The sequence below is a fragment of the Diplotaxodon limnothrissa genome, linkage group LG18 (assembly GCF_057381915.1).
Source record: "Diplotaxodon limnothrissa isolate DT_005_m linkage group LG18, D_limnothrissa_male_GT1.1, whole genome shotgun sequence".
In the NCBI taxonomy this organism is placed as follows: domain Eukaryota; kingdom Metazoa; phylum Chordata; class Actinopteri; order Cichliformes; family Cichlidae; genus Diplotaxodon; species Diplotaxodon limnothrissa.
In genome coordinates this window covers 43,826,148-43,970,326 of record NC_140613.1, presented here as the reverse complement: position 1 = coordinate 43,970,326, position 144,179 = coordinate 43,826,148, and the positions used below count along the sequence as shown (strand labels likewise).

At 43.6% G+C, this 144,179-nt stretch overlaps 4 protein-coding genes across 5 annotated transcripts in view; 2 read left to right on the top strand and 2 right to left on the bottom strand.

Annotated features, from left to right (window-relative positions):
* The first annotated feature begins 32,714 nt into the window (after nt 1-32,714).
* Nucleotides 32,715-40,900, top strand: LOC146614358 (actin-related protein 2/3 complex subunit 5-A-like). The gene is made up of 4 exons (XM_085377828.1): nt 32,715-32,972; nt 34,836-34,908; nt 39,963-40,139; nt 40,329-40,900. The coding sequence occupies exons 1-4, from the start codon at nt 32,833-32,835 to the stop codon at nt 40,389-40,391; spliced, it is 453 nt and encodes a 150-aa protein (XP_085233954.1). The 5' UTR covers nt 32,715-32,832; the 3' UTR covers nt 40,392-40,900.
* Nucleotides 40,901-41,531: 631 nt separating this feature from the next.
* On the bottom strand, nt 41,532-54,303 carry rnf2 (ring finger protein 2). Its single transcript, XM_085378179.1, has 9 exons — nt 54,249-54,303; nt 51,440-51,536; nt 51,164-51,324; nt 48,373-48,455; nt 47,306-47,438; nt 47,126-47,225; nt 45,120-45,292; nt 44,818-45,007; nt 41,532-44,243 (listed from the first exon to the last, which is right to left on the bottom strand). The coding sequence occupies exons 2-9, from the start codon at nt 51,524-51,526 to the stop codon at nt 44,142-44,144; spliced, it is 1,029 nt and encodes a 342-aa protein (XP_085234305.1). The 5' UTR covers nt 51,527-51,536; nt 54,249-54,303; the 3' UTR covers nt 41,532-44,141.
* A 5,215-nt stretch (nt 54,304-59,518) lies between these two features.
* On the top strand, nt 59,519-103,312 carry LOC146614356 (ADAMTS-like protein 2). The gene is made up of 20 exons (XM_085378123.1): nt 59,519-59,611; nt 65,334-65,417; nt 70,900-71,003; nt 77,760-77,835; nt 77,943-78,045; nt 78,202-78,347; nt 79,138-79,261; nt 80,510-80,590; nt 90,565-90,740; nt 90,817-91,189; nt 91,351-91,419; nt 93,043-93,298; nt 93,523-93,617; nt 94,772-94,898; nt 101,075-101,288; nt 101,506-101,661; nt 102,404-102,574; nt 102,656-102,832; nt 102,942-103,095; nt 103,182-103,312. Exons 1-20 carry the CDS (start codon nt 59,519-59,521, stop codon nt 103,310-103,312), a joined length of 2,910 nt encoding a protein of 969 aa, XP_085234249.1.
* A 22,558-nt stretch (nt 103,313-125,870) lies between these two features.
* agla (amylo-alpha-1, 6-glucosidase, 4-alpha-glucanotransferase a) overlaps nt 125,871-144,179 on the bottom strand; it is a 44,443-nt gene continuing 26,134 nt past the window's right edge. The window contains exons 23-35 of one of the 2 annotated variants that reach the window (XM_085378485.1): nt 143,860-143,993; nt 143,548-143,723; nt 143,375-143,477; nt 143,150-143,273; nt 142,186-142,287; nt 141,183-141,294; nt 140,888-141,023; nt 133,795-133,907; nt 133,504-133,715; nt 133,253-133,350; nt 133,070-133,157; nt 132,689-132,822; nt 125,871-132,598 (exon numbers count right to left, since the gene is read on the bottom strand). In XM_085378485.1, the coding sequence (XP_085234611.1) occupies nt 132,481-132,598; nt 132,689-132,822; nt 133,070-133,157; nt 133,253-133,350; nt 133,504-133,715; nt 133,795-133,907; nt 140,888-141,023; nt 141,183-141,294; nt 142,186-142,287; nt 143,150-143,273; nt 143,375-143,477; nt 143,548-143,723; nt 143,860-143,993 (1,650 nt within the window). In that variant the 3' untranslated portion in view covers nt 125,871-132,480. The remainder of the gene's footprint in view (nt 132,599-132,688; nt 132,823-133,069; nt 133,158-133,252; nt 133,351-133,503; nt 133,716-133,794; nt 133,908-140,887; nt 141,024-141,182; nt 141,295-142,185; nt 142,288-143,149; nt 143,274-143,374; nt 143,478-143,547; nt 143,724-143,859; nt 143,994-144,179) is intronic. The other variant, XM_085378484.1, reaches the window with a different exon arrangement.

Below are 144,179 nucleotides of genomic sequence, written 5' to 3'. Positions count from 1 at the left end.
GTCCTTACTGGCGGTGGGATTTGTATTGAGCGTGCAGTGCAGAGTGATCAGACACATATGTGCTGTTCCACAAACGGGATGTTTTTATTGTAGTCACTGTAGCAAGTGAGATCATTGAGAAATAAACCAGGAGAGATCAAACCACAGATCTTAAGTCCATGATACAATCTGAATGAAGAGAAAAGGCTCACTGTGTGGAAGGCTGAGATACTCGTCACTTCTGCAGACGAGCAGCAGAGATAGTTCAACAGGCCACAGAGTATTTTCCCAAAAGTCTCGGGGATCATTGAGATGTTTTCTGGCAAAACTGAGAGCAGCCTTTGTTCATTTTGCTCAGCAGGGGTTTCATCTTAGAGTGGGGGAACCCTAAAATCAGCTGTAGTAGCTCTTTACACAACTGAAATCAACAAGATGCAAGCAGGTATTTCAGGAGCTGTCCTGGCTGATTTCCACCCTCTACACTGACAGGACACTGTTTACACCGTCTTTTTTCTACATTTAAGCATCACCAGCTGAAATTCATATTCATCTCTGTTACACTTGATGTAACAGACCACGAGCACCACAGCCATTGTGCATCAGTCACACGCAGTTCTTTACTGTAAACTAACCTGATTATCCTGCACTAACCTGCAGAGGATTTTCATGTGCTCTTTAAATAACACAGTTAGTTTGCTTTGCAGCGTGTTTCACAATATGAGAACATGAGGAAATCCATGCAAGCTTTAAATTTGCATCAAGTAGTCCTGAGCAGTCCTTACCTTTAAATATGAGCTCTCCTCTTCCTGTCCTGTATTCTTTCTCCATCTCTGAGTGAAGTTATCTCAAACTCGTTTCTGTCTCTGTGAAATACAGCAGCTTTTAGCTGCAACACCCTGTGAAACAAACTGCACAAAAACAGTTTGTGTGTTTGCTGATGTTTGTTGAGCTGAGTTAAGGGTTCAAGATGGCGCCGAGTATGGCAGCCTCGTCGCGAGCTCCCCCAAGCAACGGCTTTCTTCTGTGTTTAATTTTACTTTTCCTTTATTTTTTCACGAGCAGCACTTGTCTCCTTGTGTACGACCGACAAACCTTACTGGACATAAAAGACGGTCTTTCTTATAACTTTCCGGAGTTCAAGTTTTGCAACACGGACGCTCCGTTTGCAGACCCCCCATTCATCTCACCTGAGACGCCTTTGTTCTCTGGCCCTGGAGGCCGCAAACGCCGACGCAGAGGGAGAAGATCTGGCGTTCTGGTTCGACTGAGACGGCGCACTTACAGACCACCGTTACCCAGTTTATTACTGGCTAATGTGCAGTCTCTGGAGAACAAGCTGTGCGAGCTTCGGGCACGGATCTCATTCCAGCGAGAGATGCGGGACTGCTGCGTGATCTGCCTCACAGAAACCTGGCTATCGGACAAAGTACCGGACTCCGCAATACAACTGCCGGGGTTCTCTGTGCACCGCGCGGACAGGTCACAGGATCTTACTGGGAAAAGCAGAGGCGGTGGTGTGTGTTTCATGATCAACAACAGCTGGTGTGATTATGCGAACGTGCACCCGGTCAAATCCTTCTGCTCACCGGACCTGGAGTACCTGATGATTAAGTGCCGGCCATTCTGGCTACCGAGGGAATTTACAGCAGTGATTATTACGGCTGTTTACATACCCCCACAAGCCGACACTGACCGTGCACTCAGGGAACTGTACAGCGCGATCAGCAGTGAGGAAACCGCACACCCAGAGGCAGCGTTTATCACAGCTGGAGACTTTAATAAGGGAAACCTGAAGAAAGTCTCACCAAAACTCCATCAACACATCCATTTTAACACACGTGGAAACCGGCAACTCGACCACTGTTACACCTCTTTCCGGGATGCGTACAAAGCCCTCCCCCGCGCCCCATTCGGCCAATCAGATCACTGCTCCATCCTGCTCCTGCCCGCCTACAGGCAGAAGCTGAAACAGGAAGCTCCAACCCGGAGGGCGGTGCACTGTTGGACGGACCAATCGGAGTCTGCGCTGCGGGACTGTTTTGATCACGCGGACTGGGAAATGTTTCACGTGGCCGCCAGAGACATTGATGAATACACAGACTCAGTCTGTGGATTTATCAGGAAATGCGTGGAAGATGTCGTCCCATCCAGAACAGTTAAATCCTTCCCAAATCAAAAACCCTGGATTAACGGAGATGTTCGCGCGGCACTGGCGGCACGGAACACCGCCTTTGCCTCCGCGAACACATCGGACTACAAACACGCACATTACCAACTCCGGAAGACGATCAAAGCAGCCAAACGTGAGTACAGGGACAGGGTGGAGCAACAGCTAGCTGGGCCTCCACCTCAGCTAGCTGGGCCTCCACCTCAGCTGCCTGGGCCTACACTTCAGCTGCCTGGGCTTCCACCTCAGCTGCTCGGACCTCCACCTAGGCTGTCTGGGTCTCCACCTCGGCTGCCTGGGCCTCCACCTCGGCTGCCTGGGCCCCCATCTCAGCTGCCTGGGCCCCCACCTGCTGTACCCAAACTACAGTCTCCGGTAAAGGGTTTCTCATCATTAAATGCTCATAGTATTGTCAACAAAAGGACAAGAAATCCTGCTATTAAAATTTACAGAGGAACAAAGATCTGCAAGACATTTAAGCAGGCTAAAGTAATCTGGGACACTAAAAATAAACCAAAGGGGCTTCTATGTGGACACATTAACATTCGCAGTATGTTACCAAAGCATGAGCAGCTGGAGCATATTCTAAGCAATTCCAATATTTCTATTTTGGGTATCTCTGAATCTTGGCTCACAAGTTCTTCTCCTGAGTCTGCGGTTGTCTTTCCAGAGTACACAGTATTCAGAAGGGATAGAATTGGAACAAGAGGAGGAGGAATACTTGTGTATGTAAAAAAACACCTGGATTGCTCTTTACTTAGTTCACCAATAGATGTTGAAATAGAACATATTTCTGTTAAAATCACTCTTTCCCCAGAAATGTCATTTACGTTGATCTGTTTATATCGCCCTCCTTCAGCAAAGAATATTTTTTATGAACAACTACAGATATTACTTAAATATCATGCTATAAATAATAAGTCTAATGAAATAATTGTAATGGGAGATTTTAATGTCAACTGGGACTGTGAAAAGGACAGAAAAACACTCAAGGACATAATGGAGACTTTGAACTTTACTCAACACATTGAACAACCCACAAGAATAACAAGACACTCTAAAACTAAAATAGATCTGGTTTTCAGTAATAAGCCCGAGCGAATTATTAAATCGTATAATTTTATCACTGGTATTTCAGACCACAATTTTATATTATTTTCTAGAAAACTTATAAAATCACGGGTTAAGAATGACTTTCAAAGTTCATCTAATAGGAGATCCTTTTATGAATTCATACCAAGAAGTCAGCGACAAAATGTAGCAGAAGCATTAGCATCAGTTAACTGGGAGCCTTTATTGTGTAGTGATGATCCACAATTCTGCAGCAGTCACTTCACTGACATTGTCAAGGATGTTATATCAACATACTCCATTAGAGGTCGACAAAAAATAAAGACAACATCTAATTTGCCCTGGTTAAACAAAGAGTGCAAGAATTTAATGAAAACAAGAGATCAATTACTAAAGCAGTTTCTGAAAACAGGTCTAACTCTGGATAGACAGAGATTTACTTCAATGCGGAATAAAGTAACAAGAAGTTTGAGACAGGCCAAAGCAAAAATTTTTATAAATATAATTGAAAGAGCCAAAGGTAATGGTAAAATTATCTGGCAACACTTAAATAAATTACTTGGCCGTCATTCAAACAAAAGTAAAAACACAATTGAACTTTATGTAAATAACTCTATTGTTAGAGAGCCTCTATCTATTGCCAGTAACTTAAACACTTTCTTTATTTCATCTGTTAAGGAGATCAGTCAGAGCTTTGACTCAGTCATATGCTCTGATAATGTGAATGATGTTGGTCAAAATTTGTTCACCATCACTCATATTTCAGACACTGAAGTTGCTAAACTAATTACAGGTTTAAAACAATCAAAAGCACTTGATGTATATGGTATTAACACAAACTTCCTAAAGGAACATATGGATTTTCTTGTACGTCCAACAACTCGTGTTTTGAATATGTCTTTCAAACACTCCATTGTTCCAACAGATTGGAAAATTGCTGCAGTTACACCAATTTTCAAAGCAGGTGTGAAGACTGACATGGCTAATTATCGCCCCATAAGCATACTCCCGGTCGTATCTAAAATAGCTGAGAAGTGGGTGGTTAAACTCCTCACTGCTCACCTAGAAAACACCCAACCCTCATTACATCCATTGCAGTTTGGCTTTCGGGCACATCACTCCACAGATACTGCCCTGTGTATGTTAGTGGAGAACTTGAAGAGCTTGCTGGACAAGAGTCCCTGTGTTGGAGCTGTATTTTTAGATCTGAGGAAGGCTTTCGACTCTGTAAACCATCAGATATTGTTATCCAGATTGACTCGGTTTAATATCTCCAGTCAGGCTCTTCAGTGGTTTGCCTCATATCTCTCACACAGGAAACAGTGTGTGGTGTTGGATGGGGTTAAATCTCCATATTTAGACTGTGATACAGGGGTTCCTCAAGGATCTGTTCTTGGGCCCTTATTGTTCTCTCTTTTTATCAATAACTTACCTGAAGTCTGTCCAAATATATTTACTCAAATGTATGCAGATGATGCAGTTATATATACGCAAGCAAATAGTGTCTAGCAGGTGGCAAAAGATCTTACAGCTGCTTTAGCATTAATGCATAGCTGGCTGGAGGACTCATGCCTAATGTTGAACACCTCAAAAACTGTCGGTATGTATTTTTCAAAACGCCCCTTAAACTTGAAGCAGTCAAACATATTCCTAGATGGAGTAGAGCTTGAATTAGCTCCAGAATTTAAATATCTTGGGGTCATTCTAGACCCAACATTATCCTTCAAGAGTCACATAAATAAAGTGTCCCAGGTACTTAAATTTAATAATCGAAATTTTAATCATATACGTAATAATTTAAATATGAAATTTGCAAAAACTTATTTTTACTCAATGATCATCTCTCATATGGACTACTGTTTGACGTCCTGGTCACTTGCTTGTCCAACAACACTTAAAACTATTGAAAACATTTATAAAAGAAGTTTAAAACTACTTGACAAAAAACCGACTTCCCACCACCACTGTCATGTGTTAAAAAAACATAAATTACTGAACTTCAATAACTTAGTGAAACTTAAAAGAGTGAGTTTAATATATAAAGTCTTACACTCCCTTGCTCCACCACCACTAAAGCAGTTCATTAGGCATAAAGAAAGCTCAGACAGGACCACTCGAGCTTCAATCCGAGGAGACTTGTTTATACCCCACAGACGGACAGCATTTGGGCAGAACGTCCTTTCTGTCCAGGGTGGCCATCTGTGGAACAGTCTTCCTCAACCCATTAGAGAATGCTCGACATTCAATTTGTTTAAGGCAAAGGTTAAAAACTGGTTATGGACAAATCAAGTGTGTGATCATGTATAAGTTGTATAGTTTTAATGTTTTATTTGGGAACAGAATGGTGTGTATGTATAAGTTTGGTGATGGAGTTTTTATTATGAATGAATGATGAATTTTTATGAATTATTATGTCTATTTTTATGCTTAAGGACAACAGATGGAAATTAGCCCTTGGCTATAATCTGGTATGTTTACATTCATGTAATTTTTTTTTTACATTTATGTTCATTAACATGCACTGTCCTAAATAAATAAATAAATAAAAAAAATAAACAGTTTGACAACCCTCGGAGTATGTGGCAGGGACTAAACACGATCACAGACTTTAGAGGGAAAACCAGCACACCGCAGACCACGGCCTCTCTGTGTGAGGATCTAAACGTATTCTACGCTAGATTCGACACAGCGAACACCATGAGACCGGACAGTGTGCGCACCGCGGATGACGTCAGTGCGCACACTGTGTCTGAGGAGGATGTGCGGAAGTGCTTCAGGAAGGTGAACGCGCGCAAAGCTACTGGTCCGGACGGGATTCCCGGCCGCGTCCTCAAGTCATGCGCGGCTCAGCTGGCTGGAGTGTTCACGCACATCTTCAACCTTTCCCTCTCTCTGTCTGTAGTCCCAGCCTGCTTCAAAATGGCCACCATCGTCCCTGTACCCAAATCCTCCACCATCTCCTCATTGAACGACTGGCGACCTGTAGCCCTGACCCCCATCGTAAGCAAATGCTTCGAGAAGCTGGTCAGGGACTTCATCTGCTCTGCACTACCCGACTCACTGGACCCTCTACAGTTCGCATACCGCCACAACAGGTCCACTGATGATGCCATAGCCCTGACACTACACACTGCCCTGTCACACCTGGAGAAGAGAGACACGTATGTGAGAATGCTGTTTGTAGATTACAGCTCAGCATTCAATACCATCGTTCCCTCGAAGCTGGACAGGAAACTGCAGGATCTAGGACTGAGCAGCTCCCTCTGCAGCTGGATCCTTAGCTTCCTGTCTGACAGACGCCAGGTGGTCAGACTGGGCAGCATCACCTCATCCCCCGTCACACTGAACACTGGTGCTCCACAGGGGTGTGTACTGAGCCCTCTCCTGTACTCACTCTACACCTACGACTGCACAGCCACTAACAACTCCAACATCATTGTGAAGTTTGCGGACGACACTACAGTGGTGGGTCTTATCACCAACGGTGATGAGACGGCTTACAGGGAGGAGGTCAGCGCCCTGACCCACTGGTGTCAAGACAACCATCTCACCCTCAACGTCGCAAAGACAAAGGAGTTGATAGTGGACTTCCGGAGGTGCAGAGAAGTACACACCCCCATCACCATCAACGGCGCTGCTGTGGAGAGAGTGAGCAGCTTCCGGTTCCTTGGTGTACATCTGGCTGAGGATCTTACGTGGTCAGTACACACAAACAAAACAGTGAAGAAGGCGCAGCAGCGCCTCTTCTTTCTCAGGAGACTGAAAAGATTCGGCATGAGCCCCCGCATCCTCAGGACCTTCTATCACTGTGCCATTGAGAGCATCCTCACTGGATGCATCACCACCTGGTATGGCAACAGCACCGCCTACAACTGCAAAGCTCTCCAGCGAGTAGTGCGGTGCTCTGAACGGATAATTGGAGGTGAGCTTCCCTCCCTCCAAGACATCTACAGGAAGCGGTGCCTGAGGAAAGCGGGGAGGATCATCAAGGACTCCAGTCACCCCAGCCATAAACTGTTCAGACTGCTTCCATCAGGAAGGAGGTTCTGCAGCATCCGGTCCCGTACCAGCAGACTGAGAGACAGCTTTTTCCATCAGGCCATCAGACTGCTGAACACGTCATAGACACCTCAGCTTCACTACTGGAACTTCAACATTATGCACTCCACACTGTATATAAATGCCACTTGTTTTGCACATATTCAACTCTGTATATTTTATATATTTTATTATTATTATTATTATTATTTTTATTTTTATTTTTTTTACTATTTAATTTGTAAAAATGTGTATACACACACACACACACACACACACACACACACACACACACACACACACACGTAGGAAAATATTTAGTATACACATCCAGAAATGCATACACTATTATATATTGTAAGATAAGATAAGATAAGATAAGATAACCTTTATTAGTCCCACACGTGGGAAATTTGTTTTGTCACAGCAGGAAGTGGACAGTGCAAAAATTATGAGGCAAAAATTAGAATACAATAAGAATAAATACAGTACACAACTGTACAGAATAGAATAAAATAAAATACTATATACAGTAGAATAAAATAAAATAAATATACAATAAGATAAAAATAGAATACAAATACAAATACTATATACAACTGAGTAAAAATACAACAATAGATATATATAGTACATATATTTATTAGTTTCAGGTTGGCCATTCTTGTATTTTGCTCGTTTGTGTTGTTGTGTTTGCACATCTCTGTTGCTTGTGGGGCTCGCACACAAGAATTTCACTCGCATGTGCTGTGCCAGTGTGCCTGCACATGTGATGTGACAATAAAAGTGATTTGATTTGATTTGATTTGAATATTGAGGAGGAGAGTAAAAACAACCATGGTCCAGAAGAGCTTGGTCAAACAATTGATTTTAATGACCACACGCAGTGTGGTGAGATGTACACTGCAAAACATCAGCTGTAGATCTCCGCCCAAAAAGACACTTCAGATTGCTTTTGATTCATCAGGGTTAACGCCCCCTCATGCGTCATCAGATACAATACATGCATACGTCAAATCAAAACCACAATGACTTTTAACACAGTTTGAAAAGAACATCGCCTCGTCTCCATGCCAGGTCCATCTTCTGACTCTCGCTTCTCCAAAACCTCGGGCCATGCTCTGCAACAACCTAGCAATTCTGCACGCACAAAAATGCAGTTGCAAGAAAATATATCTGAACTCTCACCTAGAACATAAGCCTACCTACAGTGTGTGCAGGTGTATGTGTGTGTGTGTGTGTGTGTGTGTGTGTGTGTGTGTGTGTGTGTGTGTGTGGCTTGACCTCACACGAACTTTGTCTTATGAGAATTTTTTTTGCATATACTATCATATACTATTATATATTGTACATATATTTATTAGTTTCAGATTTAGCCATTCGTATATTTCGCCTGTTTATGTTATTGTATTTTGCACAACTCTGTTGCTTGTGAAGCTCGCACACAAGAATTTCACTCACATGTGCTGTACCAATGTACCTGCACATATGATGTGACAATAAAAGTGATTTGATTTGATCTGATTTGATTTGAGAAGAGAGGCCAATTCTCATGTGCATAATAACCTAACTGAAACTATATCTGTAATATGTTGAATAAATGTTTTAATCAAGAACCTCTACTAAAAGCTTAATCAAAAGATATAAATGAATAAAAGACAATAATGAATAACCTGGTTATTCAAATAGCATCCAGACAGCTCCTCAAAGTCACTTTCACTTTGACAAGCACGCTCTGCAAAAGCCTGCGCTTCCTGTCTACTTTAACACAGAGTGTACTCAGAGTTAGGCCTTTCTTTTATAATGCAACAGAATCAGCACATACACATTTAAGATTATAACAAGCATTCAAAAGCATTTAAGATTATAGATTTAACTCAACAGTTTAACGTGGTTATAACTGCACCTGTAATAAAGGCTAATTGGGTACCAATATGTTTAAACATCTGAATACAATATCAATGCTGTAGATTATGTTATTAATGTTATTACTGCAATGGTAATGATGATGACCATGAACCATAGCAGTGAAATAATTTCCCTGATCTCCACAGTAAGTAAGTAAGTAAGTAAAATGTATTTATATAGCACTTTTTAAGACAAAAACGCTGTTACAAAGTGCTTCACAAGAAGACATGTCAAACAAACAATATAGCAACATAAAGGAAGTATAAAAGCATATCAAACAAGCAATAGTACAATATAAATATAAAATAAAACAACATATTACGCATTAACATTACCCAAATGCCTGTCTAAACAGATGAGTTTTAAGCTGTTTTTTAAAAGAGGCCACCGTGTCGATGGTGCGTAGTGAGGAGGGTAAACCGTTCCACAGTATTGGAGCCAGGGTTTGAAAAGCGTGATCCCCCTTTGTTTTCAGACGAGTCCGTGGAATAGATAGACGACCGCTATCAGTGGATCTAAGAGTCCGCTTTGGAGAATAGGGCTGGAGAAGCTCCGAGATATAGATGGGGGCCTCACCTTGTAGAGACATAAACGTAAAGGTGAGGATTTTAAACTTATATCTATACTCAACCGGAAGCCAATGCAGGGATTTTAGTATGGGAGTGATATGGGAAAATTTATTGCTGTGGGTTAAAAGCCTTGCTGCAGCATTTTGAACCGCTTGGAGCCGATTTAGTGAGGCCTTAGATATGCAGGAGAAAAGTGCATTACAATAGTCCAGCCGGGAGGAAATAAAGGCGTGGACAAGCATCTCCAGTTCGGTTGTGGAGACAATAGTCCTGAGTTTGGCAATATTTCTTAAGTGAAAAAAGCAGGAGCGGGTCACGGATTTAATATGAACGTCAAAGGACAAAGATTGGTCGAAAATTATCCCAAGATTCCGAGCAGTGGCTTTTATCGACGATGAAAAAGCACCCAGATGTTGACTAATCTGGGGCTTGATATTCTCTGGGGCTAGGATTAAGCACTCGGTCTTGTCTGCGTTCAGCTGCAGGAAATTGTTTGTCATCCAAAGATGACAGCACATACACATTTAAGATTATAACAAGCATTCAAAAGCATTTAAGATTATAGATTTAACTCAACAGTTTAACGTGGTTATAACTGCACCTGTAATAAAGGCTAATTGGGTACCAATATGTTTAAACATCTGAATACAATATCAATGCTGTAGATTATGTTATTAATGTTATTACTGCAATGGTAATGATGATGACCATGAACCATAGCAGTGAAATAATTTCCCTGATCTCCACAGCTGATAGAAACGTTGCATTTGAAATTACCTGCCACGACATGTTACTCCCTTTATGCTTGATCGTCTTCTGTAGGGCTCATTAGATGCTGAAGTACCGCGGCCACAACTTATGGACACCTGCAGTCGTTCCAGAGCTGTGCTAAAAAATCAAAACCACACAGCGGCCCACTTGGACCCTTTACTATGGCACACGTCATCTCTTTTTATGTGACGTCCCCTGGTGATTATTTTAAATGAAGGCTCAGAGTGACAGAAACAATAACTCCCTGCAAATTTGTTGAACCAAAAGTAACGAGAAAATGTAAGAAGTTTCAAAATAGGGCGGCTGTGGCTCACTGTATGCTGGACCAGTGAAACTCTCCTTCCTGTCAGTGTAAAGATGACATATTTAACTGTTTTCCTACATGATAAAGAAAAAGCTGCTGTGACAAAGACAGAAATCTGTTGGCACGGCTCTTTGTACTTAAATCGTAAGAAATAAACGTGTAAGATTACAGAAAAAAGCCCTGACAGCTCATTGCCCAAACTGCACAGTTTTTCCTTTCGTTTTTTAAACTGTAGTTGTCAATAGAAAATTGATTAACCGCATAATCGTTTCGACTGTAGCTGCGTACATAGCCGTGACAAATGATGATGACCCCGACCTGTTGGAATGTGAAGACTTTGTGTGTGTGATTAATGATGATGTGACAGAAAATGTACAACAAGATGTTACATACTGATATCTCACTTAAAGGTTATACTGACAACAGGAATCAAATCACAAATCAAATCACTTTTTATTGTCACATCACATGTGCAGGCACACTGGCACAGCACATGCGAGTGAAATTCTTGTGTGCGAGCCCCACAAGCAACAGAGATGTGCAAACACAACAACACAAACGAGCAAAATACAAGAATGGCTAACCTGAAACTAATAAATATATGTACAATATATAATAGTGTATGCATTTCTGGATGTGTATACTAAATATTTTCCTACGTGTGTGTGTGTGTGTGTGTGTGTATGCACATTTTTACAAATTAAATAGTAAAAAAATAAAATAAAATAATAATAATAATAATAATAATAATAAAATATATAAAATATACAGAGTTGAATATGTGCAAAACAAGTGGCATTTATATACAGTGTGGAGTGCATAATGTTGAAGTTCCAGTAGTGAAGCTGAGGTGTCTATGACGTGTTCAGCAGTCTGATGGCCTGGTGGAAGAAGCTGTCTCTCAGTCTGCTGGTACGGGACCGGATGCTGCAGAACCTCCTTCCTGATGGAAGCAGTCTGAACAGTTTATGGCTGGGGTGACTGGAGTCCTTGATGATCCTCCCCGCTTTCCTCAGGCACCGCTTCCTGTAGATGTCTTGGAGGGAGGGAAGCTCACCTCCAATTATCCGTTCAGAGCACCGCACTACTCGGAGGGAATGTCAATAGAAAATTGTATTTGTTTAGTCAGTATAAGTGATATAAGTTTATTTGTGATAGAATGCTGCATGATGATCTTTTCATTGCTCAGAACTGATTGTTCTTTATGAAACGTGTTCTGATATTCGTATCTGAATCTTTCCACAGCGATAGTAAGAAGTTGAACAAGCAGTTCTGACCTCGCACACACACACACACACGCACATGCACATGTCACTGAACGAATGTATTAATTCCTGTTGTATAAATAAAGAAAGCAGACGGTGACAGAGCGCGAGTCCGTGAGTGTCTCCTGTGCGAGCGCTCTGTGACCGTCCTCGCGAATAAAGACAACTGCAGTGTTTGTTTTCTAACTCAGGTGTCTCAGCTGCAGAACTGTGGGGTGATTTTTAAAAAAACCCTGTCAGTAGTCATATAAAACAGAGATTTCTGTAGTAAAAAGTGAAAAACAAACTTTTCTGTCATTTAATTGTTATTTGCTTGATGTCTTTGTGTAGCATGAATGGCAATAAAGGAGGTTTTTATCACTAGGAAAAGCTGTAAAACTTATAAAAACACAGTTAAAAGTCCAAATTTCATGCTTGTGCTTCTTTGTGGTGAGCAGCAGATCCAACAAGTTAAGAATTATTAACGACTTCAAGCGAGCGTTCAGGCCGGTGAGACTCATTTAGACACTCAGACATTGAGCCATGGCTCTGTGGTACACGCATACATCTCTGGCATTCAAAGACACCTTGTATAACTTTATTTTATTCCATTTTCAAATGTACATGATCGTTTTCAAGAAAGCAACATTTTATTCAGTGTTTTCTTTATTATTTTTATGCATCAACTACTACCAGGGAGAACACACATGAGGTCTAAGGCCTGGACAAGTTTGAAACAAAGGAAAATGGCTGGAAATGAAAACAGGTAACACTTTATCCAGCTCCTTTGATCAATTCTGCACTCAGCTTTGCAGTCTATCATTGAAATGCAGTCAGATGCTGCTCATTTTACATCTTTGCTTGCTTCGTCACTTTTTCCCAACACATTAGCTTTTAAATCCAGCTCCCTCGTCTCTCTGCTTCCCTGGCCTGCATGATATTGTCCCTGTCTGTCTTTGCATGTGATTGACTGCACACCATGCAGCCAAAGTCAAAGCCAGAGTCAGAAAGCCAATCAGATAATAAAGTTGGTATAAACAGAGAGGAGCCATAAAGAGAGGAGCTGAAGCTGAGTACAGTACCGGCATCAAGACTCAGTATGAGACTAAAAAAGGTGCAGCTTGAACTGTCAGGCAAAATACTCTGTATGGAATGAGAAAGGATGTAGGAAGAATGTAGGAATGAGAGTGATTAATGGAATGATTAATGAAATTAATAGATTCACTTGAAAGGATAAGTCTATGTTTTCAGATCATTGCAATGTCACTTTCTTGCCATTAATAAGAAGCTGCACATAGTAATTCGCCCTATGCACTGACCCCTCTCTCTGTTTTTTAATTACGTGCTTGATTATTTGGATACCCAATCTTTAAAATTAGTCAAGAGAAAATTATATATGGTGGTTTTGCACGTGTATGTAACCCCCATCCCTGTCTCCCCTCTGTGTGTGTTTTAATCAGGTTTTAATGTTTTATCTGTTATATCAGGTGTGTCGTCTTCAGTGTGAATTTATACAAAGTGAAATTATTTCAAACAGCTGATCCAATATTTAATGTTGCTTTATCCTGACACTATGGAGTATTACTATTTTTAATTGTGGAGTGGAAGATCTGCTAGTTTTTTAGACTGTGACTGCTATTGATAGTATCAGCTTTGACTGAAGGCTTTAGCTGAACTACTGTGAAAGCTACTGTGACACTAGCTTTCACAGTAAGTTCGTAGTAAGTTCGTAGTACCTGCCTTGTTTAAACCATTGTGTTAGTAATTCCAGCTTTGTTTCTGAGTCCTGCACTTTTGGTCTTCACTCTGACTGCCACACACAGGTTATTATGACAATCACATTACTGTGGACCTTTGACCTCTTCCTTAAGGTCAAACTTTCATAAAATGCTTTTTCATATTTAAAACTATGCTTAAAGTTCTACTGCCTTTGTTTGCATTTTCATTAGGAAATAATAATACAGGTATCTGGGGATTGTAAATATGACATTGGCCACAAAATGTGTTATTTCTTTGAAGAAAGTATTGTTAAGCCAAAGAGACTGAAACAAAAGAATACATACAAAATATAACAGTATTCTCGTGAATGTAACCAATCCCCAGAGAATTAGCTGCCTCGGCAGAGAGTTGCTCTGAGTGCTTCTTGGTGAAATATTATGACATCTTGACAGACAGTTGGACAAAAAGCAGTGAACATCCAAAGAGTAGCTTCAGCATCTACTTCAAGAAGCCTGGAAAACTACTGCTGAAGACGCCACAAAGACATGACAAAAAGCTTCCCTGAGAGATTTCAGGCTGTGTTCCAGAATAACAGTGGCCAAGCTCACTAGAATTACACAACCCCTGTTTTTACCTTAGATATAATATTTCCATCTATGTCTGTGTGTTTGAGTTGGTTTATTGCATGGTAGTAATGACAGTGTTGCCAATATAACACTCTGACAGATGTTTCTATAGCATTTCTCTAGTTTTGCTTACCACTCAAAGTGCTTTGGACTACAGTTAATTACATTTAACCGTACATTCATACACTTCTTACTCAATACATTTTATCTCCAATTTAAAAGATAACACGAGATCACCTGTATTAGTCGCACACCTGGGAAATTTGTTGTGTCACAGCAGAAAAGTGGACAGTTCAAAGTTACAGCAGCAAAAATGAGGAAACACCCTGGACTAGACTCTGAATACTATGTTGTCAGAAAAAAATACACTTGGTGGTATTGCACATGTGACGATGTGTTAGTGTTTCTGCCTGCGTGTGTGTGGATGTGTGTGTGTGTCTGTCTGCGTGTGTGTGGATGTGTGTGTGTGTCTGTCTGCACGTGTGTGTGGATGTGTGTGTGTGTCTGTCTGCACGTGTGTGTGGATGTGTGTGTGTGTCTGTCTGCACGTGTGTGTGTGGATGTGTGTGTGTGTCTGTCTGCACGTGTGTGGATGTGTGTGTGTGTCTGTCTGCATGTGTGTGGATGTGTGTGTGTCTGTCTGCACGTGTGTGTGGATGTGTGTGTGTGTCTGTCTGCATGTGTGTGGATGTGTGTGTGTCTGTCTGCACGTGTGTGGATGTGTGTGTGTGTCTGTCTGCATGTGTGTGGATGTGTGTGTGTCTGTCTGCACGTGTGTGTGTGGATGTGTGTGTGTGTCTGTCTGCGTGTGTGTGGATGTGTGTGTGTGTCTGTCTGCATGTGTGTGGATGTGTGTGTGTGTCTGTCTGCGTGTGTGTGGATGTGTGTGTGTGTCTGTCTGCACGTGTGTGGATGTGTGTGTGTGTGTCTGTCTGCACGTGTGTGGATGTGTGTGTGTGTCTGTCTGCACGTGTGTGTGGATGTGTGTGTGTGTGTCTGTCTGCACGTGTGTGGATGTGTGTGTGTGTGTGTGTGTGTGTGTCTGTCTGCACGTGTGTGTGGATGTGTGTGTGTGTCTGTCTGCGTGTGTGTGGATGTGTGTGTGTGTCTGTCTGCGTGTGTGTGGATGTGTGTGTGTGTCTGTCTGTCTGACCATTACAGATTACATGCCCCAAAATGTAGATTGTAACGTATTCCGTTACGTTACTCAATGAAAGTAACGTATTCTGAATACTTTGGATTACTTAATATATTATCATGCTTTTTACAACTACATGACTGTACTATTGCTGTGTGATTTGTTACTATTACTGAAGGTTACTCTCCATACCAACACCAACTAGATGTTTAAATCTTAAAATGATTTAAAATTTAATAATAAATAATAATAAAATAAATCTAAAGGAAACTGACCAGAACGAGCATGAAATGGTAGTGCATGATAACAGGATCAAAATGCTACGACTCAAGTTAAAAGGTTACGAGAATCACAGGAGGAAATAAGAAAGAGCTGTCATAACAGGCTGCCACACATGGGTGGCGCCGGAAGTAAAATTAACACTATCACTCGGTACTAGATCAAAGGCCAGTGACGTAGAACAAATCCAATCTTTATTTAATGGTTCAGTTAAGTCCATCTCCAAGATGGCGCCGCGTATGGATGCCCTGGTGCTTCGGTGCGTTACTTCTGTTTTGTTTTTGTGCATAACTTCTCTGTCTGGGCACTCCTCTGGATATTCTTACACCAGAGAAGAGCTTCTTAACTACAGGACTACAACACCTGTCGATCTATTTCCAATATTTGTCGCATCTGCGGCAGATTTACTGCAGACTCTGATCAGGAAAGTGAGACGCCGAAAGAGAGGGAAGCGAGCCGGCGCACTCGTGCATCTGAGGAGACGCGGACTGCGAACTGCTCTTCCTGGGATCTTCCTTTCCAATGTACGCTCACTCGGGAATAAGATTGACGAACTGGCCCTGATGAGAAGCATGAACAGAGACTTTGCCTCCTCCTGTGTCTTATGTTTTACGGAGTCGTGGCTCAGTGAGGACATCCCGGACTGCGCGCTCAAGCTGGAGGGCTTTCATCTGCTGCGCGCGGACCGGCAGGCCTCTCTCTCTGGTAAGACCAAAGGTGGAGGTGTCTGCTTCTACATTAATAGTGGCTGGTGCACAGATGTAACAGTGATTGCTCAGCACTGCTCTTCCTCTCTGGAATACCTTTTTATTCACTGCAAACCGTTTTATTCTCCGCGGGAGTTTGCTTCATTCATCCTGGCCGCTGTTTACATCCCGCCAGACGCGGATGCGCAGGCAGCTCAGTGCGCACTCGCGGAGCAGATACTCCACACGGAGCGGACATTCCCGGACTCTCTCATCATTGCTCTTGGGGACTTTAACAAAGCCAATCTGAGCCATGAGCTTCCGAAATATAAGCAGTATATTAAATGCCCGACCAGAGAGGAGAGGACATTAGACCACTGCTACAGCACGATCAGCGGGGCCTATCGCGCGGGGCCTATCGCGCGGGGCCTATCGCGCGGTGCCCCGCGCTTCACTCGGACTTTCTGACCACGTCATGATCCACCTAATCCCCGCGTACAGACAGAGGCTGAAGCTCTCCAAACCTGTCGTGAGGACCAAAAAACTGTGGAGCAACGAGGCTGTGGAGGAGCTTCGCACGTGTTTGGAGTATACAGACTGGGACACAATGAAGGCTGCTTCTAACAGCTTGGACGAGTTTACGGACACTGTCATCTCCTATATCCACTTCTGTGAGGACAGCATTGTGCCATCACGCACCAGGGTGAGTTATAACAATGACAAACCCTGGTTTACTCCTAAACTCAAAAAGCTGTGGCTGGAAAAGAGAAAGGCGTTCAGAAGCGGAGACAGGGACTGCTACAGAGAGGCCAAGTACAGGTTCACTAAAGAAGTGGACATTGCTAAACATCAGCACTCTGAGAAGATGCAGCAGCAGATCTGAGTGAATGACTCGGCCTCTGTGTGGAAAGGTTTTAGGAATATCACAAACTACAAGCCTAAAACCCCCCACTCCACTGATGACTTGCTCTTGGCCAACACCCTCAACGACTTTTACTGCCGTTTTGACGAGCCATCAGGCAGCCTTCACACCTCCAACGGCCCCAACAATAGAGGCACTTTAGACACTAATTCCCCCACCTCTCCCCCCTCCATAGAGCCATCACCACCTTCAAACTGTTCACCTACAACACCCCCCTCCTCACCCCACACAAAAGAGGATTTCACACCACCTCCTCCCACCACAACTCTTCATATTCATGAAGCAGATGTGAGGAAGCAGTTTAAGAGTCTGAATGCTCGAAAAGCTCCCGGCCCAGACGGTGTGTCTCCTGCCACCCTCAGACACTGTGCAAACGAGCTGGCCCCAGTGTTTTCTGGCATTTTCAACTCCTCACTGCAGGCATGTCATGTGCCTGCCTGCTTCAAGTCCTCTACCATAATCCCTGTCCCCAAGAAACCTAGGATCACTGGACTAAATGACTACAGACCCGTGGCTCTGACATCTGTGGTCATGAAGTCATTTGAGCGCCTAGTTCTCTCCCATCTCAAGACCCTCACGGCCCCCCTCCTGGACCCCCTGCAGTTTGCATATAGAGCCAACAGGTCTGTAGACGACGCCATCAACATGGCCCTACACTTCATCCTGCAGCATCTGGACTCCCCAGGAACCTACGCCAGGATCCTGTTTGTGGACTTCAGCTCTGCCTTCAACAACATCCTTCCAGACCATCTCCGAGACAAGCTTTCCCAGATGAATGTGCCTGATCCCATCTGCCGGTGGATCACTGACTTCCTGACGGACAGGAAGCAGCATGTGAGGCTGGGAAAGAATGTCTCGGACTCTCGGACCATCAGCACCGGCTCCCCTCAGGGCTGTGTTCTTTCTCCTCTGCTCTTCTCCCTGTACACCAACTGCTGCACCTCCACCCACCAGTCTGTCAAGCTAATCAAGTTTGCAGATGACACCACCGTTATTGGGCTCATCTCGGACGGGGATGAGTCTGCCTACAGGAGGGAGGTTGAACGTCTGGTGTCTTGGTGCAGCCACAACAACCTGGTGCTGAATGCCCAGAAGACAGTGGAGATTATTGTGGACTTCAGGAAGCACACAGCCCCACTCCCCCCCATCATCCTGACTGACACCCCCATCACCTCTGTGGACTCATTCCGCTTCCTGGGTACCACCATCACTCAGGACCTGAAGTGGAAGCCCACCATCACCTCCGACATCAAGAAAGCCCAGCAGAGGATGTACTTCCTGATGCAGCTGAAGAAATTCAACCTGCCAACACGGACGATGATGCAATTCTACACTGCAATCATCGAGTCCATCCTCACCTCCTCCATCACCGTGTGGTACGCTGGAGCCACTATCAGGGACAAACAGAGACTGCAGCGTGTTGTGCGCTCTGCTGAGAAGGTGATTGGCTGCAGACTCCCATCTCTGCAGGACCTGTACACCTCCAGGACACTGCGGCGTGCAGCTCGGATCTCAGCTGACCCTTCTCACCCTGGACACAGTCTGTTTGACCTGCTCCCCTCAGGCAGGAGGCTCCGGTCCATTCGCACCAGAACCTCTCGCCATAAGAACAGTTTCTTCCCCTCTGCTGTTGAACACATGAACAATAACCATATGACTGTACCCGCCACTAACACATGACCCTACGCTGTGTTCACTGCATCATTGTTTTGGCACTGATCACCACCTGCACTCATGTATATATCTTTCTACATAGCACTTTTTAATTCTTATTCTCATGTATATATCTGATGTATATCTCATGCATATATCTTTCTACGTAGCACTTTTAATTCTTATTCTTACTTTTATTTTTTCATGTCTATTTAAACGCAATTTATGACAGTATGTTTGCACTGAAGCACCGCAGCAATTTCCTAATGTTGTAAACCTGCTCAACATTTGGCAATAAAACCCTTTCTGATTCTGATTCTGAAGTAGCTTTAAAAGAAAGGAAGTTAAACCTCTGTTCACAAAGATACCAAGTACTATGAGTTGCTTTTTCCTTTTTCCTTTTTTATAAATTTTTTTAGCCTAATTGAAGCATAATATATTCAATTCAGGTAAATTCAATTCAGTTTTATTTATACAGCACCAAATCACAAAAACAGTCAGCTCAAGGCGCTTTATAATTTAAGGTAGACCGTACAATAATACACACAGAGGAAAAAACACCATCTGCTGTGTCCGGTTGGGGTGAGAGAAGGAAGAAAGGATAAAGACATGCTGTGGAAGAGAGACAGAGATTAATAACAGATATGATTCAATGCAGAGAGGTCTGTTAACACATAGTGAGTGAAGAAGAAACACCCAGTGCATCATGGGAATCCCCGGCAGCCTATGTCTATTGCAGCATAACTAAGGGAGGATTCAGGGTCACCTGGTCCAGCCCTAACTATATGCTTTAGCAAAGAGGAAAGTTTGAAGCCTAATCTTAAAAGTAGAGATAGTGTCTGTCTCCTGAATCCAAACTGGAAGCTGGTTCCACAGAAGAGGGGCCTGAAAACTGAAGGCTCTGCCTCCCATTCTACTTTTAAATACTCTAGGAACAACAAGTAGGCCTGCAGAGCGAGAGCGAAGTGCTCTAATAGGGTGATATGGTACTACAAGGTCATTAAGATAAGATGGGGCCTGATTATTTAAGACCTTGTATGTGAGGAGCAGGATTTTGAATTCTGGATTTAACAGGAAGCCAAAACAGGAGAAATCTGCTCTCTCTTTCTAGTCCCTGTCAGGACTCTTGCTGCAGCATTTTGGATTAGCTGAAGGCTTTTCAGGGAGTTTTTAGGACTTCCTGATAATAATGAATTACAGTCGTCCAGCCTGGAAGTAATAAATGCATGAACTAGTTTTTCAGCGTCACTCTGAGACAGGATATTTCTAATTTTAGAGATGTTGCACAAATGGAAGAACGCAGTCTTACATATGTTGCACAAATGGAAGAAAGCAGTCTTACATATTTGTTTAATATGTGCGTTGAAGGACATGTCCTGGTCAAAAATGACTCCAAGGTTCCTCACAGTGTTACTGGAGGCCAAGGTAATGCCATCCAGAGTAAGAATCTGCTTAGATACCATATTTCTAAGATTTTCAGGGCCGAGTACAATAACCTCAGTTTGATCTGAATTAAGAAGCAGAAAGTTAGCGGCCATCCAGGTCTTTATGTCTTTAAGACATTCCTGCAGTTTAACTCATTGGTGTGTGTTATCTGGCTTCATGGACAGATAGAGCTGGGTGTCATCTGCATAGCAGTGTAAATGTATGCTACGCACAAGTCTACCGTTGTTTACAGGCTGTCGGCCGATGTTGTTTTTACTTACTTCTGAAAAGAAAACCTAATTTCTGCTGTTCAACAGGCTTCTGAACAAATGTAAACTTTTTAAAATTATACAAAATGCCTGTTAGCCGTGTCTCTAATAAAACCGCTGTAACTTCAGAGGTAACGTTCATATGCTGATTAATGGTTTTCTTTCATTTTTGATGTACTGCAGAATATTTTTATAAAATCCAGAACAGGAAAATCTCCTTCATGTTTTTCTGTGTTTTATCTTCAGCGACTTTGACACAAAGGCCTCTGCTGTGATGCTCACACCTTTGATAAAGTCTGGAAAGTGTCAGCTTCCTTTTTATAGATACAAAAATATGTAAATGTACTGATCTGAATTATATTATTTCTGACTGTCAAAATTTCCCAGATTCAAATCGAATCGAAGATCAAATCGATTCAGGACCTTGTGAATCGGAATCGAATCGATTCTAGAAATCAGTGACGATACCCAGCCCTACCAGAGATGAATAATATCTCATATGCAGAGTGATGTATAAACATATAGTCAGTGCACAGTCAACACTCAGTGCATCACGGGAAGCTGAAACCTACTGCAGGGTAACCAAGGGAGGATTTAGGTTCATTTGATCCAGCCCCAACTGCATGCTTTATCAAAGAGGAAACCTTTAATTTCAATGTGGAGGGGTAGCAGCTCTACTCTGAGCCTATCTCTAAGACAGAGACAAGAAGAGGACCCCAGGACTACAGGCCTGACATCCCACGTCATGAAGACCCTGGAAAGACTCATCCTGGACCAGCTCCGACCCATACTCAGACCACGTCAGGGATCCTCTTCAGTTTGCTTACCAGCCCCTTCTCGGAGCTGAGGATGTCATCATCTATCTGCTCAATCGCGTCTGCACCCATCTAGACACGTTGGCGAGCATTGTGAGGGTCATGTTTTTGACTTTTCCAGTGCTTTCAACACCATCAGGCCGACCCTCTTGGGTGATAAGCTTACAGCGATGCAGGTGGATGCTTCTCTGGTGTCCTGGATTGTTGATTACCTGACAGGAAGACCACAATATGTGTGTGTCTGACAAAGTGATCAGCAACACAGGAACACCACAGGGGACCGTCCTTCCCCCTTCCTCCTCACCCTGTACACCACACACTTCAGCCACTGCACAGAGACCTCCATCTTCAGAAGTTTCCTGATGACTCTGCGGTGGTTGGATGCATCAGCAGGGATGATGAGTCAGAGTAGCCAGAGGGCTGTGATGTGAGCAGAATCATCTGCAGCTTAGTGTGGCAAAGACCAAAGAACTGATTGTGGACTTTAGGAGGACCAGGAAACCTGTGACACCTGTTTCAATCCATGTGGACTATAAATACCTCGGAGTACACATAGATAATAAACTGGACTGGGTTAAAAACATCACTGTACTCTACAGGAAGGGCCAGAGTCGTCTCTAAGGTCCTTCAACATTGGTCAGACAATGCTCAGGATTTTCTATGAGTCTGTTGTGGCCAGTGCTATCCTCTATGGTGTTGCATGCTGGGGCAGCAGGTTTAGGGTTGACTCCCTTAAGGTGGTACCTGAGAGGCAGCTATCATCCAAGATGAAGACAATGCTGGATTATACCTCCCACTCACTCCATGATGTGCTGGCTAGTCACAGGAGCACGCTCAGTGAGAGACTAAGATTACCCACAATGCACCACTGAACAACACAGGAAATCATTTCTGCCTGTGGCCATCTCCCTGTACAACTCCTCCATCTAATGCACAGTACAGACTGCAATAGCTACACACTGTTGCACAAGTGACAAAGTTCACAGGTTAAATGTCCCTCATATATTCTTGATATTTATAATTGAGCTATTTGTATATATTAGAGCTATTTCTTATATTTCTAAACTTTGTAACATATTGTATCATGTAATTAGTTTAGTCTATTACTGTTACTGTCTTGGAGCAACTGTAACCCACGTAAAGTATTTCGATTGTTTAATATGTGCATTGAAGGACATGTCCTGGTCAAAAATGACTCCAAGGTTCCTCACAGTGTTACTGGAGGCCAAGGTAATGCCATCCAGAGTAAGAATCTGCTTAGATACCATATTTCATGTTACCCGTCTTATCTGTCTTCATGGATAGATAAAGCTGGGTATCATTTATGTCTTCTAATGATGCTGCCTAAGGGAAGCATGTATAATGTAAACAGAATTGGTCCTAGCACTGAACCCTGTGGAACTCCATAATTAACCTCAGTGTGTGAAGAGGACTCTCCATTTACATGCACAAACTGGAGTCTATTAGATAGATATGATACAAACCACTGCAGCACAGTACCTGTAATACCTACAGCATGTTCTAATCGCTCTAATAGGATATTATGGTCGACAGTATCGAACGCTGCACTGAGGTCTAGCAGGACAAGCACAGAGATGAGTCCACTGTCAGAGGCCATAAGAAGATCATTTGTAACCTTCACTAAAGCTGTTTCTGTGCTGTGCTGAGCTCTGAAACCTGACTGAAACTCTTCAAATAAACCATTCCTCTGCAGATGATCTGTTAGCTGTTTGACAACTACCGTAATTGTCGGGCTATAAGCCGCTACTTTTTGCACAAGCTTTGAACCCTGCGGCTTTTAGTCAGGTGCGGGTTTTCTATGGATTGTCCATGATTTTTGTCATATCGTAAGACGATTTGTTTTGTTTGTTCCGCTGTTGTACGGCACTACGTTGTCTGGCGGAAGGGCATGTGATCAGACACACAGTATCGGGGTTCAAGAGTGGTATGTTGGTCACGTGTCCATCTGCCAGGCAACATAGTGCTGTACAAGTAGCGCGAAAAACAAACTTCAAATTAACGCTACGCGTTCAGCGGGAGTCGTGGATGACGAGCGGCGATAAACTTGCGAAAAGCAAGTTATGCTCAACTCCACCGGTGGAACCTGACAGCGTGGAAAAGTGTGAAAACATCCATGATCACCAACGGATTTCAAAGGGCTGGACTGCTGCATTATGGAGAGGAGGACACCGCCACGGCCCTTCAGAGGGTGTTCGACTCTGACACTGACAACGAGGATTTCTTTGGTTTTGAAAGTGACAACGAATGAAAGAAGCGGAGAGTGGATGACGAAGCCACCCTGAGCCTGTTCGTATCCGACACTGGAGGAGAGGACTTTGGTGGTTTTAGTGCGCAGGAAGAAGAGAAAGATGGTGGTGAATGACTTGACTTTTCTTCTTGTTAAAGCCGTGTCACTGCACCTGAGCCTAAAAGGTAGTCTGAATCTATTTTTCTGGTGTGCTGTAGGTTATTGTTATGTACTACATTTGTTACTCATTTATGAAGCACAGTACATGTTTCGTACTTGTAATTACCGCTACTTGTGCATATACCTAAAAAGTTATGCAAATATGTACCCATAACTTGTTTTTCAAAATATTAATAAAAGTGATGTCTCCAAACAGCCATCTCTTTCCTGACAATTCCCTTTGTGCATATTCTCTTACATATGATAAGTCAACATTGAAACACCTGCGGCTTTTGGTCAGGTGCGACTAATGTATGTACAAAACAGGATTTTCCACTGATTTTAGCTTGTGCGGCTAATATTCAGGTGCGCTTTGTAGTCCGGGAAATACGGTACTCTTTCAAGGATGTTTGATATGAAAGGAAGGTTGGAGATTGGCCTATAATTAGCTAAGACTGCTGGGTCTAGAGATGCTTTTTGAGTAAAGGTTTAACTACAGCCAGCTTGAAGGCCTGTGGTACATAGCCGATCATTAGAGATAGGTTGATCATATTTAAGATCGAAGAATTAATTAATGGCAGGACTTCTTTGAGCAGTTTTGTAGGAATGGGGTCTAAAAGACACGTTGATGGTTTGGAGGAAGTAATTATTGAAGTTAACTCAGAAAGATCAATTAGAGAAAAAGAGTCTAACTTAACATCAATGGTACTAAGAGTAGCTGTAGATAATATTACATCTGTGGGATGATTATTGGTCATTTTTTCTCTAGTGATTAAAATGTTATTTGTGAAGAAGTTCATGAAGTCATTACTAGTTAACGTTAAAGGGATTGTTGGCTCAACAGAGCTCTGACTGTTTGTCAGCCTGGCTACAGAGCTGAAGAGAAACCTGGGGTTGTTCTTATTTTCTTCAATCAGTGATGAATAGTAAGATGTTCTGGCTTTGCGGAGGGCTTTCTTATAAAGCAGCAAACTATTTCTCCAGGCTAAATGATGATCCTCTAAATTTGTGACACGCCATTTGCTCTCCAGCTTACGAGTCATCTGCTTTAGGGTACGTGTTTGAGAATTATACCACGGAGTCAGGTACTTCTGATTTGAGACCTTAGTTTTCACTGGAGCTACAGTATCCAGAGTCGTACGTAGTGAGGAGGTAAAATTATTATTAACCCTAGAACACTATCGCTATAAATAGTAACACAATCGCTAATGCCGGGTGATTTTTACCCGATATAATATAACCAATAAAAAGTAATCAAATATATCAAAATATGACAACAAATGACAAATTAGAGTGGTCTTCTTTTACTTTCAACTGTGCCATGTCTAACAAAATGAGAAAAAAAAAACCCCTAAAACAAAATAATGACTCTGGAAAGCTGGTCTTTGGTCCACCCATTCCTGGGACATTTGAGACTTCCCTGGTGAAGGCACAGGCTCCTCGACACGCAAACAGCTGCAGGAGAGAGAAATCATGTAAATGTATTTGCTCGGGTGTAAATCACCCAGCGATAGTGTTCAGAATCAGAATCAGAATGGGTTTATTGCCAGATGTTGAGGTTTACAACATTAGGAAATTGCTGCGGTGCTTCAGTGCAGACAATAAGAATTAAAGTGCTATGTAGAAAGAAAGATATGTGCATGAGATATACATGAGATATATACAGGGTTCTAGGGTTAACAAGATAATCGACCTCTGTTGGGGTAGCGTTCAGATAGCTGCTCTGCTGTGTGTTGGTACAGGGCATTGAAGATGATAACAGTGGGTGGATTATATTCTTAAACTTAGTTACAGCGCTTTCAGAAAGACATCTACTGTGATAAAGTCTACTCTCCACCGCTGTGTAATCAATTATTGTAAATGTAAATGTTATCAGGAAATGATCAGACAGGAGAGGGTTTTCAGGAAACACTGTTAAATGTTCAGTCTCTATGCCATATGTTAAAACAAGATCTAGAGTGTGATTAAAGTGGTGGGTGGGTTCTTTTACAGTTTGAGAGAAGCCAATTGAGTCTAATAACAGATTAAATGCCATGTTGAGGCTGTCATTTTTAGCATCTACATGGATGTTAAAATCACCCACAATAATTATTTTATCTGAGCTCAGAACTAAATTAGATATAAAGTCTGAGAAATCAGACAGAAACTCTGTGTAAGGCCCAGGTGGACAATAGATGATAACAAGTAAGACTGGTTTCTGAGTTTCACAGCTGGGGTGGATGAGGCTAAGCATCAGGCTTTCAAATGAATTAAAAGTCTGTCTTGGTCTTTGGTTGATTAATAAGCTGGTGTGAAAAATTGCTGCCACACCTCCCCCCCGGCCTGTGCTTCGAGGTTTCTGGTAGTTAGAATGACTCGGGGGTGTTGATTCATTTAAACTAACATAATCATCCTGCTGCAACCAGTTTCTGTAAGGCGGAGTAAATCAATTTGTTGATCAATTATTAAGTCATGTACTAACAGAGACTTGGAGGAGAGAGACCTAATATTTAATAATCCACATTTCACTGTTTTACTCTTTGGTTCAGATGTGGATACTGTATTGTTCTTTCTTTGTAATTGTTTATGTTTAAGTTGTTTGTTGCTGGTTTTTAGTTTGTTTTTTATCTAAATTTGTTCTGTTCTTTTGTTTTTTAAAAAGATAGTTCAATTCAATTTATTCAATTCAATTTGCGAAACGCAGTTCTGGACAAAATACACGAGGGACACCAAGGAGTAGTCAAATGTAGAGAACGTGCGCGACAAGCAGTGTGGTGGCCAGGCCTGAGTAACCAAATCGGTGAACTTGTCCTTAAGTGCAGGCTGTGCATTCAGGAGAGAGTTAATGTGAGGGAACCTCTTATGCCCACACGTTTACCTGAGAGGCCATGGCAGAACTTAGGAGCTGATCTGTTCACACTAAAAGACAAAAACTATCTGTTAGTAGTGGATTACTTCTCGAGATATGTCGAGATTGCTCAACTCAGTCAAACTCGTTCAGCCAATGTGATTGTGCATTTAAAGTCAATATTTGCACGCCATGGAATCCCTGAAGTATTGATCACCGATAATGGGCCACAATTTGCATGTCAAGAAATGAGAGACTTTGCAAAGGACTACTGTTTTGAGCATGTTACCAGTAGTCCCAGGTACCCGCAGAGCAACGGCGAAGCGGAGAGAGGCGTCCAGACCGTCAAGAATCTCCTCAAAAAGGCTAGCGATCCATACAAGGCGTTGCTGGCATACAGAACAACAGCACTGGCAAATGGCTACAGCCCGGCTCAACTTCTCATGGGGCGCAGGCTTCGTACTACCTTGCCAATGCTTCCTGAAACCTTACAGCCCCGTCTGCCTGATTTTCAGCAGGTTAGTTGTTCGGAGAGAGAGAAACGGCTGAGACAAACCGAAAGTTTTAACAAGAGACATAGAACAAGAGAACTGGATAAATTGGTGCCAGGACAACCAGTCTGGATCACGGACGCAAGAGCACAGGGCACAGTGACAGCAGTCCACCCGACTCCACGATCGTACGTCATCAGTGGGCCCCAAGGGACAATTAGAAGGAACCGCAGTCATCTTGTGCCGATCCCGCAAACAGAGGCTCAAACCGAAGCCACACAGATCCAAGCTATTCCTACAGAGACAGTTTCTGAGCCAAGCGCACCCCATACACCAGGTGTGGTTAGAACCCGGTCTGGTAGGGAGGTGATTAAACCGAAAAGACTTGATCTGTGACGCTGATTGTTTGAAAACGGAAAAGTGTGTTTCAAATGCTAAGTTGTGGTTTTAAGAGTAGCATGTTGAAAAGAAAAAAAGTGTTTATTCTGTTACAGGTTGAAAAGAAAAGAGAAAGTGTTTATTCTGTTACAGGAGGAAAAGAAAAAGTGTTTATGACAATACTGACTTTATGTTTCCTGAAATGTTGGGGTATGCCTGTATTGAAAAAGCTATATGCAGTTATGTTTTGTTTGAAGAACAAAAGAATGTACCAGTCCGACTTCAGTAAGGGGGATGTGGTGTAATCTATATTGGTGAATATCATGCGCCACTAGGGGGCAGTACTTACCCTTCTAGACAGGAGGTGATGCTATGTCATGAACATAGAGTGAGCTGGAATAAAGATGGTGGGATTCCACGTTATCGCCTAAATGAGGAGTTTTATTAAAAGAGCCCAACGCAACAAGATATAAACCAAGTTTGGGTGGAGTTTATTTTCGTTATTCTGACTTTTTCCGTACTGCGTGCTAGCTAGCATGACGGAGTTTCTATACAGCTGGGTGGTGCTATGAAGTTAATGATGTTGAACTTTATTTTGTTCATAAGTTATTAGAGTTGCCAACCGTCCCGTCTGGTATTCAGAGAAAATATTACGCGTTTCTTATTGAGGTGAAAAGGAACAGTTTGTCCCGTAATTCAGCTACAATGAAAAAGGCACAAAGCTGGAGTTATTCTGTCTTTGCTGCACAGCTGCCTCTTCTTTCATTCTCCCCCCTCCCTCTCCCGTTTCTACTTCAGTCATGAAACTGATCAATGATCAGCTGATCGTCTTTTCTCTCTTGTTTGTTTATCGCTCACTTTGCGCCGAAAGAGGAAACCAGCGGATGTCGCGCTAAACAACAGCAGCACGTTTAAGCTTGATCAGTTATTGTTAGAATTTATTTAATATTACTTTCTAGTATCAGCTGATGTTTTCTGGAGCCACAGCTGTAAAGCTGCTGGTCATGATATGGTTTGGTTATCTGGTGAGAGGGAAACATGAAGATGAAAACAGGAGATGTCCTTACTGAATCATCAGAGCTGTGATGGAGAAACAGGTTTACCTTTTAGGTGACATGAATGAGTCGAAGGGAAGTTATGAACTGTTTCTGAGAGACAAATAACCCCAGGATCCTTTTTTAGGTAGCTGACAGCTGGTAACTGTGCAGGGGCGGATCTAGCAAAGTGTTGCCAGGGGGGCATGTAGGGCATTAACAGGGAGAGGGGGGCACAAAGAAATACTTTTCTTTCTTATTCTCATTTAAAATGTCTCGCTTTTAAAAAATAATTATCTGAATCTTACAACAAACGATTGATAGATTGATGCATATATACCATCAAAACAGTGTACATCACTGTCACAACAGCGTTTGTTTTCATTCAAAGGCTTTATGATTTTTCCTATAATGGCGGGCCGGTCTCTAGTCAAAATGCCCGGGCCAATTTTCTGTCCCAGTCCAGCCCTGTATGCAGCTCATCTGCAGTCTGGTGTTACCTACATCTTCCTATTCAGAAGGCAGAATTTCCGAGTTCTGAGTACAATCGAAAGCACCACGACTGCAGTTTTTGTGTTGGATGTAAAAGGCGCACATGACGCTGTGACGTAGGCTAGAATCATGGCAGCAGTCAATGACGGTCCAGGCGTGGGATTTCTCTCGTGGAAATATGCACATTATCTTTTCCTTTCTATTGGTAGGTGGCACAGTGCACTTGTGGCAAGTAAGCAAGCTAGAAGACTGGCAAAGTTATGGAAGCAACACATTAACAAGAGAATTCTGAGTAAAACCAAAGTTACTTTCCCTAGTAACTAGTTACTTTGAAAGTAACGAGTAACTTGAAGTAACTGAGTTACTTTTGAGAGAAGTAACTAGTAATGTAACTAAGTTACTATTTTAAAGTAACTTACCCAACACTGGTCACCACGCACTGACATCTTAAGGTGGGGGCTGCAGCTGTTATTTCTAATATCAAATCACTTTTTCAGAGATAACTGGAGGAAGAGTTTCGATGCACAGAATCCAAGTTGTTTGAAGTACAGTATAAGTTTACTCACTCTGTGGTGATTTGTGCTAAGTCCCCAAACCATTACCAAATAGTTTGCTGACCGTGACATCACCGTGCTTGAATGGCCAGCCAGCTTAACCAAGCTAAACCCTACAGAGCCTAGGTAACCAGTAGGCAGACTGTACTGTAAATCTTTTTTGATTGGTCTTATAAACAGTGGCGTGTCTAGAAAATTTTTGTTGGGGGGGCCAGGTAGGGGCACAGATTTGGAGAAGGGTGGCAGATTTAATTGGCAGATAATGTTTAAAAAAAAAAATTCTACCAACCCTTAACCATAATTCAATAATCCTATAAACCTAATAACCAAATGCACTTTTAACTCTTATTAGAATGAGATTTTAACCACTACGGTGCAAAGTTTTTAGATACTGCGTTGATAAAGTACAAGAGATACAATCAGTGCTTTGTCAGTGTTTACTCAGCATTCAAGGACATCAATATTTGCATAGTATTTTTACTGACATATAGTGCACATATGTTTTGGGCAAAAACATTTTTGAAAATTAAAATACGAACATTTGTAACAAACAATTGACAAATTAGCCAATGCCAATGCAAAACTTTATCTGCCTGTTAAAAAAAGAAGATAATCTTCTCACAAACTGGTGTTTGATTTTGAAACAGGAAAAAAGTGGGGAAACAAATGAAAAGACTAACATTTGAATAAAACCTGAAAGCAAGTAAATACTTTCTATGCTGCCTTATGGTAAACTTTGGTAATATTGATAAAGAACAACACTGGCTGATGATAAAATACAGTCAGCTGGCATGGTGACACTGCCAGTATTAACCTGCAGGGCTGGACTGGGACAAAAAAATTGGGCATTTTTACTACAGACCGACCCACCAGGTAGTAAAGCCATAAAGCCTTTGAATGAAAACAAATGCTGTTGTGACAGTGATGTACAGTCTTGTTGGTATATGTATGATTTCTATACATTTTACGTCAGATAAAAACTTTGGTTGTAAGATTTAGATAATTATTTAATAAAAACTAGGTATTTTAAATGAGAATAAGAAAGAAAAGTATTTCTTTGTGCCCACCTTTCCCTGTTAATGCCCTACCTGGCCCCCTGGCAAAACTTTGCTAGACCCGCCCCTGCACAGTTACCAGCTGTCAGCTACATAAAAAAGGATCCTGGTGTTATTTATCTCTCAGAAACAGTTGATAACTTCAACTCATTCATGTCACCTAAAAGGTAAACCTGTTTCTCCATCACCTGTTCAGCTCTGATGATTCAGTAAGGACATCTCCTGGTTTCATCTTCATGTTTCCCTCTCACCACATATCTAAACAGACATCATGACCAGCAGCTTTACAGCTGTGGCTCCAGCAAACATCAGCTGATACTAGAAATTAATATTTAAATACATTCTAACAACAGCTGATCAAGCTTAAAAGTGCTGCTGTTGTTTAGCGCAATATCTGCTGGTTTCCTCTTTCTGGCGCAAAGTGGGCGATAAACAAACAAGAGAGAAATGCCGATCAGCTGATCATTGATCAGTTTCATGATTGAAGTAGCAACAGGAGAGGGAGGGGGAGAGAATGAGAGAAGAGGCAGCTGTGCAGCATAAAGACAGAATAAATCCAGCTTTGTGTCTTTTTTCCATTCTAGCTGAAGTCCGGGACAAACCGCGTCTCTTCTCAGCTCAATACGAAACGCGTAATATTTTCTCTGAATGAGGGACCATTCCATTTTTAAGGAGCCGTTGGCAACTCTACTAACTAACCTTATGAATAAAATAAAGTTCACTATCAGTAACATCATAGCACCCACCCAGCTGTATAAAAACTCCAAGCTGGCTAGAACGCAGTATGAGTTATTGCAACTGACAGTAAAAAGTCAGCAACATGAAAATAAACTCCACCTAAACTTGGTTTATATCTGACCCAGATAGACTGCAGGTCATAACTTCTTACCTGAAGTTCAGTTCACCTGACACTCGGACTGGTGGCTGCTTCGGGTCTCTCCTCCTGCCTCCCCTTCCCTCATCCACCTGTTGCCTCTGTGGAAGCCCCGTCATAGCCACCACCAAACAACGGAGTTATTGCTACACATCGACCTGCATCTGGCCAATCCACCACCTCTCATTGTTCATGCCATTACAAAAAAAATAAAAAATAAGTCACTGGGGATATGCCCGATGGCCAGTCCAGCTATGTTAACCTGCAACCAAATTTGCAGCTCCATACAGCAATGTTACGACTTAGATTATATCTTATAACTCATAACTCTTATGTTAGCTGCCCTCAGTAGCCTACTGTCTGAAATATTCCACAGCTGCAATAATTCTTTAAGTGTTATTTTTTTCCTTGGGATTCTAATTTCACCGAAGTTTACTAAACTCAACAAACTTGATATTACTTACCGGGACATTTATTCTGTCCTCATTTTCTTTCACCGAAAAATTGTTTCCTGCAGTGCCATCTTTCGCGCTTGGCTCTCCTACCTTTGCTAACGTGATGCGCATAGCGCAGAAGCGATGCTGCATTCACTTACACTCGGATATCTGAGCGTCACCGTGAAAACATAATCGGACATTTGATATTTGATTGAATTTTATTGTTTTGCCTTTGGGGTGGCACCTGGGGTGGCCAGTCTGGTTTGGGGGGTGGCCTGTGCCCCCCCAGGCCACCCCGCTGGACACGCCATTGCTTATAAATACATTTCAGAAATACCTTTTGGACTTTCATGAAATGAATCATAGTCATCAAATTAAAACAAAAAGAATTCACTTGACATGTAATATAGATTGCATAAAAAATGAGTTTGCTCACGATGTTCTCGTTTCTTCATATGAGTTTGTATTGCAAATATTAAAAAATGTTCTGTAAACTCCGTACCAGTTGGAGGCAGCACTGCGCCAGTTTGGGGTTTTTTGTTTGGCCCGAACATGAGGAAGAAGTAGAAAGAAAGTGAGGAAGTGAGGAGGTGAGGAAGTGGACCTGCGGGGCTGCGAAGTGGACAGCAGAGTTTCGTGGCGTGTGCTGTCCTTAGAGCTTTGTCTTTTCCTTTAGCCGATCTTTGTTGTCGTGTACAGGATGTCTAAGAACACGGTGTCCGACCGCTTCAGGAAAGTAGATGTCGATGAATACGACGAGAACAAGTTCGTGGACGAGGAAGAGGGAGGAGAGAATCAGGGCGGTCCGGACGAGGCCGAAGTGGACTCTCTGCTCAGACAATATCCTTTAAGTTGGCGGCTGTTCTGCTGACGGCACGGCGAACAGTGATGCGTGTATGTGGACAGCTCCGCTGTTTGAAGGGCGGAGTATCGGTCCAGTATCGGTGCTTCTCGGTACCCGTTTTTATATGGTTAAAATAATGTTCCGGGTATTTACAGTGACATAAAGTTGACGTTTCTGTGACATCCTGTGTGCAGTTTGTTTCATAGGAGCCTGTGAAACCTGACTTCCGGGTGTCAGTCACAGGAGGGTGTGGTTCTCTGTGACTTTATCCTTTTTAAGGAAATGTTTCAGCCCCATTCTTTGTCCGTGTGTCGGACTGTGTGTATTATCAGAATTGTCATGTATTCACGCTAAAGAGCTGCTGTTCGACTGTGTTTCTTTCACCTGCAGCTTTCCGCGCCTTTAAAGGCCTCGATGAAACCAACAGCAGTGCTTTAAGGTGAGCTCGGCTGCATAGAGAGCAGGCTGAGGAGCTGTGCAGGAGGACTCGCTGCCTCTACTTTACCGCTGTCGTTTATGGAGCACCATAGAGTAGTCCTTTTACTCTGAATTAGGGCTGCCACACACGATTATTGTGAGAGTCGACCAATCAGATCATCATCCACTGGACGTGAAACGTACAGCTTATTGCACCAGCAGCATCTGCTCTGATATAACTATCATTAGCTTACAGCTTGAAGTGTTTCAGGTATGTGCTAACTAAAAATAAAGACAAGGTGATAGTTTAATTACACTTTTAATGAAATTTGCAGATTGTCTCAGTGGAAACTCAGCCGTCTGCTACTTCATATCTAAAATATAACAGCACACTGGAGTAAACTCTCTATCATCTCACACTTCTTTTTAATCAATTTTCTGCTTGACGTTTATTCAGCTGTGTGAAAACTGTAACTTTAATCTCAGCCAAACCGATTTACTGAGGAACAAACAAAACGCTGAAAAAAGCCAAACAATAACATTTTTAAGTTATCTAAGTGACTTTTATATCATGTTTAACCTGAGTAGCGAAAGACCGCGGGGGGTTTGAGAACGATGTGCCAGGAGTTGAACCTTGACCTCCCGGCCAGCACATCTCCGAAAACATCGGAGCACTTTTGTAAATATGTGATGTCTTGATAAATCGACCAGATATTTGAGGTTTACACAGCTGCATTCTCGCCTGAAAATATCTGAAAACTTTATTTTGTGACCCAGAAAGAGTAATATTAAAACTAAGTAGCTGCCGCCATCGTTGGAAACTGTAATTGGCTGGGCCGCGCTATGAATTCTGGGATAGGTTGGGTCATGAAGGATACACCCGACCCATCCTTCAAATCTGGGGAAATTAAGGACGCATTTGGAGAAGTCTTCGAGTTTGGACAGCCTTTGTCGCGTCGCTGTAACAAATGCAGCCTCTGAATTTGGACACAGCTACGATACCGGAGACTAATTTTTCCTCGGGGTTTATCGGCAGCTGGCATCCTTGTAGATGCAGTGCTGCCATCTTCTGTTTCAGTCCGTTATTACACTCTTAAATCCTACTACTTATTCCTGCGTCTTTCAGGATCTTGCAAAGCTTCAAACGACACGTCGACTATTAAATTAGTCGTCAATGATTTTGATAGTCGACGAATCGTGGCAGCCCTACTCTGACTCTTGACTTTGTGTGCCTAGTTGTAAAATTTAGTCACAGAAGTCTTTTTTTTTTTTTAATGTTATTTGTAATGAAACCTGCTGTTTGCTTTAGAAACAGTTTACTCCTTGTTTTGTAGTTGCACTTTATAGTGTCTATAGTGTATACTATATGTGTATTCATTTAAAACAGGAAGCACAGGTCGTGTATCTCCATCTCTGTGTTGTCCTTGACTGATATTTTGTAAGGGGAATCTGAATGGAGCTCTCAGTGCTGTCCTAAAGAATCCTCCAATCAACACCAAGAACCAGAATGCCAAGGTATCTGTGTTTTTATTCAACCTGACTCTCTACATTTATTTTCAATTCACTTCAGTTTCATTTATACACTACCAAATCACAACAACAGCCTCCTCACGATGCTTTATATCGTAAGGTAAAGAATCAAGACAACAATAAAGAGAGCAAGCACTTGGTGACAGTGGGAATAAAAAAACTCCCTTTTAAAGGAAGAAGCCTCCATCAGAACCAGGCTCAGGGAGGGCCAGCCAGGATGATCTGATATCGTCGTGTTGGTGTTGTTCCCAGATCATCATGAAATTGTTGTTCCAGGTTCAACATTGCAAGTGACCAGTCACATTGTTGTGACGTTATTCTTTTGCGCGCCAAGCCATTCGTGCATTTATGAAATTCCAATGTTGCAAGGACAATATCAATTCAGCTTAGCGTTTATTAAAGGGTTAGGGTCCGTTGATCGGCGGACAGAGGCGGTTTCTCGCAGCTTAAGTACAGTTTTTTTGTTTTACGGCGGTTTTTCCCGAAGTCGCAAAAGTATGACGTCACAACATTCTGATTGGTCACTTGCAATGTTGATCCTGGAACAACATTTACTATGTTGATCTGGGAACAACACCAACACGACGATATCAGATCGCGCGGGCCAGCCGACAGCTGCGATACTCCACAGTGGCATTTAACTTCTCTGAATGTGGTTCTTTATGTTTTCCTAAGAGATTTAAATGAAACATAATCCAAGAGTAACGCTTCAGTTTTAATTAAAAGGTTTTCATAGAAAAGCTCCATTAACTGCTTAGGAGTTACAGCCTGTCTCAGCTGCCATGGGGCAAGAGATGGGGCACAGCCCGGACAGGCTGTCAGTCAGGGCTAACACAGGGAGACAGACAGCCATTCACTTTCACACCTATAGTCAGTTTAGCGTCACCAGTTAGTCTTTGGACTATGGGAGGAAGCCAGAGGTAGCCCACACTGACATGGGGAGAGCATGTAAACTCAAAGTAGAAAGGCTCTGGCCAAATGGTCGATTCAAACCCAGGACCTGGGATTGAATTGACCTTCTTGCTGTGAAGCAAAAGTCCTAACCACTGTACCCCCATGCTGCTTATATACATATACCCCCACTAATATTTGGTTAACATATTTTGGTTGCACCTTGACAACATGCTTTTGGTAGCCATCAATAAGCTTCTGGCATAATTCTGGACTGATTGGAAACTCTTCTTGGCAGAATTGGTTTAATTTGGTTAGTTTCCTTGCATGGACCTGACTTAAGTATATATACTTAACAGACCATCAGAGCATTATATACACCTGCTATTTAATAATATTTCTTATCTAAATAATTTGACTTAACAAAACTTTATGAAGAACAAAATATTTTAACCTCACACATAATACTAGCCAGGCCCTTGTAGTCAGTGTGACCAAAGGTAGCATAGCTACCATTAGCTCTTCCCCAGCAGGTTGTCCCTAGCAGCCGGAAAAACAGGATGGTTGGTTGATGGTGAGGAGCAAGCGTAGTCTCTCTATCAATCAGCTATGTACCACAGGCCCTCAACTGTTATTTAAAAAGCCATCACTTGACCCAGCTGTCTTAGCTAGTTATAGGATCATCTCAAACCTCTTTTTATTGCAATTTTTTTCAAAAACACAGAAAAAGCACAGAAACAGCTTTAGTGAAGGTTACAAATGATCTTCTTATGGCCTCTGACAGTGGACTCATCTCTGTGCTTGTCCTGCTAGACCTCAGTGCAGCGTTCGATACTGTCGACCATAATATCCTATTAGAGCGATTAGAACATGCTGTAGGTATTACAGGTACTGCACTGCAGTGGTTTCTATCATATCTATCTAATAGACTCCAGTTTGTGCATGTAAATGGAGAGTCCTCTTCACACACTGAGGTTAATTATGGAGTTCCACAGGGTTCAGTGCTAGGACCAATTCTGTTTACATTATACATGCTTCCCTTAGGCAGCATCATTAGAAGACATAAATGATACCCAGCTTTATCTATCCATGAAGACAGATAAGACGGGTAACATGAAATATGGTATCTAAGCAGATTCTTACTCTGGATGGCATTACCTTGGCCTCCAGTAACACTGTGAGGAACCTTGGAGTCATTTTTGACCAGGACATGTCCTTCAATGCACATATTAAACAATCGAAATACTTTACGTGGGTTACAGTTGCTCCAAGACAGTAACAGTAATAGACTAAACTAATTACATGATACAATATGTTACAAAGTTTAGAAATATAAGAAATAGCTCTAATATATACAAATAGCTCAATTATAAATATCAAGAATATATGAGGGACATTTAACCTGTGAACTTTGTCACTTGTGCAACAGTGTGTAGCTATTGCAGTCTGTACTGTGCATTAGATGGAGGAGTTGTACAGGGAGATGGCCACAGGCAGAAATGATTTCCTGTGTTGTTCAGTGGTGCATTGTGGGTAATCTTAGTCTCTCACTGAGCGTGCTCCTGTGACTAGCCAGCACATCATGGAGTGAGTGGGAGGTATAATCCAGCATTGTCTTCATCTTGGATGATAGCTGCCTCTCAGGTACCACCTTAAGGGAGTCAACCCTAAACCTGCTGCCCCAGCATGCAACACCATAGAGGATAGCACTGGCCACAACAGACTCATAGAAAATCCTGAGCATTGTCTGACCAATGTTGAAGGACCTTAGAGACGACTCTGGCCCTTCCTGTAGAGTACAGTGGTGTTTTTAACCCAGTCCAGTTTATTATCTATGTGTACTCCGAGGTATTTATAGTCCACATGGATTGAAACAGGTGTCACAGGTTTCCTGGTCCTCCTAAAGTCCACAATCAGTTCTTTGGTCTTTGCCACACTAAGCTGCAGATGATTCTGCTCACATCACAGCCCTCTGGCTACTCTGACTCATCATCCCTGCTGATGCATCCAACCACCGCAGAGTCATCAGGAAACTTCTGAAGATGGAGGTCTCTGTGCAGTGGCTGAAGTGTGTGGTGTACAGGGTGAGGAGGAAGGGGGAAGGATGGTCCCCTGTGGTGTTCCTGTGTTGCTGATCACCTTGTCAGACACACACATATTGTGGTCTTCCTGTCAGGTAATCAACAATCCAGGACACCAGAGAAGCATCCACCTGCATCGCTGTAAGCTTATCACCCAAGAGGGTCGGCCTGATGGTGTTGAAAGCACTGGAAAAGTCAAAAACATGACCCTCACAATGCTCGCCAACGTGTCTAGATGGGTGCAGACGCGATTGAGCAGATAGATGATGACATCCTCAGCTCCGAGAAGGGGCTGGTAAGCAAACTGAAGAGGATCCCTGACGTGGTCTGAGTATGGGTCGGAGCTGGTCCAGGATGAGTCTTTCCAGGGTCTTCATGACGTAGGATGTCAGGCCTGTAGTCCTGGGGTCCTCTTCTTGTCTCTGTCTTAGAGATGGGCTCAGAGTAGAGCTGCTACCCCTCCACATTGAAATTAAAGGTTTCCTCTTTGATAAAGCATGCAGTTGGGGCTGGATCAAATGAACCTAAATCCTCCCTTGGTTACCCTGCAGTAGGTTTCGGCTTCCCGTGATGCACTGAGTGTTGACTGTGCACTGACTATATGTTTATACATCACTCTGCATATGAGATATTATTCATCTCTGGTAGGGCTGGGTATCGTCACTGATTTCTAGAATCGATTCGATTCCGATTCACAAGGTCCTGAATCGATTTGATCTTCGATTCGATTTGAATCTGGGAAATTTTGACAGTCAGAAATAATATAATTCAGATCAGTACATTTACATATTTTTCTATCTATAAAAAGGAAGCTGACACTTTCCAGACTTTATCAAAGGTGTGAGCATCACAGCAGAGGCCTTTGTGTCAAAGTCGCTGAAGATAAAACACAGAAAAACATGAAGGAGATTTTCCTGTTCTGGAATTTTATAAAAATATTCTGCAGTACATCAAAAATGAAAGAAAACCATTAATCAGCATATGAACGTTACCTCTGAAGTTACAGCGGTTTTATTAGAGACACGGCTAACAGGCATTTTGTATAATTTTAAAAAGTTTACATTTGTTCAGAAGCCTGTTGAACAGCAGAAATTAGGTTTTCTTTTCAGAAGTAAGTAAAAACAACATCGGCCGACAGCCTGTAAACAACGGTAGACTTGTGCGTAACAAGCAAGCGAATAATGCAGAAAACAGATTTTTAGACAGGAAACTGTTGTTGAAGTACAGAGAGAGAGAGAGAGCTGTGCATGAAGTGTGATTTTATCCTGGTGGAAGCAAAACAGCAAAAGTCAGAGTGAATTCATGACGATGTTTATGTGAAGCGTAGTTTGGATCTGCTTTTGCTGCTGGTTCGGTCAATGTTGTTTGGAGAGAGATCAAACTAACAGCTTCAGAATCGGCGCAAAAAGGGCGTGAACACAAAGCTCGACCCGCCGAAACATCAGAATCAGCGAGCTGTCGGCTTTCAGCCCCGACTGTGAGAAAGGCGACATCTCACCGATTCTGCTCCACGCTTTGTGTTTACGTCTATGTGCAGAAGCCGTGTTCCTGCTCTCATTCACGGTCTTAGCTGTTTGGTGGTTGTCAAAATTTTGTGACGTTTCACCAGAGATTCTGGAATTTTGGGCAAAATACATTTATATTAAAAAATCGATTCAGGATTTTAATGAATCGATATCACGTTATCCAAGCCAGAATCGATTTTAATCGATGCATCGATGAATAAAACCCACCCCTAATCTCTGGCTCTTCTTCCACAGCGTTTCTTTTTTCTGTCTTCCTCCCCAGCCCTCCCTGAGTGGGATTCTGCTGGAGTCATCTTCCTGCTAAAAGGGAGTTTTTCATTCCCAGTCTCCTCACAGTGCTTGCTGTTTTCTTTGTATTATTGTAGGGTCTTTACCTTGCAATATAAAGTACCTTGAGACAACTGCTGTGAATTGTGGCTATATAAATAAAATTGAATTGAAATGATGTGGGAGCTCAGATGTCTTGATGGAAAGTGTTCATTTAGGTACCTGCTTTTTAATATGCAGTATCCTCCCCCTCTTTATGTGTGTTGGTGCATAGGAGCGAGCAGAGCAGCTGGTGGTCAAAGTGTTGAGCAGCTTCAAGAGCAGTGACATAGAGAAGGCTGTGGGCTCTCTGGACAAAGCAGGAGTGGATCTGCTCATGAAATACATCTACAGAGGCTTTGAGAAGCCCTCTGACAACAGTAGTGCTGTACTCCTGCAGTGGCATGAAAAGGTCAGTGCTTTCTGTTAATTAAGCTAATACAATCTTAGAGTGGAAATTGTGCTGAAATCGAAACCAGTTTCCATTAAGTGGTTAGTGCCACGTTCACAAAGCCAGAGCTTTGATCACAATCACAGACGATTCCCTCAAATCATAATGCAGAGAAAAGTTTATGGACGTTTCTTTTCTGTGCGTCCTCAGGCCCTGGCAGTGGGAGGAGTTGGCTCTATCGTGAGAGTCCTGACTGCGAGGAAGACGGTCTGATGGTCGCCGAACCTGCAGCGTCCAGTCACACGCCACAGCTGATTGTGTTTCTGAGCTTCTGTCTTTATATAGGACTTTTTTTCCAACTGCTCTTCTTTCTACTTTTTTTTCTACTTTCTGGATTTCACACACATTTCTAGGATTTCAAAGTGCTGGGTGTCAGTCAGGCGGCAAGGTGCTGGCACCTCACACAATCTGTTTGGCATCCCTGCAAAGAGACCTCTCACTCAGACGCAAAGCAGCTCCACAGCTCCTCCTTTAAACAGCTCCCCGGCTGCTCTGCTGGCTCTCGCACCATTCGCGCTGTCTTCTCTGCATCTTTCCCCTTTTCCTCTGGTAGAGTCGGACTCATCCAGAGGAAACATTCCTGTTTACCCTCAACTTTCTCAAGATGTTTGTCCACTTTTTTTTTTTTCTGCTCATGCCAAAACTGTGTTTGGTTCAGCCTGATTCGTGGCTGTTCTTCTTACGTTGATTCTTTGTATATTTGAAACAACAAAAGAATAAAGAGCCGAAGCTGAACACTTGTCTTTTCTGCTTCTGTTGAATCCTTTTATACATATAAAACTACTGTAGTTGTTTTGCTCACACATTTGAAAATGAGTTTGTATTCTGCTTTTATCACAACAGCAGGATAGTTGTTAGTGATGGGACGAGCAGAGCCGTCGGAGCGTGTCGAGAAATCCGGACGGTCTTTGATGAACCGCCTTTTGAGGCTTTCTGCTTTATGGGCGAGTGATGTGAGTGACGACTTTGAGCCAGTAAAGTATTAGACACGATATGCCTGTAAATAATGATCGTGTTTACTATAATATTCATAAGTTTTATTTCAAGTTTAAGTGTTTGTTGTGCACCAGGCTAGAGTAAAACACCATCTCATCTATGGGTGTCATCCAGATGTGAGACTTTATAGGACTGTTTTACTGGTGCAGTCTGGCTTCCTCAGTGCAAGAAACCAGTGGAGTCTATGGAGAGCCACATGTGCCAAAACTAAATGCATCATTAAATGAAACATAAGCTAATTTTGTTTAACATTCTGGTATTTTGAGCGATGTTTCTAACAAATGACTATAATTATTGATATTTTTTATTTACAAAGTAGCAGAACAAATGATAGAATCAGCCAATGTTCAGGGGAAAAACTTTAATATGACAACTGAATCCAATTCATTAAAAATACCTTTGATGTGAAGTTGCACTGATGTATTCAGCTCTATGCCGAGGTCATGTAACACTGGACTCCACTGAACTGAAAGGATGTCAAACATGATTACAGAGCAGAAACCGCACCGTGTGCTCCATGTTGAACTCAGATTCAGCTTTATTGACCAAACAGAAGGATGCAGTATACAAGCTCCACACACTGCTGATCAGATGCACTCGTCCTAAACGAAACATGAGTAACGCTGTGACTCGTAGGGTTCTCTCTCATGGTGAGTGTATTTTGTGAAATGGGACCATTTTCTTTGCTAAAGTTGAAAGTCACGCTCCTCTGTGACTTTCAAAAGTCCAATGTTGATTTCTGCTCAAACTATTTTTATTCAGAATAATGTATAGGTCAGTAAAACGAAATGGTATCTGCTCAAGCACTGAGGTTAGTTGCAACAGCTAGTTTCTACTTTTCCTTCAGCTGCTACATTTTGCTTAACTACCTTTTTCTCTAGAACGGCAGAAATGAGTAAAGTGTCATCTACACTCTCCAGAACCCAAGTTATACTTACTGTGCAGAAAGATCGTTCTCTGGTTATCGACTCGAATGAAAGAATAGCAGCAAATCGTCACCTGAGACGAGCTGCATCCAAAGAAAGAATGTTTGCTGTTTTTTAGTTTCAAGGTTTAGGAAACAAATGAGTCGTTCTAAACTTTGCTTCACCGACTTTTATCCATAATTTAGACGTTTCTCTAATAACATTTTGACTTGCAGTGAGCAGAGCACTTCCATTTATTTAAATTAACAGATTCTCCAACTCCTCTAATATAACCCATACTATACATTAATCAGAAACATGGCATTGTGCTATACCATTTGTTTAACAGCTGCAGGTTTTAAAGACAGACGGAAAACACGTTACAGGATATCAAACATGATATTTGTATGAAACCAAGTCATTTCCATGTTCTGTGTCTGAACACTTCCTTTTCCCACCATCAGTGAAAACAAGTTTATGACATGACACAGGCTGTACTGACAGTTTATTCCCTTCACATTCTCATCAACACATTTCAGTAATCACTCACAAGTAGTGTCCATGCAACCGAGCATGAGCTCACGCTAGCACAGCTCAAACTCTGCACATGTTTGTGGTTTGTTGAAATGTACCAACTGGCAACCAGTCTGAACACAAATTGACAAAGTCACAACATTTACGGTACACGTTTAGACTCGCACTCACTCAGGAATCACCCTTTCCGTGGAGTTTCTCTTCCAAACACTCAGGAACCTGACTGCTGGGTGGAAAATGAAACAAACTGTATCAAAGATTTCTCCAGGATGTGTCTGTGAGAGCAACGAGTTAACCTCCCTGTGATGGACAGCCACCCTCAGCAAACAGGATAAATACTGTAAAGGTCAAACTGTCCAAGCCTCCGATCACACATACTGTTACAAAAGACATTTATAAAAGGATGAGCGATAGAGAGCAGCCACAGATATTAGAAGACAGTTTGTTCCTACAGATCAGGGCAACTGAGATTCTCCAACTCAAATCAGGGTTCATAAACCAGCTGTACACGTCAACTTTGTGACCGTGACAAGACGACCAAATCTGTTGGTTTGTTTCCATTTTCACGTAAACTAACAGTCACACGTGGCAAGATTCTCTTCCGCTTATCAGGACTGCAGGGATGCTGGAGCGTATCCCAGCTACCACAGGGCGAGAGGCGGGGCACGCCCCGGACAGGCCTGTCTCAGGGCGAGCGACCATTCAAACCTGTGGGCCATTCACAATCACCAGTTACCCTAACCAACTGTGATGTTCTGGGAGTACTGGGAGAGAACCACACAAACAAAACACAGCAAGGCTGGACAGTGGAGTCGAACTCAGGACCTAACCACTGCACCACCGTGCCGCCATAATTATATATAGAAGAGTGTTCTAACAGAAACACATTTCAATGCAACACATATTCACATTGTGGCTTTTATTTACTTCCATGCATGTCAGATGCATCGTACATGGCCCACTAATGCATGGCAAACTGTTCACAGGCATTTTAACAAAGCGCATCATTCTGATATCCTGGAGGTCACTGGGAGTGATCGTGTGCTCCTACACTGTTTGGACAGAGCTGGTCCTGGTTTTTAAGGCCCTAAACCCAGCCACATGTCACCCATGTGATGCAGGGCGGTTTCCAAAGTCAAACAGACCCACGAGTCCCGGCCTAAAGGCCATCCAGATGAAGACAGTATACCATGTGCTTTTAACTTCACGCTATAGATGGACCCTGGATTTGTTTGGAGAGAATCCACAGTTACTGTCAGCAGCCCAGTCTGTCGGCTGCTGTTCTGATCTGCTACATCATACTAAGATAGAAACAACACGGATACAGATAATATAAAACAAGGGGTTTCTTCTATGTACAAGAGTCCTTTTGAGGGTTTTAGTCAACCCTGTCATCTCCTTCAGAAATACACTTCTGCTCTTGTTTCTGTGTGCCGCACAGGTATCCATGTCCATGCATTTGATTTTCCTCTGAGTGTGTGTGTGTGTGTGTGTGTGTGCGCACGTGTGTGTGTGTTTTCCTGGCCGTCTACTTGTGTTCTTTAGTAGGGGCAAAGTAGAGCTCCATGGGTTTGTTGACCTTCCAGTACTTTTCACTGACCAGTTCCAGGGAGAAGGAACCATTCAGCACCTGTGGACAGAGTTCAACACGTCATTTCCCAAACACACTGAATCACACAGTATTTTGAATGTAGCCATTGAATCTGTTGTTGTTACTGTGAACTGTGTTTGCACATAGAAAAGCTAAACCTGCTGTCTCACCTTTGTGCACATCCCTTTACAACATCGTACGTCTACATCAAATGTGCCAAGTGCCAGTGTTTTACATCATTTCCTCAAGGATTAAAAAAAGGGAATAAGTGGTTAGCGCCCCCTAGTGTGGTGCCTCGTTGACTACAGCCAACATGAATTCTTCCACTTTAAAAATAAAACCACAAAGCTAAACCTTGGTATACTAATAATAATGCTATACTATATAACTTGTTTTATTTTTGTGCCAGCCCCTAACACTGTAAGAAAAACATGGGTTGGAAAAATTAAAACTAATGGCCACCAGATTATCATACTGTGGGTGCAAAAAGTCTTCCGGTCTTACAGAAGTCTGTGGGACAACAGCCTTCAGTCCACGTCTGTGTGGATCACAGTGAAAAAGACAGGATAGCTATATGTTTAGTAAAGCTGAGTGTGTCTGTGTGGGTGCTCACAGTGAACTGGTTTCCAGCTGTAGGTATGTAGATGGTGTACTGTTTCTCTGAAGCTGCCTCCACATTAACAGGACTGGCTTCAGCGTTTCTCCTCAGCTCCTCCAGAGCCAGTCGCACAGCCAGGTATTTAGACAGGTGATCCACTGTGGCGTTACCGGATGTCTTTATGTAGCGAGGGACAAACTCCACACTGTGCAGACACAAAAGCACTCGTGTGAATATGTGCAGGAACTGGATTTTCAGAGCTAACGTAGGGTGTGTATTATATTGAAATGGATGTGTCAGCAGCAATGTCTGACTACCTGTTGTGACCGTCATCCTTCTCCATCAGGGTGGGGTGTGGCCTAAAGACCAGCTCTATTTCACTGGCACCACCATCAATCACCGAGTCCCCGCCCCCGTTCTCTGCAGCGTTATCCATGTCCAAACCGCTGTCGTCGCTTGTCTTGGTGCGCTTGATGCTCGGCCCGGCCTCCTACAGAACCACAGTTAAAGATGAAGAGAGATCACCCATCCTAAAAATCACTGTGGTCCTCACACTCGTGTGTTCGTCTCTTTTCCATTAGTACTCGGATCGACTCGCCACGCTTTTCAGGGTTTCCCATTAGATAACAGCTCCTGGTACCAGTAGGGATGGGTACCGGTATCCGGTGCCATTATGCCGGTGCCTTTTTTTCCCCTGAGATGTCATACACTTTGGATTCTAGCCAATCATTTTACGTTTCCGAGGATAGTAGGCGGGCCCAGGTACGTACGTTCTTTTGAGCAGAGCTACAGATTAAAAATGCCCAAAGCGAAGCGGTCAAAGTCTGGCTGTACTTCACAACAAAAGATGCAAACTCAGCAGCCTGCAACAAGTGCTTTAAGCTGATACTGTGATACTGTCAAAGGAGGTAACACCTCGAATGATGAAACACCTGGCGACGGGTTTTTTTTAAAGCCGAGAAATGCGCCGTATTTGATAGCTTGCTGCGAGACCTCACACCGAGCGCATCTACTGCGGGTGTGGTGCCTGTTATCGGACCCGGAGTTAGCAACATCCCCCAAAAACCCCAATAGCCTCCGTAATGTCTTTGTGCCTGCGGGAGGTCGACGTGTATAGGGAAGCGCTGTATAAGGTTCCCGTTATTGGTGTTTGGGTGGTTGACCGGGACGGATTTTCTCCTGTCACTTTCTCGTCATCCCTGACGTGCTCTCCGTTGTTTTTTCCCTGCTAATTTTAGCATCACACGGCACAGCTTCTGTATCACGTGGTATAAGGCTCCGCCCTTGTCATTTGTTGAGCAGGAAGAGTGAGCGCTTGTTTTCATGCAGAGTACGTCCCGGATCAAACTGCGGTACAATCGGCGTCTTTTTTTTTCTTTTTTTTTTTAAAAATCGTTGTCATTTGGAAATGAGATCGCACATAAGTATGAATCGAGATCGCGATTTTCTAACGATTAATTGTGCAGCCCTATTATCTGCTGTAAAAAGCCAGGACAGGAAAATCTCTTCACGTTTTTCTGTGTTTGATCCTCAGTTACTTTGACACAAAGACATCTGCTGTGATGCTCTGATGAAGTCTCACAGTGTCAGCTTTGTTTTTATACACAGACATAAATGTAAGGAGATGTAAATGATCAGAATTATAATATTTCCGACTGAGTAAACACTGAATCAATGGGGACTTTGTGATTCGATGATAGAAGTCAGTGATGATACCCGGCCCTAGTCATGCTCTACATGAAAAATAAAGAAAAGGAAGACAAAGACGCCAATGCCTCTGTTCCAGTAGTACCTATTGGTAAATGGACTGATTCTTATAGAGCGCTCTTCTGCTCTCCCGGAGTACTCAAAGCGCTCTACACAACATGCCACATTCACCCAATCACACCCATTCTCACAAGCACTTTCTCTATATGCTTTCTAACTACATTCACACACATTCACACGCCGATTGATGCGTCAGAGAGCAACTTGGGGTTAGTATCTTGCCCAAGGATACATGACATGCAGACTGGAGGAGGCAGGGATCGAACCACCAACCTTCCGATCAGTAGGTGACCTGCTCTACCTCCTGAGTAACAGCCACCCCAAATCAACCTAATCCTAATCAACTACACTCGGCTTAGGTTGTTTTCCATTACAGCTGAGTCAATGTGGGTGAGGTTGTTACAGCAACACGGCCTGAAAGTTCTGCGTGTAGCTTGTACCAGGTAATAACACCTAATGGAAAATCCTAAAATCGAGTCCAGTTGAATCAAACAGGTACACGTGGAAAAGAGGCTTAAGCGGTACACAGAAAGCATCCATGTATACCACATCATACCTGGTTGCTGTGGACGGAAGCGTTGCTACAGTGGGAAGAGTCTCCATTATCCTCAGCTCCACTGCCGTTCTCCACTGTGTGTCTCTTACCACGCTGTAGTCTGACACAGAGGTAACTCGCATTCATTGAAATGGACTGAGTTTAATGTGAGTATTTGGAGCATTTGTACACGTCCTTTACCTGGTCATAGCCTGTATCTTCAGCCCTTCTTCTATGCTGTGGGATAAGGCTTGCTGGTTGTTGTGTTTGCTGATGCGGGCCAAAACTCTTTCCTGGTGGGCTTCGTACTCGTCACGGCTCGGGTAAATCTTACCTGAAAGTAGAAAAATGCCACAAAAGACTTCACGCACCATGTCCACACGTAAATAAACAGGAAATAACTATGTATAATATATACACACACATGTTTTCAGACTGTGTCTTACAGGTCTGAAAGTACACGTATATAACAATTTGTTTTTACATAATGATCCAATTACAATAAATTAATGAAGGCTGTGTTTAAAAAACATTTATTTTGTATTATGTTTCTCTACAGAAAACTTGAGTATGAACCAAATAGTGATTTTGGAGAATTGTTGATTGTAGTGATTTCATACTGTGCTGTAATCATCATCATCTGATTTTTAAAACTGAGAAAACTAAAGAAATGATTTTTGACCTTAGGATGTGCACATGACTCAGTGGGGATTGATGGGTGTACGACACAGCAGGTTAGCTCATATGAATACTCAGGCATCTATGTGGATACCTTTTTTTAAATGGAAAGGCTGTGTTGGGTTTTTCTGTGAGAAATTAGCTCGAAGACTACAAAGAGAACCAGTCTCTCCAGTAAAGATATGAAAAAGATTCATCAGGATCATAAAACTGTTAATGATCCATCCCATATCTTTTGAGCCGTTACTCTCAGGGAGACGGTACAGAGCAAAGAAAACAAAGCAGCAGAAAGTCTCGTTCCTCCCTACATCTGTTGCACTTTTAAATAAGCACTTGGCACTATTTAAACCTCTGGAGCAACATCGCTGTGTAACTGAACACTTGCTGGCGTCGTGTCACAGGAAACAAAGGTGTATTGATGAATCTATTCACTTATTTATGGATTGATCTTTGTTGCTGCTTTCATTATTCAAATGCTGCCATGTTTCTTCTTCCACAGTAATGTGAAAATGACACAAAATGTTCTTCCTGCAGGCATAAGAAACCATCAACATGTGGATGTAAAGCACAACTTTCCTGACATCACTTACTAATCAGAGCATCAAAATTGGGGTCTGGACGCAGCGATCTCTTGGACACCAGCTTCTTACGACAGGTAGGACACTCTTTATTACTGCGGAGACAGCAAACGGCATCAGTGCCACTTCCACATGAACAACAGGTAATCATGCACAACATCTCAGTTGTTTTCTAACGTCTGTATCGGTGTTATGAAAGCAAAACTCATGACCTGTGAAAGCCTGAACAACAACAGACGAAGTGACAGTATGTGAAAACAGCATATCAAAAACAAGGAAAATTCATACCACACTGAGGCCGTGCTAGCCCATCAGCATGAGACGATGCTCGGACTGTTACTGTGCATCTGCATGCCTAATGCCTATATCTGTAAGTGTGAGTGGAAGCAGGTGCTGTGACTGTAAGATGGTCACTCTCACACATCAACCTTCAGGTGAGAAGCTTTGGCTTTTTGAACCAGTCTCACTGCTGTATTATTACTATGCTAATATCCTGTGGGGTAGGTGCAATGTGTTTTATTAGCCATGTTTTAGTGCCATTAAAAGAGAGAGTGGATTTGGAAAGAGCAACTCATTGATAAAAAGTTAAAACTAATTTCCTGGGCTAAATTTGGCCGTTAACTCTGGCCTTTGAATAAAGCTCGCTTCAGCCAATACCAATCATGGAAGGCTACACAGGCTTCCCGACAGGCTGCACAGATGCTCCGTGACTTCACTGCCGCTAGTGCTGCACGATTTTGCATAAAATGAGAATCACGATTTTTTGGCTTAGAATTGAGATCACGATTCTCTCACGATTCTCTTTTCCAGTATAAATATTTATTGCACTTATTAACTGCACACCAACTTCGTAACAGTTGAGACTGAACATAAAAACAATAAATAAACATAAAAACAACAAAATGTTGTCCTGCTTTAAATTCCGTCTCCACCGTTGCTCGACGCTGCGTGTACAGAGCAGGTAGTGCAACAATAGAAAAATAGTTGCGGGACGGCACTCTGTAGCGTTTGTCTAGGGTGTTGATCATTTTCCTAAATCCCTCGTTTTGCACAGTGTTGATGGAGCCATATCTGTGGTCAGGTGATAAGTGATAGCCTCCGTAATGTCTTTGTGCCTGCGGGAGTTCGACGGGTATAGGGAAGCGCTGTATAAGGTTCCCGTTATTGGTGTTTGGGTGGTTGACCGGGACGGATTTTCTCCTGTCACTTTCTCGTCATCCCTGACGTGCTCTCCGTTGTTTTTTCCCTGCTAATTTGGAAATGAGATCGCACACAAGTATGAATCGAGATCGCGATTTTCTAACGATTAATCGTGCAGCCCTAACTGCCGCCCTCTCTGTCCAGCTGTGACGGTCATATTACTCAGGTGTAGGGCTGGGCCATATTATACCGTTCACGGTAATACCGGTATAATGTTAGGCAACGATAGGAAAATGAAATATCGCGATAGAATATGAGTGAAACGCGCATGCGCAGTGCCTTTGTTTTCATACGCACATGGCCGATTGTTGAGTGAAACAGATGAACCAGAATTGGTTTGTACAAATGGTGCAACTTCAGTGATGTGGAACTGGTTTGGTGTTTGTCCGTCAGATACACGACAAAGCACATTTTTTTGCAGAACATGCAAGCGGCCGTCGTATTTGTCGGACTAAGATGCTCTTAAATCTGGGAGTAATCTGGGTCCTAAACTCTGTATACTTCAGGTCAAACAACACTGCAGCATCACTTAGAGTTAAAAACTGTCTAAATTCTTTCATCTTTAATAAAACGATCAGCATTGCTGCTTTACCAGGTGTAACTATGAAGTTTAACTTCCAGGCATCCATGAAAACAAAAGTTATTACATTTAACGGAGTTAGAAGTTAGCAGGAAGCTAGCGGAAGTTAGCTCGCTAGTTTCGCTAGTTACCTAAGCATGATATAGCATGTTCTGACGGAGAGATTTCTGAAAAAAATCAAACGTACAGCTCTGCTATCACTTCCAACATAAATGAAGACAGGAAACTAAACAGCAGTGACGTTTGTAGGGTTACTGAAGTTGGGCTAGCTGGTATATAATGATGTGCTACGTGATCGCTAGCGACACAGCTATGTTAGCATAACATAAACAGTGAAGCTGGAGGACGAACACTAACACGTGAAGGTTCCTCATGGTTAGAGACAAATGCAATCGCATGGCAGGATGCTGTAAACGGACCAAACTTCAGTCAGGAGAACAACTGAGATAATCCATCCACAATACGAGGTTAGTCATTAATATACTGCAACAACATGGGAATAGAGCAGCTGCAGAGAATTCAACATTAATGAATCAATGGTACAGAAGTGGAGGAAGCAAGAAGAATGAGTTTAATAAAGTTTGATTTATCTGACTGCTTTGTTTCGCTTAATGTGCCTTATAATCCCGTGCACCTTATGGTCCGAAAAATACGTACTGCACACTGCAGTTTAATGTTGCAAAGCACCTCTTTTTAACTTCAGTGGATATTATACATGGTTATGCTCAGGATATGTCAGCCCATTTCTACTGGAAATGCCTTTGGGTTAAACTTTCAGCAAGGAATTTGCATTTGCACTGTTACATTTTTATAAAGCTTTAATGTACATAAAAACCAGCTTCTTGTTTAAGTGAAAATAAATGGAAGGTTGTCTTTTTGTGCTAGTAATGTTGTGGAGTTGTATTTTGTCTCGCATCAATTATATCGTCAGTTATATCGTTATCGCAAATTTTCAAATATATATCGTGATAAATATTTTTGGCCATATCGCCCTGCTCTACTCAGGTGTTCCCGTGCACTCACCCAGATCTCAAAGCTGTGATGATGCAATCAGCACAGAAGCGATGCAAACATTCTTTGGTAGTCATCGTGTTCTTCAGCATGTCCAGACAGATAGGACACATAAGTTCACTGTGCAAGGACCTGGGTGACACCGCTATTTCCAGGCCATCTGTGATAGCCTCCTGTGGCAGAAGCAAACACACAGACTGAGGTTAGCACCAAGACGAACCAGGCCTAACAATCACAAACACAGCCGTGCCACAGGCTGACTGATGATGAGGTGGTGTTAGTGATTACCTGTGGAGTCCTCTGTAGCTCGTACAGACTCAGCTCCCAAGTCTTGCTGAGGGGTTGGACCCCATTGGTCTGAACTGTTTGAGTCATCACTGAAACTCTGAAAAACAGAAAGGAAAAATGGAGACTCTTCTGCAAATCAATGATAACGAGTTATTCACTCCAAATTAATGGTAAGCACAGCACACTTTCTATTGTCACACATAAACATGTAACCTGTAATGTCAATGAGTAAAATAAAAGTTCAGCAATGAACCAAAAATCCAAAAAGGAGAACAACCAGAAAGAAAGACAAAAAACTGGTGGACAGGGAGTCGGGTTGGTGGGGGGTGTGGGGGGTTGGGCGGAAAGGGAATGGGACTGGAAGTCAGCCAATCAGAGAGCAGAAGACCAAAAGGTCTCACTGCCCGCTGACCTCTGTTCACCGTGCTGGATTCACAGCGCACAGGAAGCCACGATTTGTTTCCTTCAAAGCTTGCTTTAGCACATCAGCGCTGCGATTAATGCAGAAGTCAACACGGACGCACAAACCCTTCATTCCTCATGAGCAGCAGCAAAACTTTTTACCATAAACGCACTGACATTAGTGTTAGCGCTGGCATCTGACACAGTCCAGCTTCTCACCCAGTTTGTCCGACTGGATGAAACACAGCACTGTCAGAGACATCACACTGATCCACGGTCTTACTCTGTACTTTTTTTCTATTATAGTTATTTACTTATACCTTTCATAGTAAATTAAGCTGCCAGTAAGTTTATATAGAATTAGAAAACAATGTGTTTACAGTGTCTATTTTATAAAATCCCCATCTAAGCTCAGAACAGAATAGGAATATCCTTTATTGTGCCTCATTGGGAATATTCAGGTGTCGCTGACAGGCAGACATGCAGATTAAAATATTGTTTTAAACTTGTGGGTGCTGACTTCTCTCAGACTTTAATTCAGGACTCTTGGAGGGACTCGTCTCTCTCGCGCTCTCTTTATAGTCTCCATTCATGGAAAGGACTAAGAGGTTTTTATACTTTGCAGACTGAAGCAGCTAAAGTCACTGCACCAGTAAAATGCATTTCTTGGATAGCAGTTGGAAACATCGCCTTCAACAGTATTTCATTGTCATGTTATCATTTTAACAAATGTAACTCTTTAGATGTAATAGGGTTGTTAGGAAGCTTTATGGTCTTGTTTTATTTAGACGTAGGGCTGGGCGATATGGCCTAAAATCCATATCGCGGTATAATTTGAAGCATGTACGGTAACAATATATCTCACGATATATTCTTTTCTTCTGTATACTGTATATTCCGCACTATAAGGCGCACTTAAAATCCTTTAATTTTTTAAAAATCGACAGTGTGCCTTATAATCCGGTGCACCTTATGTATGAATTCTGGTTGTGCTTACTGACCTCGAACCGATTTTATGTGCTACAGAAATCTGTCAAAATGTTTTAGTACGACTTTGGTTGCTACGAAGCCGCACCGCTTGATGGATTGTCGGAGTATTACGGCTGCAAACAAATGACATCACGGGGTCGCTATAACGACTCCACGCAGATTAGGTGGTACTCCACTGAAAAATGGAAAATAATTTCTAATTCTTAACTGAGCTGATGTGTTTGGTGCTCACGACACACAGGGTTGTGTAACCTGGGCATACGGATCACTCCTAATAACAGTTCGTCTATGTACAGATAATACAAGAAACCAGTGTTATTTGTGTTATATGGGGCTGTTCTGTTGTGGGTCTGAGAGGTTTGTCTAGTCAGAATGTTATACTGTATATATGTGTGTCTGTCTTACAGTGTACTCTCGTAATGTAAAGAATAGCTGCTGCAGATAATGGAGACCTTAATAAGTTTCAAGTTAGACTTCTGTGCCTCCCTGCTTGGCCTTATTTCTCTGTCTTGTCTGCTGCGTATCATTTGGGTGTTTGCAGCTTTGCTCCTTATTACCTGTTGGCCTCTGTCTTTGTTTTGGTTTTGCCCGAATAACAACATGGCAAAGACTACCCAAAATGCATTGCGATACCCAGCACTAAAGAGGTGAAAATGGGGGTGGTTCACATAAAACACAACGAGCGGTTTGAAAGGCAAGCTACACAATCTTTCCACATATGAAGAATAAAATATCAATAAACACAGTACAATGGGACGTAAAACGGGGGCTGCGTTGACCAGTACATTACCATGACGTGTTTGTACCGCAATCATTAATCTGTGTCCATAAACAAAACCCTGTGTGCAGCACACATTCAAATTAGACACGGTCTCTACGGCTGTTAGCGTGTAAACGGGTTTTCTCAAACGCACAGGCAGCTGAGTCGACTCTGATATTAATTTTCCACCAAGTTATTAGTGTTAGCTTATCAACTGTTGTTCACGGGCAGACCTCGAGCACAGATTTCAATGAACCCACGGTGCTCGGCTGCTAACCACGGGCTACCGAAGAGGCTAGCTGCTCCTCGCAGCGCTAACGCCAGAAAGGAGCTGAACACAGACCGTGACAAAGACCGCACGATCGTGGCGGACACTCATCTCGTTTCCATTTAAATAGCACACACAATTACACGACGAGTTATTCAATAAAATACTCGGGACGGAGTCACGAATGTAATTTGTGGCTGTGACAGAGGGGAAAACAACAACAGACAAGAGCCGAGCACCGCTGTCCTGAGCTGAGCTGTGCGGCTGTCCAGCCTCCAGAAAACAGCGTGAAACAACCACAAACTGACGCCTGGAGCTTTTTAACCACAACTTCCCACACAGGAGCGAAGCAGGGATCCCAGCTGGGAACATCATTTTTCCATACTTACATTTTCAGTTGTAAGAGACGATCCAGCCAGCGCGTTTAGGCGAAGGCAATATGGCGGACACACAAGAAGCAACGTAACCTGGGAAACCGAGTCCTGTGCTGGAAGCCTGATCAGGTGACATCTGTACACGTCAATGACTGTAGAAGTCACTGCTACACACCCATCACCCAAACTCCCATCAAAATCAATAAAAACACTTTAACGGAAGCCAGCTTCACCTAATTATGGCCCATTGTCTTATTATATGGAAAAATGTGTGTCATGAGCCTCCAGCTCGCACTGGAGTGGTTCGCAGCCGAGTGTGAAGCAGCGGGAATGAGGATCAGCACCTCCAAATCTGAAGCCATGGTTCTCAGCCGGAAAAGGGTGGAGTGCCCACTCCGGGTCGGGGATGAGTTCCTGCCCCAAGTGGAGGAGTTCAAGTATCTCGGGGTCTTGTTCGCGAGTGATGGGAGAATAAATAAATAGTTTCTGATATATGATATAGTTAATCATGATTATGAAAAACCCACCTCATAAATATAAAATCTTGAATAACAAGTGTTGGTTTTTTTTTTATTGGACTGGTGGATGGTGCAGTGGTAAATGGATTGGTTCTAATATAGTTATTCTGAACTTTACACCACCAACCTCAGTGACTTTTTCTGTGCCTGAGCGGATTCTGTCGAACATTCACACACATTCACACTCTCATGAATGCGCTGGGAGCAGCTCTAGGTTTGCGTATCTTGCCCACGTACACTTTGGCATGCAAGCTGGGAAACAGAGCTGCTGTGTGAGAAGGAACCTGTGACGCTTGTGTGCAGCCATTATCCAGACACCTTCCAGTGCAAACATAATAATATCGAAGCCCTGGCAGTTTTTTAAAAAAGTCATTATAAAGATGTATATGTTAATATAACACAAAGTGTTTCTTATTCACAATGTCATCATAATGTCATCGTTTTAAAGAATAATTTAGAGATTTCCTTATAACACAGCACAAAGTGCTGATTATGAAAACTTAAACATAAACTCCTTTTCCATATGTAACTGAATCAGAACAGGTGAAGCCAATTGAAAAATGTATGTTTCTTTATTTTGTATAGATTTTTTCTTTTCTTTGCTAAATGAACTTCTGAATATTGTTTACATGATTGAAATAAAATTAACAAACAAACAATAAACAATCATTTTAAGAGGTGTTTCATTATTGTGCCAGTTTCTTTTCTCTTTTCAGTGGCAGACGTGGACTTCCACACTTTTCTGTTTTCCCATCAGAAACAGATTTGAGTCTTGACTTGTTCATTCAACTTCTATGTCTGGTTACCACCAGCACAAAAGCCACAAATAGTTTTCCTTTTTATATTTTGAGCTGTGGGTATGAACCAATCCAATGAGCAGATACATGCATCTCAACATGATGATGAGACGCTATGGAAGAAATGAGGGTATTGTGTTAGGGAAACCCTCGGTCTGTCCGGGGGTGGTATTTTTACACCAAATGATCAGAAATACACACAAAGTCAGACAGAAACACTCTGATAAGGATGCATTTTTCTGTCTGCTTCACAGTCAGCCACACATCAGAGTCTTTAATTATTGTACTGGAACGTAGTTTTTAATCACTGCCACTAGAGGACATCAGTGCTCGAGGTTAGCCTGTCACTGATTTGCAGGGCAGTTTGCCAGTATGGGAACTATGCTCATGTCTATGTTAATAAAATAATTGTTTAAATACCTTTTAAATTACTATGCTTTAGTGTGAAGCAGGTTGAAATGACTGTATAAGTTGTGATATATTGCATAATACGTCTTTTGCTTTCTCACACATAGTGTATGGTGTTAGAGGGATTGGCCACACCCAGCTGGTACGAAGAGAAAGAGACTGATAGGAACTGTGAAAAGACAAGAAAAAGTAAGGAGAGTAATTGAATGGTTTTTAATTATTGTTTCAGATAACTAAAGTAAATATTAGAAAAAATAATATGTAGATATAAAATACACAAACTACACCTTTGAGGAACACTGAGAAAATAAGGCACTAGTTGTGCTGTTTGTACCCATTCTTATGTGTGGTATCAGTGAATGGACTGGTTAACACCGATTTGCATGAGCTATGGGGACTTTCAACATCCACACACTGTGTATTTTATGACCACACACAACCTTAGATGTGGCATGAGTCGTGGATGTCAGGATATCAGGACATGCCTTGAGGCGGATCTATTTCAGATGATTAAAAAAAACGAGGGGAAAAAGTGCAAAATGACACCAAAATGTTGACAAGTAGGAACAAAATGATCACAGAGATGCTAAAAGACAGCCAAGAAGAGCATCGCTAATTGTAAGCATGTTAGGGGGCTAAAACAGGAGGCTTGAGGCAGAGATGAGCTGTAAACCGACCATGTGTTTATTCACCAACATTAACAATGCCAAACCATAACACATAATAAAGCGATGCAGCCCAGTGGTGGGACATGGTTCCAGCAGCCTCTGATGTCAGTGCGCTGTTGCTAACTGGCCCTCGACCATAACCTCATCTGGGGTTACGTGCTAAACCAAACTAAAAACTGCAGGGATTTTCTGCAGGGAGAAAATGTACGTGAGACACAATCTTGTCACCAGAATACTCAGTTAGGATATAATTTGGCCCTCCTACCTATATGCACATCAGGTAAATATTAAAGTAATATTTCCCACCTAGGCAGACATTAACCAGCACTCACTGAAGGACTGCCAACAAGAAAAACCTGAAGACAAATAACCAATAAAAACACGTCAGACTTCTTCTATGACTGTCATCTTTTACACAAATGTCATGATTACTCATGTATGTTAATCTAGCCAAGCAATGAAGAAGACCTTCATTACACATTAAAAAGTAATAAATAACCATAAAGAAGCCCTTTTAAGCACGAGCGCTGGAAAACAACAGGGACCAATTATGTAAAGTCAAACTATGTAAAATCATCCAATAGTCCACTTCACATGCACCGTCAGAACCGTTTGGTTTACGTGCAGCTTGGATAGAGTGCTCAGGGGGCAGGACACATGGAAACCTTTGCTGTGAATGAAGGAGAAAATTACCTACACTGTTGTCTGTGCTGCAGGACATCACAGTTTCTGTTGGAGACCTGGTAGGACTCTGCTTCAGGCCAACAGCGTCAGACATTTTCTTCAATTCAGTGTTATTTATACAGCGCCAAATCACAACAACAGTCACCTCAAGGTGCTTTATATTGTAAGCTAGACCCTACAGTAATACATACAGAGAAAACCCCAACAAGCACTTTGGCGACAGTGGGAAGGAAAAACTCCCTTTTAACAGGAAGAAACCTCCAACAGAACCAGGCTCAGGGAGGGGCGGGGCCCTCTGCTGTGACCGGTTGGGGTGAGAGAAGGAAGACAGGATAAAGACATGCTGTGGAAGAGAGACAGAGGTTAATAACAGATATGATTCAATGCAGAGAGGTCTGTTAACACATAGTGAGTGAAGAAGAAACACCCAGTGCATCATGGGAATCCCCCGGCAGCCTACACCTATTGCAGAATAACTAAGGGAGGATTCAGGGTCACCTGGTCCAGCCCTAACTATATGCTTTAGCAAAAAGGAAAGTTTGAAACCTAATCTTGAAAGTAGAGATCACAATAGCTAATAGCAGTCAGCGTGCTAGCCTGTAGAGCTCTGCGTCTCTCCATGGCCTCCCCAGAGCATCACCGACCCACCATCAAACCAGTCATTCTGAATGATATTACAGGCAGCAGGTTGTTCTCCACAGCTTCTGCAGACCCTTCTATGTCTGCCACATTGTTTGGTCAGAGACATTCATGCCAGTGCCTGCTGGAGGTAATTTTGTAGGACTGGGAGTGCTGGTTCTGTTTCTCCTTGCACAAGGAAGCAGGAAGGTCCTGCTGATGAGGTAAGGACCTTTGGCTACGTTCACACTGCAGGTCTTAATGCTCAATTCCAATTGTTTGATCAAATCCAATTTTTTTGTCTGCTTGTTCACACGACAAATAAAAAGTGACAGCAAACGCGCTCTAGTGTGAACCTTCAAAGCGGCCGCATGTGCAAAAGAAGGCATCACACAGAACGCGCTCTGTTTGGACCCAGAGCAAACAGTATTGTTTGACTGACGGACATTACATTTGGCCTAATAATGATCCTGATTGCTGTCTTAGAGGAGCGGTGCTTCAAAGGATAGCTGCAGATTTCTGTCAGAATCTGCAGATTATACAGTACAAATAAAATGTTCACGTTTCTCCAACGTTGTCTTCCAAACAGTTTCACTAACATCTACACTGGATGGCCAGGAAGCGTTCACGATGTCTTATCGGGCGCTTCTCCGGCGGAGATAATTGGCGTTTTGTCTCGTGTCAGTGACATAAAAGACGGATTTAATGCGACAAGACCATCAAACAGCAGATGCTTTCTAGAACATCAGATATGTATCGGATTCGGTACCACATACGAAAGTGACCCAGGTTGGATTTGAAAATATCGGATTTGTGCCGTTCACACTGTCACACCATGATCGGATTTGATGCGTTTTCGCCTGCAGTGTGAACGTAGCCTTTGACTGCCCTGTTCAGCTCTCCTGGAGTAACTGGCTGTCTCCTGGATTTTCTCCTATGCTCTTGACTGTGATGAGAGACAAGCCTTGTGTCAGCGGCACATATTGATGCGCCATCCAGGCAGAGTTGGACTATTTTTGCAACCTCTGGAGGCTCATCTAATGCAGCCAGTAGCAACAATGACCATAACCAAATGGATAACTAGTGACAAAACAGTCAGAAAAGATGAGAAGGGAAAAACTGTCAATGGCCCCCCACACTCCTGTTTTGGGGGTTGTCACTGTAGTGCGCCTGTTAATTTCATTAACACCAAAGCAGCTGTAACTGAGAGAAGAGCTGTCAAAGAGAAAAGGTAATTATCTGCTTAATTTGCAGAAAACCCAGAATAGTGCATCCACGGTCCTCTGGATACATTGTTACACTGTATTATTCCAAACCAGATATCTGCATTTCCTCGCTTTTTAGGTTCCCTGTGCCACCCCGACTTATATTTCATGGAAACGCCCCTGCCTTCATGTCATGTAGCGGTCAAGAGTTGTGCTATCCGGGCAAGCAGATGAGTGTGCACATGCGTGCGTGCAAGTGAGAGCAGAAGGCGTAGCTACTTCAAAGGGGGGGGGGGGTCGAAGTGGGGCACAAGGAGAGGAGCGAGGAGGGTCCGGAGGTAACGAGGAGGGAGGGGAAGTGTTGTAGGTCCCTGACATGAATGGACTATGTTCGCTAAAGGAATCGTAACTCTCCCGGTTTGCTCAATTCTCCTGCTTCATCTCCCGGTTTTCCCGCTAACGGACAGCTGGCCCGTTAAGGTAAATAACTCGGGTCGTCGCCGTTCACTTCATTCCGATCAATTCTGTGTCTGTTCAGACGTTATGAAGGGGGTCTTGGTAATTCACGGTTTTATCACCAGTTTTCGTATCAAGTTCGTAATTGATGCCATCCTCCGAGTCGGTTTATTAGTAACATGGCAATGCGCTCTCTGACGTCGAGCTTCCCCGTACAGGCGGATGGGAAGATAAGTCTTCCCCAGTCCGGGGAAGTCAGGGTTCCCCTCGACGTATCCGCGTTGGACTGTAAAGAGCCATAAAACTGCTCAACACTGTTCACATTAGACGGCAAACAGACAGCAGTGAAGTGACTTAAATGTTGCTTATGATCAAAGCAGATGTAACACTAGCTGTTGAAGCTCTCCCGCAATAACTGGTGTCATATACGTTCAAACATGCCCTGTATGATGTGTGCTTTATGTTTGAAGCCAAATGAAAAAGCGTCTTTTGTCTTCGGTGGTTCAGTGTTTGGGCTGTTCTGCCGCTTCCCCCATTCAGCTTTCCTGCTTGTTTATCACAGTGTGGCTAAAAACATCAGCTTCTTGAACTACTGTCTAATTCAAACAGATGGTTTGCTGCAAGAGTAGATCTCAAAATTTTATTTTTGTCTGAACTTTGTTCATTTACTAGGCTAACTACAGGTAACTAACGGAAACTTAATTAGAGCATTTTACAGTATGCAGTAGTTTCTCAGTAACAGCTGTGGTCCATACAGAGCATTTATTTTTTGAGTCAGATCCTCTGACTATAAATAAAAGATGGTCATAATAAGAAAATTACTCTTATTCACAAAAAGGGACTCAATGCTCTGTGGAATATGACCCCAAGCTGGACCCACAAACTCAACAGGAAAATGTTTACTAAAGGTCATAGATACAGAGGGCTGAGAGACATTTTCCCATGGACATCTATACAACCAGAGAGCGGTTTCTAAAGAGAATGTGAGTTTAAGACACGTGTGTGTTGGCTTCACTCTTCATGCCTAGAAGCTGCATATCCCTCTTTTATACTGTCTGGGCCATCCCATCGTCTCATATTTATTAAGTTTTAAACTTGGTCAGCAAGTTGCATCCGTAAACTGTATGGGTGCTAAGGAACACAATAATGGGATGCATGGGTTTCACTCAGTTAAACTACAGCATATATTTCTTGGATGAACCGTATCAGACAGCAATACATATCTGTAATATACAGTGGGTAAAATTAGTATTGAACACATCACCAATTTTTATACTTATAAAAGTGCTATTGACATTAAATTTTCAATAGATGTTGTCAACAACCCATCCAATCCCCACATGCTAAAAAGAAAAAAAAATCAAACCATAGATGTCCATAAATGATGTGCAATGATGAGAAATGACAGAGGGAACCAGTATCGAACATGTTTACTGAAATGGATTCAATACGTCGTACAAAAGCGTTTGTTGGCTTCAATACGCCTGCTGTATGCAGAAACTAGTCACAGTGACAGGTGTGATTTTACCCGTGCTGCCACACAGTCCAGAAGGTTCCGGGTCATTCTAGCAGCTTTGGTTTGTCTCTCTGAAACTAACCGAGTTTGTTGGCTGTGTTTGGCATCACTGTCCCCTCGTTTCATCTTCATCATCCTGGTAGGTGGCAGCAGGTTTTTATCAAGACTCTCAGGACATTTTTCCACTCATCCTTTAATTATTTGAATCACAGTGCTGTATGCTGAAAAACAGCCCCACACCATTTGGTGTTTTGGGGGTGCAGTGCCGTTCACCTCCAAACATGGGGTGTATTCTGGCATCCAGAGGTCAGTTTTGGTCTCATGTGACCAGACTCTACTCTCCCAGTTTTTCCCAGGCTTGTCTAAATGTTGTTCAGCAAACTTTAAATGTACCTCATTATGTTTGTGCTTCATTATACTTGCTGTCCCTGTGTGGAGACTGAAACACTGGGTGGATTGAGAGTTTACTGTTGGTCCCCAGATTGTGGAATGGGTTGTTCCTGTTAGATTGGCCCCAGCAGTTGCAGTTTTTAAATCATGTTTAACCTCCAAAGACCCAAACTCTTTCATGGCATGCATTTTTAATTTTTCTTTGCTATTTGGGTTGATTGGGACCTAAAGAATGTAAAAACAAAGAATTACCAATTCTTTTTTTTTTTTTTACCTAATTTTTGTTTTTGAGAAAAATGAGATCCACATATGAGGACATTTGTTTCAAATTTTGATAGCACAGTGGCAGTATAATGTCCTCGTGAGTGGATATCAGGCCCTTGTAGAGAAAAATTAAGTATTTTGGTCTAGATGTCCCAAAATGTGATGCCCACATATGTGGACGCCAGGTCATAGGAGGTTAAAAAAAAAAGCCTTTGGATTTCAATGTGAGTACTACTGTTAGCGTCCAGGTAGTTTTAGTCAGTTTTTTCATCAATTTTAATCTTTTGTACCCTTTTTAAGACTTATGTTTATGTATTGTACATTTTGTGTTTTTATTTTTCTGTTTTGTATTTTTTGTCTTCTTTATTTGATATGTGTTTGTGTATTTTATTGTCGCCGTCTTCTAACTGGAAAGCACTTTGGGTAACTAAATTCCTTTAAAGTGCTCTATTTTAAAGTCAGTCACCAGAAGTCGTTAATAGCTTTACGTATCGGGCAATTAAGAACAAACTGAACAGGATCGTCAGAACTGCTGGAAAAATATTAATCAGCAACAAACTTCATTGGATAAACTGTATCATCAGGCTGTTTAAGGAAGGTCCGGTTTATTGTTGCTGACGGTGAACACCCTCTTTACTCTGACTTTGAGTTAATGCGCTCAGGACGATGATATAGGACGCCTGTCTAGAACAAAAAAGTTGTATAAGGCGTCATTGAGAATATATAGACTTGAATGATTGCCTATGTTGGATTCTCTCCAACAACCATAAACTGCAATATTTGGTCCATCTTTGTAAAGTTTTCCTGATTATATCTCCTCCACGTCACCTCCAACTCACGGGTTATCATCCAGTTCCAGGCTTCTTTACCCATTTAAAAAAAACTAAATCAAATTAATCTCCTTTTTCAAAACGTCCTTGTTTCCTGTCTTTCTAAATAGCAGCTGCTCACCTGTTAGGACACCTAAACTTTGCCCTGTGCAAAAATCCACAAGCTGCGCTTTTAACCATCTCTCCTTGACACAGTCACTCTGGACAGATCTTCTGAAACTGAACGGCAAGTCTGGTAACTTCTGCTCACCAACTGGAATGGAATCACTTTCTTTTATCATGTTCAGCTGTCCTACCCTGAGGATATTCAGCTCTACACACATGCTGCTCTTTCTGCCAGATTTGGGGATTATTATAAAATGCACCTAGTATTCAGTGCGGGTTTTTTATGGAGCCATGAATGGTCAAAAAGATCCATTCCCATCCACTGAGACAACCTTGCCACCGTAGACCAATTAACAAAGGCCAAAGAAATTCCCCTTCCATCATGAAGCTGTCAGCCACCAGTTCTTACTCAGAACAGATCCGTTATCATTCCACCGCTGTCTCCCTGTCTCGTCGTTCAGAGCCTCGGCCCTCATGCAGAGGCAGTCCCGATGCAAGTACCTAGATTTTTGGCCACAACATTCGAGATCTAAACCCCAGCATTGCAGAGCTCATGAGCCTTTTCCAAGAAGTTATTATCAACAGCCTTGCTCCTGGACTGAAATCAATTTTTATTAATTTCACTACCACTTTAAACTTCTTTAAACTTTAAACTTCTCTTCCCATCCATCTTCGACCTCATGCTGTCTACCTCTAACTTCGGATCTTTCTGTTATTTTCATGCTCCGTTACAGATATGCTCACTGCTACCTGGATTCATGTGCTGTTCAGAGTTTACCTCAACGACGACCAAATTCAGTTCAGATCTTTATCCCTGCATAAGTGACCTTCACCCAGTCTCCGAAGACTGCCTCGTCTTCTCTCTCAAACAAAGTAAAACCTCACCACACCTCACATTCAGACCCTCTGTTTATAACTGAGTCTGGCCACGTGGATACCAGATCCTTGTTTGTCTCACACTTCAAGATCTCTTACTGTCTGGAATATCTCCTAGTCTAATATTACTAATAACAGTATATTTAGGCCTAATACTTTGTTAATCAGATCATCATGATCTTTGGTGAATACAGTCTTAAGACGATGTTGACATTATATTGTGAAGCTTTTGAGTTTTCATGTAAGGGTGTGGTTGTAGCAGCATGCCAAACTTGGACCTTTCACCATATGACACATATATATTAGGGGTGCAACGATACACAAAATTCACGGTTCGGTTCGATACTTTGGTGTCACGGTTCGATATTTTTTCAATATAAAAAATGTTCATGCTTTTTTAATTAGTCATTTATTAAAATTATAAATATATATTTTAACTCAAAAGTACAGTTTTTAAATTTAATGTTGCTGAAACAACAAAATAATAAAAAAAAAAAATCTATCGATCGAGAAATCGCTCATCTTTGGTAAATTGAGTTTATTACAGAGAAATGGCTCTTTCCAAAATAAAAGCTATACTATACGCTTCTTCTGGGCTATATTCTCAGCAGCATGTTAAACATATCAGGTCCCCATAAGGAGAATCCTGTGCTAACGGCTGTCTAAATGACTCGGGTAAAGTTTGTAGCATGGTGCTTGTTGTTTTGTCTGCTTCCACTTGTCTTTGCACGAGGATGATGTCGGAGTAAATGTGCAGTCATATTCGTTGTGTTCCCACTAGTGCTGTCATCGTTAATCTGAAATGACGTTAACGCCACAACACGGCAAATCTCCGTTAACGAGCCACCGCGGATCGCCCCGTGCGTGGGGCTGGACGGCCAACACGTTAACGAGCTAACTGCGCTAACGCACTAGTTCCCACCCATGTAATTGAGCATTGCGTGGCACATGCGACACACTATTTTACTTTTGTCCATGACGCGCTTACCTTCAGGGTCATACGTCACATGAAAACCAAAATAGTTCCAAACGCCAATGAATGAGGGTGGGGGAGGTTCAGTTTGCCATGTTGCAAGGAGAGCTTAGCTTCTGTCTCGCTAGCTTGCCCTGCGCTCAGTGAATCTGCGTTCGACTACTCCGCCTAGGCTGCACTGTCGAGCGCAGATCCACTGAGCGCTCAACACAGACAGCATCGTCAGAAGGAAAGTTGATAAAATAAATTAAAAATGTTGTATTGTTCGATACATATGCGTACCGAACCGAAAGCACTGTATCGAACGGTTCAATATCGATACGAGTATCGTTGCACCCCTGATATTTATATATTTGTGTTCTGTATATTGTATATCGGCATTGTACCAGTCTGTCCCAAACTTTACCTGCTTGATGGGAGTCTGAGTATGGCGACATCATCCAGTCTACATGAAATTTTCATTTATAGTTTCATGCATGATATATATCAGCATTACATACGGGTAAGTATCTCTATCGCCCTCTAGTGGGCATAGATGGCAATCCTTACATAAACAACCCAACAGCCAATTATCATCTCAAGCTAAAGAAAACCGCATAAGCACACGATGCTGTTCACCTGCAGCACGCTCAACCGCAGTGCGCCTAGACGTGCAGCGGTGTGCGAGGGCTCTGTCATCACTGGTTGCAGGTTTAAATTTATATAAATTTTTTTCCTTTTATTTTTCTTTAAGCCGTCCTAATGTTCTCCATGTTTGTGTCTGTGCATGATTTGTCTGTCTGTGTCTGTTAGGACAGAAGTGAAGTAAGGGTGGGGCAGCATGACAGCCATCTACGATCACACGGAAGTCAAAATGGGAAACAGACAGGCAAAAAGGTGATCACTGTCTTTTGAGTTTCTTTGCATGCAGAACTGTTGTCATGTAGATTTCAGTCTGACTCTGAATTTTTGCAGGTGGGGGCATTTTTAACATGCTGGCGAGAAATATGGAGAGAAATGTGCCTCAAAAGGGTTACAGACGTGTACAGTGATTGGTGTGTACTCACAAGCATGTGCTTGCACCCACACATAAATACATAGCAATTTGAGCACATGTAAAACTGCTTCAGAATCAGAATCAGAAAGGGTTTTATTGCCAAATGTTGAGCAGGTTTACAACATTAGGAAATTGCTGCGGTGCTTCAGTGCAAACATACTGTCATAAATTACGCTTAAATAGACATGAAAATAAAAATAAGAATAAGAGTTAAAAGTGCTAAGTAGATAGATATATACATGATATATACATGAGTGCAGGTGGTGATCAGTGCAAACATGGAATGATGCAGTGAACACAGCGTAGGGTCATGTGTTAGTGGTGGGAACAGTCATACGGTTATTGTTCATGTGTCCAACAGCAGAGGGGAAGAAACTGTTCTTATGGCGAGAGGTTCTGGTGCGAATGGACCGGAGCCTCCTGCCTGAGGGGAGCAGGTCAAACAGACTGTGTCCAGGGTGAGAAGGGTCAGCTGAGATCCGAGCTGCACGCCCCAGTGTCCTGGAGGTGTACAGGTCCTGCAGAGATGGGAGTCTGCAGCCAATCACCTTCTCAGCAGAGCGCACAACACGCTGCAGTCTCTGTTTGTCCCTGATAGTGGCTCCAGCGTACCACACGGTGATGGAGGAGGTGAGGATGGACTCGATGGTGGGCTCCCACTTCAGGTCCTGGGTGATGGTGGTACCCAGGAAGCGGAATGAGTCCACAGAGGTGATGGGGGTGTCAGTCAGGATGATGGGGGGGAGTGGGGCTGTGTGCTTCCTGAAGTCCACAATAATCTCCACTGTCTTCTGGGCATTCAGCACCAGGTTGTTGTGGCTGCACTAGGACACCAGACGTTCAACCTCCCTACTGTAGGCAGACTCATCCAAACCTGAATAAAAAAACTGGCCGTTTACACACAATTAAGTTCAGCTTATGGAGTCGGATCATTTTCTTTTTCTGTGGATACAACTATCTAAAAGTTTGAATAACAACTCCGTCTCACTCACTTACAAAACCTTAAATATGATGTGAGTCTTCAAAACTTACACACAAACCACTGCACACGTTTGTAAGTACCATTACCATTATCAAGATACCATTAAGGTAAATCTATGTTTGCCACAAGTTCCTGAAAATGTCACGGTGTAAGTCCTGTTAAGAAGTGAAGTGTTTTTGAAGCGCTTTTACTTTGAAACAGAAGTGTGGAGTTTGTATAATATACAATTACAAAGTTTAACAGAACAGGATTTGATCAGACGTTGTAAAAATACTGATGGATTATTATCATTATTACATAAAGAGACCAGATGATTGAAACAGGAGTGTTCCTATTATTGTTTATGCTCAAGTTTTAGTTGCTAATGTCAAACCAGTACATCCCAGCAGCTTGTAAGGTGGAATATTTTACCAGTTATTAGTAAAATATTTCACCTTATTCTTGACTCAATACAACAGGAGCACCAAATCAACCCATGAACACCTTAAATGTCAGCTCTCTGTTGATTGCTTTAGTCTATTCAGTTCACTGATTGCTGGGTTTTAGTGTCTCTACTGGAACTGCAGAAAAAGGCAAAAAGTGACACAGTTAATGTTTTTGGTTTCTCTTCATGCCATGGAGGAATGCAACTATCTGGTTACTACTTCACAAATTGTGTGAGGAGATAAAGAATTGGACTGGATGACTGTTCTGAGATGTGGACTGGTCTGTTGTGCTGAACAAAGGGCCAGGCCTGAAGAAGTTTACCAGTTCCTCTACGGTATACTTAACTGGAAGATCTCCTCTCATCTATGACCACAACCTCTGGATAGTTACACAAAGAATAAGATTTGGATACAAGCAAATACCTGTTAAGGTATGGCTTTATTTCTGTGCCTCTATTCTGAGCGCACATCATAACATTTTGGAAACACAAATGTTGCATTTTGAAGAGAAAATGATTTTGAGTGAAGAGAATTCATTGCTGCATGCAAGAAATGTATTTCACTGTTTGCTATTATCCACACACACACACACACACACACACACACACACACACACACACACACACACACACACACACACACACACACAATAACAGCCACTCTCACTCAGATCTCTGCTCTGTGTGCTCACAGACATCTGCAGACCTGCTCTCAGTGTGTCGCTCTCAACATCTCTGCTCCATGCACGCTCAACTCTCTGCACACCATTATAAGTGTGCCACAAAACCAACCAATCACAGACTTGGATGCAAAAATTTTGATTGGCTGTTACAGTCTCCAATCAGCTTGCTAGCTACTGCATTCTGGAAACATGGTCCAGAGTGTAGAAAAATCCAGTGGAGTGGTTTGGTTTAAATTAGGTTAAAACCAACAATGGTATTTAAAAAAAAAAAAAAAAATTTAAATAGAATAATTCAACATACTAACTGAAAATGGATTTAACTACATTTTGGAGCGTGTTTTGTGGCACACTTATAATGGTGTAGAGAGTTGAGCGTGCACAGAGCAGAGATCTGAGCGAGAGGGGCTGTTATTGTGTGAGTATGGATAATAGCAAATACTGAAATACATTTCTTGCAGGCAGCAATCAATTTTCTTCGCTGAAAATAATTTTCTTCTCAAAATCCAACATGTGCACTTGCAAAAAATTTGTATTTGCGCTCAGAATAGAGGCACAAAAATAACTTGAGCTGTTCTGGAGGCGCTAACAGTACAGTCACTACACAGTAGAGCAGGGCGATATGACCAAAAATATTTATCACGATATACATTTGAAAATTTGCAATAACGATATAACTGACGACATAATTGACACTAGAGCAGGGGTCGGCAACCTGCGGCTCTTTAGTCCTTATACTGCGGCTCCGCGTGGTTTGGGAAAATAAATTACAAGTATTTAGCTGAAGTGTATTTTATTTATGTTAGTTCTTTTTAAACTTGTAGTTCTAAATTGGAAGATTATTTTGATATTGAAGTATAAAATTATATTTTATTATTGTTCGTCGCTCAAAATAAGCGTCACACTGGCGGAAGCCGGTGTACCCGCCGAAACGCCGTGCATTTATCGAGACTTTCAACCCCAGGTAGGCCAGTTATGGATCTTCGGATCCACATTATGTCAGCAGCTCCACCGTGAACTATGTTAAAGACAAACACGCTCATGCCTCACAGATGACAGCTTACAGTCCTGCGTGAAGATGAAAGTGACTCGTACAGCCCCGACCTGCAGACGCTGTGCGCAGAGGTTCAGGAGCAGAAGTCCCGTTGTAAACATATCACGGCAGACCTGACGATGTTTGCATGAACACGCTTTACAGCTTCTCTTTATTGACCACTTTTCACAAACGGTTGCTGTACGCATACAGTCGGCGCTGCAGACCACGCCCCGCAACACACATTTACCATGTAAAATAAATATAAGTAAATAAATAAATATTTATGCAGAATTTTGCAAATATTTATTTTTCATTTTTTTCAGCAGCATAGTGCTTTTTTCCAATTATTTTTTAAAAGTCAGGTCAAGGCTCCAAAAGTTCAAAGGCGATATGAGGGGGGCTCACAACAGTTTTTGTTTGCTGGATCATTTTAGTTCAGCTTTCCTTTTCTTATATTTCTTTAAGAGTTCAAAATGTGTTCATTACATAAATAAAATGTAATTTTCTCTGTAGCACTTCATGGATTTCATAAGCAACACACCTTAGTTGTTCACACAAAGCATAAAGGTAAAAAAACAATATATACAGTGTTATCTTCATTTTAGATGTCACAAAGTATTTGCGGCTCCCAGTGTTTTCTTTTGCGAGGAAACTGGGTCCAAACGGCTCTTTGGGTGATAAAGGTTGCTGACCCCTGCACTAGACAAAATACTTTACAACTCCACAACTTTATTAGTGCAATAAAAACCATCAATGTATTTCCACTTAAACAAGCAGCTGTTTTTTATCTGCATTAAAGTTATATAAAAATGTAACAGTGCAAATGCAAATTCCTCGCTGACAGTTTAACCAAAAGGCATTTCCAGTGGAAACTGGCCGACATATCCTCAGAATAACCATGTATAATATCCACAACACTTAAAAAGAGGTTAAACACACACAGTACGGTAATATTATGTTGAAGCACAGTACGTATCACTCCGCGAGGCTCCGCCTACGATAGCCGTAATGCTCCGACAATCCATCAAGCGGTGCGGCTTCGTAGCTTAGCAAAGTCGTACTGAAACATTTGACAGATTTTCGAGCGCCGTGCACATAAAATCGTTTCGAGGTCAGTAAACACAACCAGAGTTCATACATAAGGCACACGGGATTATAAGGGGCTCTGTCGACTTTCAGAAAAATCAAAGGATTGATTTTAAGTGCGCCATATTTTCCAAACAACACGGTAATAACGACGGCCCGCTAGCATGCGCTACCAAAAATAGTGCTTTGTTGTGTATCTGACGGACAAAAGCTAAACCAGTTCCACACCAGTGAAGCTGCAGCATTTTTACAAACCAGTTCAGGTTCATCTGTTTCATTCAACGATCCGCTTTCACTCTTCTCATTCTGCGTCGCCTCCATGTGGGTATGAAAACAAAGGTACTGCGCATGCGCGTTTTACCCATATTCTATCGCCATATTTCATTTTCTTATTGTTGCTCAACATTATACCGGTATTACCGTGAACGGTATGATATGGCCCAGCCCTACTACACAGCTCCTTAACAAGGTGTTTCTTGTTGGAGATCCTCAGGACTCAGTGTCTGAGGAGACCGGTGGACGGAGTAGGCATCTCAGCTTGGGCTGCTGTCCTCTTCAGCCTGAACTCCAAAAAAGTGGTAGACAACTGATGACATTGAAATTGTTACTTTTCTATAATACTTGGATACAAAAACATCTCAAGTAAGTCTGAAGTAAGTGCTTGCAGACATTTCCAGCTCCTGCAAAATATTTTCAGCGTAAATAATTTACTATAAGAGGCAAAACACATTTAAATCTGAATTTGTACATTTCTGTAAACAATAATTTGGTTTAAATCAATTCTTTTGTCTTCAATAACTCATTGTTCATATTGCGATAGACCTAATGAACAGCTTGCATTGGCCTGACTAGTGTAATATTACACTTTACACAGTCGTGTTTCAGCGATTAGTGAGAAGTTTAAAAAGGTGACCTTTAATTGTCAACGTTTGGTTGGTCAGTAGGTCCACAGACCACTGTTTGGTGCCCACTTCTGTGAATGCTAAGGACGACATCTGCGTTCTTCGTAACAGTGGTGTCAACAATAACGGTCATTATTTTAATGTTTGATGGCTACAGGCTGACCTTAATGTCCCACTTCACATTACTCACTGGCCTGTATATTTTCTCCCAGGAGGAGGTGTTTCAGTGGTGGGGGGAGTGGTCTACGTGGTCCTCCTGTTCCAGGAGCTGTGGAGGAGGAGTGAGGAGCCAGGAGAGACACTGTCTCATGCAGAGGTAACTGAGTGACTTTCAGATGATATTCCACCTTCTGAATATTTTGGTTTCCAATACATGTGGAGTCTCAGCCTACAGATGTAACTGTAACCCATACGCACAAACACCAAACATTGTTCTGAAGAATAAAACAGATCAGCTGTGCCGTGGCTATCGATTTGTTTAGTAATTGCAGTGTTTCTGCACCATATTAAAATCATATTAAAAGAAAACATTTACATTTTAGTACAGTCATTTCAAATACAGTAAAGTACACATACAACCTAAATTAAGGCATAAAAAGCATCTCTGTCCTTTGAAAGGCTGCCAGTATCTCCTGGATGAGACCGGTTTACATTTATTTATGTCAGATAATTAAACGAAGTGTGATTCCACAGCTGTTCCCACACAAACAGCAGCACGAGCAAGAGTCGCCCACCGACTCCAGACTTCCTGTTTTATTGTGATAGTCCTCGTCTTGTGTGTCTCATGTTAACTCGTCCCTCCTGACGTGTCCCAGCTGTCTCTACTCACTTGTCTTCTTCCTCCAAAATAAAAGTCTGTCTTTGATTTATCCTTCATTTGTCTGTGAGTCTGCACTACATTCATCACACGGATAGCAATTTTTTTTCACCTGTCCCGTTTGGTTCTTTTAATAATAATAATAATGGATTGCATTTTTATAGCGCTTTTCGAGACCCTCAAAGCGCTTTACAATACCACTATTCATTCACTCTCACATTCACACACTGGTGGAGGCAGCTACAGTTGTACCCACAGCTGTCCTGGGACAGACTGACAGAAGCGAGGCTGCCATCAGAATTATTGTCTAAAGGCAAAGAAAGATCCCAACGGATTTACTTTACCAAATGGACCATCCCGGCCTTGCCGTATTGGTCTATTTGATTCACCTTTGCTTTTATTGTTTATTTTAATTTATTTTCACTTGCTACACACGGGACAGACTTGACTGGGGGAAAGAAAGAGGGAAAGAAAAACAGTGGGGAAGAGGGACGGTGATAAAAGGCAAAAAACAAAAACCAACAAAACAAACAGACAAAAAATCCATCTATCAATCACCTGGATCACCTGTTGAGAAAGAAAAAAGAGAAAACCAGCAAAAAAAGAGAGCAATATAATAAACAACATGATCGCAATAATCTATGTGAATATGACAGTAAATACTAAATATTGAATATTATTGTGCCGGATCGACAGCGCACAGTGTGCTTTGAGGTAGGAGCCAAAAAGAGTGTAGTTTGTGTGTGTGATCACCCGTGTGTACACCTGTGAGCATGGACGCGCTTGTTTTTAAAAGGTTCCTTCATGTAATGATCTGTTAGAGGGTGTGGGGGGGCCACAGCCCCGTCCTCCAGGGCATGAAGCAGGTATGGAGGAGATCCAGGCTCCAGACATCCAGAGGCCCCCAGAACACAAGAGACCATGGAAGACCAACAGAGGGGCAGCCGCGCCACTGTCCCAGATAGAGCTGAGGAGAGTCCCAGATGAGGGCTCACTCAGCAGCCGCGGAGCAGAAGCCAGGGGGGGGTGCAGTGACGTGCCCGTGAGCTCCGCCGGCAGCCAGCTGTGCCTGAGTGACCGAGCCCCAGGCCGAGAGGCCGAGGGCACCCCACCCCTGAAGGGGCCCAGCAAGCCCCAGGCTCCAGGCCCCGATAAGCAGCCACCAAGGAGTGAGCCGGTGGGTACCTGAATGCCATCCCCAGACACAAAGACCCACCAACGCACCGATGTCTGAGGGCGTCTGCCACTGTCAGGGGAAGTGGTGGTGGGGGGAGAAAGGCCTCCAAACCTTGGAGGGCCTGAGATGTCCCCAGAAAGGTGGTGTCTGACACCCAACCTGACATATAGACACAGACATACAGGCACACACAGATACAAACATCCATTCCCACCCTCATGCTCTCATATGCACTTACTCCACACTCAACCAACGTGGAGACAGACATAAAGAGACGCTGTACACACGATCACACTCCCCAAGCGTACTCTACAAACCGGGTCTAGGTACCCTTGCCCCTGGAGGGGGGAACTGCACCCAGACCCAGGTGGTGTTACCCTTTTCCCTGCGGTGGGGGGAGGCAGACCGCCCCGACTCCGCAGCAGCAGGGAGGCCCCACACTCCAGACCGCAGTCGGACGGCCAACTCCTCCTAGCCCCCCCCCACCCCAACAGGCAACACAGAACAGGGGTGTGTGAAGACTCCAAACCTCCCTCCACCCGCTCATATGTAGTGTTGATGCATGTGTGTTCTAAGGTGCATTTAAAACCCAGGAGGGCATGGAGCTACCTGCCAGAGAGCAGCAGGTAAGCGCATAGCCCCTCCTGATAGCCCTCAATGTCTACGTGTATTTAAAATTGAGAGGTGGGCAACAGCGCCAGGGGTGAGGTTGTACACCCCGACGGTCTTCTCAATGCCGTGTAGCGTGCCCACTGTTGGGGCTGTGTTTCCACAAGCCCCGCTGGTTCACAAACTTATTCTCGTTAACGACAAAAACAAGGCGAACATCTTTTACTTGCTAGCAAGGGAGGCCCCAGCTGGTGTCTCAGAAAGCACTCTGAATCCTACCGCGTGGGGGCCCTACCCCCACACCAATCACAACAGCGAAGGTGGGACCAAACTATGACCCCCCACCCCCACTAGGTGATGGAGCTGATCATAGGAGCCCAGAGCAATTGATCTGATGTGGTGGCAGAGGCTGTATCAAGACTAAATATAATCTATTAGATAATTTCTATATTGGTTAGAATTAACCTCCTAGGACCTGCGTCCACATATGTGGACATCACATTTTGGGTTATTTAGACTAAAATGCTCAATTTTGTTCTACAAGGGCCTGATATCCACTTAGGAGGACATTATACTGCCACTGTTCTATCAAAATTTTAAACAAATATCCTCATATGTGGCTCTCATTTTTCTTAGAAACAAAAATAAGGTTAAAAAAAATCTGGTAATTCTTTGTTTTTACATTCATCAGGTCCCAATGTGACCAAATATCAAAGAGAAATTAAAAATGCATGTCGTGGAAGAGTTCGAGTCTTTTCGAGTATTTTTCCAGTTCATGAGGACAGTTTTCTTGGCTATGCATAGGGCAGTGAAAACCATATGGGCTATATTCTTTTCTGTAGTGACATTATCTAAGCTGCCCAACAAACACACTAAGGGGGAAGTTGGAATGTTACATTTCAGACACTTCGATAAGTCTTCACATATCTCGCGCCAAAACTTCTGAACTGGTGGACAGAACCAAAGAGCGTGGATATAATTGTCCGGTGAATTGGTTTGGCAGTGTGAGCAGTTGTTGGTAGACGTAAAGCCCATCTTGAACATCCGATGACCTGTATAGTGCACTCTATGTAGTATTTTGTATTGAATTAATTGAAGACTGGGATTCCTAATTAGATGAAAGGTTTTTAAGCAAATCTGAGACCAGAAGTTTAGGTCTAAGTTAACTGATAAATCCGCTTCCCATTTTGCAATAGGAAGTGATATTGATTCATCTGTTTTAGAAAGCATTCTGTATATTTTGGATAGTAATTTGGGGGTTTTAAGAGTAAGAAATTGAACCACACTTGGTGGTGTTTGTAGTTCAACTTGACCCGGTTTAAATTTCTTTTTTACTATGGATTTAATTTGTTGATATTCTAAAAATCTTTTCTTGTTGATCCCATATTGTGTAACTAGTCCGTCAAATGAAATAAATTCTGTTCCTTCTAGTATATGTTCTAAATATTTGATTCCTTTATCACTCCAATCTGCAAAGTTTATCATATTATTGTTTTGTAATATGTCAGGGTTGTTCCAGATAGGTGTACGTTTGCATGGGATTAATGAAGACGCCGTCAATTTTAGAAACTCCCACCATGCTGTCAGAGAAGAGCTGATGTTGATGCTTTTGAAGCATTCATGTCGTTGGATGTTTGAGCTGATAAATGGTAGGTCTGAGATCTCTAGATTATTGCAGAGTGCTTGTTCTACATCTAGCCAAGGTTCATCTAAGAGGGTATGTTTTAGCCATCCTGAGATAAACTGAAGCCTGTTGGCTAAGAAGTAGTGCTGAAAGTTAGGCAGTTCTAGTCCTCCTTTATCCTTGGTCTTTTGTAGTGTTTTTAAGCTTATACGTGGGGGTTTATTTTTCCAAAGGAATTTGGACATACATGAATCTAGAGATCTGAACCAATCTTGTGGCGGTTTAGTTGGGATCATTGAGACTAAATAATTTATTTTTGGTAAGACCATCATTTTTATAGCGGCAACCCTTCCCATGAGTGATATGGGTAGACATTTCCATCTAGCCAGATCATCTTCTACCTTCTTTAAAAGTGGGATATGGTTTAATTTAGTTAGATCTGCAAGCTTGGGAGAAACATTAATACCTAAATATTTTATATTTCCACATTGCAGTGGTGTAGAAGAGGAATTATGGAAGGAGCAATTAATCGGCAGGACTGTAGATTTTGACCAGTTAATTGAGTAATCTGATATTCTTGCAAGAGAGTTTATCAATTCAATCACCCCAGAGATATTGGTTTGTGAATTTTGGAGAAAGAGTAACACATCATCCGCATAAAGACTGATTTTATGTTCCACGTTCTTGCATTTTATGCCCTTAATTACTGAATTCTGTCTAATTGCTGCTGCTAGTGGTTCAATAAAAATTGCAAACAGTGAAGGGAAGAGTGGGCATCCCTGCCTGGTGCCCCTCAAGAGACAGAAGCTGGAGGATGTCTGGTCATTTGTTCTGACACAAGCTGTTGGGGAGTTATATAATATTTTTAACCAGTTTATGAAAGAGGATCCAAAACCAAATTTGTGTAAAGTTGCAAATAGAAATTTCCAGTTAACTCTGTCAAATGCTTTTTCTGCGTCTAAAGAGAATATTGTAGTTTCTAGGTTTTTACTTTATGAGTAGTCTATCAAATTAAGTAATCTACGTGTATTTGTTGATGAGTGCCTACCTTTTATGAAACCAGTTTGGTCAGGATGAATTAAGAGGGGGGTTATTTTCTCCAGTCTCTTTGAGAGAGCTTTGCAGATTATTTTAATGGAAGCAGATACAGTGAGAGAGGTGTGTGTTTGGGAGATATTAACGCTGTAATGAAAGACAGATGCTGTAACTCTCTGTCCTCCCAAAGTTACACACAAACACATAAATAAGGCTATTTAGTCTCTTCTTTTAGTTCAAAATAACACACACACACACACACACACGATGGCCTCCTCCTAAGAAACAGATCCACTGCTTTGGCTGCTAAATAGTTTACTGTGTTTACGTCTTACTGCTGTAGGAAAGGAAGTTTTAATGAGGCCAGTACGAGCTGTAAATGTTCTCCTTCGGTCTGTTCCCACAGGCTGCAGACAAGCTTGCTGGGTTTCTACAGTGGTGTCGAGCTTCTTCTGCCATGGCCCACTTTGGAATCTGAAGAAAAAGTTTTATCCCTTTTTAATGATTATGATTTTAAAAAACACATTTGAATTTTACCTGAACAACAGTCGGGTTAGAGCTGCAACATCCCACCTACAGTGACTCAGTCTGAGAACAACAGAATGAAGTGATGATCCTAAAATGGCCTTTGCTGGGTGGGAGTATTTATGTGTCTCTCTTTGTCTTCACCCTGTGATATATTGGTGAGTTAACCCAGGTGTGTCCTGTCTGTGCAGGGATAGGCTCCAGCTCCACTTCATTTTGACCAAAGCGATTAAGAAAAATGGATGAATTTAGCAGGCAAATAAAGATACCCACTGTGCCACAGTAACCATGGTGTAGCTAGTGGGCAGTGGAAGGAAAGTGCAGGATTAGGCATGTCCATTCAAGAAAATCAGTCATCTCTAAGAGCTTACCATCTAAGGTAAGACCTGGACACTGTTGGTGGGTAGCTTGGTGACATCATCCATGATACTCAGTTATACACAGTTTATTTATTGTCAGTATGTTGGTGTGATGGACACAGGAATTATGATGGTCACAGGAATTATTAGAAAAACCAGGGTTTCCATTTAACCCCCAAAAATTATATTTACAAAAATAACAAACGTTGAGCTCATAAAAGAGGTCAAAGAAACAACTCTAAACTCAGCCCAAACAAACATAACTGACCTAAACAGGAAATGACACACAAGGGTTTATATAAGGACTGATCAGACCACCATGACACACGAGGGGTAACTAAATAAAACGCAATCATAAACCACAAAAATTATGCAGTACAGCCTGGTTTGTTTATAAAGTCAACACCAAAGAAGAACGTCAAAATCACTGAACCCTAAACTCAAATATGTAATCAAATACAAAAGCTTTTTTTTTAACATTGTCTCCTTCAGCAGGAAGTGGTGGTGCGGTCCAATTATCCCTCTTTGTATTTAAGGGCTTTAAACCCTGGCCTCCACCTTTTGTCTGGTAACTCTCAGGGATCATGGCAGGTAAGCAGCAAGTAAAAGAAACAAAGCTTAGTCAAACAAAGTAATGAACTGGTATGAATACATAACCTAAATGTGCGCGCTTACAAAAAGAGCAAATGTATCCAAACCAATCAATAAACTTATTGGAAACTAAAGTGTGTTCTTGTGTTCAAATGAAGAAATGAAAATACAAGAGTTACCGACTTTCGAGTGTGGCCGTGGGTTTGGCCATCACAGTTGGCAAATTGAAGCTTTGGTGTGAAAGCACAAGCTGCCAGCAGCACTGCAGTTAGATGAACGGTGTCATTAATAAAAGTGTTGATCATCCTGCACCCTGACACTCCTGTCTGTCTCAGGCTGTCCTCCACTCAAAATGTTAACAGCTCCTGTTGTGTTGGCTCCCCTAAGAAGTACCAGCTCTGTTCAAAGCAGGTATGATATTGATCCTTTACTGATTGATTACAATAAGGAAACGGTAGAAATAAGCATTGAAGCTTTTGTCTGTTTTTGTTCGTTTTGTGTATGTATTTGTTTTGTAGCCGTGTCCCAGCACCAGTGTTAGCTTCAAGCAGCACCAGTGTTCCCAGTTCAACTCTAAAGCCTTTGGAAGGAGATACTATCAGTGGATACCCCTGTACCCAGGTCAGCCTCATGTGTCAGTTCACTTTCATCATCTACGTTTGACGATGCAACAGTAGATACAACATGTGAAGATTGTGTATTTGACACGATGTAGCCAGTGCAATTTGTTGATGTTGTTAAAGAAATGCTTTCTTAAATGTGTCCTTCCCCATGTAGCCGATTACATCAGCATCTCCAATAGACCATGTGACCTGCAGTGTACCACCATCAGTGGTGAGCGACAGCTGCTGGTTCCTGCCCACGATGGCACCTCCTGTCGGGATACTAAAAACCATGGAGTGTGTATCGAGGGGATGTGTCAGGTAACCAACCAGAAAAAGTTCAGATGCTTTTTTACTGTAGAAAATCTTAATGAAATATTTTCAACATCATAGAAAATACACTCATTAGCTGCTTCGTTAGCTTGTACGCCGTGGTGTTCATTCAACAAGGCGCTCAGACTTTTTCGTCTACTTTGGCATGATGGCACAGGTGCTGCAGCTTTGTGGTCAGCATTTTCATGATGTTCCACTACATCCCACAGCTGCTCTGTCAGACTCATTGTGCTCGTCATGCATGATGCTTTTAATTTACCGCCGTGATTTCTCAGGCAGTCTGAGATGATATGAGCTGTTTGGTTCGAGTATCTGTTAGAGGAGGGTAAACTCTGCAGAGGAGGACGCAGCTGCTGTCAGTACTGAGGCATGCTGGGAACAGCCTTCACCTTTCAACACATGGTTTCACTTCACTATAAAGAAGTTCTTTGTATGTTCTGCCGTCGCTGTAGTAGGGGGGGAGCTAAAGGAGCTGACATTCATGACCTTTCTTCTTGAACCCAGATGTGGGGCAGCTGACTGCCCTGTTGGGCTCCACGTCACCTTTCCTCCCCACTCTGACATGTGGTTGAACTCGGCTGTGTTTAAAAGTGTGCTTTAAAGAGCAAAACATGTGAACACCTTCACCCAATCACGTGGCTTGGAAGAATATATTTCCTGGTAGTAAAAATTCAAGTCAGGTGTTTCTGGTTGTTGTGAGAAAAAGCTGCATGAGTGTTGTCTCTGAAGAACAAACAGTGTCACATGTATGTGTATTATGTCTGCTCCTCTGTTCCAGCCTGTGGGGTGTGATGGGGAGCTGTACAGCAGTAAGACTGTAGACAGATGTGGTGTGTGCGGAGGAAACGGGACATCGTGCCAGCGGATCTCTGGATCCTACAGGAAGGCACTCACACAGTTAGGTAACACACACACAGATAACCACATTCAACATATCTAACTGGCACAGGACGAGCATTTAGTGATTGTTTCACTCATCAGACAGCTCAAGGAAACCATTATCTTTACAACCACCTCAGCGAAATCCACTGCACGGTGTCCTGTAAACATGTGTCGTCATAGAAGCCTGAAACCGGGGTGGATGACTCCATGATGTCTTCACCCCCTTCTGCTGGTTTGTTACTACGCTGCCCGCCAGCAGGCTGCCCGCCAGCAGGACTCTCGAAGCGAGGGAAGCTTTTTCAACATATTTTTTAATGCCTTGATTTTGCCTGCAAGGAGCCAGACTTTGTAATCTTTTTTTAAAAAATTGGTCTTGAACATTAATGTTCTTGAATTTATGAGTTTTTATTTGGACACGGGAATGTTTTTCAGTCAGTTAAATAACTTTACATTGATCCTGACATCATTCTGTTTCTACACATAACAGAAAACTTAGCAAAGAAGACATTTTAAATTGCATCTGTAGGCAATTTATTGCTAGCAACACATACACCAGTTTGTTCTTAGTTGGACCAATGAAAAATGTTGTTTGACAGCATGGTTTTGTACCAACACGGCTTCCCAAAGAGATATTGCCATGAAACTTGGCATATTGCAACATGGTGTAAAGTACGTTCTTAAAACATCAGAAGAAACAGGAGAAGTTAAGGACAAAAGAAGTGGCACACCTGAAATTCTACAGCAGATGAACAGTTATGTCCTTCAGTAATAAGGAAAATATCCAGCAAAGACCTGACAGGATCTGAGAAATGCATCTGACCCTTCGGCTGATTCATTTACTTTCCACAGAAGCCTCATTAGACGTGCTCTGAATGGAAGGACGGCTGTCAAGAAGCCACTGTTAAGGAACAGAAAGAGGGAGAACAGGCTGAAGTATGCCACATTAGAACTGGACTGGAAATCGCAGGCAACGTAACTCTTATGGAGTGATGGATCCAAACGGACTGGATCTAATCAGGAGTCCAACTGTCTACAGCCATGTTTCAAAGATGTTGGAGGCAGACGTCGACGCATGGTGTAATCCCATCGTGTGATGCAGTACCAGTGCATTAAAAACATACTTAGATAGGTTAGCCTTCGCCAGAGATCTGTCCTCACCAGACTCAGTCCTCGTATTCACAGAAATGTGTTCCTGCTGATAAACTCTTGGAGTGTTTTTTCTTTCCAATTGTGTTGCAGTTTAGTGACAAGTTTGTTTTTGTCATCAGGTTATGTGTTTATCACCAACATCCCAGCTGGAGCTTCAGACATTCAGATCATAGAGAGGCACAAGACGGAGAACATCCTGGGTGAGAACGTACAGCTTCTTTAAGGTCAATATCATCAGGGACCATGAGGGACCATGGTTCAATATCATCAAATATATGCATATATATCAGGGGTGCAACGATATTCGTATCGATATTGAACCGTTCGATACAGTACTTTCGGTTCGGTACGCATATGTATCAAACAATACAAAATTTTTAATTTATTTTATCAACTTTCCTTCTGACGATGCTGTCTGTGTTGAGCGCTCAGTGGATCTGCGTTCGACTACTCCGCCTAGGCTGCACTGTCGAGCGCAGATCCACTGAGCGCAGCACAAGCTAGCAAGACAGAAGCTAAGCTCGTTGCAACATGGCAAATTGAACCTCCCCCACCCTCATTCAGATCTGGCGTTTGGAACTATTTTGTTCTTCATGTGACGTATGACCCTGAAGGTAAGCGCGTCATGGACTAAAGTAAAACAGTATGTTGGGTGTGCCACGCAATGCTCAATTACATGGGTGGGAGCTAGTGTGTTAGCGCAGTTAGCTCGTCTTGACACCGTCCAGCCCCATGCACAGGGCGATCCGCGGTAGCTCGTTAACGGAGATTTGCCGTGTTGTGGCGTTAACGTCATTTCAGATTAACGCTGACAGCACTAGTGGGAACACAACAAATATGACTGCACATTTACTCCGACATCATCCTAGTGCAAAGACAAGTGGAAGCAGACAAAAACAACAAGCACGCATGCTGCAAACGTTATGCTGGGCTTACACTGTGCGATTTTTGGCCCATTTTGAGCCGATTTTTGAGTCGTGCGACCGTTTTGGCGATCGGCCCGATTTTGGCCTTCATCGTGCGTCGTGCATCGTGTAGTATACGTGGGGTAATGCTGGGCAGACACTGCGATTTTTTCAGTCGCGTGATTCAGCTCCTGCTCAAACTGTACGATTGACTCGCAGGGGTTAGAAGTTCATAGGTCACGATGCAGGGTTTCACACTATACGGCCCGATGCTCTGATGCGACCTGAGTGCTCACACTGTGCGTCCATAAAATGAAGGTTATAACAGAAATTCTGTCGCTCGCTCTCCCTCTCTGTCTTTCACTCACACAGACACACCACCACCATCAGCTTTGCTAAATTGCTAATGAAAAACATTGATCAGGCAGCTGTGATTGAGCAGCAGTGTAGATCCAACTATTTTCACGGTTGTTGTGGTCGTGATAATTTTGTGAGGCCACATGGAAAAGGCTCGGATGAGCTTTCCAAAGTTCTACAAGTTGTGCCTCCATCGCTTGTGTCCAGATCACACGCTGCACTGCCGTGCTGCGCCGTCTTTTTCGCTGACATTTGTGTTTGCGCGTGCGCAGTGTGACTAACTGCGGTGACACCCTCACGACCAAGCGATTGATGATCGGGAGCTGGTCGTGAGGTGTTAATCGCTTCTCGTTACCCCACGTATACTACACGATGCACGACGCACGATGAAGGCCAAAATCGTGCCGATCGCCAAAACGGTCGCACGACTCAAAAATCGGCTCAAAATGGGCCAGAAATCGCACAGTGTCTGCCCAGCATAACACCGCGGTAAAGTGAGCCGTCATTTGTGAGCCGCGGTCAAGCCAGCCGCCTCCTATCCGCCGCATAAATTTCCTTGCGCTTTTACACCAGTCTTTACGGTAGCGCCTTTTCGCTTTATGTGCCAATTGAAAGACTATACCCGCGCGCGCACAAATTACAATGTAGCAGCCCGATACAGTCAATACAATTATGGAAATGTCAGAAATTCATTAAAAATCATCCTGAGTAGTTGATGTCCAACTTTCAACACATCCCCCCTCTGGGACACCTACTGTACCTGTGTGCCAGGTTTCACCCAGATTTACTGTAGAATTCCTCAGAAATTAACCCCTGTTAGGCCCTTAAAAAATGCACCCTCTAAAGGCCCTAGGGACCAAAAATGGTCCCACCCCTAAAGGTGCAATAAAAAGATTATATATTCATTTTTTTCCCACTTTAAATTGGTCAGTCTTTTAAAACTACTTCTCCCTGAAATATTCATATAAAGTTTTAATTATATTTTCGTTGTTTTAACCCTTTAAATCCCAGTTTTATTACATGAGCGCACTGTTTTTTTAGCCCCAAAAAACAAAAAAACTAAATATTTTCAAAAAAAACCATTTGAAGTAATATTAGTTTGTTATTATAATTAGGCCTTTAGCTGGACCAAAGATTGGCACCAACATTCATTCTGATCAATTACTATTTTTTTTGCAGGAGCAGATTTTAAAAAATGCATCCTCTAAAGGCCCTAAGGACCAAAAATGGTCCCGCCCCAAAAACTGCAATAAAAAGATTATATATTCATATTTTTTTCCACTTTAAATTGGTCAGTCTTTTAAAACTACTTCTCCCTAAAATATTCATATAAAGTTTTAATTATATTTTCGTTGTTTTAACCCTTTAAATCCCAGTTTTATTACATGAGCGCACTGTTTTTTTAGCCCCAAAAAACAAAAAAACTAAATATTTTCAAAAAAAACCATTTGAAGTAATATTAGTTTGTTATTATAATTAGGCCTTTAGATGGACCAAAGATTGGCACCAACATTCATTTTGATCCACTTTTATTTTTTTTGCAGGAGCAGATTTAAAAAAATGCATCCTGTAAAGGCCCTAAGGACCAAAAATGGTCCCGCCCCAAAAAATGCAATAAAAAGATTATATATTCATATTTTTTTCCACTTTAAATTGGTCAGTCTTTTAAAACTACTTCTCCCTGAAATATTCATATAAAGTTTTAATTATATTTTCGTTGTTTTAACCCTTTAAATCCCAGTTTTATTACATGAGCGCACTGTTTTTTTAGCCCCAAAAAACAAAAAAACTAAATATTTTCAAAAAAAACCATTTGAAGTAATATTAGTTTGTTATTATAATTAGGCCCTTAGATGGACCAAAGACTGGCACCAACATTCATTCTGATCAATTACTATTTTTTCTAGGAGCACAGTAAATGTAATATATTGGTGATCATGTTTTCACTTTTTGATTATGTTAACTGCTTATTGGCACTTATTATTTACTTATTGCTTATTACCACTAAATACTATTACCTTGTTGTGTTCTAAAATAAAATAAAAAAATATGAAAATAAAAATACAAGGTCACTTTGAACAAGAAAACATTTATTTTTAGAACTTTAGAATAATGAACATGTGCTGTTTGGAATGGGGAAAGGTATGAGAGATGGGGGCTGGGGGTGGGGGGGGGGGGGGGGGGGGCAGTCCTGTTCAGGTGGAGCAGTTGCTGCAGATGGTCAGGCTGTGCTCCTTGCATGCGCCCTTCCCACATTTGCAGCAGACGGTAAAGACCCTCCTTCTTCCTGTGCAAAGGTCACATTGCTTCCTCACCTTAGATCTGATGGCTGCAGAGGGGCCTGGAGAGGGATCTGCAGCAGCACCCTGCACCTGTTTCACATGCTCTGCTGTGTGGGAAGAGCGGGGAAGTCGCTCTCTCTTGGCAATGTGCGGTTGAACTAAGGTTTCTCCGACCTCCTCGATGTAGAGCCTCCTTCTGTAAGCTTTGCTTTGCTGCCAGGCTGGTTGAACCGCGGTCCACAGGACGTAACCATTATAGAGCGAAATGTCAATCAGATGGTGGAAAAGGGCTAACGGCCACCGCCTCGTTCGCCTCCTACAGGTGTAGGTGGCAACAGCCTAATAAAAAAACAAAACACACACACAAAAAAAACCCCATTAAACCTACGTATATTTTACACAAGAATATATGAGCAAGAATGAATAAATTCGTGCGCAACTGATGCGTAATGACACCTACCTGATCGAGTTTGTCCACACCTCCCTTGGATTTGTTATAATCCTTTATTATGTGTGGCCTTCTCTTCGGCTCGTCGCAGACTCCTGGAGTGCGGTGTTTGGAGCTCATCAGGAGGACATTTCTGCCGCGGCGGGGGACGTATGACACGGCCGTGTGCGTCCTAGTGAAAGCAAAGACGGAGGAAAACACTCCTCTCCCCCTTGTCTGCAGCAGTTGTGGCGGAAGCTCGGGCTTGTTCTTCCTAATGGTGCCAACCAGGGTATTTTTTCGCCTGAGCAGCTCCTCTGACAGAGGGAAGGAAGTAAAAAAATTGTCACAGGTGACGCTGTGTCCCTGGAGCCCCTCTGTCAGCTCCAGAACCACTCGCATCCCCTGGTTGATCTCAGCGCGCCCACCGGCTGCTTTTCCCGTGTAGAGCTGTAGTTTCCAGGCATAAGACGTCTCTACATCGCAGACCGCCCATACCTTCAGACCATACTTTGCTGGCTTTTTGGGCATATACTGCCTGAAGGCGCACCTCCCTTTGAAAGGGACAAGTTGTTCATCCACACAAATTTCCTTGTTTGGCCAGAACATCATCTGGAGGCGATGGGTCCAAATATCCCAGATTTTGCGAAATGGACCCAGTTTGTCATCACGGTGTCTTGGTCTCGCAAGTCTGTCGTCGAATCGCAGAGCCCTGGTAATGTAGCGAAACCTTTTCTCGGACATGGTAGCCCGAAAAACCACCCGGCCGGATTTCTCACTCCAGAGACTGAGTGTTGATTCGTTTCGGGAACGGTAAACACCGGCCAGAATTAGTAGCCCCACATACGCACGCAGTTCATCGCTGTCCACGTCTTTCCAGTCAGCGATAGCACGTCTCCCCTGGAGATTGGTCATTGAGACGATATGCAGGATAATTTCATCGGTGACGAAAAGAGAAAAACTGGATTGTAGGTCACTGATCCGGGCGATGGCATAAAAAGTAGGTCCGGTGTGTCCCGTGGCCGCTGGAACGTAGCGGAGCGTCTCAGCGTTTGTCGGAGACCACTTTGTTCCATTTTTGGAAACCCACCCTGCCGATTCTTCCTCCATCTCTCCGCTCTCATTTTCAGACTCTGATCCATATGAGTCGGAAACGGACTCCTGCTCCTCCATTTCCTCCTCCGAAGAAATCTCCGCGTCATCCCCGGGGGATGACGAGGCGCTATCCCCCGAATCACTGCGGTCAAGTGAGCCCTCACTTACGAAGTCACAGTCAAGCTAGCCGCACCGCCAGCCGCACCGAAAATGTGGTTGCATTACTCTTACGCATATTACGGTATCGGTGCCGACTGGCTTAGAAACGCAGTGTTTTCTGTCCTGACACTACATTACTTCACAATCCACTCCCAGTTTTGGTTTATCTCCACTTTTCCCCCTGTGATCCACAGCCAAAATTACTGTACGGTTTTTGAGAAAATTGATAGTAAACTTTGCACAATTTACTCCACTGTACTTTTAATTTCCTCATCTGTGACCTCAGATTACAGGAAAACTGTAAGAGGTGACACAGATATTTCACTGGATTATGACTCTGGGTGACCCCCACTCTGCACCCTGTCATCCACAGCCAATATTACTGTACGGTTTTTGAGAAAATTGATAGTAAACTTTGCACAATTTACTCTACTGTACTCTATATATTCTCATCTTTGAGCTCAGATTACAGGAAAACTGTAAGAGGTGACACAGATATTTCACTGGATTATGACTCTAGGTTGTCGCCACTCTTCACCCTGTGATCCACAGCAAAAATTACTGTACGGTTTTTGAGAAAATTGATAGTAAAATCTTCCCATTTTGCTTTACTGTACTCTACATATTCTCATCTTTAACCTCAGATTACAGGAAAACTATAAGAGGTGACGCAGATATTTCACTGGATTATGACTCTAGGTTGTCGCCACTCTTCACCCTGTGATCCACAGCAAAAATTACTGTACGGTTTTTGAGAAAATTGATAGTAAAATCTTCCCATTTTGCTTTACTGTACTCTACATATTCTCATATTTGAGCTCAGATTACAGGAAAACTGTAAGAGGTGACACAGATATTTCACTGGATTATGACTCTGGGTGACCCCCACTCTGCACCCTGTCATCCACAGCCAATATTACTGTACGGTTTTTGAGAAAATTGATAGTAAAATCTTCCCATATGCAGTAATTGTATTTGAATTAGTTAAATATGAGTGGGCAACTCTGACCATGACAAGACTGCATTTACTTTAAGAAATTAATAAAAAAATGTAGACATATTGTTGTCATTATTTCTACTCTTCAATTTGATGTGTTTTTTCTTTAAGATAGTATCAGAAGTTGCTCCTCCACCATGAAAAAAAAACAGCTGCATGTATTCTTTTACTACATCCACGATTCTCCTCTGTGGTCTTCCTCATTCATCCTGTTTGGAGCTTAATGTTCAACATCCTTTAACTATTAAAATTACAGAAGTAGAAGAAAGTAATCATCAGAGCAGGAATCATGATAAATGATAAATAGATTACCAGTACATGAAAACATAACATTTGCATAATTTCTCTGATAACCCTGCATTGGATGGGTTTATTAACGGTGGGCTGAAATTGTACTATAGTCTGCTGATGAGGAACTTTTTTGAATGTTGAATTAAATGTCCTCCACAATCTGTATATGAATTGTCATTAAAACCATAGAGATTCTTACTTATAAAGGAAAGAAAAGTGTGACAATGCCCATCAACATATAGTGTATATTTTTTGAAACATTACAAAGATACATGTAATTCTGGGTTCACCTGAATTACGGATTAGACTGGTGGACAAACAGATGTTGTGTACAACTGGTGACAGCATCAGTGACAGGGATGCCAAAAGGAAGAACAAATTAATCAGCAAGGCTGGAAGCAGAATTAGGAGGCGTCATAGTCAGCGAGGGTCAGAGATCAATGAACAAATTTCCCACCATCATGGATAATGCATCACCCTCAAAAGGATTCAAAATTTGGGCCATGAAGAACAGTTCAGGAAACCTATTTTATTGTTTCGTCTGTGAAACTGTATAAATGAAATGTAAATTATGTTAAAGGCAAACACATTTGTAAGCAATAAGAAACAAACATGCTTTGCATTATGTCTTTAAACATCTGTACAGACTTGATACAATATTTATTAACTGAATTTAAAAACATGTTTTACATAGTGGGAGTATTTCTTTTACTGATGATATTTCAATGATATGTATTTTCTATGACTGAAAAATGCTCTAACACATGGCAATAACAGCAGATGTGGCAATTTTGTAATTTGTTGTATAAATTTGATATTATTTTAGGCAGTATATTTTCTTAGCCTTTATCATACTCTGTCAACACAGCAATCTCAGAAACCGTACAGTATATTTGGCTGTGGATGACAGGGTGCAGAGTGGGGGTCACCCAGAGTCATAATCCAGTGAAATATCTGCGTCACCTCTTATAGTTTTTCTGTAATCTGAGCTCAAAGATGAGAATATATAGAGTACAGTAGAGTAAATTGTGCAAAGTTTACTATCAATTTTCTCAAAAACCGTACAGTAATTCTTGCTGTGGATCACAGGGTGAAGAGTGGCGACAACCTAGATTCAGAATCCAGTGAAATATCTGCGTCACCTTTTACAGTTTTCCTGTAATCTGAGGTTAAAGATGAGAATATGTAGAGTACAGTAAAGCAAAATGGGAAGATTTTACTATCAATTTTCTCAAAAACCGTACAGTAATTTTGGCTGTGGATGACAGGGTGAAGAGTGGGGGTCACCCAGAGTCATAATCCAGTGAAATATCTGTGTCACCTCTTACAGTTTTCCTGTAATCTGAGCTCAAATATGAGAATATGTAGAGTACAGTAAAGCAAAATGGGAAGATTTTACTATCAATTTTCTCAAAAACCGTACAGTAATTCTTGCTGTGGATCACAGGGTGAAGAGTGGCGACAACCTAGAGTCATAATCCAGTGAAATATCTGCGTCACCTCTTACAGTTTTCCTGTAATCTGAGCTCAAAGATGTCAATATGTAGAGTACAGTAAAGCAAAATGGGAAGATTTTACTATCAATTTTCTCAAAAACCGTACAGTAATATTGGCTGTGGATGACAGGGTGCAGAGTGGGGGTCACCCAGAGTCATAATCCAGTGAAATATCTGCGTCACCTCTTATAGTTTTTCTGTAATCTGAGGTCAAAGATGAGGCTATATAGAGTACAGTAGAGTAAATTGTGCAAAGTTTACTATCAATTTTCTCAAAAACCGTACAGTAATTCTTGCTGTGGATCACAGGGTGCAGAGTGGCGACAACCTAGATTCAGAATCCAGTGAAATATCTGCGTCACCTTTTACAGTTTTCCTGTAATCTGAGGTTAAAGATGAGAATATGTAGAGTACAGTAAAGCAAAATGGGAAGATTTTACTATCAATTTTCTCAAAAACCGTACAGTAATTTTGGCTGTGGATGACAGGGTGAAGAGTGGGGGTCACCCAGAGTCATAATCCAGTGAAATATCTGCGTCACCTCTTATAGTTTTTCTGTAATCTGAGGTTAAAGATGAGGAGATTAAAAGTACAGTAGAGTAAATTGGGTAAATTTTATTGTTAATTTTCTCTGAATCATACAGTAATTAGGGCTGTGGATCACAGGGGAAAAGTGGAGATACACTAAAACTGGGAGTGGATTGTGAAGTAAAATAGTGTCAGGACACAATAGACTGCGTTTCTAAGCCGGGCTTCACCCATACCGTAATATACGTAAGAGTAGTGCAACCACATTTTCGGTGCGGCTGGCGGTGCGGCTAGCTTGACTGTGACTTCGTAAGTGAGGGCTCACTTGACCGCAGTGCACAACGAGACGCGATTAACACCTCACGACCAGCTCCCGATCATCAATCGCTTGGTCGGGAGGATTTCAAACCTGTTTGAAATATATATGATTAGTGTATTACAGTAAGCAAACTAATCCAACTCCTAAGTAACTTTTTAAAGGAAGAGAACAGGATTAGTAGCTAAACTCTGGGTACTGCTATGTTAGAAAATGATGACTCTGTGTTGAGGTGCATTCTGCATGGCTTCCAACACTCAGCTGTTCATTCTGTAATTTCACTACAGATCCCAGACCTGCACAGGAAGCAAATGTCATCACATTTCAGTGGTGATGAGCGTTTTAGTCTCCAGCTAAGACTTGGTCATTTTCACTAGTTTTAAGTTAAAGAAGTCCAGTTTGACACCAGGACCGTCTTTTTTGGGTTCTGTGAATTTGCCTCCTGTCTCGAGGTATTTGAGAGTAAGAACATGCAGATCTGAACCACCTATCTAGGTTCCTAAAGTCATTCACGTCTCATCTGAAAGGCGTCTTCAGTCCTACCAACTGATGGGACGTCCCTGGCCTCAAGTGGCTCCCATCAGTTTGTCATGTGTTCGTCACCAACATCCCAGTTGGGATTTTACTGTGTCAGTTAAAGCTGACATCAGCGTGGAAATAAAACGTGTCTGGGAACAACTGCAGAGTAGGCGGAGTTTTTTTTCACAAAGGACACAGCATCTCCTCATCAACAGCCAATCACAAGTACTTCCTGTTTCCATGTGTCTAATATATGCTTTGAATTATGAGTTGTACTTCACTGCTCTGTGTTCAGCGAGATTTAAGTCCACAGATATGTGACTTGAATCTTTAAGCGCCTGATAATAAAATAGTGCTAGGTTGTCTCGTGTGCGTCTCTCAGTAGAGCACAGTTGTCACTTTGAAGGTAGATGTGAGATATATGTGGTCAGGGAGCCCCGTCAGCTGTTAGAAACATGCGTTTCAGATGAGAGCTCTTCAACAACTAACAAACAAGTCCCATCTCCTCAAGCCCTTAGACTACCACGGCCTAGATGGGAATGTAGACAATCTGAATGATATTGTGTGCCAGTGTGGTGCTGCTTATTGTGGTTGCACCAGCACAACCTTTGCTCAGTGCTTCTACCCGCTGTAGGTTTGGCCCCTTGGCTCGGGGACAACATGTAGGAAAACACTGTCCCGTTTTGGTACATGCTCAGTACCATTGGCCTGGATTTACAAAGACACACATGTACACACTGAAGCTCTGACATTTGAAAAGGACTTTTTAGCCCTCCTACCTGACGTTTTCCCTTCTTTCTAGCTCTGTCAGATGAAGCGGGATATTTCTTCTTCAATGGGAACACTGTGTTTGACAATCCTCAGAATTTCCACGTGGCAGGAACAGTGTTCAAGTACCGACGTCCAAGCGTCGTGTTGTCTGATGGGTTGGAATACATCATTGCCCAGGGACCCACTCTGCAGGGTCTTAATGTTATGGTAGTACAGGAACACACACACACACACACACACGTGTTTGTTAGTTTGACTGTAACAAGGCTGCGTGTCATTTCAGTACTACAACTTGAATGGGAAACTCCCCCACATCACCTACGAGTATACCATCCCACTCAAGTCTCAAGCAGCTGCCGCGGCCTCACGCCACTCCAATCTTAACCTCACCTATAATGACGTAAACGTGGATGTCAGAGGGGATCAGAGTATCTCGATGAACCACAGCAGAGGGTCAGCATCTGTCCATCACGACCTGCACGACCACCCAGATGTCCAGCTGCAGGAAGAAGAGGAGGAGGAAGTGGTGTGGGAGATCCAGACCGCCAGACCAGCACCAGTGGACATTATGGTCTACAGACCAGCTGACGTCATCACTCGTGTGTTTAGTCACAATGATGTGGAGGAACAGGGACCTCCAGCACCATCTGGCTACAGTAAGTTTCATCTTACTTGTATTATTAAAGATGTTCTGAGTCGTGCCAGAGGTTCAATCAGGAGACAACAACAGCTTTAGTGATCCTTTAATCTTCCGTGATATTGGTGCTTTCTAACCACATGATTTCTGCCACTGTCTTTCTTTTCTCTGGTCATGAAGAAAGCTCTTCCAACTCTTCTAACGAGCACTCGGCTGAAGATGACAACACGCTAATGCTCACCTTCCCAGGTAGAAAAGACAAATCCAGTTGTTTCCCAAATGTTTTCACTTCAGACATCTTCCTTGTGTACAGTAAGGCGGTGGTTCCCAAACTTGCTTTGCTAGGCCCCCGTTGTCTTACAAGAACCCCGCCCACACACACACGTGCACACACGCCCATATTTTGTTTCAAACTCCACTGCAGTTTATAAATTGTAAACAATGAAAGAAATAAAAGGTTACAGGTTGCAATTAAATAAACCGCTACCTCCTTTTAAAAAAAGAAAAACAAACCATCTTTAATTATTTTACGTATAGTTGTTTGTGTTGTTTTTTAGGTTTTTACTGTGTAATAATATTCAACATTTTTCAAAAAAATGTCTGTGCAGAGTGTTTAAAACATGAACGACTGTGGGATACTGTTTGTCCGTGATTTGAACCGGGGGAACAAACTGTGTCGGTGTCACTGACCAAACGTCTTCCCCCTGCGTGGCGAGCATTCACTGGGCACGGAGCGAGGATCCAGTTATTCCGCCTCCGTTACAGATATTAGACGTGGAAGGAGCGAGTGTTGTTACATTACCATTCAGTTTGAGGGTTACACCAGAAAATTTATATTTATTGTTCTCACGTGGTAACAGACAGGATTATTTTAACAAACATTTTGCTTGGTAATTATTTTTATCCTCCTGTAACTTTACTGTATAAAGAGCTAAAACCTCCAAAGTTTCAGGAGTAGTTAGTCGTTTTAAGAAGTGTTTGTGAACTAAAAATCAAGAATGTGGGATCCTGTTTGTCCGTGATTTGGAGAGCCCAGCGCTGCTCCCGACGCAGGGAAACAGATCCTGGTGGGGAGACCTGCCTTGGAACGACAGCTGTTGTGCAGGTGAAGCCAAAAACATGATATCCTTCATCAATATGTTCTAGTCTTTGGCTTGGAAGGAAGTTGGTTTGGAAGAATATTTGGTAAATGGACTGGTTCATATATAGCGCTCTTCTACTCTATCTGAGCACTCAAAGTGCTTTATACAAGTATGGGTGGGTGAGTGAATACTTTGGACAATACAGGGTGTGAACGCGGAATAATACAGTCTGATGTTGATCAGCTATGTGTGTGACTGGGAGCAGCTTCATTTTTCAGACAATGATCCTGAACAGAGATGCTTCTACTGCCAATAAAGGAACCTGGAGAACTCCTCCTGAAGGCTGCTTAAACTTCAGAGTTCAGGGTGTGAATAAGACCTGTGGTCACACCAAAGCTCACTGGACTCACGCACCAGTGTTGGGCCAATATACTACAACCACAGTTCCAGTGAAGTTGGGATGTTGTGTAACACAACACAGATGTTCACAAAGTGGTGAACCTCGCCCCATCCTTTAAAACGACTGAGCCGTTTGGGGATGCTCATGACAAACACCTGTTTCCCACTAACCTGTTCACCAACTTTCCCAGTCTTTTGCTGTCCCTGTAGCCGTTTCCCATTTTTCTAGCAAATTGTAAGGAAGTGAGGGAAAGCGCAAGAACAGGACTGTAGAGTTTGACTTTGATTATATACAAGTTATGAAAAAGACACCTAATAATATGAAGATTAGCAAATAAAAAATGAAACCTTAACCTTGAAAGTAATTTTAAAAATCATTTGTTGTTCACAGGTGATCAGAGGGTTCATCCTGCAGCAGAAGATGCTCCCCACCTGCTGCTGGAGGAGACAAACACTCACTCAGCCACACACACACCCACTGAGCAGCAGTCAGTTGCTGCTGCAGACACAGACACAAGCTCACAAATGCACAGGGACGTTGTCACAGTCATGGACTCTGTGGCCTCAGAAACAGTCAGTGGTCCTCACACCGCCATCCTGGTAGAGCTGCAGCAGGTGTCAGAGGTCCAGGCAGCCGACACGGAGAGGTACGATGAAGCATCTCATGATCCTCAGAGCTTATTCTGCATTTGTACTGTAATCATAACAAGAACTGCTTCACATACAGTCCTTCATCTCATCACCACACTGGGTTCAGATGTGTGCAGACTGGTCTGGGCTTTAACACGTGATCCTCAGGTTCAGTGAAGTCATTGTGACATTGGTGGGTTTCATGAATCTGCCTCCTGTCTGTGTTTCTGCTTCCTTCTAGCAACAACTTTGATGTGGAGCCACATATTAGTCTGGGAGACCTGTATAGCTGGAAGGTGTCTGCTTATGCTCCATGCAGTTCCACCTGTACAACAGGTAAACACAAAGCTGTCACCTGATACTGTTAGAGCCAAACCAGATATTTGTGTGATTGGCTGCTGCTGCAAATCAGCACAGATTCAAGCACAGTGTAAAAGTGATTGTTCTACATTTAACTGAAGGTGATCATAGTGACACTGTACTCGCTATCCCTGAGGGACTGATGAACTCCTGATGCAGGTCTAGACTTGGTGATGCGATGTTACAGTACTGCTCTGACACTGGACAAACCGTATTATGTTGTAACTTTGTAACTAAAAATATGATTTTGACTAACACTCCTTGTTTAATAATCCATACTGAAGAAGTGAATTTGTCAACAACAGTTGCAGTGGAAACGTTTCATTGTGTTTGACGCTTCGTGCTCTTCCTGACTGAATCAGGCTGAAATGGTGTGAACAGGCCGGGGGGCCAAAAACCTGCATTTTCAGTGTTGCCACATAATCGTGTCAGTCACAGCTGCACTCAGGATGGAGAGTACAATGTGATGGTAAAAATGGCTCACAGTGATGCTCTGGCTTTGTGCTGGGAGACTGCTGCAAACTGAGACCCAGCCTAAACGTGATCGACCTGTTTAGGTGAGCTTGAAAGAAGAGCTGATGTCTGCTTTGTGTAGTGTTGCAGTCTGTGGTGAAATCATACGATGCACAGAGCAGGAGAGCAGCACAGAACTACCAGAGCAATCTAAAAATGGCTCTGAACACCATCTGTCCATGAAGCCAGATAACACACACCAATGAGTTAAACTGCAGGAATGTCTTAAAGACATAAAGACCTGGATGGCCGCTAACTTTCTGCTTCTTAATTCAGATCAAACTGAGGTTATTGTACTCGGCCCTGAAAAGCTTAGAAATATGGTATCTAAGCAGATTCTTACTCTGGATGGCATTACCTTGGCCTCCAGTAACGCTGTGAGGAACCTTGGAGTCATTTTTGACCAGGACATGGAGGATGTTCATCTCTGTGAGCACTGTGTGGTGGGGTGGCTGTAGCTCAGCAGGTGGAGCAGGGTCTTGCATGAATGTGTGTGAATATTAGATAATTAGCACTTACACAGAAGAACCATAGAAAAATCATAAATGAATGGGTGCACGAGGCAAGTTGTAAAAGTGCTCAGAGGAGAGAAGTTCTGAGATGTACTGTGTTCCCAGGTATCACCAGCACATATGCCCTGTGCGTCCGGTATGATGGCACTGAAGTTGACGACCGTTATTGTGACTCTCTGACCCGACCGGAGCCCACACAAGAGTTCTGCATTGGAAAGCAATGTCCTCCACGGTACTGTTTCACCTCAGACTCACTGCAAAATCCACACCACGTTTAACACAGTTTTATGTGTGAATGGAAATGCTGGTTAACTGGAGAAACCAATCATGTTCAGTCAGGACCTCTGAGGTGGAGCAGGGTTAGAAGCAGCTTTGATCGTAGCACACGTTTCCCAGGTGAACAGTACTGATGCTGGCTGACTCTGAGATCTGCAGGGATGGATCTCCATGTCATGGCTGAACTAACACTATGCCTGATTTCAGATGATGCTGACATACTCTGAAGTCAGATGCTACTTTTAGGACCTGGAGACTTGGAGTTCACACTGGGACGAACCAAACGTGCCATTTTTATCAAATAAATCAATAAATAAACTGTTAAAAACTGACCTTTGCATCTACAGTGGGGCAAAAAAGTATTTAGTCAGCCACCGATTGTGCAAGTTCCCCCACTTAAAATGATGACAGAGGTCAGTAATTTGCACCAGAGGTACACTTCAACTGTGAGAGACAGAATGTGAAAAAAAAAATCCATGAATCCACATGGTAGGATTTGTAAAGAATTTATTCGTAAATCAGGGTGGAAAATAAGTATTTGGTCACCTCAAACAAGGAAAATCTCTGGCTCTCACAGACCTGTAGCGTCTTCTGTAAGAAGCTTTTCTGTCCCCCACTCGTTACCTGTATGAATGGCACCTGTTTGAACTCATCATCTGTATAAAAGACACCTGTCCACAGCCTCAAACAGTCAGACTCCAAACTCCGCCATGGCCAAGACCAAAGAGCTTTCGAAGGACACCAGGAAAAGTATTGTAGACCTGCACCAGACTGGGAAGAGTGAATCTACAATAGGCAAGCAGCTTGGTGTGAAAAAATCAACTGTGGGAGCAATCATCAGAAAATGATGAGACAAGATGGCGCCGAGTATGGCAGCCTCGTCGCGAGCTCCCCCAAGCAACAGCTTTTTTCTGTGTTTAATTTTACTTTTCCTTTATTTTTTCACGAGCAGCACTTGTCTCCTTGTGTACGACCGACAAACCTTACTGGACATAAAAGACGGTCTTTCTTATAACTTTCCGGAGTTCAAGTTTTGCAACACGGACGCTCCGTTTGCAGACCCCCCATTCATCTCACCTGAGACGCCTTTGTTCTCTGGCCCTGGAGGCCGCAAACGCCGACGCAGAGGGAGAAGATCTGGCGTTCTGGTTCGACTGAGACGGCGCACTTACAGACCACCGTTACCCAGTTTATTACTGGCTAATGTGCAGTCTCTGGAGAACAAGCTGTGCGAGCTTCGGGCACGGATCTCATTCCAGCGAGAGATGCGGGACTGCTGCGTGATCTGCCTCACAGAAACCTGGCTATCGGACAAAGTACCGGACTCCGCAATACAACTGCCGGGGTTCTCTGTGCACCGCGCGGACAGGTCACAGGATCTTACTGGGAAAAGCAGAGGCGGTGGTGTGTGTTTCATGATCAACAACAGCTGGTGTGATTATGCGAACGTGCACCCGGTCAAATCCTTCTGCTCACCGGACCTGGAGTACCTGATGATTAAGTGCCGGCCATTCTGGCTACCGAGGGAATTTACAGCAGTGATTATTACGGCTGTTTACATTCCCCCACAAGCCGACACTGACCGAGCACTCAGGGAACTGTACAGTGCGATCAGCAGTGAGGAAACCGCACACCCAGAGGCAGCGTTTATCACAGCCGGAGACTTTAATAAGGGAAACCTGAAGAAAGTCTCACCAAAACTCCATCAACACATCCTTTTCAACACACGTGGAAACCGGCTACTCGACCACTGTTACACCTCTTTCCGGGATGCGTACAAAGCCCTCCCCCGCGCCCCATTCGGCCAATCAGATCACCGCTCCATCCTGCTCCTGCCCGCCTACAGGCAGAAGCTGAAACAGGAAGCTCCAACCCGGAGGGCGGTGCACTGTTGGACAGACCAAGCGGGACAGACCAATCGGAGTCTGCGCTGCGGGACTGTTTTGATCACGCGGACTGGGAAATGTTTCACGTGGCCGCCAGAGACATTGATGAATACACAGACTCAGTCTGTGGATTTATCAGGAAATGCGTGGAAGATGTCGTCCCATCCAGAACAGTTAAATCCTTCCCAAATCAAAAACCCTGGATTAACGGAGATGTTCGCGCGGCACTGGCGGCACGGAACACCGCCTTTGCCTCCGCGAACACATCGGACTACAAACACGCACATTACCAACTCCGGAAGACGATCAAAGCAGCCAAACGTGAGTACAGCGACAGGGTGGAGCAACAGTTTGACAACCCTCGGAGTATGTGGCAGGGACTAAACACGATCACAGACTTTAGAGGGAAAACCAGCACACCGCAGACCACGGCCTCTCTGTGTGAGGATCTAAACGTATTCTACGCTAGATTCGACACAGCGAACACCATGAGACCGGACAGTGTGCGCACCGCGGATGACGTCAGTGCGCACACTGTGTCTGAGGAGGATGTGCGGAAGTGCTTCAGGAAGGTGAACGCACGCAAAGCTACTGGTCCGGACGGGATTCCCAGCCGCGTCCTCAAGTCATGCTGGCTCAGCTGGCTGGAGTGTTCACGCACATCTTCAACCTTTCCCTCTCTCTGTCTGTAGTCCCAGCCTGCTTCAAAATGGCCACCGTCGTCCCTGTACCCAAATCCTCCACCATCTCCTCATTGAACGACTGGCGACCTGTAGCCCTGACCCCCATCGTAAGCAAATGCTTCGAGAAGCTGGTCAGGGACTTCATCTGCTCTGCACTACCCGACTCACTGGACCCTCTACAGTTTGCATACCGCCACAACAGGTCCACTGATGATGCCATAGCCCTGACACTACACACTGCCCTGTCACACCTGGAGAAGAGAGACACGTATGTGAGAATGCTGTTTGTAGATTACAGCTCAGCATTCAATACCATCGTTCCCTCGAAGCTGGACAGGAAACTGCAGGATCTAGGACTGAGCAGCTCCCTCTGCAGCTGGATCCTTAGCTTCCTGTCTGACAGACGCCAAGTGGTCAGACTGGGCAGCATCACCTCATCCCCCGTCACACTGAACACTGGTGCTCCACAGGGGTGTGTACTGAGCCCTCTGCTGTACTCACTCTACACCTACGACTGCACAGCCACTAACAACTCCAACATCATTGTGAAGTTTGCGGACGACACTACAGTGGTGGGTCTTATCACCAACGGTGATGAGACGGCTTACAGGGAGGAGGTCAGCGCCCTGACCCACTGGTGTCAAGACAACCATCTCACCCTCAACGTCGCAAAGACAAAGGAGTTGATAGTGGACTTCCGGAGGTGCAGAGAAGTACATACCCCCATCACCATCAACGGCGCTGCTGTGGAGAGAGTGAGCAGCTTCCGGTTCCTTGGAGTACATCTGGCTGAGGATCTTACGTGGTCAGTACACACAAACAAAACAGTGAAGAAGGCGCAGCAGCGCCTCTTCTTTCTCAGGAGACTGAAAAGATTCGGCATGAGCCCCCGCATCCTCAGGACCTTCTATCACTGTGCCATTGAGAGCATCCTCACTGGATGCATCACCACCTGGTATGGCAACAGCACCGCCTACAACTGCAAAGCTCTCCAGCGAGTAGTGCGGTGCTCTGAACGGATAATTGGAGGTGAGCTTCCCTCCCTCCAAGACATCTACAGGAAGCGGTGCCTGAGGAAAGCGGGGAGGATCATCAAGGACTCCAGTCACCCCAGCCATAAACTGTTCAGACTGCTTCCATCAGGAAGGAGGTTCTGCAGCATCCGGTCCCGTACCAGCAGACTGAGAGACAGCTTTTTCCATCAGGCCATCAGACTGCTGAACACGTCATAGACACCTCAGCTTCACTACTGGAACTTCAACATTATGCACTCCATACTGTACAGTAATGCCACTGTTTTGCACATATTCAACTCTGTATATTTTATTTTATATATTTTATTTATTGTTTACTCTATTTAATTTGTAAAAATGTGTACACACACACACACACACACACACACACACACACACACGTAGGAAAATATTTAGTATACACATCCAGAAATGCATACACTATTATATATTGTACATATATTTATTAGTTTCAGGTTGGCCATTCTTGTATTTTGCTCGTTTGTGTTGTTGTGTTTGCACATCTCTGTTGCTTGTGGGGCTCGCACACAAGAATTTCACTCGCATGTGCTGTGCCAGTGTGCCTGCACATGTGATGTGACAATAAAAGTGATTTGATTTGATTTGATTTGAAAATGGAAGACATACAAGACCACTGATAATCTCCCTCGATCTGGGGCTCCACGCAAGATCTCATCCCGTGGGGTCAAAATGATCATGAGAACGGTGAGCAAAGATCCCAGAACCACACGGGGGGACCTGGTGAATGACCTGCAGAGAACTGGGACCAAAGTAACAAAGGTCACCATCAGTAACACACTACAACGGCAGGGAATCAAATCCCGCAGTGCCAGACGTGTTCCGCTGCTGAAGCCAGTGCATGTCCAGGCCCGTCTGAAGTTTGCCAGAGAGCACATGGATGATACAGCAGAGGATTGGGAGAATGTCATGTGGTCAGATGAAACCAAAGTAGAACTTTTTGGTATAAACTCAACTCGTCGTGTTTGGAGGAAGAAGAATACTGAGTTGCATCCCAAGAACACCATACCTACTGTGAAGCATGGGGGTGGAAACATCATGCTATGGGGCTGTTTTTCTGCCAAGGGGACAGGACGACTGATCCGTGTTAAGGACAGAATGAATGGGGCCATGTATCGTGAGATTTTGAGCCAAAACCTCCTTCCATCAGTGAGAACTTTGAAGATGAAACGAGGCTGGGTCTTCCAACATGACAATGATCCTAAACACACCGCCCGGGCAACAAAGGAGTGGCTCCGTAAGAAGCATTTGAAGGTCCTGGAGTGGCCTAGCCAGTCTCCAGACCTCAACCCCATAGAAAATCTGTGGCGGGAGTTGAAAGTCCGTGTTGCTCGGCGACAGCCCCAAAACATCACTGCTCTCGAGAAGATCTGCATGGAGGAATGGGCCAAAATACCAGCTACTGTGTGTGCAAACCTGGTAAAGACCTATAGTAAACGTTTGACCTCTGTTATTGCCAACAAAGGTTATGTTACAAAGTATTGAGTTGTATTTTTGTTATTGACCAAATACTTATTTTCCACCCCGATTTACCAATAAATTCTTTACAAATCCTACCATGTGGATTCATGGATTTTTTTTTCACATTCTGTCTCTCACAGTTGAAGTGTACCTCTGGTGCAAATTACTGACCTCTGTCATCATTTTAGGTGGGGGAACTTGCACAATCGGTGGCTGACTAAATACTTTTTTGCCCCACTGTATAACTGTATCTATAAATTTACAGCATCACCCAGATTTCCTACAAACATCTGGCCTAATTGTGTTACTGCATTAGCTGCTAAATATCTGTGGATTTCTTTTTATTCTCAATAATCTGGAGCTGATTTATCAGACCTCATGTTTTACTGCCTATTTATAATATTATTATAAATATTTTAGTTTAAAATGTTATCGTATGCATATACAGTGGAACCCCGACTTACGAAATTAATTCGTTCCCGAGGGTCTTTCGTAAGTCGAAGCAGCCATCGCGCCTTTTGAGTGAACGGTAGGCTATAGGCTAGTTGCTAACGGCAACAACAATACGTCGTTCAAGTGGAACAGCGAAGCGCAAGTACGAAAACCAAGGGGGTTGTCACATGATTCGGAAGGCATCGTGGGCATTGTAGGCATTCTGGGCTCAGCCAATCAGAGCCAGCGGATTTCGTTACACGGGCATTTTGCCTCAACACGGGCAGAAATATTGCCGTTAAGTGCCTTCGTAACTTGAATTTCTCGTTAAATGGGGTCTTCGTAAGTCGGGGTTCCACTGTAGTTGAATGTTTTTGACAAACGTTGGAAATGATTCCAGGACTGTAAGAGTGAATATTTGGGGATAGCTTTGATTTACTGCCATAGTTTGGGTTACACCTGAAGCCGTCTGCATAATGCATCACACGGGGTCACCACCGTGGATGGATGCCCCACCAGGGAATTAAACAGAAGTCCAGCACAAATCCAGGAGAGTGATTCATTACATGTGTGGAGATGTTTTACGGACCTGTGATAACTACTCCACTTTGTTCTCAGATGGGAGACGAGTGGTTGGAGCGCGTGCTCTCGGACGTGTGGCGAGGGCGTGCAGTATCGTATCGTGCGTTGCTGGAAGATGCTGTCTCCTGGGTTCGACTCCTCTGTCTACGATTCGCTCTGTCTGTCACATGATCTCCACAAACCAGCCAATAGGAAGGTGTGCCACGGCCAAAGCTGCGGACCCCAGTGGGAGGTGTCGGAGTGGTCGGAGGTTTGTGCTACAGCAGCGTCTAACTTTCATAACAACCAGTTCTCGTTTAATGTTGGTTCACTGCAAACTTCTTACATGTTCTTACGTGTTACCAAGCAAGAAGAAACTTTCCATGATTCACCTTTTTGAGATTTTGTCTCCCGTCAGGAGGACACGTGAATATTGTCATGCTTCATCACACCAGCTGTCATTCATCGTTTCTCCCTCCGTGTGTCAGTGCTCAGCACGCTGTGGCTCTCGGGGCATCCGCACTCGAGAGGTTCGTTGCTCTATGGAGAGGAAACTATGTAACGAGACCTCTCGGCCAATAGAGAGCCAGGAATGTGAAGGCCCACCTTGTGACAGACGATGGAGCGTTTCTGATTGGGGACCTGTGAGTTCAGCCCTTTACTGTACCCACCACACACTGACACTGTCAATCACTGTTTCCAAGCCTGAAACTGTAAAGTTTGGTCATTTTGATGACCTGACAGTGTGTCTGTGAGAGGTATCACCAGATACGTCACCATGGTAACAAACCAGTCTCGAGTCACTCGGGTCTTTATCTTTTGATTTTCTTGTCGTTTTTAAAGTTTTCCAGGCTTTATGAGCGTCTGTGGACACTCGCTGCTTTTTCACTCGTTTACTTGAACCTGAATGTTTTTGTTGTTAAGCCACTAAACACTGCTTCATGCCCAACTCTGGGCTGTGTGTGCAGTGTGCAGACAGCTTAGCAAAGAACCACTTTGAAACTGCATATTAAGATTATTCGTTATTAGCACAAAAACACAGAGTTTGCAATGTTTTTTTTATTATTCTACGAAAAATGCCGAAGATAAAAGAGTTTAACAGGTTAAAATAGGTTTTATATAGAGCAACAAAGAACTACACAGAGCATTTGAAGCCTTTGGGCCTTCAGTCGATCCATCTCTTTGCTTCAGCCTCTCCTGAAATGGTCCCAGTGGAACGGCGGCTGTCAGTTACTGGGCTGAAAACCAGTGGATTACAGTGGGATAAACAGCAGATTAATCTGACTCGATTTTGCAGTGTTGTAGTTTTCAGAGGTGGAGGTTATGAGCAGCTTTTGTGCAGCGTGTAAATGTATTTTGCATGAAAATGTCTCTGCATCGTGTCAGTGCTCAGGTGAGTGCGGGGAGGGCAGGATGGTGCGTTCTGTGACCTGCCGTTCGTCAGGCGGACTTGTGATGTCAGACGGGCAGTGTGACCAGCCGTTACGCCCGTTGGCCATCTATCCCTGCGGTGACAGAGACTGTGCTCCACACTGGGTTGAGCAGGAGTGGCAACAGGTGACTGTGGCACAGTGAAGACATCATATTTTAACGCTATATAAGGATCGTGCACTCTTTAGTTTTGCGTCTGTGTTTCAGTGTAACGCTACCTGTGGCCGCGGCGTGCAACAGCGTCAGGTGGTGTGTGCTGGCCTGGAAGGAGGAGTGTTCAAAGAGTTTCCAGACAGCAGCTGTAACCAAACCAACAAACCGCAGATGAGCTCATCCTGCTTCCAGAGACCCTGCTCCAAGTGGTTCACCACATCCTGGTCTCAGGTAGCGACGCCTGTCATCAGCCACCCAGCACACAATCACAGCCGTCTCACATTTTTCAAACTTTCCTCAACAAACTACAATTGGCAAGTTTGACCTCTTGTTCACTCAGTGCAGCAAGACCTGTGGGCGTGGCGTCCAGGTTCGAGAGGTCAAGTGTTACCAAGGGGAGGAGCTGGTAACGAGGGGTCACAGCTGCGACTCTGCCCTCAAGCCAGAAACCAAGCAGAGCTGTGAAATCCAGAGCTGTCCGACAGAAGCACCAGGTATAAAAACTCCAAGAGCAGACGATGCCGCCGTGAGACGATGACTTTCTAACAGGAGCTTTGTTATGTGTGTGTTTATCCTGCAGCATCACAAGGAGCAGACTTCTGCCAGGACAAAGCAACAGCCAACTGCGCCCTGGTTCTCAAGGTGAAGCTGTGTTCCCACTGGTACTACAGGAAAGCCTGCTGCCAGTCCTGTAAGGCACCCAGACCCTGAAGCCTTCGCTGTAACCTCTCACCTCAGCATCAGCCACTGTTACCAAAGGTCACGCTTTTATTGGTGCTACACAAAGCTCGCTGCTCGCCGCAGTACATCAACATAACCTGATTACTTTTATCCAATCATTGATGTCAAAGGTCAACTTATGGTCACTGTATGATTCTCTCCTTATCATTGTGGGAAGTATACCAGTACGAGGTCTTCTCCCAGCATCCTTTCTGAACTATATCACTGACTGTGGTACTAGTTTAGTCACAACCTCCAACTCAGACAATGTGAAGATAGACTAGCTTTAGGGGGCGGAGCTGGGTGATGAGGAGGAAACAGTTCTTTCTGTGTTCATCGCTCCAGATAACAAATGTGTCATTTCTACGGTGCTAAAGAAGCTGTATGTAAACACGTCAGAGCCTAAAGCAACGGTCGTCACTGTGGCAGCAGACTGAGACAGGCGGGGAAACTCGGCCCTGTCCTTAATGTACACAAACGGGGAGTTTGGGCAGGTTGTCCTCCTGCTGCCAGCATGGAACGCAGCTCCTCGTCCTCCCCGCACAGCACGGCTACCGTAATGTCACCTGTCGTGTCCATACCGCCGCTTACGTCTTCAAATCGAACTGCATTTGAACAATATTTTCAGCCCTTCAAATGGAAACACAGCTGATATTCAAAGTGAACCTGGACACAGCACAGAAAAAAAACAGCTCACTGTGTTTCCATTTAAATGAAAGAATCCAAAGTATTAACTGAGTTTATCTATACAGCATCAAATCATAAAGTCGCCTCACAGTGCTTCACGTTGTATATAACATTGTAACGTGCCTTTTAATGGGATTAATGTGCCTTTGGAACTATTGTCAAGCGACATCTAACTGAAAACTGCGTTTTCACTGCAGCATCTCTAAAGATTGTTTCCTAGCTGGTAGTAATGAGTTGCCGTTGCACAAAATGATTCTTTAGCTTGCAGCCGGGGTCGTCCTCTGTAAATAAGATGGCTCTGGGAAAGCTGGTACAAGTTTACTGGTAAGGAGTCAAGAAACAATTGTGACTTCTGTGGGCTTTTCAACCTGCAGCAGCTGAAGGACAACACGCCAGCCGTGCAAACAGAGCAGCAGGAACACGCTGCTGCCAGTGAAAACTGCCCGGGCCAAACTCTCGTCTGCGTAGTACACTGTTTGTTTACCTGATGTTACACTGCCTCAGAGCTGCTGCTGCTCTGACTGTTTGTACTGTATCCCACTGAAAGAATTAAAGGTGAGTGTTTGTGTGTTGACCCACTGCTTCTTTGTAGTCGGACTGACCCTTGCATTTAGCGATGCTGTTGGATACCAAGGTGTAGTTGTGAAATAGAAGGAACGAGCTTAAACTTTAGTGGTGTGCAGCTTAAAGGTGGTAATTCAAGCTAGGTTGTATGTGTGTGTGAATAAAAGAAACACAGACGTGAAGACGTGATCTGACCCTCTGTGTGGATGTGTGTCACAGTTAATCGTTAGATCAGTTTCACCCTTCATGACCTTCACAATTAACATCAACGTTAGAAAAGGTGAAATCTCAGGGCCCAGCCTCCTCTGCTCCACTGCTGCAGCCGAGCCCCCCACAGAGCCCTTTTTGTGCATTAACATTATCCATGATTGTGGTTGGAAAGGCAGATAGTTAACAGATATCCTCACAAAATAAAAGACAAACAGTCATAACATTGGATTTTCATAGATGAGACATCAGATACAAATATTCAATTAAGTTTTATTTATACAGTGCAAAACCACAACAGTCGCCCCAAGGCGGTTTATGTAAGTTAAAGACCCTAATAGGGAGGAAAACCCAACAATCATATGACCCCCTGTGAGCAGCACTTTCATGACAGTGGGAAGGAAAAACTCCCTTTTAACAGGAAGAAACCTTCAGCAGAACCAGGCTCAGGGTTCTCTTTACTAATCTACAAACATGACACATTATGTGAAATCCATAAGGAATCTTGTGGACTGGATTTTACTGCCATGGTTTGGGTCTAGTGATCCTTTATCCTGTAGTAAAACATTTCTACCCTGATGGCAGTGACGTCCTATAGGTCAACCTTGACTAAGGGACTTTGAGTGGTTGTAGCGCTTGTTAGATTATAATATTATTTTATGCCCTGTTATACCCCTAACTAAAGATTGTGAATTATTATATAGTTTTAGTTTGCATTATTCTCCTGAATTAGAAGAAGCTGATAACTATTGCATTCGTTAAACTGATTTGCATTACATTAGACTGCTGATTTATTGTGGATGAATGATATTGTTTTATGATGTTATAAGAAATACTGTTTGCAGAAAGTCATCGCCTTATTTGTCTGATTAGAAGAGAACAGAGCATGCTGGAGTTTTCTGCCCCATCTCAGCAGGAGCAGATAAACGGGGAGCCAAGGTCGTAGCTTAGGCGCCGTGTGAGAGAAAAGCATGTGAATGTTTAAACTTTTATGATAAGGTGGGAGCACCAGAGGCTATAAGAGTTTGAGTAATCCTCCACCATTTTGAGATCTGATGCTGTCTGCATTCAGTTTCCATCTCCCACGTGTGTGACCATTAAAATCACCGTTTGACTTAACCCGGCCGGACCAGTGTTATTATTGTGGTTTTTCTCTTGTCTCCATCCCCAATATTTTGAACCATAACATCTCGGGGGCTCGTCCTGTGGTATTGGGGTGGAATTTAAAGGTTTGGACGGTCCGAGGTTGTCGAACGGACAGGCACAAGCCAGTGGTCTGACGTGAGTGGGCATAAGCCGGCTTATCTAAAGGTAAGGCACTACCTGTTGAATTTTTTCAAAGTGTGCCAAATTGGATATGACTAAATTAAAGTCTACTCACTGAAATTACTGGTAGAGGGTCTGTTTTGATTTTGATGAGGATCCGCGTGTGTTATGCAGTTAAAGTCGGTTAAGAGTATTTAATGAAGTTGAAAAAGTATGAAAGAAATGCTGGGTTAGAGTCCCAAGGAATTGAGTTAAAGGCTCAAGTAGTTTGGTAGGGAATTGGTCATGTTGTTGGTTAAAGTCCAAATTGGTTATAAGTGTGGTCCTGTGTGATCATCTCTAGGCACTTGCCTTAGTCACACTCTTGTTTGAAGGTGTTGACTGTTGTTTCAAATTGTTACAAATTATTATAGGACGGCACCGGAAGTTTCTAAGAAGCGCATAGCCCGGAGGTTACGCTCCCTCCTGGCCGTGGACGCGCGGCTTTGACCTGTCGGCGAACAGGGATAGTTCAGTTTGGCTTATCTGTGGGGTACAGGGCATCCTGAAATAAGCTAGGAGTTAGAGTCTCCTCACCGTTGGAAACGGTGTGATGTGCTTTTTTGGACACAGTTAAATTGAGTTAGGGATTTTAGAAATCAGGCCATAGGCTGTTCTGGAGGAAACAGATACTGGTTAATTGATTACAAAAAAGTTATCTTTCTTCGGTGAGACCCGTTATGGTAAAATTTTTTGAAATTTGTTAGGTGCTGAATCTGTCAGGCCTGTCAGTGGTTGTAAATATAAGACGTCTTTGTAATATAAAATAATAGAGTCTTGCCTGAGTTTTGTCTGACCCTGTGTGTGACGACAGCGCACTGCAGCGCTGCGAGCTATTTTTAGACTGTGTGTGAACATGCAAATGAGCTGTGAGGCGCACAGAGGATTTTTGCTTCCTGTTTAGTGTGTTTTTGAGTTTTATAATTATGATTTGCAAACAATGATACATGCCTGTAATTAAAACGCTGATTTTGCTGATTATAATATTACAAATAAGGTTTTGAATGACTATGCTGAATGTTTGATGTTTGGCTGGGTTTAGATATAGAAGAGACAAATTGTGCTTGATTAAGACCGGCACTTCAGCCGGTCTTAATCTTAATCTTAACTTCTTAATCTTAATCTTAATCTTCAACCGGTCTTAATCACAATCTTAAACTTAATCACAATCTTAATCACAATCTTACTCTGCCGGCACTTCAGCCGGCAGAGTAAGATTGTGATGAAAATGATATTAAATAAATCTCTTAGTGTGTTGATACAGGTGGCTACGGGCCTGAACCAACTGCCCCCCACGAGCACACAAAAGGTTAAATTAACCCACCTACAAACGCACATACACTAGAGCTGGGCGATATGAGATTTTTTCATATCACGATATGTTTTTTTCATTTCAGGCGATAACGATATCTATCACGATATAAGCCAAATAACTATATTTGTAAGATTTAAATGTGCCGTTGCTCACAAGTAAAATGTGAAATAATCAGCAGCTTGTTTTGATTTAAATATTTATTTCCCATAATAAGTTCAACAGGGTAGATGTACTTAAGGAACATGAGACTTTTTCAGATAAATAAAGGCAAATATTGCAAACTACACAAAAGGCAGCCGCTAAAGCGTTTAAGTTTCAAAATAGAACAAACGAAACAGACTAAACTGTCAATTCCACTTAGAAACAAAATATTAATTCTAAAAATAAATCTTAGTTTGTTTTACAGAAGAACAGACAAAACTGACTAACTTTTGTCAATATCAAATAAACTGAGAACTAAAAGGAAATTCTCAATCTCTCCTTGTTGTATAGTTTAGCTTTTCAAACAGTTTTAACAGTTACTTTAGTCTGACAAAAGCCGAATGACGAATCAGCGCTTCCAGTCAGAGACTGAGGCTACGTCCACACGTACACGGGTATTTTTGAAAACGGAGATTTTCCATTTTCGTTTTAAAAAATAATCCCGTCCACACATAAAGGCAGAAATGAAGGAAAACGCTGCTATGAACATGCCAAAGCAGCAGGTGGCGCTAGATTCCTAACCGTGCCGAAATGTTGGCCAATCAGAAGTCTAGAAGCCTCGGTGGGAAAAAGTAAACAAAGCTGGGGCATAGAAGCAGAACCGAGTCGTATGTGTGGAGGGACAGTAACTGTGTGTATATGTAAGCATTTAAACACTGTAGAGAGTAGAATTAACAGTATTGTAGAAATTCATTTCACCGAAACAATAACGTGGCGCACAGTGTGACGCATGCACCAGTTTATTGTGTTTCCAGACTTGCTTTCGGCACAATTTACAGTGCACGCTACTCTGTTTTTTGTCAGACTTGAAATAGCCGAAATACCTTCACACTACGGAGCTTCTATGGCTCTTCCGTTCGACAATCTCTCCGGCATTGGAACCATCATCTGTTTTCTCTTCGGTCACGCTCGGTTGATTTTTCTAGTCGGCACACTCATTTCCTCCATTACGCGCTGGCTCCATTACCCGCTGGCTGCTTCCCAAACAAACACACGTGCGGCTTGGCACTTGTGCTGTACGTAACAAGTCACCCGACGTGACGCTGCGGCTGTGATTGGTTCGGCTCTGCGCTACTTAATTTGGATTGGCTGACCTTTTTTTTTTTTTTTTTTGAGGACAAGAGCGGCGAGGTCTATCGCGATAGCTTAATTTCTCTATCGAGTAAAAGTTATATCGCGATACATATCGTTATCGTTCTATCGCCCAGCTCTAACATACACGCAATGAAGAAACAGCTTACACCCATGAACACGTGAAGATTTTCCAGCAAGTTTAAAGCAGTGAAACTTAACATACACCCGCCGTTAAACAATAAAGTTATCCACTACTAACAAATAAACTCTCTGGGTTGCAGGACAACAATTTAACTTCAAAAAAAAAAAAAAAAAAAAAAGAAGACACTGGTATGACCAACCAGTGAAGGCACGACAAATTTAGTGGTTAGGAAAGTCAAATTGTGACATGTTTTCTGCTGATTGATTAATACAAGTGATTACTGAATGAAAAAAAATTCCATTTTTGAACTTTTAAACAAAATCTTAAGAATTTTAACATGTACCTGTGTTGTCCTGTCAGCTTGGTGGGTTATGAGAGGATTATATGGTGAGAAAAAACAAAAAAAGGGGGAGAGAAGGCTGACACAGGGCCTGGCCCCGGTGTTTCTCCCCTCTCTGAATGACACAGCCAACACAACATCATTATTTTCGTTCTGTTTTGTTTTGTTTTTGTTTTGTTTTTTCTCTTTATGTTTGATTACAGGCTGCTTTGTTGGCCCAGAAAGCCGAGGCTGACCCTGGACTCCTGCTCCCCCTCCCTACCATCTTTGCTCTCTCCTCCACCATCTTTGATGTGACCCTGACCAAATGCTATAGCAGCTGGACCCACAACAACAACTTGAAGATGTCAACAGCGCTGCAGGAAAACGATCTTATGCAGCGGAGACGGAGAGCGTTAAATCCAAGGCCCGTTTCACTACACGGGGGAGATTTCCAGACAGCTTCAGCTGACAGAGCTGTGAGGAGACGCCCATTAAGCCCGGAGGAAAAGTGAGGCCGAGAAAGACAATGCTGACCTTAACCACTCTGCATCAAAGCTGTGCAGGACAGTGACGGACCAACACTGATCATCGGGCAGTAAAAAGGGCGTGCCAGAGACAGGAGGAGTAACTGAGGTCAGGAGGCACCTCAGAATGGACAAAAGCACCAGGAGAAAATAAGCTGAAGGCACAGGTGTCGGGGCTCGGCCAGGAGCTGACCTCTAAGAAGACTCGAACAGCAGAGCTGCAGAAGGCCGTGGAGCAAAGCAAGGGAAACATCAATGGACTTCAATCTGATGTGTATGGAAAAGACTCTGAGGTTTCTGCCCTCAGTAAGAGCTCAAGGCATCAGAGCAGAGACTGAGCATGGCTCAAGAGGAGCTGGCTGATAATCGAACCCATCAGGCTTGGAGTCCCAGACACAGGACTTGAAATCAGGCCGGAGCTTGCTGGAGCCAGATGAGTATTGTGATTTGTCCAGTCTGCTGTGGAGTGAACGTTAGGGGGATGGCTTCCTGTCGCCTCTGCCGTCCTCCGGTCGCTCAGCTTCCTTGGCTGCCCAGAGCCGGACTGAACGCTCGAGCCGAGACACCCCAGCAAACATGGACTCCATTCCCCTGGAATGGGACCACGACTACGACCTGAGCCGTGGGCTTGAAAGTGCAAGTGGGGATCCCAGAGAGCACCAGAGTGAGGAGGGAGACTTCCTTCGGCGCCCTGCCTCAGGCTTGTCAGATGTAGTGATCCCAGAGAGCCCTGAGGCCTTTGTTAAACTAACAGAACAAACACTGAGGTCTTCCACTGGGGAGGTTGCTGCTGCAGACTCTCATATACACCCTCTGGATGTCAGCTGTTTCCACCTGCAACAAACGGACAGCAGCCGCACTTCTGCAAGCACAGAAACGGACTCCTCATACATGGGATATCTGTGACTGATGGGCGACTAGCAGATCCCAGCAGCTCAGAGTCCCAGACTTCAAGAGTGATTGAGCGCTGGAAGCTCCGGCAGGCTCAGGACCTCAGCAAGGAGATGAGAAAAAAAGCAGAATGAGCAGCAGTGGCAGCAGCTGAACTCTGACATGAACAAAATCTTGACCTAGCTGGGAGAGACAGAGGAAGAGCTGGAGCAACAGCGTAGACTGAAGCTTGGCACGGACATCCAGACGGTTGAGCTGCGTATCAAAACCCTGACGGAGCTACAGAAGAAAAAGTGTCAAGTTAAGGAGGAGCGGAACAAGGAGAAGATGCAGGACACTGGAGAAAAGGACTGCCCCAATTGGGGCCAGAACCAGTAGGGACAGAACTTTGAGCAGCAGAACCGATGGATGTAAACAGACTGAAATGGAGGAGGGCAGGACCCAAGGGCACGCTTTAGGCCGTGGTTTACCCAGAACACCACAACAGGAAAGTGATGACCACAAACACCCACACAAACACACATACGCATTCGTCGATTGAGGGGGAAATGACACACACACATGCACAAATCGAAATGCTGATTCAATTCACTGAGAAGTGATACACACACACACGCTGATGCAATGAAGAATGCTTTACTAACAAATGCTGCACACTAACATTCAAATACGGAGTCTGTTATAACAACAAGAACCCATCAATTATTTATTGGTTAAATGCATTTCATGTCACCCAGAGGGCATTTGTAGATTTAGGGGACAAGGTCTATTGCAGTTTGGTAATGAAAATAATGTGTGTGCGTGATGTCTGTTTATGGCTCAAGGCCTCCACTGAATTGTTTACTGTGCTTCACACAGCCTAACAAGCAGTGTTGGGAAGGTTACTTTTAAAATGTATTCCATTACAGAATACAGAATACATGCCCCAAAATGTATTCTGTAACGTATTCCGTTACGTTACTCAATGACAGTAACGTATTCTGAATACTTTGGATTACTTAATATATTATCATGCTTTTTACAACAACGTGAATGTACTATTGCTGTGTGATTTATTACTATTACTGAAGGTCCGCGACTCCGAACTGTAGTAAAGGGACCTCTGACTAATACGGCGGGGTCCCTGTCGGCTCGTAGCCGAAAAATAGCTTTACTTTGTTGTCTGGGTCAACTTTTCTTGCGAGAGACAGAGAGAGGCGTTGAAAGACTGCTCCAACGGAACTTATTGTTTCGGAGGAAAACACGAACACGGTGTACAGTCGAGTCTTAATAGCTTACTTACAACTGGGCTCGTCAGGCACTCTTCTTGGCTGCAGTGGTTATTATTATATTTACATGCTTCCAGCTCCCGTTTTTCCTCGATGACAGCTTGTACCTTTCCACTCCCCTTTTTCTCCCTCCTCGCGCTCACAGACCCATAACGTGTATGGCAGTCCATTCTCCCTGCAACACGGACTACAATGCCCATGATGCTACATTCTTTAGAGCTATGCTTGTAGCATTCTGCCTGTTAGCTTAGCACAACAACAACGACGAAAAGGCGCTCTCTCACCCAGGAAACACACAGAGAGAGAGCGTCGCCCTGTAACCATGGCAACCGTAACGCTGCCGCCTGGAACAACAGAACGTAGCTGTCAAACAAAACCCAAACAGTCCTGACCCGCGACAAAATGAAACAGGAAAGTACCGCAGTGTAATCCATTTATTTCAACAAAGTAACTGTATTCTGAATACCACCTTTTTAAACGGTAACTGTAACGGAATACAGTTACTCATATTTTGTATTTTAAATACGTAACGGCGGTACATGTATTCCGTTACTCCCCAACACTGCTAACAAGGAGCAGTGGTACAGAGTGAAAATGATGAATGAACGGTGTGAGTTTTATTTCGGAGAGAATATGAAAAGGTTGTGTTGATTTAACTTAGTTGTTTAAGTTTCTGCCAAAGCAAAGCGTCTGTGTGTAACCAGTGTCCACTATTGAGTCAAGTAAATCCAACATGTTTTCGTTGGTGCAGAAAAGGAGTTTCGGTAACTGTATGCCTACACAATATAGTGTGTGGAGTTTTGGTTGATCTTTGGGTTTTGTTTGACACTAGGATGATTCTATCAGTGAGGTTTGGATTGTTTTCCTTCTGTAAGAGAGAGAAGGATGGTTTTATGTTTGAACATGTTTGCAATGGGCCCCAGTATCTGTTATTATATGAGTGTTTTATTGGTTACGTTTGTTTTTGCTTTCGTTACAGTGCACTGAGATAAGAACGTCTGAGAGGTGTGATCCACCGGTGGTGATATTTTTGGTATTTTGTGAGCTCCTGATTTAACAAATCGGCTCCTTAATCCAGGTCTGAGAGATTGAACTTTAAAGCGCTATAAAATATTCTTACTGAAAACAGTGGCAAAGTGTTTTTCTCCATGATTATAATGGGCTGGGGAGAAATTCACTTACATGGGACACTGATCGAATGAGAAGTCCTGAGCCTAAAAGGATTGCAGCGAGTCAATCCAGTCCAAAGAAAAAATAACAAACAAGGAACTGTTTCCTTTAAAATGATGACGTCATCTTGCTGGTGATGGAGGCTCGGATAGGTTGCGCGTGAGACCCCATTATCAGCAATATCTGGAATGAATGTGTGTGGATGTATGCATGTGACTGGACTGTGATGGACTGACGACTAAAAGTTTTAACTGACTTGATACTGAGACAAAAACGGTACCGACTTTAGGATTAGTAAATGTCCATAAACAATTCGCCCAGCCTGTAAAAGAAGGGTGGATGTTTTGTCTTGCTTTGTTTTGTTTTTGCAAGAACAGAAGGTTGACAGAGACTAAGGGGGGAGGCTGTAGCTGCACAGGAGTGTGAACTGCAGACTTAACCCTTTGGTTGCTAATTTTGAGTTACTGATGTTTACATTAAGAAAATTGTGTTTTAGTAGCTGTGTTTCGATTAATGTATCATATTATATGGTTGGGAATGTTAAATGCTAAAGTGAAGAAAAGGTTTGATTCCACTCATGACTGAACATGTTATTATTAACCATAGTGGGTTACTGTAGAGAGTCAATTAACTTTTATAGAGGTAAAAAACAAAACAAAACAAAACCCTCTACCAAGGTCTATGAATAACAGGGGAATGATAGACTTGTCACACGCAAAATAGAGATATGTAATGATAAACACTGGTCCCCGCCTTTTGGGTGCTTTCTTGAAATAGTCAGCAATTTAAAAGTAAGATAGAACCGACAGGGGTGGTGCTGCACAAGAACAAGAGTAAGATAAAGTAAAATATTGTGTTTAGCTTTGAGAAATTCAAATTAAAATGTACCATTACACTCAGAGGATCAATATGAAGTTCAATATATGCTAATTTTGAATGAAGTACATGACTGGTGACTGTTCTGTCCTGAGCTTTTGTTTTTACAGCACCCGCTTGACCACAGCAACAGTTTCTCGTCACCGAAAAAGGGGTACTTGCAAAGAATAGAGAATGGGGAGGAATATCATCAAAACTGGGAAAGGTAATCCCCAAAGGGGGTGATAACGCCATAACTTTCACTTATGGTCAAAATTCTCAAAATTTGACCCTGAACTTGAAAAATTCTTCAAACATTTAGAGACAGAGTGGAGGTTTAGATAAACATAATGTCACAAACCACATAAGGATGTAGCACTTGAATCGATAATATGGTGAATTGATACGCAGTGAAATGTTGATCATGTTGATTATGTTTATTCCAGTGTGTAGAGCAAGGTTATTACGGTATTATTAAAGACAACAAATGAAATAACGAAAACTAGAAGTGGAAAAACATTTGCGTTAACGGAAAGTTTTGTAAGCAGGAGATTAAAACTTATTTATATAATAATATCAAAAAATGTAGATCAGTGATTGCACTGGGCTTTCTATTTCACAAAAGTCAATTCATTTATGATATCTGAGGAAGTACTGTGATATTTTTATTGGGAGACACAAAGGAACATTTGGCACTTCCCACATCTCACATATGTTTTACTGTTGCACCCAACCATTCTACAACTGAAATGCCTTGGACCGTTAACCATTTCAGGCAAGTGGAGTGAACCATATTTTTCTGCACTCTCATCTGATTGGGCCTCCTTTTCTTGATCTTTGGAGAGAACTTTTCACTACTGGTATTATTCAGGTCTTGTTCACATGTTTGTCCCTGGTTTCTCAGCCAAGAGGAGCTTGAACTCCAGATACGGTGAATTCTTTTCGCACATTGAGATCACTGATAACTTTTAGCAACGATGTGATCTTGTAGAAACAATTAGGTGTCATGGATTCATTTATAAATGCGACTCTTATTTTTTACTTTACTGGAAAACATTTCTGCATTTTACCCATATTTTATTTTTAACTCAAAATCAAAAATTCCAGATTCTCCTACATGTTGGTTTTGGACCAGATAGGACGACAGATTTCAGGTGGCCCTGTGTTTTTCTCTATTACATCTGCCACTGCATCTCGATAATCTTTGTGTGGCTCCTCCTGGGTTCTCACCCTCTCCTATCTGGCTCACATGACTCTCATCTTCTGAAAAATCTCTGTTTGAATCTCGCTCAATTATTCTGTTGAGAATTCTCTCCGCCTTTGTTAAAGAGTTGTCTACTAGGAAAAAGTGAAATAAATACAAGTACAAAGTCCCAACGTGCACTAGAGTACACATTAATAAATTAGTCATGTTCTCTGTGAAACTAAATAAGCCTAATTCTTAAAGACCCCTTAAATTATTTACTAGATGTTTATTTTTGAATAAAATAAAAATCTGAGTTTAACAAAACATTTTAAATGTAAATATCAAGCTTACCTTTCTTTCTTCCATAAAATGTGCTGGTGGGCACGCCAGCCATTTTGAAAAGGTGGGGAAAACAATTGGCAAGGCCACACCCCCACACATGTGATATAATGTTAAAGGTACTGTTTTCCTCTCTAAGAAACATCAGGACTTAGAGGAGTGGCAAGTAGAGTATGAGAGCTACAAGCAAAAACTAAATGTGTACTACAGTGCGCAAAAATGAATTACTGGGTCATCAGGGGGTTATGAGGGACATTTATAAAACTAAAAATCCCACAAACCTTGAAGTGCACTTGAAAAGCTCACACAAGAAGGTTAACCTAGCTTATCTTGAAGAGCTCCCCCACTCAACCCGCATCCCCAGAAAACAGCTAACCCCAGATAAGGCAGCGTGATGCATCCCGAGACAACAGGACTGGGACATCTAAATAAATGTGTGAAACAATCGCCTTCAAAAAGTCTATCAATTAACTTGAACCAAAATTAGGAACACCTGGTGCAGCAAGAGTTAATAATCTTAATACCCAAGGATAAGCAGAGGAGCATGATTGATATAATGGAACTGGGATTTGGTGACAATTTTTAATTTTTGCAAAACAAAACTAAAACTATAACTGGCGCTAATCAAAACTAAACTGAAACTAAGGATTTTCAGAAAATAAAAACTAGACTAAACTAGCAAAGAATTGGTAAAAACTAATTACAACTGGTAAAAAATTGACAATCTGGAGTCGAAGCTAAATAAAAATAAAAACAAATGAAAATGGCAAAATGTTTAAAACCCTGGTGCAGAGATTCGCAAAATCTGACCAGGAAACGTTATAAAATGGATTGTCGGAACAGTCAGCGTTAAAGTCACCTTAGGCAGTCCAGACTAAGATGGCGTTGAACATCTTCAGGGCGGAAAAGGGCTGGTGTGACCAAGGTGTGGTTTGGCTTGTTGTATGTATAGTTTGAGATCATATGGCTCTGGATAGACCAGTTACCAGGGCATGGAAGGAGGACAGACTCATTAAATGAGGAGAAGGAATTTCCTGGGATTGGAGATCCTCTGGGTGAGTGGTTGACTGAAAGCATTCATAAAATAAAAGCTATCTGTTGTTATTCACTGATAATAGATTGAAAATTGGCCACATTTACAGCTGTATTGACTTGTGGTGGACGTAGTCTGCTTCATGTTTAAGCACTCTAATTAACAGATTGAAAATAGACACATTAAAGGAAGAGTGTGCAGCGCCACCCTGTCAGACGCCAGTGACGGTGGGGCTCAGTGACGAATCAGGTGAGCTGCATTCATGGCTGACTCATAGCAGAGTTTCCCCTGCTGTGGTCAGTGAAGGAAAAACCAGGGGAAGGTCAAATTTAAGAGAGCCATCTATGAACGTTTATGTGTCAAGTTAAACGGGATAAAAGGGGGTGTTTTACTGTTATTATTGTATGAGAATCATGCAACAAGCATTGCATTGATCATCATTTATTGAAGCTTTTGACCTTATACTAACATCTGTGTTCCTGTGATTGTTATAACCTCTGATTAATCTTCTATTTACAGGTGTTAGGATAATGATATAATCTTTCTTTGCAGGTGTAACCATGATAATTTTTATACATATTGCAGTTTGTTGCTCATTGTAGAGTTGTGCTCAAGTTAATAAGGGTTAAAAGCTACAGTCAGCGCGAATGTCTGACTGATCTATTGAGGGAAAAGGCTTCGAGCATAGAGGGCCGAACGCGCTTACATAACATTGATATCATGTTATTCTTTGTGATCTTTTATTCAATTATGTCTTTAAGCTAAGTTCTAAATAGTGGCAGTTGATTAAACGACATTTATTAAAATATTAAATACCTGAGTCAGAACATCACACACAGATCACCTTAACAATCTGGGAAACCTTGTAGCTGCCTAACCTTTTCTTTGAATGTTCTAGCTCCGTTGATTTGACACATGGGAATGTGTCAAAAAAGGGGGGAAAGTTGAGCTTTAACATCAAACAAGGATTATTTGAACATTTTTATAACTTCATTTGTGTCTTTAATAACTTAGGAATGGTAAAGCTTAAGCTAATAGTGGCCCGAGAAGTTTCCGGACTTTCTGTAGAGGATCAGTGAGAAGCATAAATCATTATTTCCATGTTTAGGCATTAATCATTGAAATGAACTGAATTAATTAGACAAATTAATAATTTTTAGACACACCTTGCAAATGTGCTTATAATGAGTTGGCACTTGGTCTTTTGAAGGTCATAAGCTTCGTTCGGCGTGATGGTCCGGACTGATATATTGTAGGTATTGACTTTGAGTGCAGAGGGCTAAATGCATACACGCTTACACACACATAGGATATGATTAGAATAAGTCCCTGGGACATTCTGAATGTTTTAAACCAATTCTGAAACACTAGAAGGTCAGTAGATAACAACATTAGATTATTAGGGTTAGGAGGAGAGGTGTTTTGGTTTTCTGTCTCTTACAGAGAAAGGAACAGACACCAGACGAGGTCACAGATATGCGAGGATCCTTGGCAGCAGAGATAGATACGGTGACTGCCGAGACACCAACTGGGTCCAAGGGTGATGGCGTTTGGGCTCCGGGTAGTCACCTCAAAAGGATGGATCCCATAAACACAGCAATAACCATGAAGGGGTTGGCGGAAATCCGGGAACACCAGACCAACGAGGTTCGAAAGGCTCTTGGGCAAAAGGGGGACGCCTTCCTGATCTTTTTCTGGAGGACACACAGGACCTGAGGATACACAGATCGTTGTTTGAAATCGGGGCAGAATAATCCCCTGATCTGTGCCACGACTGAAGGGTTGTCTAACCCCTGAGGTTGAAGAAAGAAGAGCAGAGGATCACCCAACTGGACGACACTGGTAGCTGCAGCAATAAAATAAAGGCTAAAAGCTCCTCGGACAGAGGTTCTAGTCTGAGTACGTCTGAAGGGTATAAGGTAGCACCAAATAAAGCTGTGGGAGAACTGGGGAGTGTCATCTGTACCTGCTATTGTTGGAATAATAGTTTTTCTTGCATCTGAACTGCGCAAACACAGAGGTCATCTCACATATGGTTCACCCATCAGGGGGACAAAGGACCTCAGGAGTGAGAAGAGATGAACCCGGCCACACTGGATTATAGGGTGTTGGTGAGCTCATTATTCTAACGAGCTCATCAGGGGGAATTGTTAGATTATAATATTATTTTATGCCATGTTATACCCCTAGTTAAAGATTGTGAATTATTATGTAGTTTTAGTTTGCAGTATTCTCCTGAATTAGAAGAAGCTGATAACTATTGCATTCGTTAAACTGATTTGCATTACATTAGACTGCTGATTTATTGTGGATGAATGATATTGTTTTATGATGTTATAAGAAATACTGTTTGCAGAAAGTCATTGCCTTATTTGTCTGATTAGAAGAGAACAGAGCATGCTGGAGTTTTCTGCCCCATCTCAGCAGGAGCAGATAAAACGGGGAGCCAAGGTCATAGCTTAGGCGCCGTGTGAGAGAAAAGCATGTGAATGTTTAGGCTTTTATGATAAGGTGGGGGCACCAGAGGCTATAAGAGTTTGAGTAATCCTCCACCATTTTGAGATCAGAGGCTGTCTGCATTCAGTTTCCATCTCCCACGTGTGTGACCATTAAAATCATCGTTTGACTTAACCCGGCCGGACCAGTGTTGTTATTTTGGTTTTTCTCTTGTCTCCATCCCCAATATTTTGAACCATAACACGCTCTGTACCCTCTTTATCAAAACCTCAGGACGGGACAGCTGAGTGCGATCAGCTGAGCCCTTGGTATTTCTCCAGCTTCTCGTGTTCCTTCTTCCTGATGTTGCTGTCATTCGGAACCGCTACATCGATCACTACGGCCGTCTTCTTCTGTTTGTCTACCACCACTATGTCCGGTTGGTTAGCCACCACCATTTTGTCCGTCTGTATCTGGAAGTCCCACAGGATCTTAGCTCGGTCATTCTCCACCACCCTTGGGGGCATCTCCCATTGTGACCTCGGGACTTCCAGGTTATACTCGGCACAGATGTTCCTGTACACTATGCCGGCCACTTGGTTATGGCGTTCCATGTATGCCCTGCCTGCTAGCATCTTGCACCCTGCTGTTATGTGCTGGATTGTCTCTGGGGCATCTTTACACAGCCTGCACCTGGGGTCTGCTGCCTGAGGTATTCACTGAGCACGCGGTCAGTTGGGGCCATCTTCCTGATGTATTCGTGGATGTTCATTATCTCATCCTGGACTGTGTTGCTGACACTCACCAGTTCCCGGCCTCCTTCCTTCTGCTTAGCGTACAGCCTCAGGGTGCTGGACTTGGGGAAAAACCCTCCATGCATGGTCAGGAGTCTTGATATCAGTGGCTTCTATCTCTTCCTTTGCTCAACTTATTATCCCAGCAGGGTACCTGATCATGGGCAGGGCGTAGGTGTTGGTAGCCCGGATCTTGTTCTTACCGTTCAGCTGACTCCTCAGGACCTGCCTGACCCTCTGCAGATACTTGGTGGTTGGAGCTTTCCTAGCGACCTCTTCATGGTTCCCATTTGCCTGTGGGATCCCCAGGTACTTGTAGCTGTCCTCTATGTCTGCAGTGTCCCTTCATTGGCTTCCTGTTAAATCCAGAATTTAAAATCCTGCCCCTCACATACAAGGTCTTAAATAATCAGGCCCCATCTTATCTTAATGACCTTGTAGTACCATATCACCCTATTAGAGCACTTCGCTCTCGCTCTGCAGGCCTACTTGTTGTTCCTAGAGTATTTATAAGTAGAATGGGAGGCAGAGCCTTCAGTTTTCAGGCCCCTCTTCTGTGGAACCAGCTTCCAGTTTGGATTCAGGAGACAGACACTATCTCTACTTTCAAGATCAGGCTTCAAACTTTCCTTTTTGCTAAAGCATATAGTTAGGGCTGGACCAGGTGACCCTGAATCCTCCCTTAGTTATGCTGCCGGGGATTCCCATGATGCACTGGGTGTTTCTTCTTCACTCACTATGTGTTAACAGACCTCTCTGCATTGAATCATATCTGTTATTAACCTCTGTCTCTCTTCCACAGCATGTCTTTATCCTGTCTTCCTTCTCTCACCCCAACCAATCACAGCAGATGGCCCCGCCCCTCCCTGAGCCTGGTTCTGCTGGAGGTTTCTTCCTGTTAAAAGGGAGTTTTTCCTTCCCACTGTCGCCAAAGTGCTGCTCATAGGGGTCATATGATTGTTGGGTTTTTCTCTGTATGTATTACTGTAGGGTCGACCTTACAATATAAAGCGCCTTGAGGCGACTGCTGTTGTGATTTGGTGCTGTGTAAATAACATTGAATTGAAGAGAAGAGCTGTACATAGCCACACATACACAGAGGTGAGAGCACTAAGGTCAACAGTTTATTCAGCACTGCCATTGTGTGAACAACACATACGTTTCAGTTACATTCTTGGGGTTCCAGCATTTATTCAGTGGACCTCTGTTTAGATGTGCACTGTGGTCAAACTATTATAAACCAACTTATATATGCAGTGTTGGGAGTAATGGAACACATGTACCACCGTTAAGTATTTAAAATACAAAATATGAGTAACTGTATTCCGTTACAGTTACCGTTAGGTGGTATTCAGAATACAGTTACTTTGTTGAAATAAATGGATTACACGGCGGTCTTGTCCTGTTTGATATGTTCGGCTGTCCCCGCTCTATTTTTGGTTTCCACGCCGGTGGAAACCCAAACAAAACATGGATTAATTGGCTCTAATGTCTGTGTCTCAATCTTGCGTCTCATAATGACGTGAAGAAATATATATTTTAAATGATTTAATATGAAGGCAACAGGCAGAGTGTTACAGGCATAGCGCTAAAGCATGCAGCCTGATGGGCAGTGTAGTCCGTTTAACTGCCATAAATGTAAATTATGTCAGTTTGTTTAAGTGACGTAAAGGGAAGTAAAAGGCATGTGCAAGAAGCTAAGTTAATAAGTTAACTAAGGCAGAAGAAGGAATAAATAAGCAGTTTAAAGTAAAAGAAAGCTGCAAAGAAGAAGAAATTGGGAATTATTTTTGTTAAGTTGTTCCTGAAGCGGACTCATTCCCTCACGGTTACGTGCAGCCAGCGAGGTACGTTAACTGTGTTTGTTTATCGCGTATTTGTTAACTTGGGTTTAAATGTTTATTTGTAATATTTATGTTGGTCATTCTGTACTTTTATGTAATAACAGTTTGACGGTGGATTTTTCAAAATGTCACATACAAGTAAAGAAGCTCAGGGTGCAGTAGCTGCTCTGGAAGAAGAGACTGAGTTAGAACAGACAGGTGAATCAAATATCGGGCAAAATATAGCACCACCTGAAGAGCCTCGTAGAAGTGAAAGAGCCCGAACATTAACAGAAAAAGGAAAAGAGTTTCAGAAAGAGCAAATCAAAGGGCTATTGCTTCGCTTTGACAGCAAATATGAACGATGGAAAGCTCTGATTAAGGTAGCTAAAAGATCTGTATTAAAACAGGATCCTAGTGACATCCTACAAGAACACATCACCAGTATTCAAAGGGAATTATCTGAGTTGAACATTGCTTATGATGATTACAGAAGAATTGATCAACCAGCCCATGACATGCGTCGCAAGATGGATAACTGCATCTCGATCACAAAGACTGTAGTACAAAATGCTCAATCTGAAATGCAGGGAACAGCGGAGGAGTTGATTTGGCCAGATAATAGTTCTGTATTCTCATCGTCAGCCTCCAGTGTTTCACTTCCTGCCTCTAATGGTTCTAAAGCTTCTTCTATTCACTCAAACGTATCTTCACTTAGAAGACAAGAAGCTGCTGCCGAGTATGCAGCTACACAGGCTGTACTGCAGATTATGGCTGAACAAGAGGGCCACGAAGAGAAACTGCAAAACCTTGAAGCTGAAGAGAGGTTGATCATTGCAGACCAAGAAGCAGCAGCATTAGCTCGTCGTCTTGAAGGAGAAAGGGAAGAAACTGAACGTAGGCTAGAAAGAGAGAAACAAGAGGCTGCTCTCTTAAAGAAACAGCAAGAAGAGAATGCTGCAAGAAGGTGGTCTGTAGAAAACCTAAAGAGAGAACTTGAGCGTTTGGAAAATTTGAAAAGGCTGAATGCAGCCAAAGCAAGGCTTCAAGTATATGATGAGAGTGAGCTCAGTCCAGCCCAAGGGAATGCTGCACAGAGCATGGATCTACATACGGTTATGCAGCCACTCAATCAGGTGAAGACTGAGGACCAGCACTCACAACCACCAAAGGATGCAGTGCTAACACATGTGCTCCAAGATAGCACAGGAGAGCTTGTGAAGGCCTTAGCTGAGGCTATATCAGCAAATAGGCTACCCATTCCAGAGCCCACAGTTTTTAGTGGTGATCCACTCAAGTTTAATCATTGGAAGTCATCCTTCCAAACTCTTATTGAAAAGAAAAACATTCCAAGCTCGGAGAAAATATTCGTCCTCCAGAAATATGTTGGAGGAACAGCTAGAGAGGCATTAGAAGGTTATTTTCTGATTGGTTCAGATACTGCATATGTTGCTGCATGGGAACTCCTCAATGAGCGATACGGCCAGCCTTTTATGATTGCCAAAGCCTGCCGAGACAAATTACATGCCTGGCCAAAGATAGCATCAAGAGAGAGCGCTGACTTAAGGAAATTTGTGGACTTTTTACGCAGTTGTGAATGTGCCATGGCTCACAATGAGAGTCTGCGTATTCTTGATGATGGCATTGAAAACCAAAAACTGACAGCCAAGTTGCCTGATTGGTTAAGCAGCAGATGGAACCGAAAAGCCACACAGTATCAGCTGGAGCATGGAAGGTTCCCAGATTTCAAGTATTTCGTAACTTTCCTGACTTTGGAGGCTAGTATTGCTTGTAACCCTGTTACATCTTACTATGCTTTGCGGCAAGGGGAGCCAGAAAGGACAAGATCTAAACCTCAGAATGTAGTGACCTCTAAGAACCAAGCAGCAAGTGCAAGGATTTTTACAACTAACACCACTGAGAAGAGCATAAGCACATGTATGTTTTGTAAGAAAACAGGGCATGTCTTGCACAAGTGCCGTAGGCTAACTGCAAGGCCAGTTGCTGACCGAGTGAAGTTCATACAAGGTGAGAAACTGTGCTTTGGCTGTTTGAGTCCTGGCCATCAATCCAAGCATTGCAGCAACCGGATGGTCTGCGACACCTGCTCAAAGCGCCACCCCACATGCTTACATGAGGATCGCTCAAAGCAAAAGGAAAATGACGAGACAAGTTGCAGTAAAGAAAGAAAGCCACAATCGCCGCAAGACACCACTCACGAAACCACATCCAATAGAGTTGTGCATGATGGTAACAGTGCTCAGACTTCAGCAATAGTTCCTGTTTATGCATCAATGCCAAGTGATTCAAACAAAGAAGTCCTTGTCTATGCTCTGTTAGATTCACAAAGTGATTCTTCATTCATTCTTGAAGAAGTGGTAGATGCTCTTGATGTTAATGCAGAGCCAGTCAAGTTGAAGCTGTCTACAATGTCTTCCAAGGAGACAATTGTACCATGCAAAAGACTCAAAGGTCTACAAATAAGAGGGTTATCTTCTTCTAAGAAGATCACAGTGCCAACGGTCTACACTCGTGAATTCATACCTGCCAATCGTACACACATTCCAACACCAGAGACTGCAAAGGCGTGGCCTCATTTAGAGCATCTTGCGGAACACATTGCCCCGCCGAAGAAATGTGAAATCGGTCTTCTTATCGGGTATAACTGTCCACAAGCACTAATGCCTAGAGAAGTTGTATGTGGTGAGGACAACCAGCCCTTCGCACAGAAAACTGACGTAGGCTGGAGCATAGTGAGCTATGGTGATCCAGGTGAACACTACAGTGATGCAATAGGAGTAAGTCACCGCATCATTGTAAAGCAAGTGACCCCTGAACCCAAAGTAACAAGTAAGTTGAAGAGCGAAGTTCCTTATGTTTGCAAAACAAGAATTAAGGAGATGACTGCTCCAGAAGACATACTTAAGGTGCTGGAATCTGACTTCAGTGAAAGGCTTGGAGAAGAGACAAATCTCTCGCAAGAAGATCTCCGGTTTTTGACTAAAATGAAAGAAGAAATTAAGCACAAAGAAGGCGGACATCTTGAAATGCCTCTGCCTTTTAAACAGAGCAGGCCAGAGCTACCAAATAACAAGCCAAGTGCTGTTCAACGCCTCATGTGCTTGGAAAAGAAGCTCAAGAGAGACCAGAAATATCGGACAGACTACATGAACTTCATGGAAGACATTATCAGTCGTGGTGAAGCAGAAAAGGGGCAAGGGTACCTAGACCCGGTTTGTAGAGTACGCTTGGGGAGTGTGATTGTGTGTACAGCGTCTCTTTATGTCTGTCTCCACGTTGGTTGAGTGTGGAGTGAGTGCATATGAGAGCATGAGGGTGGGAATGGATGTTTGTGTCTGTGGGTGCCTGTATGTCTGTGTCTATATGTCAGGTTGGGTATCAGACGCCACCTCTCTGGGGACACCTCAGGCCCTCCAAGGTTTGGAGGCCTATCTCCACCCACCACCACTTCCCCTGCCGGTGGCGGACTCCCTCAGGTGTCGGTGTGTTGGTGGTTCTTTGTGTCTGGGGGTGGGCATCCGGGTACACACCGGCTCACTCCTTGGCGGCCGCTTGTCGGGGCCTGGGGCCTGGGGCTCGCTCGGGCCCCTTTGGAGGTGGGGTGCCCCCGGCCTCTCGGCCTGGGGCTCGGTCACTCAGGCACAGCTGGGGGCCGGCGGAGCTCACGGGCGCGTCACTGCAACTCCCCCTGACTTCTGCTCCGCGGCTGCTGGGCGAGCCCTCATCTGGGACTCTCCTCAGCTCTTACTGGAACAGTGGCGCGGCTGCCCCTCTGTCGGTCTTCCATGGTCTCTTGTGTTCTGGGGGCCTCTGGATGTCTGGAGTTTTGATCTCCTCCATACCCGCTTCACACCCTGGAGGACGGGGCTGTGGCCCCCCCACACTCCCTAGCAGATCATTACATGGAGAAACCTTTGGAATGCAAGCATGCTGATCCACACAGGTATGCACACATGGGTATTCACAGACGCGGACTAAAGCTTTCTTGGCTGCTGCCTCAAAGCACACTGTGCACTGTCTATCTTGCGTGCTGCACAATATCGTTTATTATTTAGTAAATATTGATATCTATGACTAGCTAGTTTATTGTGATGGTGCTTTGTTTTCTCTATTATTATGTTGCTCTTTGTTGTTTGCTGTCTCCTCTGTTTGTTTTTTTTGTTTGTTTTTGTTTTTTTTCTCCATACAGGTGACCCAGGAGTTCTTTTTTTTTTTTTTCTCTCTCTCTTCCCCCCCCCTCTCACCGTCTCTTCTCCCCTTTGGTTTTCTTTCTTTCTCTCCCCCTCTTTCTCTCATTCATTCCCCCTGTCCTATTTATTTAAAAAAAAAAAAAAAAAAAAAAAAAAAATGACAAAGGATGAACTGAAGCTCTGCCATCACGTAATGTCGCATACTGCTGTTTCTGATGTCATTTAAAAAGAAAAAAAAAAAAAAAAGAAGAAGCAGAAAAGGTCCCAGAAAAAGAGCTTGATAAACGATCAGCTTGGTATATTCCCCACCATGGCGTATACCACCCTCAAAAGCCAGAGAAACTGCGAGTGGTCTTTGATTGCTCGGCAAGATTTCAAGACATGTCATTGAATGACTACCTTCTTACAGGGCCAGAGCTCACAAACACCTTGGTGGGAGTTCTTTGTAGATTTCGAAAGGGCCCAGTCGCTATTATGTGTGATGTGGAACGAATGTTTCATCAATTCCATGTAAAGCCTGAAGACCTAGACTACTTGAGGTTCTTATGGTGGGAGAATGGTGATCTTGAGTCTCCGCCATCAGTTTTTCGGATGAAAGTCCATTTGTTTGGGGCAGCTTCCTCACCTGGCTGTGCCAATTTTGGACTTAAACATCTAGCCACAGAAGGTCAAGATCGATTTAACCAAAGCACTGTCAAGTTCATCCGAAGAAATTTTTATGTTGATGATGGACTGGTGAGTGTAAGGTCTGATGCTGAGGCAATTAAGCTAATCAAGGAAGCAAGAGAGCTTTGCAGCACAGGCAAGCTTAGACTACACAAGTTCATTTCCAACAGCAAGAAGGTATTGGAGTCAATACCAAAGGAAGAGTGTGCAGACAGTGTCAAAGAACTGGACATAGATTTAGGGGAGCCACTCCTAGAAAGAGCACTGGGCGTGCAATGGTGCGTATCCTCTGATGACTTTCAGTTCAGAGTAACCGTCAAGAAACACCCAATGACGAGAAGGGGAGTGCTATCCACAGTAGCTTCCATCTATGATCCTCTGGGAAGAAAAAAGAAAGAAAAGGAGAGAAGGAAACGAAACAAGAGAAGAAAAAAAGGAAGGAGAAAATAGTACTACTTGTTGAAGCAGAATAAGCATGTGTTAAACTGTTGTAAATGCTTATAACTTGAAGATGCAAATCTGTGAAGAAATCTCAAGTTGAGATTTGGTGGGAGTTTAACTGCCATAAATGTAAATTATGTCAGTTTGTTTAATTTATTGTGTTCATTTATGTTATTTATTTTATTTATTTATTGTTGTTCCTTTTGGGGTAGGAACTAAGGTTCATTCTGTGTTGCGCACAGGCCTTTTAAGTGACGTAAAGGGAAGTAAAAGGCATGTGCAAGAAGCTAAGTTAATAAGTTAACTAAGGCAGAAGAAGGAATAAATAAGCAGTTTAAAGTAAAAGAAAGCTGCAAAGAAGAAGAAATTGGGAATTATTTTTGTTAAGTTGTTCCTGAAGCGGACTCATTCCCTCACGGTTACGTGCAGCCAGCGAGGTACGTTAACTAGGGTTGCCAACTCCCTGAAAAATAAATAAGGGACACCTCGTGGCCAGGGCCGGGCGACCCAGTTGTCTTCACCCTTCCCAGTGTGGTGAATTTTCTAGCTCTTTTTTTGTGTGTGTGAAATTATTTTTTTTAACCCTTTGACTTGAATTTGATTTAAGTAGATGTGTATTCTTTGTGATATGAACACATGTGAAACAAATGATCATTTAGCCATTTATTTTTAGCTCAAAATGACAACATTAACACAGTAAAACAGGTCTCTTTCTTAAACAGAAGCCTGTCATGCTTAACTTTTGAGAATATAAGTAAATCTTTCTTTAAAAGAACTCTGTCCTGCTTAACTTAAAATAATAGAAAACAATAGAAAGAAAAATATTCTTGTAACAGTGCACATTTAGTGCATTTAGTACAATTGGCTTCAGCTGAGGTATTATTTCAGCTTTTCTAATGCTAATCAGCTGCTCCCGTTTGAAAACCCGCTTGTTCCCATGATTACGCATCTTAACTCATCGTCATTATTCATCTATGTATTACTTTTATGTATTAGTCATCTATTTGTTGTAATCATCTATCCTTGCAGTCGTTTATTACACAAAATAAATTATATTATCACACTTCTGGCCACATAGCGCTGATATTCACTGCACATGCCCATATTAACGTTTTCCAGCCAGGTGTTTTCCTTTTCCCATTCTTCCCTTTCTCTGAGGGGAACAAACATTGCTGCTCTAACGCTGGGCTCACACTGTGCGGTTTTAGGCCCATTTTGAGCCGATTTTTGAGTGATCGGACCGATTTTGGCCTTCATCGTGCGTCGTGTAGTATACGTGGGGTAACGAGAAGTGATTAACACCTCACGACCAGCTCCCGATCATCAATCGCTCGTGAGCCGCTCACACTGCTCGCGCGCAAACACGTAAACGCCGTGAAAAAGACGGAGCAGCACGGCTGTGCAGCGTGTGATCTGGACACAAGCGATGGAGGCACAACTTGTAGAACTTTGAAAAGCTCATCCGAGCCTTTTCGATGTGGCCTCACAAAATTATCACGACCACAACAACCGTGAAAATAGTTGGATCTACACTGCTGCTCAATCACAGCTGCCTGATCATGTTTTTCATTAGCAATTTAGCAAAGTTGATGGTGGTGGTGTGTCTGTGTGAGTGAGAGACAGAGAGAGCGAGCGACAGATTTTCTGTTATAACCTTAATTTTATGGACGCACAGTGTGAGCACTCAGGTCGCATCAGAGCATCGGGCCGTATAGTGTGAGACCCTGCATCGTGACCTACCAACTTCTAACCCCTGCGAGTCAATCGTGCAGTTTGAGCAGGAGCTGAATAACGCGACTGAAAAAAATCGCACAGTGTCTGCCCAGCTTTAGGTGTACTGTCGTCCGAGACTTGCACCGCAGTGACGGCGTTTGTTCCCCTGTTGGCCATGCTTCTTGTTGTGGTCATCTGTTGTCTTCCGGTATTTTCTCCGTAAGCGACCTTTCCTCGACCAATGAGATGAGCGGTAATCTGAATTGTCATACTCGAATTGTCATAAGTGTGCTGTCAGCTCATTGGTCACAAAGCAGGAGAGGGGCTGGGAATTATGTTTTCCAACAAAGCGTTAATTCCATTAACATTTATAGACTACTTTTGATTCTCACTGTATTACGGGACAAAGTGCGTCCCTTATTAGCTCAATACGGGACGTGTACTTTTGTTTCTAAATACGGGACGATTCCGTATTTTAAGGGACGGTTGGCAACCCTAACGTTAACTGTGTTTGTTTATCGCGTATTTGTTAACTTGGGTTTAAATGTTTATTTGTAATATTTATGTTGGTCATTCTGTACTTTTATGTAATAACAGTTTGACGGTGGATTTTATGGGGTTTCTGAGGAGAAGTGTGACGGAAGAATAAATCCATCTGTGAATGAAGAACCGTGGTGTCGTGTATTAACTGGAGGGAGTGATAGTCCGTGCTGCAGGGAGAATGGACTGCCATACCCGTGATGTGTCTGTGAGCGAGGGAGGGAGAGAAAGGAAAAGTACGAGCTGTCATTGAGCAGAAACGGGAGCTGGAAGCATGTAAATATAATAATAACCACTGCAGCCAAGTCAGTGCCTGACGAGCCCAGTTGTAAGTAAGCTATCAAGACTTGACTGTACACTGTGTTCGTGTTTTCCTCTGAAACAATAAGTTCGGTTGGAGCAGCCTTTCAACGCCTCTCTCTGTCTCTGCTAGCAAACTTGACCCAGACAACAAAGTAAAGCTAGTTTTCAGCTACGAGCCCGACGTATTAGCCAGAGGTCCCTTTACTACGGTTCAGAGCCGCGGACCTGTTTTATATACGCACGGAATAGTTTTCTATACGAAAAAAGTGCAGCTTTACCTAATGTCCACCTACTGTTACTCATTTATATTAAGATTTAAACATCTAGTTGGTGTTGGTGTGGAGAGTAACCTTCAGTAACAGTAACAAATCACACAGCAATAGGACATTCATGTAGTTGTGAAAAGCATGATAATATATTAAGTAATCCAAAGTATTCAGAATACATTACAAACTACATTTTGGGGCATGTAATCTGTAATCTGTAGTGGAATACATTTTAAAAGTAACCTTCCCAACACTGGATATATGTTGTGTGACACCTTGGTAACAAGAGAGCTTAAATTCAATTATATATATATTTGATGAGCCTGAACAAGCTGATATTAATTAATTTGAAATGCTTTCTAATTACTGAGATTTCAGATGGTGTCAGGACTGTTCAATACTTTGTCATTTTTCATTATTACAGTTTTAAGGATATTTGTAGCTTGAATTCTTTACGTGTACACTGGATATTACCAGCATCTCAATAGCACCTTTGTTGTTCACTTCTTACCTGCCGAGTGTGAATATTTAGTGGTGGTACAGAAATACTAACTGCATCATATGAAGTGTATTATACAGGGAGTGCAGAATTATTAGGCAAATGAGTATTTTGTCCACATCATCCTCTTCATGCATGTTGTCTTACTCCAAGCTGTGTAGGCTCTAAAGCCTACTACCAATTAAGCATATTAGGTGATGTGCATCTCTGTAATGAGAAGGGGTGTGGTCTAATGACATCAACACCCTATATCAGGTGTGCATAATTATTAGGCAACGTCCTTTCCTTTGGCAAAATGGGTCAAAAGAAGGACTTGGCAGGCTCAGAAAAGTCAAAAATAGTGAGATATCTTGCAAAGGGATGCAGCAGTCTCAAAATTGCAAAGCTTCTGAAGCGTGATCATCGAACAATCAAGCGTTTCATTCAAAATAGTCAACAGGGTCGCAAGAAGCGTGTGGAAAAACCAAGGCGCAAAATAACTGCCCATGAACTGAGAAAAGTCAAGCGTGCAGCTGCCAAGATGCCACTTGCCACCAGTTTGGCCATATTTCAGAGCTGCAACATCACTGGAGTGCCCAAAAGCACAAGGTGTGCAATACTCAGAGACATGGCCAAGGTAAGAAAGGCTGAAAGACGACCACCACTGAACAAGACACACAAGCTGAAACGTCAAGACTGGGCCAAGAAATATCTCAAGACTGGTTTTTCTAAGGTTTTATGGACTGATGAAATGAGAGTGAGTCTTGATGGGCCAGATGGATGGGCCCGTGGCTGGATTGGTAAAGGGCAGAGAGCTCCAGTCCCACTCAGACGCCAGCAAGGTGGAGGTGGAGTACTGGTTTGGGCTGGTATCATCAAAGATGAGCTTGTGGGGCCTTTTCGGGTTAAGGATGGAGTCAAGCTCAACTCCCAGTCCTACTGCCAGTTTCTGGAAGACACCTTCTTCAAGCAGTGGTACAGGAAGAAGTCTGCATCCTTCAAGAAAAACATGATTTTCATGCAGGACAATGCTCCATCACACGCGTCCAAGTACTCCATAGCGTGGCTGGCAAGAAAGGGTATAAAAGAAGAAAAACTAATGACATGGCCTCCTTGTTCACCTGATCTGAACCCCATTGAGAACCTGTGGTCCATCATCAAATGTGAGATTTACAAGGAGGGAAAACAGTACACCTCTCTGAACAGTGTCTGGGAGGCTGTGGTTGCTGCTGCACGCAATGTTGATGGTGAACAGATCAAAACACTGACAGAATCCATGGATGGCAGGCTTTTGAGTGTCCTTGCAAAGAAAGGTGGCTATATTGGTCGCTGATTTGTTTTTGTTTTGTTTTTGAATGTCAGAAATGTATATTTGTGAATGTGGAGATGTTATATTGGTGTCACTGGTAAAAATAAATAATTGAAATGGGTATATATTTGTTTTTTGTTAAGTTGCCTAATAATTATGCACAGTAATAGTCACCTGCACACACAGATATCCCCCTAAAATAGCTGAAACTAAACACAAACTAAAAACTACTTCCAAAAACATTCAGCTTTGATATTAATGAGTTTTTTGGGTTCATTGAGAACATGGTTGTTGTTCAATAATAACATTATTCCTCAAAAATACAACTTGCCTAATAATTCTGCACTCCCTGTATGACAGGTGTAAAGGTACAGGCTGGAGGGTTTTTCTGTTCCATAGAGAAGCTAAACTTAACCTACACTCACACCAACATTAACACGCTACCAGTGCTGCTACAGCTCGTCGTGCAGCAGGTGTTCGCTGCAGGTCAGGAGACAGGACACTGTGACAGATGTAGGATAAAAGCACACAGCAGATTTCAGTAGCAAACATGAGCCTTGGTGAACAGCAATGACCCACAAAGAAAAACATCTTCTCTTTTTATTTAAAATAACTGCTATGGGGACAGAATGCACAGTGGCTCATAATGGTTTTAACACCAACCCTGTGAGTCAACGCCTACCAAACGCTTTTCATCCATACCAAGATCATGTCTTTGGTATGGATGTCTGCAGGATCAGACACGTTAACGTTCACCACACTTAGCAGCTGCTACAGTCTAAAGACTGGCTGGACTTTAAAATGTGCTGCATTCAGGTCATATGGGAAACATAGGAAATATGAGCTACATCAGCTTTCTGCTGGGACCTTATCTTTTATTTAGCTTGCAAACTTAACTACAACCAAATGCAATCAAGGCTGGTTAGTAAACACTTTAAGCACTGCAGTATTTATTTGGAAATGCTACCAGAACCCCCCTCTGGAAAAAAAGAAAACAGTGTGATTCCATCCACACTGACCCTCTCGTCCACTTTTCTGAGTGGATGCTGTGATTGGCTGGTGATGAACTGAGCAACAGGTGGCCCTCTGCACAGGTCTACAGGTCATACAGGACCTCCAGCACAGTGGCTAGAGACCAGGCCTGGGTCTCACAGCTGAATGGACAGTGCTGGCCATTCTCATTGGTCAGCTCTGGCAGACCCTTCCATGGAGACCTGGTGGAGGTGGACAGGTAGGGACAGGTTAGTAAAGAAAAGCAATAAAAGGCAGTCGTTTCATCAGAGGTACAGGGGAGAGCGGCCTACCTCTCCAGGTGAGTGTAATGTTGTGACAGAACATTTTTCACCAAGGTAACCGTTTTGGTGTACGTGTCTTCTCCCAGCTTCTTTGCAAAGTAGAGTTTAGCACGCAGGAAGTACCCGACTGGCCACAGCCATTCCTACGCACAAACACAAAGTGTGTAACAGGTTGTGTGACACGTTATAGGTAATGTATCCGAAATCTGACAGTGAATCCTCTGAGTGCAGCCTGTAGGTGGATGATTTTCTACCCAGAGTCCATGTCTCTGACTTTTCTACCAGTGGAGATCTGATGCATTATTAAAGTTAACTTTTAAACATTTCTTCTGGTTGGCGTTCTGTTCAGCACTGCGTTCAACCATCTGCAGTGACAGACGTGGGACTCACCGGTCCTTGGTGGTAGTTGAAGCCTCTGGCCACGTTGTAGTTGTCATTGTCCAGTGCGTTATCATAGACGCCACAGTAAACCAGGTCACTGAGACAACACAATAAGAGCCATTTAAGTCTTTCACTGCTGTTACTGAACACGCGTTGTGCTGCGGCGTTTAGTTAGAAGCTTAAATGTATTACTCAGGATCGAGGGTTTTCATTCCCAGTGGTCCCAGCAGTTTCTTCCCAGCTATCTCCAAAGCGTTCCAGGCTCTCTCCACCGTGAACAGCTCTGGAGCCTGGAGCACACACACACGCACGCACACGCACACACGCACGCACACACACACACACGCACACACACACACACACACGCACACACACACGTACGTGTAATTATTACTGAGTGTTTTTCACACAGTACTGAAGATCACAGCGAGGCGTTGGCTTACCACCACCATGGCGACAGTGAAGTTGGGTCTGAGCTGGTAGTCACACCAGGGGCTGGAGGCGCCGTAGCTGTCCTTATAGATGCCTTTCTTGTGCACCAGCTCAGGGTGCTTCTCATCGGGGTCATCTGGGTCACCGGACACCCAGAAGCCAGCTTCAAAGGACTGGCTGAGCTGCTCGTTCCACTGGGAGTACGAGATGAACACTTCCTTACCTGGAATAAGGTGGTTTGGTTTTAGGTGAATGACGATGGGGAATTCGTTTATGTGAAAACAGTGGAGTTTGTCACATACCATCTCTGTGTAATTTAACTCCATCGTATGGGAACAGGCCCTTGGCGTGAAGTTCCACCACCCAGCGAACTGCAGACTTACTCAGACCAACTATCTCCACCGCTGCTCCATCTCTGCACAAAAGGCACAGGACACGATATCAGTACCAACCTGGACTTTCCTTTGATTCACTGATGTTGTCAATTCAAATTGTAATATAAAGTTCTCTAAGCCAATTAAACTTCTGTGTTTTTGCATCTTTCTAACAGCAAATGTGGCACACAGAGTGAGGACATTTGTGTTTGTCAGTTATTATCGTTGTTCTAACAATGCTGCTTGAATTGGGACTAGAAAGAGAGAGCATATTTCTCCTGTTTTGGCTTCCCTTCATTGGCTTCCTGTTAAATCCAGAATTGAATTCAAAATCCTGCTCCTCACATACAAGGTCTTAAATAATCAGGCTCCATCTTATCTTAATGACCTTGTAGTACCATATCACCCTATTAGAGCACTTCGCTCTCGCTCTGCAGGCCTACTTGTTGTTCCTAGAGTATTTAAAAGTAGAATGGGAGGCAGAGCCTTCAGTTTTCAGGCCCCTCTTCTGTGGAACCAGCTTCCAGTTTGGATTCAGGAGACAGACACTATCTCTACTTTCAAGATTAGGCTTCAAACTTTCCTTTTTGCTAAAGCATATAGTTAGGGCTGGACCAGGTGACCCTGAATCCTCCCTTAGTTATGCTGCAATAGACGTAGGCTGCCGGGGGATTCCCATGATGCATTGAGTTTTTCCTTTCCAGTCACCTTTCTCACTCACTATGTATTAACAGACCTCTCTGCATTGAATCATATCTGTTATTAATCTCTGTCTCTCTTCCACAGCATGTCTTTATCCTGTCTTCCTTCTCTCACCCCAACCGGTCGCAGCAGATGGCCCCGCCCCTCCCTGAGCCTGGTTCTGCCGGAGGTTTCTTCCTGTTAAAAGGGAGTTTTTCCTTCCCACTGTTGCCAAAGTGCTTGCTCATAGGGGGTCATATGATTGTTGGGTTTTTCTCTGTATCTATGAAGCGCCTTGAGGCGACTTATGTTGTGATTTGGCGCTATATAAATAAAATTGAATTGAATTGCCCCTCCTTGAATCGCTACCTTATCGTGGTGGAGGGGTTTGTGTGTCCCAGGGATCCCAGGGGCTATGTTGTCTGGGGGCTTTTGCCCCCTGGTAGGTAGGGGTGCAACGATATTCGTATCGATATTGAACCGTTCGATACAGTGCTTTCGGTTCGGTACGCATATGTATCGAACAATACAACATTTGTAATTTATTTTATCAACTTTCCTTCTGACGATGCTGTCTGTGTGGAGCGCTCAGTGAATCTGCGTTCGACTACTCCGCCTAGGCTGCACTGTCGACCCTAGGCGGAGCAGTCGAACGCAGATTCACTGAGCGCTCAACACAGACAGCATAGTCAGAAGGAAGAGCGCAGGGCAAGCTAGCAAGACAGAAGTTAAGCTCTCCTTGCAACATGGACCTCCCCCACCCTCATTCAGATCTGGCGTTTGGAATTATTTTGGTTTTCATGTGATGTATGACCCTGAAGGTAAGCGAGTCATGGACTAAAGTAAAACAGTATGTTGGATGCGCCATGCAATGCTCAATTACATGGGTGGGAACTAGTGTGTTAGCGCAGTTAGCTCGTTAACGTGTTGGCCGTCTAGCCCCATGCACAGGGCGATCGGCGGTAGCTCGTTAACGGAGATTTGCCGTGTTGTGGCGTTAAGGTCATTTCAACGAGATTAACCTGAAAGCACTAGTGGGAACACAACGAATATGACTGCACATTTACATCATCTTAGTGCAAAGACAAAAACAACAAGCATGCTACTAACTTTAGCCGAGTCATTTAGACAGCTGTTAGCACATGATTCTCCTTATGCTGCTGAGAATATAGCCCAGAAGAAGCGGATAGTATAGCTTTTATTTTGGAAAGAGACATTTCTCTGTAATAAACTCTCTTTTCCAAAGATGAGTGATTCCTCAATCAGATACAGGGCTCGCAAAATCGCTAGCCCGACGTCCTGGGGCTAGCGATTTTTTTCAGACGGGCTACCCTGCCCGTCGGGCTATTGTAGGAAGGAAAAATATATGTCAATGCTTTTGCATTCTTTCAGAAATGTAGCTGGGTAATTATGTCATTGGCATCGGTGAGCCACTGTCAATATGTGATATATTGAAATCGCGTTTGAATTTGCGCTTGTTTTTTTGCTTTCACTTTGCAATCGTGCGAACTGTGTATAGAGAGCAACAGCACTGATCTGTGAGTGATGATAATTTGTGCACCAATTCCTCTGACATCGTCTTATTAATCGTTAGCTTACTATGCAAACATGACAAGTGAAATCTCCCGCAGCAAGCTTAAACATGTGAGAGGTTGATCGCGCAGAGAATCGCTGAGCTTATGTGAGTGCGTGTGTAAAAGCAGCAGGATTTATATTTGACTACGATGACCTGGATGACTGAGAACCTTCACAGACAGATATATATTTTAGTTCTGCTGAGCCAAATAAGACAGGTCAGGGTGAAGAAGTGACAGCCAAAGAAAAGCTTACCACAAAACGGAGAAGTTATGACAAATCAGACTATAAGGCAAAAAGAAAGTGCAGCTTTATGGTTTCATGGACAAAAGAATTTCTGTGGCTGCAATATGACGAGCTAAATTGTTATTGTGTATATATTTATTTATATTTAGATTTCTTCATACATTCTTATATAGTTCTATATTGTGTATTGTGTATTTTGTTGTACAGTTATTTTATTTTCAACTTTAATTTATATATTTATCTTTATCTTATTCTTCCCAGTTAAATTTACCCTTCATTCTAATTTGTGTTGTACAGTTATTTCATTTTTAACCTTAATTTATATTCTATTCCTTCCTAGTTAAATTTACCCTTTTTAATTTTTCATATTTATTTCCTATCTTATTCATAGCCTTTTCCTTTTTTTGTTTTCTTTAGGTCACGAGCAGTTGTCCAAGCATTTCACTACATATCGTACTGTGTATGACTGTGTACGTGACAAATAAAATTTGAATTTGAATTTGAATTTAAATAACCAGGGTGCACATAAGTGGTCCGCAGGTGCGCATTCGCTGTCAAAATAAAAAACGCGCACAAGGGTTAGAGTTAAATTTAAAAACTGTACTTTTGAGTTAAAATATATATTTATAATTTTAATAAATGACAAATTAAAAAGGCATGAACATTTTATTTTGTATCGAAAAAATATCGAACCGTGACACCAAAGTATCGAACCGAACCGAACCGTGAATTTTGTGTATCGTTGCACCCCTACTGGTAGGGTCTCCCATGGCAAACTGGCCCTGGGTGAGGGACCAGACAAAGAGCGATTCATAAGACCCTTATGAAAAGGACACCGAGGGAACAGTTTACCCTGCCCGGGATAGGGTTACCGGGGCCCCGCCCTGGAGCCAGGCCCGGGGAGGGTGCCCGAGGGTGAGCGTCTGGTGGCCGGGCCTTAGTCCATGGGGCCCGGCCGGGCACAGCCTGAAGAGGAGACATGGGCCCATCCTCCCGCAGGCCCACCACCCGCAGGAGGCGCCATAGGGGTTGGGTGCATTGTGTGCCAGGTGGCGGCCAGGAGCGGAGGCCCTGGCGGACTGACCCCCGGCTGCCAAGACTGGCAATAGGGACATGGAATGTCACCTCTCTGGTGGGGAAGGAGCCTGAGTTAGTGTGTGAGGTTGAGAGGTACCGGCTAGATATAGTCGGGCTCACCTCTACGCATGGCTTGGGCTCTGGAACCAGTCTCCTGGAGAGGGGCTGGACTCTGTCTCAGTCTGTAGTTGCCCCTGGTGAGAGGCGGCGGGCTGGGGTGGGTATTCTAATATCCCCTCGGCTTGCTGCCGGTACGTTGGGGTTTTTCCCGGTGGACGAGAGGGTTTGTTCCCTGCGCCTTAGGGTCGGGGAACGGGTCCTGACTGTCATCTGCGCTTATGCGCCGAGTGGCAGTTCAGAGTACCCAGCCTTCTTAGAGTCCTGGAGACTCTGTTGTCCTGCTGGGAGACTTCAATGCTCACGTGGGTAACGACAGCGAGACCTGGAGGGGCGTGATTGGGAGGAACGGCCTCCCTGATCTGAACCCGAGCGGTGCTTTGTTATTGGACTTCTGTGCTAATCACAGTTTGGCCATAACGAACACCCTGTTCGAACATAAGAGTGTCCATAAGTGCACGTGGCACCAGGACGCTCTAGGCCGTAGGTCGATGATCGATTTTGTAATCGTATCAGCAGACCTGCGACCATATGTTCTGGACACTCGGGTAAAGAGAGGGGCTGAGCTGTCAACTGATCACCACCTGGTGGTGAGTTGGATCAGGTGGCGGGGGAGGACGCTGGACAGACCTGGTGCACCTAAACGCGTAGTGAGGGTGTGCTGGGAACGTCTAGCAGAGGCCCCAGTCCGCGAGATCTTCAACGCACACCTCCGGCAGAGCTTCAACAGCATTCCGAGGGAGACTGGGGACATTGAGTCCGAATGGACCATGTTCAGCGTCTCCATTGCCGAAGCTGCTGCATTGAGCTGCGGCCGCAAGGTGGTTGGTGCCTGCCGTGGTGGTAATCCCCGAACCAAATGGTGGACACCAGAGGTGAAGGGAGCCACCAGGCTGAAGAAGGAGTCCTATCGGGCTTGGTTAGCCTGTGGGACTCTGGAGGCAGCCGACAGGTATCGACAGGCCAAGCGGAATGCGGCTCGGGCAGTGGCTGAAGCAAAAACTCGGGTGTGGGAGGAGTTCGGAGAGGCCATGGAAAAAGACTTTCGGACTGCCTCGAAGAGATTCTGGCAAACCGTCAGAGGTCTCAGGAGGGGAAAGCGGTGCTCTACCTGCACTGTGTATAGTGCTGGCGGAGCGCTGCTGACGTCGACTGAGAAAATTGTCAGGCGGTGGAAGGAATACTTCGAGGACCTCCTTAATCCCACTGACACGTCTTCCGAGGAGGAAGCAGAGTCTGGGGATGAGGGGAATGACCCGCCAATTTCCGGGGGCGAGGTCACTGAGGCAGTTAAACAGCTCCTTGGTGGCAGAGCCCCTGGTGTTGATGAGGTCCGCCCCGAGTTCCTGAAGGCTCTGGACGTTGTAGGGCTGTCCTGGTTGACACGCCTCTGCAATGTTGCGTGGAGATCAGGGGCAGTACCTGTGGACTGGCAGACCGGGGTGGTGGTCCCCATCTTTAAGAAGGGGGACCGGAGGGTGTGTTCCAACTACAGGGGGATCACACTCCTCAGCCTCCCTGGGAAAGTCTATGCCAGAGTGCTGGAAAGGAGAGTTCGTCCGTTAGTCGAACCTCGGATACAGGAGGAACAATGCGGTTTTCGTCCTGGTCGCGGAACACTGGACCAGCTCTTTATCCTCTCCAGGATACTTGAGGGTGCATGGGAGTTTGCCCAACCAGTCTACATGTGTTTTGTGGACTTGGAGAAGGCATTCGACCGTGTCCCTCGGGGTGCCCTGTGGGAGGTGTTGCGGGAATATGGGGTGTCTGGCCCATTGCTACGGGCCATTCGATCCCTATACAACCGTTGCAAGAGCTTGGTTCGCATTGCCGGCAATAAGTCGGACTCGTTCCCGGTGGGTGATGGGCTCCGCCAGGGCTGCCCTTTGTCTCCGGTTCTGTTCATAATTTTTATGGACAGGATTTCTAGGCGCAGCCAAGTGGCGGAGGGCTTTCGCTTTGGTGGCCTCAGAATCTCATCTCTGATTTTTGCAGATGATGTGGTTCTGTTGGCTTCATCGGGTGAGGGCCTCCAGCTCGCACTGGAACGGTTCGCAGCCGAGTGTGAAGCAGCGGGAATGAGGATCAGCACCTCCAAATCTGAGGCCATGGTTCTCAGCCGGAAAAGGGTGGAGTGCCCACTCCGGGTCGGGGATGAGTTCCTGCCCCAAGTGGAGGAGTTCAAGTATCTCGGGGTCTTGTTCGCGAGTGATGGGAGAAGGGAGCCGGAGATCGACAGACGGATTGGGGCTGCAGCTGCAGTAATGCGGACGCTGCACCGGTGCGTCGTGGTGAAGAGGGAGCTGAGTGTAAAAGCGAAGCTCTCAATTTACCGGTCGATCTACGTCCTTACCCTCACCTATGGCCACGAGCTGTGGGTAGTGACCGAAAGAACGAGATCGCGGATACAAGCGGCAGAAATGAGCTTCCTCCGAAGGGTGGCTGGCCTCTCCCTTAGAGATAGGGTGAGAAGTTCGGCCATCCGGGAGGGGCTCAGAGTAGAGCAGCTGCTGCTCCACATCGAAAGGAGCCAGCTGAGGTGGTTCGGGCATCTGACAAGGATGCCCCCTGGGCGCCTCCTGGGTGAGGTGTTCCAGGCATGTCCCACCGGGAGGAGGCCCCGGGGCAGACCCAGGACACGCTGGAGAGATTATATCTCTCGGCTGGCCTGGGAACGCCTTGGTATTCCCCCGGATAAGCTGGAGGAGGTGGCTGGGGAGAGGGAGGTCTGGGCCTCTTTGCTTAGGCTGCTGCCCCCGCGACCCGGCCCCGGATAAAGCGGATGAAGATGGATGGATGGATGGATGAATTGAATTGAGCCACATTTAGAAGGACCGTGGATCTGTGGGTTACACCTGTGGACAACACCAAATGATCTCAGCAGCTTCCTCTGCTCCTGTTTATTGTGTTAGATGATTGAAGCCTGAAGAAACTAGATAGTTTATTTATTCTGATACATTATTACCATCCCAACCCGTGTGTGTGTGTGTGTGTGTTTCATAATAGCCAGCAGAGTGCACCATGATGAGACCCAGAAACTAAATATTGTGTGTGGCACCCCCACCCCACCCCCACCACAGAGAGCTGGACACCAGCAGCAGGGAGGACCCTGGGAAAGTTTCACAGAGGAGCCCGAACACCAAGCTCTGCTGTTTCGATGTGGCACTCTGTGAGGGCTGCTGTCTCAGCATGTTTAATATGTTACTTATACAACTTTGAACCTGATGGAGGGCTTCAGCGAAGTCTTTTTTGATGATTTGACTTCAGTAAAAACAGTAGAGACAGTAGAATGTGAGCAGCTGGAGTCTGCTGGAGTTTGTGTTACCTTGGAGTAGCAGGCATGCCTTTGTTCCTGGCTCTCTCACTCTCTCCCATCTTGTCCATCCATGTGCCGCAGTTAAAGCGGTTTCCTCCGCTCACAAAACCTGTGGCGGGGTCGACCCGAGCAACGACGCTGAACCCTGCAAAGAGCAAAAGGTTGTGAGGTGCAGTACCCGAAAAATCTTTGTAGTAAGAACTTAGTAAAACCAGATGATGTCATCGGCTTATCAGCTGTTAGAAATTACTTTCTTAAAATGTGTATAAGTACTCTGAATACGCAACTCATTTAACACACACACCTTCATCTCTCATTTTCATGTCTATTTTGGGTCCAGCGTTTCTCTCTCTGAAGGAAATGCCCTCCAAGTGGCGCCGCAGAGCTTCATGGATCACATCATACAGAGGCTGCTCCTGCACATGTATGAACACACAGAACGTTCGGGGCATAAACACACAACACTCAGCATCTGTGTGGGCCACTCCAGTATTTGGTGACTGCCAGCAGTCGCATTAAAGAGACGCCGATGCTGCTGGAACACAGGAGGAGCAGGTGTACCAGTCCAGGTGTGCACCTGTTAAATGTACTATTAGTGCTCTGATTAATAAGAGGAGCAGCTCGTTAGGATCGTGGTCTTTGTAGTTTAGCCTCCTGTTGGGTCAAAGGTTACACATCAGCTAGCTATGACGGTATGTCAGTGTGCGAGTGCTGACTGCTTTGTTAAATTGTTTGCAGTGTTTAGTGAAGCCCTGAGATAAGCATGCCGCCTGAAAATGAACTTAAGGAAAATATTTTCAGTACTGTGCAAAAATCTTGAGCCACCCCCTCATTTCTTCATATTTTAGGGACAATAGGTGCAGAGATTCATTTAAACGTCCAGAAATACAGTCAAACAGCACAAAGTGAGTATTTGGTACGATCCCTGTAACACAGCCTGAACAGCTCGTCTAAGTAACCCTAAAGAACATTTCTCTGTTCCACTCAGTCATGATGATCCCACACGAACGCTTCATGAACACAGTCTGCATCCTGTTGTACACAGGGCCACAGTCACTGGTGTCATGCCTGACTGTGCTTACAGAGGACAACTTGGACCACAAAGTCCAAAAGACCTGGTGCCACTGATGTTCCTGTCACAGCTCAGCCTTCTCTGCCCGTTTCCCTTAAGAACGGCGTAGAAATGTAGAGAGACTAATACTGGCTGAAGGGCCAGGGGTGAGCTCCAGCCTGAGGTGTGTGTGTGTGTGTGTGTGTGTGTGTGTGTGTGTGTGTGTGTGTGTGTGTGTGTGTGTGTGTGTACATACCACCTCTCCAGGTTTACAAGGCTCGCAGTCATCAGTGGGGTACATGCGTGTGACAGGGCAGCTAAGGATTTCATGCCCTCTGGGAACCTGGGTAGTGTAGTCCTGAACACAAGCACGAATGCACAAAGGTGTTTGTTTAGACACAGATTTAATGAGCAGCTTGAAAGTTAAACATTGACGTTTAGCATCATTGATCCCCCATCTCATTGAAGGGCTTTCAGTACTGTTCCACACATGAAGTTTTTAAGTCCTCACTCCGGGCGCCGTACCCTCACTCCTCACTCGTACCCGCACTCCTCACTCCCGGCGCCGTACCCTCACTCCTCACTCCGGGCACCGTACCCGCACTCCTCACTCGTACCCGCACTCCTCACTCCCGGCGCCGTACCCGCACTCCTCACTCGTACCCGCACTCCTCACTCGTACCCGCACTCCTCACTCCGGGCGCCGTACCCGCACTCCTCACTCCGGGCGCCGTACCCGCACTCCTCACTCGTACCCACACTCCTCACTCGTACCCTCACTCCCGGCGCCGTACCCTCACTCCCGGCGCCGTACCCTCACTCCTCACTCGTACCCTCACTCCTCACTCGTACCCTCACTCCTCACTCGTACCCTCACTCCTCACTCGTACCCTCACTCCCGGCGCCGTACCCACACTCCTCACTCGTACCCGCACTCCTCACTCGTACCCGCACTCCTCACTCGTACCCGCACTCCTCACTCGTACCCGCACTCCTCACTCGTACCCGCACTCCTCACTCCCGGCGCCGTACCCTCACTCCTCACTCGTACCCCCACTCCTCACTCCGGGCGCCGTACCCTCACTCCTCACTCGTACCCCCACTCCTCACTCTGGGCGCCGTACCCTCACTCCTCACTCGTACCCGCACTCCTCACCCCGCGCGCCGTACCCTCACTCTGCTCTCTCTTGTTTCTAGTTTAAGTTCACAGCAGCTCCCACCTGGATGCACTGCAGCCACCACCACACAGCGTCCCTGCAGTTGTATCTGGCACATCGACCCTCCCCCAGCAGGTTGGGGATCAAACCGTGGCGCAATGTCCCTGCAAAGGCCAGGATGATGTTGCTATGGAGACCATGATAAGGAATTTAGTTTGTAAGGAAATGTAATATAATTAATACACTCGTGTGTCATGAGAATCAGATGAGGTGCACGGGGCCACGCACCGAGCCTCGACGTGTCTACCAGTGAGGAGCAGCAGTCCCCTGAGAGCGATGAAGGTGTCTCTGCCCCAGCAACGGAAAATCCCCGCAGAGAAATGAGGAAGACCTGACAAAGAGACGTGACTCAAAACAAGATTTCATCGGGAAACACAGCATCAGATGTGTGTGACTGTTACCTGCAGCCAGCGAGGCGCAGCACTGCTCCTTCTGGCCCGTGATTGGACTGATGCGGTACGGGACGTCGTCTAATTGAGCAGAAACAGGAGGCAGAGCAGGAAAGCGTCCAACGCTGCACATCTGAACCGAACCGAGCGCCAGGTGACGAACAAAGGTAGAGCCGTTCTGGACAAAGCTGTTTTCAGACGGAGGACAGGTACACGTCATCGCTCGACCGCAGCGAACCGGACTCAGAGATGAAGATGAGCTGTACACTAACATTTCAGTACAACAAAGAGATCTGCTGTGTCGACAGACACAGTACAGCCTACCTGGACATGAGTTTGTAGGTGGCATCGAGGGCTGTGGTGTAGGTGGAAACTAGGATAGCATCAAAGTAGCAGGGGATGAGGTAGCGGGGCATGTGTTTGAGGAAATTAAACATGGCTGCCAACCAGCGACCCACCTGCAGACACACAGAAGATGAAGACTTGTGTCTGACAGAAACAAGCAGCCGTGTTTGAGGAAGAACGAGTATAAGGAGGAGACGCAGGAAGGCTCAGTACTCAGCAGCACCTGCCTCAAACAACTATGGTCCAGGGCAGGGACAGAAATATCTAAGCTTGTGTCTCAGTCAGCTGGGTCGCACACG

Excerpts from the sequence above, each read along its gene's own strand:
- LOC146614358 (XM_085377828.1), top strand. The coding sequence starts at position 32,833 with ATGTCTAAGAACACGGTGTCCGACCGCTTCAGGAAAGTAGATGTCGAT. Across the intron at positions 34,909-39,962 it reads CCAAGAACCAGAATGCCAAG|GAGCGAGCAGAGCAGCTGGT; the intron begins GTATCTGTGTTT and ends GTTGGTGCATAG. Across the intron at positions 40,140-40,328 it reads TCCTGCAGTGGCATGAAAAG|GCCCTGGCAGTGGGAGGAGT; the intron begins GTCAGTGCTTTC and ends GTGCGTCCTCAG.
- rnf2 (XM_085378179.1), bottom strand. The coding sequence starts at position 51,526 with ATGACTCAAACAGTTCAGACCAATGGGGTCCAACCCCTCAGCAAGACT. Across the intron at positions 47,439-48,372 it reads CAATTTTGATGCTCTGATTA|GTAAGATTTACCCGAGCCGT; the intron begins GTAAGTGATGTC and ends TTCTACTTTCAG. Across the intron at positions 47,226-47,305 it reads AAGATACAGGCTATGACCAG|ACTACAGCGTGGTAAGAGAC; the intron begins GTAAAGGACGTG and ends CCTCTGTGTCAG.
- LOC146614356 (XM_085378123.1), top strand. The coding sequence starts at position 59,519 with ATGTTCGCTAAAGGAATCGTAACTCTCCCGGTTTGCTCAATTCTCCTG. Across the intron at positions 79,262-80,509 it reads GAAGGCACTCACACAGTTAG|GTTATGTGTTTATCACCAAC; the intron begins GTAACACACACA and ends TTTTGTCATCAG. Across the intron at positions 102,833-102,941 it reads TCACCACATCCTGGTCTCAG|TGCAGCAAGACCTGTGGGCG; the intron begins GTAGCGACGCCT and ends TTGTTCACTCAG.